Here is a 144179-nt window from a genome sequence, read left to right as displayed (position 1 = left end):
AGCAATAAATCTAGAAGTGACAGCTACAGAAATCCATCGTCAAGGCAGAGGGGCGCTGGATCCAGTGTGTGGGCATTCAGGTAATTGAAGAATAAGAGAACAATGGTAAAATGACAGGATTCCACTGTTGGGAGAGATCTTAGATATTTTTAGATTATAATCTGTTAAAAATCACCAGCTTCAAGAGTATATGGGAAATTTTTAAGTGTTTTCAATGCTAATCACAAAGCTCATCAAAAATTTAATTTATCTGCTAAAATATGTTTAGATTAACCTCTTAAACAATGGCACCAGGAATTGATTGATATTCTTCAATTAAGAAGATGTTTTCCAGGGAAGCCAATACGATTTAGGTTTTGGTGGAAAAACTAAGAGTTCTGAAGCCTTTTTTTAAGAAAAGTTAAAACCCTCTTTATTTTAACTTACATATTTAGGTTTTTGATTTTATGTCACATTTGGCCAAATACCAAGGGGAAAAAGGAAGAAAGAACTTTTGAAACATGCATTCAATGAAATGATGTAATTGTATCCTGGGAACACCTGTCACTAGAGATACAAAAATTACAAATTTATTCATGATTAGGTAAATTTCTTCAGACCTACATAATTTAGTTTTCCATAAAAATTCATAAGACACTTCCCATGAAGGTATTTTTGAAATTCTCACAAAAGTCAGGCAGATCTTTCTGATGGCAGGATACTTTGTTACAGAGATGTGTCTATCTGCACTATAATGCTCCCCTCGAGTTACCGGCACAGTATCAGGATGAAAATGGCAAAGTGTCCCCAGAAAAACTGGTTCTCAGCTGCATCCTTTTAAGACTGAAGAATGCCTTATGGCTTAAAGAGGAGGGGAAATATATAAAGGCATAAAAGTCAAATGCATGATGCGATTTGAAAGGTTTCTTTTAAAAATTAAAACTAGAACTTCAAAGATTTAGCTAGGTGATATTGTCAACTATACAAGTTGTTGTTTTTTTTTTTCATTCTTAACCAAAGGCGCTCTCTCAATTCCTCGTGGTGGGTGGCATGATTTAATGAAGTTCTCTAAGGCAGAGAGCAAGTTTTCCTCACCACATGGCATCACGTGAGAAAATAACTCTCCTACAGAAACATCTAAAACAAGAAAGCACTGTTTGAGTATTTTACATAAATTTGTGAAATTACTGCCTAGAAGAAATGATTGCAAACAAATGAAAATAAGACATTTCTAACTCTAAGGTGGTTCAACACAGAACTTGCTTTAGGAGACCTGGGAATACAAGATGACAGTCAGGAAGACCTTTTTGATAGTACACGAGCGCCATCTACTGTCTGGAAATAGCAACAGACGTCATCTCGTGTGCGGTGTAGAGGGCTGGGGGGTGGGGGTGGGGAATGGGAGGCTGTCTCAGGTGCAGCTAATTCTGGAAATCAGGTGAGCATTTGCTGGTAAGGGGCTGAGAGTATTGTGCAGAGATTTAGGAGGAGGAAAAACAGAAAGAGGTAGTTGCTCTGGGTAAGTAGTGCCCCCGTAGCAATATCTGGCCCATGTGAGCCTCTAGAAGAGGTTAAGAAAAAATGCCGGATCCTGGGGAAAGGGTCACCAACAAAAATTACCTGTTCCCTGAGGACTTAACCCTTTTCAGAGGAAATTTCTATCCTGTGCCATTTATTTTATATAAATTTCTTTTTTTTTTTTCTGCTTATATCCCACCCTTCCCCCTAATCACACCTTCTACAAATCTTTTAGATCTGGAAATCTGTTGATGATCCAAGATTTCTAAAGTGCTTCATAAATTAAAGAATTTCTGGCTTTAAGACAATACAGTAAACTTTGAAAACCAGACATATCCTTACAGACCATCTAGCCTGCATTCAACATATGAGGAAAGTGAAACTGGTAAAGTTTAGGGGACCTTGGGGTCACCCCACTGGTGAGTGATGGAGCTCAAAATGAAATGCGAGTTTTCTTCATGGACTGAGCCCTGTGAAAATGAAATTTTCTGCAACGTGGCCACGCCTACAAAAAGTTCCTCAAAAGTTTCCCCACCTCCAGCTTGTTTCTATTTGTTTTGCATATCTTTGGAATTTCAGAAGCCTAATAAAAATTATACATTTACCTCATATACGCTTTTCTCATTTTCTTTGAGCTATTTTGAGGAAAATCAGAATTTACTATAAATACATAGCTACAAGAGAAAATAAAATTGGCAGTTATTTCTAAGTTCATTATTCAATATATTTCTGAACAAATAAATTGATTTAACTCTGAATTTTGTGGTTTTGTGGTTTTTTTCTAATGAAATGTAACACCTAGCTTTTTATCTTTAATTCTTTTTCTTTTTCTGTAACTTTCTGTCATAACAGTTTCATTTATTATGAACTGAAACTTCCCAGAGTATAAGGATATCATTTTTTTTTAAACCAAGTAACTTCAGATCACCTGGGTATTTACATTTGAGGTAAAGTATCTAGGTAGTAATTCTGATTAATTAATGTTTTAAAAAATATTTCTTTTCTCCGGTAATTCTCATTCACAATTACATATGTAATTGTGACTGGTAGCTGCCTCTACCAGTCAGCTACCAGGAAAAAAATCACACCTTTTAATATGTACTTTATCTGCCAGAATAAAGTTCCAAAGATGCCTATTTCTCTTCATGAAATGTTTTACATATTCACCTTTTCTTTTTCTCGGGGTCATGTAGGAGAGGAAATTTCCAGTGTTAAAAACAAATTGGTAACCATCAGATTGTTTTCACTGCAATCCTTTTATAAAGAAGACAGAGCAAGGGCTGAGCATTTTCCAAATTAATGCTGGATATAGAAGCTGACAGTGTTGAATTTCACCTGAACCCTGTGTTCCTGGGAAAAAAGTGGAGATTAAAGAAATGCTCCCACCCTTCTGCATCTGGAAAATGGCTTACTTCAGAGAACCACCCTTCCCACATGGCTTAAAACTCATGGATGTTCCTCTTGCTTACCTATGGCAAGGCTAGCCTTTGCCTCATAAATGATTGCCTGAACCCATGTCCCATTGATCAGTCAAAACAAAATGCTTGTTCACCCAAATTTGATTACGCTTATCTCCCCCCCTTAGGTGTCTGAACTGGAGCCTCTTCTCAGCCTGAGAGAGCGTACAGACCCTATGCGTGGATTCTTCTCAGGAAATAGGCTGGTGTCAGGATGAAATATTCCCTGATCTACTATCCTGTGAGCCATCCTTGCATCCACTGACCCACACCTAGGTTTGCTAGCCTTGGTCACTGCTCTTGTAGAAGAAATGCCCTCTTGCCTAACTCTGGGCATATTTGCACATCTCACGCTCACGGTGTTCTCCCTGGTGCAATAGCCCCTCAAAATAGTGCAATAGTTTCTCTCCCACCTTGGAATAATCCTTTCAAATAAAGTCTCTCCTTACCACGGATTTGTTTTTTGTTTGACAAAACCAAGAACTCTAATTAAAGCTGAAGTAAACTGACTAAATAAAACCGATCAGGATTATTAGATAGTCTTCTTGCTCTAGAAGCAAAGTCATACAATGTATTCATATTTCTCATATTTTTTCTCCACTGCAAGATAAAATTTCAAAACTTCTTAAGGGCCATGCTTGCTGGAAAATATTTGCATTCAAATAAATACTGATTTTTTTTCTTTTACAAATTCTACCAAAAGTTCCAGTATTTTCCCAGTTTTATCCTGGTGTATCCAGGTCCCCACATTTGCCCAGATCCAAGCTTCCCTTTGGTGAGTGAAAAAACAGTTTACTAGTAGCTCACTAAATCTTCTTGCAACTCACTATTTTACAGTGGGGTGAAAAATCTAAATATCTTCATTTGAAATTACTGTCAATATTCTCAGTTCTCACTTGTTTCCCAAAGTAGAAATCTGATCTTTCAATGACAAAAACCACACATCATAAGGCCCAGAGCTACTGCTAATCTGCAGGACATTTCTATGGTCAGAACTGACCGAGACCATATGCCATATTATGTAAACAAATATGTACCAATGGGCTCAATTGTATAAGCCACAGGGGGAAACGAATATGATGAGCTGAACAGATGTCTTAGAAGCATAATCATTACTCTGACAATGCAGGAGACAAAGACCTATGTTTCCATTTTGTCTGTGTAAATAGGTTGGAAATCTTTTTATGTAACCACTCCTTATTTAAAATACGTATGGTGAACGCTAATGAAACAATTAGCTGGCTTTTCGGAAACTTAACGGGTCCAGGTAAAAGTGAATTAATTTAGCAAGTGCCCTTTTACACATGTTGGAAAGAATCATTCATTTCCCTTAAAATTAGTTCTAGGCTTAGATCCAATGCCTGTAATACTCCTATTCATTTCTACTATATTTATTTAATACTGCTATTTAATTATTCATTCATTTTGTTAAACATTTATTGGACACCTACTATGTGCTAAGTACTTGGGCTACGGTTCTGAACAAAATAGATTAAAAAGTCTGCCTTTAGTGGAAATTGTAATTTAGATAGAAAATAAACCAGGCAAATGAGTAAACTATGTAGAATGCTGTGGAATTTGTAATTGAGACAGAAAATGAACCAAATAAATAAGTAAAATATAGAGAATGCTAAATGTACTGAAAAGAAAAACACAGCAGGAAAGGGAACTACAACATGCTGTGGAACAGAAGGGTTTTAGGCAGTGACCAGGTGGTTTGTATCAAGAGCTCAAAGAAGTAGAAAAGCCCATCACAGAGGTATTTAGGGGATGAACACCGGCAAAGGAAACAGTGTTAAGCACTACAGTACATATGGATAAGTAAGCTCAAAGAGCTTAAAACTTACTGAGAGCCTTAAATACAAATATACTAAAACTGACATCAAGTAAACTGTTTCAAGATTGGTTGAGAGGGGATCCAAAATGTAGGCAGAGTAGGTGGAAACTACACTCACCTCCTCCCAAGACAAAACTGGAATTATGACTAAATTACAGAACAATCATCATGAATAACCAACTGAACACCAACTGAAAAGGAGTGTTAAAACCAAGAACTTATCAAAGAAGCCACATCAAGACTGGTAGGAAGGATGGAGACATGAAAAGAGCTGGCCCTGTAGGTAGCAGCTGAGGTCCCAGAAGGATATCTCAGCTGCAGGGGGGTTACAGTGAGAAGCATGAGACTAAACCCAACGCTGGGCTCCACGGCCCGAAGCACCAAAGCCAGGAAAACGTGCCCACATAACCTCTCGCTATGAAAAGCAACAGAGTTTCTGCCCACCAGGAAGAGAAGGGATCTTCTAGAGATACAGGCACCCTCTTAGAAGGCCAACGCACAAAATTTCACATGCAGCCACTCACCCTGGGTTCTGGCAGAGCAGACTAGAGTCCTGTGAGGAAAGTTTTGGGTGTGTGGCTCTGAGAAGGGAGCTGAAGATACAGCCACCAGGATTCCTGTGTTGAGTCATTCTCCCATCCCACAGCTGCCATATATCTTGGGTGGAGCACTTACCGATGTGCAGCATCAGCCTGGGGGAAAGCAATAGCCCCACCCTCTGGACTCGTTCTCCCCCAACCCTATAGAGCTTACACCTTGAGAGGAGTACAGCCACAGGCTCTTTCAGTGACTGAGCCTGACAGGCAGCCAAGAGGTGGAGGCAGGCAGAGGCAGATCTCAGAATACCTTGGAACTTTTGCTGACCCAACCCCAGGTCCAGTGCTGCTAAAAGCTGGCCTTGATATCTATCTTGGTCCTTCTCATGTACACTCAAGCCCAGCAGAGGCAACCACAAACTTGTAGCTCCAAACAAGTTGCCTAGGTCCATCACAGGCACCTTACATTGGCCGGCACCAAGTCCCTCCCAAGAGATCCAGAACCAACACACCCAGTGGCCAGCTTAAGACAACATCAGAGCAGTATCCAGTGCGTTCCACAAACAGCATAGCAAAAGGGAGATCTTGACAGATATCAAAACCTGCTAAGGCAAGTTCCACTTCATGTGGTCAACATCTGCATACCAGCTTGAATGCTGTGGTCAGGGTTGAGCTTCATAGTCATCTAGCCTGAGGGTTGATCCCAGGAATGAATGAACCAGTAGCAATCAACACTCAATTACAATAGATTCATTCCTGGAACACCACTGGACCCCACAGCACAGCTACTACATAAGACCACCGCACAAACAAAGGAGCCCTAGCAGATCTGTCCAGTACATAGAAACAAACGCAAAGAGGCAGCCAAAGTGAGGAGACAAAGAAACAGGGCCCCAAAAAAGAACAAGCTAAACATCCAGAAAGAGAGCTAAATGAAACGGAGACAAGCAATTCATCAAATATAGAGTTCAAACTAATGGTTATAAGGATGCTCAACAGCAGGAAAAAGGACATAGAAACCATTAAAAAAGGACCAGTCAGAAATGAAGAATACAATATCTGGAGCGAAGAATATACTGGAAGGAATATATAGTCGGTTGGATGAAACAGAGGATCGAATCAATGATTTGGAAAACAAGGTAGAAAAAAATCCAAAGCAACAAAAAGAAAAAAATTTTTAAGAGGATATTTAAGGGACTTGTGGAACAACATGAAGTGTAAACATCTGCATCACAGGGGTACCAGAAGGAGAAGAGAGACAGCAAAGGATCAAGAATCTATCTGAAGAAACAACTGAAAACTTCCTTAACCTGGTGAAGAAAAAGACACACAAGTTCAGGAGGCCCACATCAAGACACATCATAATCAGAATGCAGAAGTTTAAAAATAAAGAAAGAATCTTAAAAGCCATAAGAGAAAAGCAGTTCATTACCTACAAGGAAGCTCCCATAAGACTATCAGCTGATTTCTCAACAGAAACATATCAGGCTGGAAGGTATTGGCATGAAATATTCAGTGATAAAAAGCAAGGACTTAGAAACAAAATTAATTTACCCAGCAAGGCTATCATTTAACATTGAAAGAGAAATAAAGAGCTTCCCAGACAAGAAAAAACCAAAGGAGTTTGCTCCACCAAGCCACTATTATAAGAAATGTTTAAGGGTCTGCCTTAAGAAGGAGGGGTAGAAGGAGGAGAAGCAGAAGGGGAAAAGGGACGGAGAGAACAAGAAGAAAAGAGAAAGATAGTTAAAAGAGTAAAATGGCAATAAACACTTTGCATATAAATAGCTTAAATGCTCTAATCAAAATGCATAGGAGAGCTGAATAGATAAGAAAACAAGATCCAAATATATACCATCCATGGGAGACACCCTTCAGAAGGGAAGATACACACAGACTAAAAGCAAAGGGATGTAAAAATATATTTCATGAATATGGAAATTTTTAAAAACTGGGATAGCAATACTTACATCAGACAAAAGAGACTTTAAAACAAAGGCTATTATAAGAGAGGAAGAAGGACACTATGTAAAGTGGGCAATCCATCAAGAGAATATAACCCTTGTAAACATTTATGCACCCATCACAGAAGCACCTGAATAGGTAAGGCCAGTCTTGGTGGACATAATGGGAGAGATTGACAGTAACAGTCGTAGCAGGGGACTTGAACACTGCATTGACATCAATGCATAGCTCTTCCAGACAGAAAATCAACAAGGCAGCAACCTTAAATGGCACACTAGATCACATAGATTTCATTGATGTTTTCAGAGCATTTCACCCCAAAGCAGCAGAATATACATCCTTTCAAAGTGTACATGAAACATTTTCTAGAGTAGACTACATGTGAGGACCCAAAACAAGTCTCAGTAAATTTAAGACGACTGAAATCATATCAAGTATCTTCTCTGATGATTATGGTGGTGAAACTAGAAATTAATCACAAGAAACAAACTGAAAAACACACAAACCCATGGAGACTAAGTAACATGTAATTAAACAATGAATGGGTGAACAATGAGATCAAAGAAAAAATCAAAAGATACCTTGACACAAATGAAAATGAGAACACAGCAACCCAAAATCTACAGGGCACAGTGAAGCAGTCCTAACAGGGAAATTCATAGCTGATCTCAAGAAACAAGAAAAATCTTGAATAAACAATGAAACTTCACACTTAAAGAAACTCAAAAAGGAATCCAAAAATAAATAAATAAAGCCAAAAAAGCTTATTGGGCTAGTAAAGAGCCCATGAGTAGTAAAAAGCAAATAATAAAAATCAGAGCAGAAATAAACTAAAGAGTCTAAAAAACAATTAAAAAAATTAATGAAACTGAGACTTGGTGTTTGGAAAATATAAGCAAGATTGATGAACTTTAAGCAGAGTCATTAAGAAAAAAGAGAGAGGACTCAAATAAAATGAGAAAGGAAAAAGAAAAAGTAATAACCAACACCAAAGAAACACAAAGAACTATAAGAAAATATTATAAACAACTTTATGCCAACAAATTGAACAATTTGGACAAAAAGAGATAAATTAGCCCTGGCTGGTGTAGCTCAGTGGATTGAGCGCGGGCCTGCAAACCAGACAATCGCGGTTTGATTCCCAGTCAGGGCACATGCCAGGGTTGCAGGCAGGTTCCCTGCAGGCCAGTTCCCAGCAGGGGACGCACGAAAGGCAACCATACATTGATGTTTCTCTCCCTCTCTCCTTCCCTTCCCCTCTAAAGATAAATAAATAAAATCTTTAAAAAAAAAGAGAGAGAGATAAATTCCTAGAAACATACTACCTTCCAAAACTGAATCAGGAAAAATCAGAGAATCTGAATAGACACATTACAATTAGTGAAATTTAGAGAAGCCATAATCAAAAACTCCCAACAACAAAAGCCCTGGACCAGATGACTTCGCAGGACAATTAACACCTACCCTGCTCAAACTCCTCCAAATTCAAGAGGAGGGAAGACCTCCCAGTTCATTTTACAAGGCCAGCGTCATCCTAATTTCAAGACTAAATAAAAACACTACAAAGGAAATTGTAGACCAAAAACCTGATAAACATAGATGTAAAAATCCTCAACAAAATATTAGCAAACCAGATCCAACAATACATTAAAGAGATCATACACAATGACCGAGTGGGATTTATTCTGGGCACGCAAGGTTGGTACAATATCTGTAAATCAATGATGTAATACACCACATAAGCAAAATGAAGGATAAAAACCACAGGATCATACCAATAGATGCAGAAATAATATTTGATAAAGTCCAGCACCCATTTACAATAACAACTGTGACTAAAGTGGGAATAGAGAGAACACACCTAAACATAATACAGGCCATGTATGACAAACCAACAGCCAACATGGGATTCAATGTCAAAAGCTGTGAGCGCTTGCCTAACATTCTGCCCCCACCCTCCCCTCGACACTGGCCAGCCTGCCTCACTTCTTTGTACCCCACAGTCATTCCTCACTTTGGATGGGTGTCTGCCTGATGGTTAAGAAAGGATTATGAATTCCCTTGGCTTTAAAATGATGTCCACTAGAATGTTAGGGATCCTGTGTCCCAACTCCAACTCTTTTGTTTGATTTGGGCAAATAAGATCTAAGTCTCTAAGGTTTTCACATTGGGTTATTTAAGGATTACTGGGTTGCTGTTTATTAACATTCTTTAAAGACCAAATGGCCCTTTTTTGTTATTCATGTATCATCCCTTTAAAAATTTAAAAGTAACCCCAAATCTTCATGTATAGTACCTAGGAAGTATATTCCTCTTTTACACCTCAGAAAACCTAACTTAATAATTAAGTTGGTGATCATTTTTTCCACACCACATTCTTCCTTCATGAATCTTTAAAAAATATTTTACATACATACATTTTAAATTTCATTTCTAATTAAAATACCCATTTTATTCCATTCTCTATTTTTGGAATCAGCGAATAAAATGTTTCTAAATGATACACATATTCTGGCATCTTAAAATATAAAATCGAAGTGAAAAATATTAGAGATGCTGATATTTTTATTAATTCAGATCAAGACGATAATCTTTCTGTAAATGTATTATTTTAAAGTAATATTTTTAAATGTTACTTTTAGCATGAAAGTAATTTTACTCAAAAAAAATAAAGAAAAGCTCAGGGAAGACTTCCATTTTCTTATTTTGGGGCTCATTATCTACAATTAAACTGTTTCCAAAGTGATCTGCATTTTTTTCATTTGCCCTATACATAGATCAAAAGCAATAGTTTGCTGCCCCCTGGCTGTACAGAGATTCTTTATCTTTCGATAAAACCACTGTCTTTAAAAGAATTACTGTATGTTGAAAAGGTGAAGTGGAGAACTTGGGAAATTGCCTTCTGTAGATACCAAGGCACTAATTAATACTTCTTAAAAACGTGAACTTTTAGATCGGGCTGCCTGGGATGACATTCTGGTTCCGCTGGGTTCGAGCTGTGTGACTTCAGTCAAGTTCCTGAACCTTTCTTTCCATGTGTTAACTTGTATTAATAAAGATAATAATAATGATGCCTACCTTATGTGGATAGTATGAGAACTGAGCTCAAAAGGTGCTGCAACTGTTTGGCTGAAGTGCTGGATATCAGTAGTTGCCATACTTAAAAGCAACAGAGAGGAACTGAAAATTGTCCGCCATGGCACCAGAGCAGCTAATTGCTCTGACCTTGCGCTCCTTTTTTCCTTTGCTGCAGCGCTTATCACCTTCTAACACACTGTGGAATTGGATCATTTATGCCATCTGGCATTCTTTGCCTGTATCGCATCGCTAAGTAAACTCCAAGGGCCCAGGGACCTGTGTTTTGTTCTCTGGTGCATGCCACGCACCATGGCAGAAGCTGGCACATAGTTAAATATTTACTATTGAATGAATCCACTGCCGTAATTTCATCAACAGTCATATAATCTTGGACTGTTAAAGTTGCAAAGAGTTTCGAGAACAGCACATTCATTCATCAACCTTTTCTAAACTCACTGTGTGGCAGATGTTATTCAAGGGGCATGATGTACAAAATAACTACTGCACAATTTGAGATCGAGCAGCAAGGGACAATGAAACCGAATCATTGCAATACAGTAATAGAGTTAAGAACAAAACATTGAGGAATGAAAATGAGAGAATGTAAACCTCTGCAGGGGAGATAACTGAGCTGGAATGGGAGGGGCTCTCTGGGCAGCACAGAAACAGTTTGAAAGAGGGCCATGAACGAGCACACGGTACCTGGGAGACCTGGAGGAGCATAGGGTGCTTATGGTGGGGAAAGCAGCTGTAGTGCTGTAATTATTGGTTGAGATGCCCCAGGCGCACGAGGGCCATGTTTGTGACTATGGGTGGTAACAGTTTTTGGTTTGGTTGGGTTGGGTCTGATTTGTTTGGAATGAGGCGAGACTACAAGCTGGGAGGGAAGGTACCAGTGAGGGGCAGGGACCAGGCTAGCAGAGCCAGGTTGTTATAGTGAGTTAGTCCAGGTTCTCATGGGTGGATAATCCAAGACCAAAGCAGGCCAAGAGCCAAGAAATGCAAAGAAATGAGAGTCCGAGGAAGTCATGGGGAACATGTAAAGGAGATAACTATGGCTCTATTCTGTGTGGGGGTCCAAAGTATTATGGGAGTGTTTCTGTTATATTTTTTAAAAGGTTTTGTGGATAAGTGTATCAGAACAACCACCAGGGAGGGACAAACCAAGGGAAGCTGGCCAGAACTTGGAAAGCAAAAGAATGTCTCAGACTTGGACCCGAATAGAAGAACCTCGTTAGGTGGCCCCTCAAAGACAACCTGAATGAGGAGGATTTAATGTTAATTCATAATTGCCCTATTGTCATGCCTGGATAGCATTACAAATTTGTTTGATTTGTTATAAATATTTAAGTTCCCTGGTTGTCCGAGTATGATCTACTCCACAAAGCCTTTAGATAACTCCGAAATCTCAAGTTGAACAGTCTCTCCCGGTATTAAAGGGGAAACCTGAACTAAACGTCCCCAACTACCTTTGCAGCCACCATCCAAGTGTCCAGAGAAGGTGAACCAGCCACAGCATGCTGTCCAAACGGACTATCCCTGACTGCGTGCGCCACCTCTTTCCAAGGCAAGGCACCCAGCAGGCAAGCAGACTGACATCTTATACAAGAAGGCCAGAGCTTAACAGAATGCTAAGCGGCTTTGGAAAGAGGTAGTGCACCCAGGCAGCAATAGTCTGTTTGGACAGCGTGCTGTGGCTGGTTCACCTTCTCTGGACACTCGGGTGGTGGCTGCAATGGTAGTTGGGGACGTTTAGTTCAGGTTCCCCCTTTAATACCAGGAGAGACTGTTCAACTTGAGATTTCGGAGTTATGTAAAGGCTTTGTGGAGTAGATCATACTCGGACAACCAGAGAACTTAAATATTTATAACAAATCAAACAGAATGTTTGAGTGACAGAATGCTAGTCCATCACTAGGTTTTAACAACCACCATGCCCAGTCTCCCTACTCTAAGACCTTCTGATGTTAGTTATACAGGCAGCTGGTAACTCACACTACTCTCTGCTAACTTGCCTCAAGGTGAGGCAGTTGTTGTCATGAGTTCAGGAAGAGAAAAAAACCTCCAAACCAGTTACTCTGTACCCAAAATGATGAATTGGTTGATTGACAATTTTTTCCAGCTTTTCAATTGTTCTCCACACAGTACAGATTCCACCACAGGGAGATGGAATCTCCTTCTGCAGATTGATCACACTTACAATCATGTAGAAATGTATCCTTGAGGATTTTTATTGTAAACTAGTTAAAGGTGGGGCATGCCAACGAACATGCCATTGAGAATATTTTCAGGTCTCCATTTGTACAATGATATTTGTGACAGAGGTGGGTAATTTCCAATTATTTTATATCCTTTTTAATGAGTATAAGTTATATAACACAGATAGTAGCATATAGGGCTCAGCAAGATATTCTTCTAAAGAGCATATAGTCAACATTTTCTACTTTTGAGCCCAACTGTTCTCTGTAGCAACTCCTCGACTCCACCCCTGTAGCACAAAGGCAGCCACTGACACTATGCAAACAAATGGGAGGGCCTTTGTTCCAATAAAACTTTATTTTACAAAAACAGGCAGCAAGGTGGATCGTTTGTGACCCCTGATCTATCTACTGTTCTGTAGCTTGTTTTTTCCATATATCTTTCCCATATACCTTAGAGTGAATTTTACATCAGGACATTAGAGAGATCTCATCTGTAAAAGGATATATAATAATTTAATGTATACATGTATAATAATTCATTTAGTCAATCCTATGTTGATATACATTTTGGTTGTTTTCTAGTATTTTGCTATTATAAATAATTGCCACAGTGAATTACATCTTACATATGTCTTTGTGCACATGTATGAATATATATGCTAGATAAATTTCTGGAGGTGGAAACATACAAGTTAAATCGAGATAGCCAAGTTGCCCTCCAGTTTTGCACTCCATCAACAACACATGAGACAAAATGTTCTAGCTCCATGGCGCATTATATTGGTATAGAAGTATAGTTGGTATCCAACTTTATTATTTTACAGTCCTATAGAGGTGTGGTCAGTGGTCCCAAGATAATTTATTATGTACATTACCTTTACCCAGTAATTTAAAATGTTATTAAAGGTCTCTGCTTTTAATAGCAGTCAAGAAAAATCTTCTCTATCAAGATATGAAATAAAGAATTTAAAATCCGAATGTCACTTTCATCAAAGCTACCTTCTCTTCCTTCAAGTGTAGGAATCAGTAATATTATCTTCATATTCTGATGTATCCATTGTTAAAAAGGAACACAGACAATGTAGATAAAGATTATTCATAATCTAGTTCTGAAAATATCACAACTAGCTATTGATCCATAAGGATAAGAAATTGTGTATATTTTTTAAAGATTTTATTTATTTCCAAAGAGAAGGGAAGGAAGGGAGAGAAACATCAATGTGTGGTCGCCTCTCATGCACCCCCTACTGGGGACCTTCCCAGACATGTGCCCTGACTGGGAATTGAACCAGTGACCCTTTGGTTCGTAGGCTGGAACTCGGTACACTGAACCACACCAGCCAGAGCAATTGTGTGTATGTTTTTATTAAAGTACTGTTATACTGTCTAATCCCTCTCCAAAATTCTGCAATTCTGTGAAAGAACTTTATAATGACCTGCACTCACCACCTTGATTATGTAAAAAGTCAGGTGTGATGGGAGAAGAAATCGTTCTTCGGGACATTTGTCCTTTGGCAGCTGGACCCAAGCAGCGCAGAGCACTAAGATAGATTACCAAGGGTCAGTCCAGACCTGCACTTTCCAACACACACACCAGATTGTGAGTATTGGACTATACAGTACCCACAAACCACAAGTGACTTGTGAGCACTTCAAAATGTAGGTGGTCAAAATGAGATGGGCTGCAAAACACACACTGGATTCCTAAGAAATTATGAAAAATGAATATGAAATATCTAAATAATTTCATATTGTTTACATTAAAAATGGCAACATTTTGGACATATCGAATAATACATTATTAAAATTAAGTTTGCTCTTTCTTTTCATTGTTTTAGTGCAGCTACACCATTTGTAATTACTGACATGGATCATGTTATCTGTCTATTAGACAGTGGTATTAGTTCATGCCAGCAGAACCCATAACTTCAGGATATGACCTAAAGGATTGTCTGTGACTCTTAGAGACCACAGGTAGAAACCGCAATTGCAGGGATTCCCAAAAGGTAAGTGTGAACAGTAGAAAACACAGTGCACTAGGAAGAAAGAACATCATTCTTCTGCAAATACAGATTAAGCACCAGTTGTGGCCAGCAGCATGCTTGGCAATAGACCAAAACTACAGATTTTTTGATAATCATATAAATTTGGCTTTGTAGAGGCATTAAACTTCTCTGAGCCCCATGGCTTCTTCTGTAAAATTGTCTTTGACTGAAGAGAAGATACTGGAATGGATGCCCTCTTGATATCTTTTTCTGTGTAAAGATCTATGATTCTGAACATATTTCAATTTTGTAATCAAGGTCTTTTAATGGATATACAACCCTATTAAAAAAGCTTATATCATAAATTTATAAACTACATTTCGGATACAATTTACTATGAGCTTTTTTTCTCGGCATGTAAATGTATTTCCTAAGTGTATAAAATATTCAGTGCTGTAATCAATGAACTTTAAAGAGAGACAAAGTCAAATATATTTATGTACCATATTTTGACAGTTTTATTTTAAGGTGCATAAATTTTTTCATTCCTTTATTCAGTACTTATTTAATAGAGTAGAAGGCAAGAGGCTATAAAGGAAAAAGAAAATATTTTATAAGGCCAACATAACCCTGATACCAAAACCTGGCAAGGACAACACAAAGAAAGAAAACTACAGAACAATATCTTTGATGAACACTGATGAAAAATCCTAAACAGAATACTAGCAAATCAAATACAAAAATACATAAAAATAGTACATCATGACCAAGTGGGTTGCATTCCAGGGACAAGGATGGTTCAACATAAGCAAACTAACTAATGAAATGCACCACATTAACAACACAAAGGATAAAAATTGTATGATCTTATCAATAAATACAGAAAAAGCATTTGCTAAGATACAACATCCATTTCTGATTAAAACACTCAATAAAATGGGTACTGAAGGAAGATTCTTCAACATAATAAAGACCAGGTATGACAAACCCTCAGCTAATATCATACTCAGTGGTGAAAAACTGAAAGCTTTTCCTCTAAAATAAGGAACAAGACATGGACACTCACTCTCACCACCCTTATTCACCTCAGTGCGGGAAGTCCTAGCCAGAGCAATCAGGCAAGAGAAGGAAATAAAAGGCACCCAAATTGAGAATGAAGAATTAAAAGTGTCATTTTTGCAGATGACATAATTCTCTATATAGAGAATTCTAAAGACTACACCAAAAAACCCTATTAAAATACAATAACCAAACACAGTAAAGTTGCAGGATACAAAAACAATATACAAAAATTCACTGCTTTCCCGGATACTAAAATGAAATTTCAGAAAAAGAAATGAAAAAAATTCCTTTTGCAATTGCAACCAAAAGAACAAAATACCTAGGAATAAGTGTAACAAATATGTGAAGAATCTATATACTGAAACTACAAAGCATTGTTAAAAGATTTTGAAAAAGACACAATGAATTGAAATGGTACTTCACATTCATGGGTTGGAAGAATCAACATAGGTAAAATGGCCATATTGCCCAAAGCAATAAACAGATTTAATACAATCCCCATCAAAATACCAATGGTTTTTTTTTTATCCTCACCCTAGGATATTTTTTCATTGCTTTTAGAGAAAGCAGAAGGGAGAAAGAGAGATACTGATGCAAGAGAGAAGCATCAATTGGTTGTCTCCTATATGTGCCCAGACTAGGGAATCAAATCCACAATCTTTGGTTACAAGACGACACTCCAACCAACTGAACCACCCTGGCTGGAGTCCAATGGCATTTTTTTAATCAATAGAAGAAAAAAATCATCAGATTTACATGGAACCACACACACACAAAAAAAATTGAAGAGCAAAAGCAATCCTGAGGAAAAAAAAAGAACAAAGCTGTAAGTAGTGAAGTCATACTACCTGACTTCAGGTTATACTACAGAGCAATGTTAATCAGAACAGCATGCTATTGGCAGAAAAACAGACAGACAGACCAATGGAACAGAACTGAGAGCCCAGAAATAAAACCACAGGCATATGGATAAATAATTTTTGACAAAGGAGTCAAACACACAGTGGAGAAAAGAAAACCCCTTTGATAGATGGTGCTTGGAAAACTGGAAAGCCACATGCAAAAGAATAAAACAAGATTACAGTTTGCCCCATACACAAAAATTAATTCAAAATGAATCAAAGACCCAAATATAAGACCTGAAACAATAAATCACATAGAGGAAAACATGGGTATTAAACTTATGGGCTTTGTTTATGGAGAAAATTTTATAAATTTGACCCCAAAGGCAAGGGAAGTAAAAGCAAAAATACATGAATGGGACTATATCAAACTAAAAAGCTTCTGTTCAGCAAAAGAAACCTGCAACAAAATAAAAAGGCAAACAACCAAATGGGAGAAAATATTTGTAAACAACAGCTCTAACTGTATATGCAAAATATACAGTTAAACACCAAACTAACAATTCAATTAAGAAGTGGGCAGAAGACCTGAACAGACACTTCTCCCAAGAAGACATACGAAATGGCCAACATATATATGAAAAGATGTTCAACTTCACTAGTTACTGGGGAAATGCAAATCAAAACTACAATCTAAGACACCACCTCACACCTGTTAGAATGGTTATTATCACCAAGACAGGTAATAACAAGTGTTGGAGAGGTTGTGGAGAAAAAGGAAACTTCATTCACCGCTGATGGGAATATAAACTGATACAGCCACTATGGAAAAGAGTGTGGTGGTTCCTCAAAATATTAAAAATAGAGTTACCATATGGCCTAGCAATCCCTCTTCTAGGTATCTACTTGAAAAACTTGCAAACATTTATTTGCAAAGATATATGAACCCCTATGTTCATTGCAGCATCATTCATGGTAGCCAAGACATGGAGACAACGAAGGTGTCCTTTGATGGACAGAATAAAGAAGATGTACATATTCCATATATATTCTGGAATACTCACCCATAAGAAAGGATTAAATACTGCTATTTGCAACAACATGCATGTACCTTGAGAATATTATGTTAAGCAAAATAATTCAGTCAGAAAAAGCTAAGAACCACATAATTTCACTCATATGTGGGATATAATACTGAAACTCATAGACACAGAAAACAGTATGGTGATCACCACAGGGAAGGGTGTGAGGAGGGCAGTAAATGGAAAAGGGGACCAAATATATGGTGACAAAAGATGATATGACTTCGGGTGGTGGGCACACAATGCAATATACAGATAATGTATCATAAAAACGTACACTTGAAATCTATATGATCTTACTAACTGATGTTACTCCAGTAAATTTCATTCTAAAATGGGGGAGCATGCCTTTAAGGGAAACTTATTTTGCCTTTCAGCCTTTCTGGAAAATGTTGGAAGCCAAAAATCTATATGTAATGGCTAAACTGCTATCTTGCTGCAAAGAAAGAAAGAAGTCTGCATTCCAGAGGACTTTGCAGAGCCTCTGTACAAGCTACAGACAGCTCACCTCAGTGCTTGTTTTATGTGACAGAGCAATACATTTCTATCTTATCTGAGTCATACTTGCCCCTGTTGTCTGTTGCTTAATGCAATTCCAAAGCAGGAGAACAGAATATTATCTGTTAAAAAAGAACTGAAACTATGTTTTAGGGCAGACTGGACAACACAGAGATAGCTGGGAGTTCAAATTGACCAAGAACTCAGAGATTGTTCCCACTCTTCTGGAAAAATTCATGTTCCAATGCAAAGGTGCATGATAGGGTCAAAATGTACAAAGGTTAAAAATAGGGTCAAGAACACTTTTGTGGACTTCTGGTTAAGATGGAGGCATAGGCCCACACACTCCGCCTCCCCTCAAAACTATAGGAAAAATTACAGCTAGACTACGAAGCAAATATCACCCAGATTCATTAGAAGACTGAGCTGTATGGAAGTCCAACAACCAAGAATTTAAAGAAACCACGCTCATCCAGGCAGGTAGGAGGGAGATGTGGAGACTTACTGAGAGGTGCAGAGAGGTGGAGAAGTACAGAGAGGAGTAGAGAAGTGGAGCAGTGCAGAGATGCGGAGTGCCGCTGAGAGGTGGCAGAACAGGCAGTCCCACATTCACATGTGCTGGATAAAAATCAGGAGACACACTTCAGGAGTGAGAGATCCCAGCCCCAGACCAGACCACTCAGCCCAGGGTTCCAGCATCGAGAAGATTAGCCCCCATAACTTCTGGCTGTAAAAACCAGTAGGGGTTGGGTGGTAGAAGAAACTGCAGGATTCTCAGGGAACTCCACTTAAAGGGTCCACAAAGGTCTTAGGACTTATGCAGACCCACCCCCTCTGGAAAGGCACAAGTGGTATGTGGGGAAAAAGTGAATTGACTGGCACCTGGGAGACAGCTTTCTCCCTGGCAAATCTCCAGAGGCTAGGCAGCAGTATTGTCCACTCTCTGGGTCCTCCCCCACACAGAGCTGCAAAGCAGTGAAATGGGTTGCCTGGCCCTGGCGATCACCTAAGGCTCCACCCCATACAATTCACAGATGCACTTTTCTACAATAGGCCACTCTACTAAAACAGAAAGTCAAAGTAGCTCTATCTAATACACAGTAATAAACACAGGGAGGCTGCCAAATTGAGGAGACAAAGAAATACAGCACAAATGACAAAACAGAGAATTAAAACCAGAAAAGATCTAAACAAAATGAAGATAAGCAAGGTATCAGATGCAGAGTTCAAAACACTGGTTATAAAGGTGCTCAAAGAACCTATTGGTTACTGCAGCAGCATAAAAAAGACCCAGGCAGAAATAAAGGTTACATTAAGTGAAATAAAGAAAAATCTACAGGGAACCAATGGTGGAGGGGATAAAGCTGAGAATCGAATCAACAATTTGGAACATAAGGAAGAAAAAAAGCATTCAACCAGAACAGCAAGAAGCAAAAAAGAATTTTTACAAAATGAGGATAGACTAAGGAGCCTCTGGGACATCTCCAGATGTACCAACATTCAAATCATAGGGTGCCAGAGGGGGAGGAGGAGGAAAGAGAAACTGAAAACTCATTTGAAAAAAATGAAAGAAAAGTCCCCTCATTTGGTGAAGAAAATGGACATACAAGTCTAGGAAGCACAGAGATTCCCAAACAAGTTGGACCCGAAGAAGGCCACACCAAGACAGATCATAATTAAAATGCCAAGTGTTAAAGATAAAGAAAGAATCTTAAAAACAGCAAGAGGAAAGTGAGAGTTACCTACACAGGAGTTCCCATAAGACTATCAGCTGATTTCTCAAAAAAAATAAACTTTGCAGTCAAGAAAGGACTAACAAGAAGTATTCAAAATAATGAAAAACCAGGACCTACAAACTAGATTACCCAGCAAAGCTATCATTTAGAATGGAAGGGCAGATAAAATGCTTCCCAGACAAGGTAAAACTAAGGTAGTTCATCATCACAAGCCATTATTATATGAAATGTTAAAAGGAATTATATAAGAAAAAGAAGATCGAAACTATGAACATTAAAATGGTAACAAATTCACAACTATCAACAACTGAATCTAAAAAGCAAACTAAGCAAATAAGCAGAACAGGAACAGAATCACAGATATGGAGATCATTTGGAGGGATATCACCTGGGAGGGGGGAGGGGAAAAGTGGCGGGGGGGGCGGAGTGCAGGGATTAAGAAGTACAAATCGGTAGGTACAAAATAGACAGGGCAATGTTAAGAACAGTATAGGGAGTAGAGTAGGCAAAGAATGTATATGCATGACCTATGGACATGAACTGAGAGGGGGGACTGCTAGAGAGAATGCGAGTACTGGGTGGAGGGGGAAAGGGGGAGAAATTGGGACAACTTTAATAGCATAATCGATATTTTTTTAATTTAGGATCCTGCTCTCATGTCTAGGCACATATTTTAGAGATGCCTCCTTGTGACAGAGGAAAAGAAATACATGGGGTCCCAAATTAGCAGGGAACACATATGTTATTAAATCAGTGTTTCCGGGGAAAATGACTAATTAGCCATATTGACCATGTACTGTGTTTATTCATAACTTAAAATGAAATAAATTTTAAAAGAATTAAAAAGTTAATGACATATAATGAACTTATTGAAGAATGGTGGAGAAGAGGTGAATATTAATTTAACTCAAGTTGAAGAGCTTTCAAAATATAAAAGCAAGTTACAATAGTAATATGGACCACAGTGTGTAATTATTTAAAATGAGCCACATAGCCCTGGCTGGTGTAGCTCAGTGGATTGAGTGAGGCCTGCAAACCAAAGGGTCGCTGATTTGATTCCCAGTCAGGGTACATGCCTGGGTTGCAGGCCAGCACCCCAGTGGAGGGCAAAGGACAGGCAACAGCACATTGATGTTTCTCTCCCTTTCTTTCTCCTTCTGTTCCCCTCTGTCTAAAAATAAATAAATAAAATCTTAATAAATAAAATGAGCCACCTAAATGTTTGAAATCCATTTGTTTGAAAGCATAACTTCAGAGGCAAATTACAAATTTGAGAATAAAATTTTCAACAAAGATGATTTGTTCAACAAAAATATATTGATCATCTCTTACATCTAAGACACTGTCCCAGTTTCTGGGACATGCAGTGGTGACTGATGCAGCATGTGTCTGCACACACAGTCCACCTTCTGGCCGGACAGACAGACAGACATGAATACCATTCATTTCCCAATCAAGTATTTACATACGATGTGATCATTGCCACAGGGGAGAATTGGGAAGTATCAGCTAGGGAGTGATTAACAAGTTCACATCTTTTTGGCTCTCTTAAGATGATGTTATAGAAATAAAGTGAGAAATATGTGAGAATTTTTGAAGAAAATAAAAGTGTGAGGTACCCTTTTTAATAATAAATATATGGCCCTGACTGGGATAGCTCAGTGGATTGAGTGTGGGCTGTAGACCAAGGGGTCTCCGGTTTGATCCCCAGTCAGGGCACATGCCTGGGTTGCAGGCCAGGTCCCCAGTGGGGGCCATAGGATAGGCAATCACAAATCAATGTTTCTCTTCTTCTCTTTCTCTCTTCCTGCCCCTCTAAAAATAAATAAATAAATAAATATTTTTTTAAAATAATAAATATATACATTTTTTCTATGCTATAACATCACCTAGATAAAAAGTAATTGTTTCTGAAAATTATCTAAGTGTTTTGGTTACATCCATAATATACAGGGGCCAGCAGAAGTAAAGCCTGCTTGAGTGTGGTTGGTAGGGTGATAATATGGATGTAATAATTTATAGCTTTAATTTGAACATTACACCTAAAATGTCATATGGTGTGCTTGAGTATGATACTGTTATATTACAGAATTACATGCTTATGATTTTGTAATAAAACAGGGGCATCATTTGTGCCGGACCCTGTAGATTTGGACACATTCTGATGAATGACTTAACTTTTCACTCTGTTATATAAACACTGTATTTCTTAGATTCTGCTATCTAACAGAATGAAACGTATTTCTAAAAACTGAGGATGTGAAGAAATATTACTCTTCCTTCCCATTAAGCTAAGCCTGTGAGTATATTAAACTACATTGAAGTGTCTCTAGTACAAGTATAGTATATTATCTCAAATGGACTATTACATAATTTTACTACTTTAGTTCAAAAGTATTACAAGAGCACAATAAGCTATGATTTGACCCAGATTTTTGGCTGTAATATTCAAGTGTTTAAAAAGATCAACACATTGTTTCAGTGACCATTACAGCTAACGGTCAAAATAGATACTTTCAACTTTTTACTCAGCAGGCTTGCTATTCCAAAATCAATCTGAAGAAAATGTTTCAGTAAGGAATTTGGAGTTTTCCATTGGAAGTGACCGTAGCTGTTCCTTGGAGAACTGGCTGGTTCTAAGCCAGGAGAAGAGACCATACAGGTGAGCTTACATGTCTTGTGTCAGAACCCAGGATGTGTTTAAGAAAAGTGGAAACACGTCAAACACTGAGCAGTGAGCTGAAAAGGCTCCCACTGGCCAGCTCTTGGATAATTGAAGCATCAAAAAAGAATAATGGCTGCAATCATTTTTAATGCATTGACTAAGTAAACCTCCAGCTGCTCACTAAAGATATCTGTGAAGGCTCAGAAAAACTCATACTGGCACTGAAAAAACAATAAAGAAAAAATGCATATGAATAAAACTATGAAGATAAAATGTGAAGTACAATTGGTTACTAACATATCTGATAAGGAACATATCTAGAATATATTTTTAAAAGCCCTAATAACTCAGCAATAAAAAGAAAGCAGATAACCCATTTAAAATGGGTAAAAAAATTTCAATAGATATTTCTCCAAAAAAGATATACAAGTGGCCAGTAAAAACATGAAAAGATGCTCAACATTATTAGTCAAAAGGGAAATGGGAATAAAAGCCACACTGAGATACTACTAACACCTGCTAGGGTGACTGGAATCAATAAAATCAGAAACTAAGCAGCCCTGGCTGGTGTGGCTCAGTGGCTTGAGCACAGGCTGTGAACCAAAGGGTCACTGGTTCAGTTTCCGTTCAGTGCACATGCCTGGGTTGTGGACCAGGTCCCCAGTTGGGGGGCGTGCAAGAAGCAACCACACATTGATGTTTCTCTCCCTCTCTTTCTCCTTCCCTTCCCCTCTGTCTAAAGATAAATAAATAAATCTTTAAAAGAATATAAAATAAAATTATATTTTAAAAAACTAACAAAGATGGCAAAGATTGGCAAAGATGTGGAGAACCTGGAGCCCTCATATGCTGCCAGTGGGAACTGAAAATCATGCAGCTGCTTTGCAAAACAGCCTGGAAGTAATAAATCAACAAACAAGAAGTGTTGGTGAGGATGTGAAGAGGACAGTGCTCTGTTGGTGGGAATGCAGATTGCTGCAACACTGTGGAAAACAGTGGTGAAGGTCCTCAAAATATTAAAAATCCAACTTCCATTTGACCCAGCAACTGCACTCCTGGGAATATATCCTAAGGATCTCAAAACATCATTCAGAAAAAATGTATGAATCCCTATGCTCACAGCAGCATTATTTACAATAGCCAAGATCTGGAAACAGTCCAAGTGTCCATCAGTAAAAGAGTGGATAAAACAGCTATGGTGTAGTTACACGGTGGAATACTATTTGGCTGTTAAAAAGAACAAAATTTTACCATTTGTGATGCCACAGATGGACCGCGGGAACATTATGCTAAGTGAAATAAGCCAGTCAGAGAAAGACAAGTACCATATGATTTCACTCATATGTGGAATCTAATGAACAAACTGAACTAACAAGCAAAACAGAAACAGACTCATAGACAGAGAACAAGCTGACAGCTCAGGCAGAGGAGGGGGAGTTTCCTGGGGGGTGGAAGGGTTGAGCAAAAGCAGAAGAACTCATGGACGCAGACAACAGTGTGGTGACCGCGGCAGGGGGTAGGTAGAGGAGGAAGAGGCTATGGGGGGATAAATGGTCGTGGTAGAAAAACTAAACTAAAATTAAATTAAATTTAAAACATTTTAAAAGAGCAAATTTTTTAATGAATTTAAAGTATCATACCAGTTATGTAAAGTGTTAAAACATAAAGAAATACTACATCAGTAATGCATATGTACATATAAAGTAACATCCAAACAGGAATGGAAAGAATATGCACCACCTTTAACACAGTGATTATCATGATGGAAATGAGAGAGAAAGTGCGAGATGAAGGGGTAGGGCTTTACCTCGCACAAAACGATTGCTTACTTATTTTTTTTAATCTGCAGCAAATATGGTAAAATCTTCCCAGTGAACATGTAGGGGTCAGTTTATTATTTTTTGTATGTTTGATATTTCATAATGTAAAAAATTAAATATGCTCAAAACAAAATTATAAAACACAAAAATGCTATTTTATAAGATTGTCTTCATGCCTCCTACAAATACTATAAATATGTGTATCTGTACGTATATATATGTGTATACGTATATGCTCTGTCTCCACCTATTTAGTAGATAAGTACATATATCTAGAAGAAGTAGATAGATGAATCTAGAAAAGTATTCATGTAATAGTAACATAACATTTTATCATATAGTATTGGCATTTTTTCTTCATTATACTCAAGTTTTAATGAGACTTCTAACAAGAAATATGTATCTTAAGTCAAAAAGCTTTGCTCTATTTTTTCCATATTTTATTCAGATTTCCTCAGTTTTTACCTGATGCTATTTCATGTTCCAGGTCTCCATCCAAGGTACCAGATTACTTTACCTGTCAGGTTTGCTTCAGCTCCTCCTGCCTGTGGCAGTTTCTTAGACTTTCCTTATTTTTTATGACTTTGACAATTTTGAGGAGTACCAGTCAGGGATTTTGTTAAAAATCCTTGTACTGGGATTTATCTGATGTGTTTGTCATTATTAAACTGGGGTTATAGATTCTGAAGAGGAAGACCACAAGGGGAAGGTACCACTCTCATCACATCACATAAGGGGTACCTACTGGTTACATGACTTACCACTGTTAATGTTGACCTTGACGCCTGGCGGAGGGGTGTTCGTCATGTCTCTCCACTGTACACTCTTCCCCCCAGGTTGGAAGGAAGTCACTATGTGCTGGCCACGCTTAAGGAAGGAGTGGGTGGCTATGCTCTGCCTTCTCTGAAGACAGAGTATCTATATAAACTATGTGGAAAACCTCTGCGTGGGAGATTTGTCTCTCCTTATTTATTTATTCATCCATTCATTTATCTCAGCATAGACTCAGAGATATTTATTTTTTACTTTGTGTTATAATCCATTACCATATTGTATTGCTCAAATTGTTCCAGCTCTGGCCATTGGGAGCTCCATCAATGGGCCCCTCTCTCCCTTTGACACACCCTCTCTTCGGGGTATATATTAATTTTTCAAAGCAATATGAAAAATTAATGTATTAATCATGAGATACATGCTATTAGCATTTAGTAGAGTGTCAAGCACAAGACCATAATCATAAGTAAAATTACCAACATAACAGCTAACACTATTAACAACAATATCATTTAAAAGTTCTACTTTATTTTTTGAATTTTTTAAATTACAAAACATGGACAAATCTATGATATTGACTTTTGTGGAGCACTTATTGTTAGGTACCATGCTAAGCACCTACTAAATTCACCACTCAAATACTGAAAATTTAAAGAGCAAAAACTAAACAAAACCCAAACAAATAAAAACTAAATCTTGTCCTGGAGAGAGATTTTATTTCTACTAAAAACAATTTGCTTAAGCTATTTAACATAGAATGGCTGCATTTGAAGTTATATTGTTCAGGCATAATTAATAGCAAATGCCTACAGTCTATCATAGTTCTTAACTATCCTAGACTATGATAGACTGTGGTTCTTCACTTCTACAGTTCTTAATTTCCAAATGCAACAAAAGGGTGAGGAGAAGGAAACTAAGACTGACAAAATAATAACATAAGTTAAATAAATGCCTGGAATAAGACTGGACAGAATTTCAAACAATGATCCTGTTGTGTGTATAGCTATCTACTTCCGCTTTCCCCAGAGCACTTGGGTCAGGGAGTGGTGAGTCCGGCACCAGCACAGGACAAGTTCTCAGGGGGTAGTGCCCAATAAAGGAGCGAATGCAGTTAATGGACTTTTTGCCTCTATAGGATCTCTCTTAAACCACCCTAAATAAATTGGAATCCACATAATATGATGCAAAATAAGATTCTTCTGTTTTTACAATAAAAATACAAATATCATGTAGTAGTTGTTGACAAAGTCCATGAAAAGTCAGCAGTAATTTAGGAAAAGTAACCAGAAAATCAAGTTATACTGCTTGTACCCTGAAACAGTAACTCCCAGAGATTTTGAATGCTATTCTCAGTGGTTCACTGATCATGGACACACGCTCTCCTTATTCCAAATAAGGAATAGCACTGACTGATTACTTCAAGTAATTGATTTACATTTGCTTAAGAACTTTGCAAAACATCAAAATGGTAGAGAAGAAGAGAGAAGGAGTCAAAGAAAGAGAAGAGGGAGAGAAAGATTGATCCTGATACAGTGGAGAGAACGTTAGAGAGGGAAGATAAAAATTTAAGGCAGCCCCGCTACTATCTCTTCATAAGGACACTGGCCAAGGGACTTGGGCTTCCCATGCTCAGCTCCTCATCTCTGACATGAGGTGTCCTGGGAGAAAGCAGCAGCGAAAAAGCTTGAGAATAGTTGTGCTGATGCATGCTTTAAAATGTCTGGTGTAAGGTCAAAGAGCCCAGATCTCACAAGAAGGGTTTCTAGAACACATTCGTTTCATGTATTTCTTTGAGATCGAAAAAGTGCAATTCAGTGTATATTTGTTCAATGAAAACTATTCAATACATGAGGGCATTTGCTAAAAGACGTGAGAGTTACATGACTTGCTGAAACACATTCACATTGATACCAAGATAAGAACTATGATATTCAATTTGTGTGAACTTAATAGGGCCACAAGATGCCCAGACTTTTGCCCAAACGCTATGCTAAGAGTGTTTGTGAGGGTGTTTCTGGACGAGAATAACATTCGAATTGGTAGACTGAATAAAACACACTGCCTTTCCTAAAGTGAGGGAGGGCCAGCAAATCAACTGATTCCCCCCCGACCAAAACAAAAAGGTAAAGGCAGCAGAGGAACCTCCTGCTGCCTGACTGTGTGAGCTGGGATATTGTTTTGTGATCTTTTTCCCAGACTTCAGACTCAGCCAGAAAGATTAGTTCTTCTTGGGTCTCGCGCCTGGCAGCTTTGGGACTGGCATTTGTACCGTCAGCTCTCCTAGGTCTCCAGCTGGCTGACTGCATACATTCCATACATTGGGACTTAGCCCTCATGCTCACATGAGCCAACTCTTCATAATGAAACTGTGTATTTTTTTCTGCTGGTCCTGTTTCTCTGCAGAACTCTGACCAAACTCCTTAGCATGGTCAAAATGCCCTATGTGACCTGACCCCTACCTCCCCCTCCAGCTACTTTGCATGTCATGACGCCCACCTCCTCCTCTGCAGCCTCGCTGGTTTTCTCCCACACGCCATGCTCCTCTGCTGTGGGGTTTTCAGTCACTGACTCATTCATTCACAGACAAACTCAACTAATTATTGGGTTCCTACTATGAGTCAAGGACTGTGAAGCATGGGGAATATTATTATCTGTGAACAAGACAGCAAAGTGCCTAGTCTCATGGAGAATGTAGTCTGGTCACGGGACACAGAAATAGCGTATAAACAAATCATTTAAGAGCATTACCTGTGCTTCAGAGGAAACAAAACAGTGAGCAGTGGCAGTAAGTAGGTGATTAGAGAAAGGCTCACTCTGTAGCTGCCTCTTATGCTGAATTCTGTGTGATAAGAAGGGGTGAGCTGTTCTATGATGCTCTGAGAAAGGTATGTTCTAGGCAGAGAGAACAATAAGCACAAAACTGAGTCTGAAATGAGCTAGAAATGGAAAGAAAGAAAGAAAGAAAGAAAGGAAAGATATCGTAGCTATATCACGGTGCAGTGGTGAGAGAACATAGATAGGTAGGCAAGAATGAGATAGGTTCTTCATAGCCAGATAAGAATTCAAGTTTTTATTTTAAACATATTCCGTTCATTTAAGTTGCTATAACAAAAATACCATAAACTGGGTGACTTATAGAGAACAGAAGTTTACTTCTCACAGTTCTGGAGGCTCTGGAGTCCAACATCATTGTGCTGACAAAGTCAGCGTTTGGTAAGAGCCTCGTCCTCTTTGGTGGCCATCAGTCCTCTTGCATGGCCATCTTTTCAGTGTAACATGGTAGAAGGAGCTGGGGAGCTCTCTGGGGTCTCTTTTTACAAGAACATTAATCCCATTCATGAGGGCTCTGCTTTCATGATTTAGGTACCTCCAAAGGCTCTGCCTCCTCATACATTAGGGGTTAGGATTCTTTTTCTTTTTAAAAATTCTTTTTTTAATTTTAATTGTTGCTCAAGCACAGTTTTCTGTCTTTTACTCCCATCCCCGCCCACTTCCCCAGCCCTCCCCCACCTCCCTTTTGTTTGCACCCCCCGCCCTTGTTTTTGTCCATGTGTCCTTTATACTCATTCCTGCAAATCCTTCCCCTTTTCCCCTGAAATTCCCTCCCCGGGATTCTAACATATGAATTTGGGGGAAACGCAAACATTCTGATCATTCATCAGAAGGTTTGTGAGTTTGGCATGAACCGATCTACATTTTTTATTTTGTGTTGTAGTGTGTACTGTGGACATGGAGAAACCAGTGAAAAGATTTGTAATAATGGTGAATGACGATAATAGCTTTGACTGTGGTAATGTAGAAGAAATGAAGAAAGGGGAAAAAAAGAAAAGAGATGAAGAAGGAATGATCAAGGATGTTTATTGTTTGGAGGTGCAGTAAGCAAGAATGGCCAATTTGCCTGGGATAAAGAATGAATGTTTCCTAGGTTTTTGACTTGAACAATCAGCTGGAGGTTGGTACCATCTTCTGAGAAGCAGAAGTTGTAGAGCTAAGAATGGGGTTGGAGGAGGCAAAGTGTAATTTGCCTACACTCTCCCACTCTTTGGACTGTTTTTCCCTCTTTTCACTAAGTTCACCCCTTCCCAGTCTTTGGATCTCAGCTCAAATGTCACTTTCTCAACGAAGTCCTTTCCCCAACCATGCAGCTCAAACAAAACTTTTGTATTAAGTACATGCTTTCTCGGTGCCATGTACTTTCCCTTACTACCTGTGTTATGTTGCAAAAGTGGCCACTAACATGTTGCCTCTCTTGGATCTCTGAGTGAGGCCATCCTAGCTCATCTAGCCAGCAGCAGACCCACCAGCTGACCAAAAAGGTGTGAAAGAGCCCAGCTGAGCAGAACCAAAGTACAACAGAAGAACCACCCAGCCCATTCAGAGAATCCTGAGTTGGCTAAAGGGCTGTTGTATGCCACAAAGTTTTGTGATGGTCTGTTGTACAGCACAAATTGATACAGTAGCACATACCTCATATGCAGTTTCACATATGTGTTTGACTGGTGTCTATTCCTCAGAGTCCGAGTTCTATAAAAGCCAAGACTGCTGATATTAGATCACCACTCCATGCTCAGGGCCAGGCATTATATCTGGAATGCACTAGGCATGAAATAGACAAACTGCTGAATGAGTAGAAGGGGGGAAGAAAGGTGTACATTATAACATGAGAAAATAAGAGCGCTTCTCTAAAAGAGGGAACAAGACTGGGGACACACACTAGCCCAAAACAAACTTGGAGCAGTATAATATGCTGTGGAGTATAAGATGAAAATTGCATTTTCTCTGCCTCCGAGAGCTCAAAGTCTAGACTACAGAAGACAGTACAAAATACAGAATATGCTGCATAGGAAGGGGCCCCATGGCTGTCTGGAAGCGGGAAGTGTGGGAGTTGTCTGGGAAGGTTTCTTGAACGAGAAAGTGTGAATAGTCCTAAAGGTGTTCATTGGAAGAGTAGCACAGACAAGATCAAGAAGCAAAGTGCATGGGTGTTTAAAGAAAAGTCTCCTGTTTGTTATATATCTCAAGGTATTGTTACAGTTTAAGTATCTGTCTCCTGGGGGGGGGGTCTTATTATCTTTTAATTATTCCCAGGGTCTAAAGCAATTTTTTCCACAAAATAGGAACTCAATAAATATTTGAGGAATAAATCAAAAGTTAAAGATGAGGCAACCAGCCCTGCTCCTTCCAAAGGCAGCTTCCAAGGGCTACATTTTCAGATTCGACACGGAGATTCAGACAAGGTGAATGAACCTATATTCTAAGACTAAATGTCTTATAAGCAGAGACTGGACCCCCACTGGCCTTTAGTTTTGCGTTTCTGGTGGGTTAGCGTGGACTTTCCTTCCTCTGCTCCCAGTCCAGCATGCACCTACTGGAGTAGGGCGCTAGTTCCCTGCAGCTCTCCAAGAGGACGAAAGGCCTGGCTGCAGGGACCGGCGTCCTGGAGGAGCAGATGCTCGAGGCGCGCGGAGCAGCTCAGAGGTGAACGCCGCAGCCCCTCGCTCGACTGCACCGCTCGGCCCTCCGTACGCCCAGGCTGCACCCTCGCCACCTCCAGCCTTGGCCTCGGGGGCGCGCGCCGCGTTGCTGTAGAAACTCCGGGAAGGCGCGGCGGCGCGCGGGGCGGGCTCCCGGGCTCCGGCAGCGGAGGCGGTTCCCGCCCCTGCGCAAGCCCGGGCCCCGCGGATCCCGGTCGTTGGACCCCAGAGCAGGGTCTACGTGGTGCGCGAGGCAAGATGTTGAGGCGCAGCTTGGAAAACCGGTAACAGCCCCGGGGTCCCCGCTGCCCGGGGTGCCCCACACGCTAGGGCTTGGTAAGGGGGGGAAGCGGAATCTCTCTCAGTGGGGCCTCCGCCCCGAATTCGGCCTCGGGCCGGCGGCTGGGCCCTTCCCGCTGCACGGTGGGGCCTAGACCTACCTCCCCGGGCTGCAGTGAGCCCAGGTAGTAGTCGGATACCCCGGCTGAGCAGCCCTAGCAGCCGCCAGACTGCAGCAACCTGGCGGCCAGAGCCCGGCCTCTTCGTGAGCTTTCCCTGTGGGGATGTTAAGGCTGGGCCCGAATGGGGACCTAGGGGAAAGGGAATTGGCCTCGGGAGAAACTGCAAAACGCCTGGGGAATATTTGCATATAAATTTAACGTGGAGATGAAGCCATCTTGTCCCTAACAAGAATGATTAGATTTGTTTTGTCATCTTTTTCTCTAGGGATGCTCAAACCAGACAACTGCAAAATGCTGTCACAAATGTGGAGAAGCATTTTGGGGAGCTGTGCCAAATATTCGCTGCTTACGTGCGGAAAACTGCCAGACTGCGAGACAAAGCAGACCTCCTGGTGAATGAAATAAACGTGTATGCCTCTACAGAGACCCCAAATTTAAAGCAGGGCCTGAAAAACTTTGCTGATGAGTTTGCCAAACTTCAGGATTATCGACAAGCAGAGGTATGGCGTGAGGTCACATCGTCATTGTTATGAATGAGGCCTGCACTAGTGGATGAAGGAAACATGAAGACTCACTTGTAATCTTCAGTGGTGAACATGCACTTGATGCTAAACCTACCTTTTTATGTCTGTAACACTGTGTGAGTCTAGTAAAGGGAAGCTTCCTGTGATTTTACCGTTTTCAAACTAAAACTTCAGGGTGTCTCCCATTTCATTTTCCAACTTTTGGCCAAGGGGTGGCTATTACAGGGGGTCTTAAACATAGTGCCCATGAGAACGGAAAGGAGCATGACTTGTGCCTTGTGGCCAGGTAAGTATAAAACATGTCTGGATTTGGAGGATGTTGGGAATGGTGGTGTGAGTGAATAAGTCATAAATGGACAAAAGGTCTTTGCTGCTTCCTTGCTGGGGGAAATTTGTGGGGGCAGGGAGGGGAATAAGCACTGATTTATATTGTGGATGCAAGCAAGTAGTGAAACTTTGTCGCGATTTTTTTGTTGTTGGTGGGGAGAGGGAAGAAGTTGTCATTGTTTTTGTTCCAAATGCCCATTTTTCCTTTAATGACTTATAAGCACGTTCAGTTATATTTATTTTAGGTTTCAAGACACAGGTTAACTTGTCAGAAGTTGCCCAAATTAGCTGCACAGCACTTTTCTCATCAGTGCTTTGGTCTTTAGGGTTTTTTTCATTTTCCTAAAGCCTAAAACAGCTCAGTTATCCAAAAAGAAATGACTATAATGATCTTCGAACCTATAATTGCTATTCATACAGAACTTTGAGCAGTAATTACTTTTGGGTGTACTTTTTGGATAACTTTTGTCATGTATTTCTTCTGTAATAAACAACTTTCAGTTATACATAACTGGTGACTATTTCAGAAGTAATATATGTGCACAGGTAATCCTAAAATTCTGTTAGTCATTTCAGTGTGCCTTTCAGAAAACCTTTGTGCTGTTTATCAAAGAGCAAAGTGAATTGATTCACTTCTGTTCTCCTTTTTATTTCCCTTGCTTACCAAATGGTGGAAGTGCTAATGAACAATGACCAAAAGGTAGGCAACAAAAAGGAGAACAGGAGACTTGGATAACCCTACACTGAGTAATCAGTGTATGGATTATTCACAATGGTATAGACTAAACTGAATATTGATGGTTTTACTTTAGAATTCCTAATATTTAAATGCTCGATGAGAACTTGATTTTCTTTGTTTTTCCTAAAATCTTAAAATGAAACATTCAGATAGGTTTTATTTTTTAAAAAATATGAAATGTACTCACTGAGTATTTAAACATGTATCATCAAAAAAGGCCCTTTTTCTTGCTACAAAAATAATACATATTCTTCTTAAACAGTTAAATACATGTCATCTTGTATTACCTATCCTGAAAAAGAATATTTTAACGTCCAAGAGTAATTTTTTATGCTAGATACTTGCCTTTTCCCTTCAGTGTTTTCCACTAGTGCTATTAGTGAAAGAATTACCAAAAATATGATAAAAAATGTCATGTTTCAGAAAAACTGTTTACTTCTAAATAAAAGAGCGCAACCATACATTTTGACAGCTCAGGAACTCTTGAGACCATTTATCTTGTTCTCTATGCTTTGATAATCTGTGAATGGCTTCCTAGGGAAAAAATGCAGCTAATACATTTTTAGCTACATTTAGTGGTCTCTAAGCATTCTTGATTTTTGAGGATTGTGTTGCTTTAAATATTTCCCATATTCTGTATTTTTCAGCATTGCTTTTCTTGTCTGGAAGGTTGGGCTATTAATTTTGGAGGATATATATTCAAAATGTCCAACACTGAGCTAAACACACTCAAAGAGATAACTATTAAAAGTTGAGATGTCTTAAACCTTAGCCAAAAGCTCCACCTTTGAGATACAAAGTAATACAGAGGTGATGGTGTGGTAAAGATGAACTCTTTGGAAACCTGAGACATTTTCTTGTCATAATGGGTACCAGGTCTTTTCTGTTTTGTTACTGAATAAACTAACAGTGTTTAATATGCTTCATGTGCTCAAGTTTAGATGCTATGCCGTAAGTAACTGTGGTGATTATTAAAGATAAATTGAACTGTGACATTCTAATTTAAATTTTTTAAAAATTATTCTATGTAATAGGTTTAGGTTAAACACATCTCTTATTTCAGAATTAAAATTTTGATCTGTGTTTCTTTTCAGTTATATTTTATAATAATTTTCAATAGGTTGAAAGACTTGAAGCCAAAGTAGTTGAACCATTGAAAGCTTATGGAACCATTGTAAAAATGAAACGAGTAAGTAAATTCATTATTTTTCTATTATTATTAGGTATTCTAGAGTATAAGGCTTCCAATAATTGTTCTTTTAATGAAAAGTACAAAGTAGTGTTTTTTCATTTTTTTTACACATTCTTAAGAGTCGTCAGTTCTTAGAACTTTGAGAATAATGAAATATTTTTAGTTAGCTTACTTAGTATAAAGCATTATTTTAGTTTATTGTGGACACTTTTAATACTTATAGTCATGAAGAATATATGGACAGATATTATTTTACTAAATAAGTATAAGTTTATATTTTTGCTTTAAAGCAGGTAATAACATTTAAATGCAAAATGAGTGTGACAAAGTTTTATTTTTTAATTGAGGTATAATTGACATATTAGTTTCAAGCCCACAACATAATGATTTGATAATTGTAGATATTGTGAAATAATCACCACAGTAAGTCTAGTTAACATCTGTGACCACACATAATTACAGAAACTTTTTTTGTGAATAGGACTTTAAGATCTACTTATTCCCTTAGCAACCTTCAAATATGCAATGCATTGCTGTTAACTATTGTCACCATGCTGTATATTACATTCTCCAAGTTCTGTTTTTTACATCACTTTTACTGGGGCATAATTTACATGTGATGAAATTCTCCCATTTTAAGTCTTCATTGAATTTTGACAAATGTATGTATACATGTAACTACCACCACAGTCAAAATTATATATATTCATATATGATTATATATGTGTGTGTTTTTACCTGGTTATAGTTTTACATTGGAATTATCTCATCTATGTTGTTATTTTGAGAGGTTATTAAGGAAACACGTGTGTGCACTCTCACACAGAAATACGCACTGACTACACACAGTCGTCATTCCTGCGGCGAGGATGCCTGGGTCGAACAAGATGGTTCTCCCATTCTTAAAACAGAGTGTGTGTGTTTTATCTCTAAAATCACAGATTATTATTAACAAAAAAATGCCTATTTTCAGGATGACCTCAAAGCAACATTAACAGCAAGGAATCGAGAAGCTAAACAGTTAACTCAGTTAGAAAGAACACGTCAGCGAAACCCATCTGACCGACATGTTATTGTATCCTTTGAATTCTGGTCTTTCAAAAAACATTTTGTGAGGTATGCAGTACAAAAGTAAATATATATGGAAATTATGCACTTCTACTTTTAAACGTGCAGAGAATTTGAATAGAGTTTGAAAAGAAATATGCATTTATGAATTCTCACTGTAGAATTTAGATAACTTTAAAGAAAATACAACCACTTAATTTGGTCCCCTTATATTGTCTTCCACAATATGTATTCAAAAAGTAAAACAGTCATAAATGTAGGTGTTTTTATAAAGAGTAAGTTCAAAATTCTGAGATTTGTTTCACACAATGACTAAGTGTTAATTATAAAATTAAAGATGTATCATTAATTGTAATTTAGCGATTACCATCTGTCCTGCTTTTGAGAAAAGGAAAAATTTTTTCGCCAGTATAATTCCCTTTATCTTAAAAACAAACAGACAAAAAATGCTATGTGAAACCATGATTATGACCTCAGCCAAAACTTTGAGGAGACTCAAGAGAATAATTGATCCACAGCTGGACACTAAGTGATTTAGGCAGGAGTGTCTACTGTAAAGTAAGGAAGTTCTTCTGTTAAGAAGTAACTGTTTTCTCAAAGTGGATTGTGCCTTGTTCTTGGTTAAACACAAGAACAGAACGTTGTGCCTTGGCTAACTGCCAGCACCTGGGATAGGTGCAGTTGTATTGGAAGTACTAACTTATCCCACTGCCTCTTTTTCCCATTCCTTTATGTCTCCTTCCTACTTCTTTAAGGTTTTCACTGCCCAGCTCAGCCAGAAAGCACATGAGGAGTGGCTCTTTGGGGGCATTTGAGGTTCCAGAACACCTCCATTCCTGAGGTGAATCCCTTGAGCAGTGATTTGGGGCTGCGCCAATTGCCTGGTCCTCCTTCCTTTGGACCAAAGGTACATAGTGCCCAACCTTGTAATTAAAAAAAAAAAAAAGGGCAGCCACAGGGCTGGAACAGGAACATCTAGACAGTACTTGAGAGTTAAGATCTACAAACTGGAGATTATAAAGTCTAGGTTTTAAGTAAATCAGACAAGCCAGAGAATGATGGAAAATTTATGACTGACAAATAGGGACTAAGGCAGAGGCCGGGGAAGGTCACTAGTTTTTGAGAATTAAGCCAGAGGTAAAATTTCTGTTGTTTAATAGAAGAGTACGTAAAGGCAGGGGAAAATGGCACATCTGGAATCCGAGTGGTTGGCACGGTTGAATGAAGGGTATTAGTATTGACACTCAACATAGAAATGAATCTTTTCCTAAAACAAAGATGTTACAAAGATGACTTGGAAACCATTTTTTAAACACTGCTGTGCAGGAAGCAGGTCTGCAGACTTATATGGGGAGAAAAATGCAACAACTGAATAGCTTATTGCTATAGGTGAATTGCTATGCTCACTGGGAAGAAAACTCTGTGAATCCAATGGATTTTGACAACCTGAGACAAGAAAATAAAGTATAATCTACATATAAATGGATTTGATATAAATATATTTTATCATAGCATGACAGAATATTTACGAGGCTAGGCCCTTAAAATTCACTGACCTATTCAAAAGAAGCCCGTTAAAGTTCAGTATGCACTGTATTTTGGCATGTATAATGTGCACTATTTTGCCCAAATTTTTGAGGGAAAAATAAGGATGTGCATTTTACATGGGTAGTACTAATTCCGTATCTATATAAATGTTTTTAATTCTCTTATTTATGCTTATGTGTTAAAAGTCTAACTCTAGAAAGCAATAACTATCCATATGCAAAATAATACCCTGGAATTCCATCATCGGGTTTTTTTCTAAATATAAATAAATTAAATTTAAAAATTAAAACAAAAGATTTTTTTCCTGAAAGTCTGGACCGAAAACATGGGTGTGCATTATACATGGCAAAGTACAATAAAAATAAAATGGAGTAGTTCTGGTACAAAAGGATGAGGTAAAGAATCGCAGGGGTACTGCCCACTCACCCCCAGAACCCCTGGTTGCTTCTGAACAAGCCGCCTACAACACAATCGGAAAAACATCAGTCTAGCTCACCCTTTTATAAGCCATTTTGCACTCATGAGTACTTTTATTAAATATACTAATATTCATAAAGTCATGTAGTATTTTATTCAAAACCATTTCCTACTCAAATTGGCACCTTATAAATCTTAAAAGGAAGAAACAAATCTATACCCACTTTGTTAAAAATAGCTGCGTAACTTTGGGCAAGATGCTATGCTGGAACCAAAGGATTTGAGATTTTAAAACATGAAGAGGAGTTTTTGAAGGGTGGTAAATTAAGATACCTATGCCCCAGCTGTCTCTTCTGCTTCCCCATTTGTTCATTTAGCCAAATTTGCCTACTCTTCCAAAATTTAAAATGAACCATTGATATATGGTGAGGGGAAAGACATAAAAGTCAAAAGAAAATATTCACAAGTAAATAATTGCATGAGTCGCATGTAGTAAACAGTATTAAGAAAGAGTCTAGCCCTGGCCAGTGTGGCTTAGTGGATTGAGTGCCAACCTCAAACTAGGTCGTTAGTTCGATTCCTGGTCAGGGCACATGCCTAAGTTGTGGGCCAGGTCCCCGGATGGGGCATGCAAGAGGCAGCCAGTTGATGTTTCTCTCCCTTTCTCCCTCTTGTCTCCTCTCTCTAAATCTTTTTTTTTAAGAAAAATTAGTCTGCTTGAAACTCTCATTAGTAATAAAAGGTTAACATGCTTCAAATAACTAATTTTTTCATACTAATGGGTCTTCAAAGAAGCTTTATTTTATTTTTGAATTTCCTGTGAAGTTATATTTTTTAAAAGTCCCCAGCCCAGTAATACAGAGAACTGTTTTTGATTACTAGGTATGATTAAAGTTAAAAGTTTATATGGTTTTAAAAAATTTTACGCCTTTTATGGAAAACTCAATACACACACAGAGGTATAAAAGAATGTATTTTTAAAAGCTTAGTATCTTGAAATTGTGCTTGAATTAACCCAATTGTCAGAGTGTACACTCAGTATACAGTTATAATTAATGTATAATTTAATTGTAAGAGTACATGATTTTAATTTATTGAAAAAATTGTTCTCTTTGAAATGTATTTTTTCCTTTATGAAGAATTTCAGTCACAGGTGGGTAATAAAGTGGTGTGTCGAGATGGATCCTTAGAGTAAACCATTTTACTTATTTCAATTTATATATTTTCTTGAAAAAGAAAGCAAGGGCTAAATGTCAATATTGTGTGTCAAGTACATTAATGACAGATGCAGATTTTTCTCACGAGTTATCATTAAATGATGATGTGTGATACTTTTGAGGAAACACAGTACTAGCATAGGACATAAAACTTTATTAGAAAGAAGTGAATCCAAAAATTGGACTTTTAAAATGTTACTATTTTTTAAAAATCTTAAATATTTTAGTTAACTACTTTCCTAAAGAAAGACTTGCTTTTTTAAAAGAAATGCATGATTAAATTGGAAATGTTCTGCACTATACAGTACTGTAGCCACTAACTATATATGGCCATTGAGCTCTTGAAATGTGACTAGCGTAACAGAAACTAGATTTTAAATTTTCATTTAATTTAACATTGAATAGCCACATGTGGCTAGATAGTATGAGCACTTACTAGAGTACATGAAGTGTTAGATTTGTTGTCTAATTTAGTAGTTGCTGGTATATATACTTCTTGTAATAGGTATTAACTAAATAGTAACTGTACTATTGTTAACTTATAATATACAAACAGAAACCTGATGCTGAAATAAATATTTGTAGTGTATATTCTACTCTATATATTACAGAATTAGAAACATTGAATGCATTTGAAGAACTAGAAATTTGAAAATACTTAAATCACAAGCCCTTTATTTGGGGGGGAGATAGGGTTAAAGGGGAGAGAAGTGATAAGAAAAAAAAGAATAGTATGATAAATGGCACAGACAGTGAAATAGGTGAAAGCAGTAGAAAAATACAGACAATTGTTTTTATAGTAAATCATCCAAGGGTGATGTAGGGAAATAATGATTTTGTAGAAGGAAAGGGAGGAGTTTTATTTTCGTTTGTTTGAGATCTTGAGTCATGTCACTTAATAGATTTAACATTCTTGATTCTGCATGTGCTTATAATATAGATCACTTTATTTTATGTGGCTAAATTTTATCAAACATTACACTGTTATGCCAAAAAGCCAATAGAGTCAAATAAATGGATTCCGACTTAATTTTTTTGCATATCTTTTGTTGGGCAATACTTCTGTAGGCAGAAACAGAATTACAGAGAGCTACGATGGATGCTACCCGAACAACTCGTCACCTGGAGGAAACTATTGACAATTTTGAAAAACAGAAAATAAAGGATATAAAGGTAATAGAGTATATGCTAAGGTACAAAGCATGTTCTTAAACCTTACTTTGCTTTAAATTTGTGAAAAATTTACTGATTTTTTAATTTTTTAATTACATTTGCCATTCAATGTTATTTTATATTAGTTTCAGGTATACAGCATAGTAGTTAGACATATATATAACTTAGAACGTAATCCCCCATCTGACACCATATATAGTTATTATATCATTGACTACATTCCCTAAACTATAAGTCCCTGTGATTATTTTTGTAAGTACCAATTTGTACTTCTAAAAACCTTCACCTTTTCACCTTCTGGGATTGCAAATTGGCATAGCCACTATGGAAAACATTATGTAGGTTTCTCAAAAAATTAAAAATAGAACTACCTTATGACCCAGCAGTTCTACTTCTGGATATTTATCTGAAGAAATCCAAAACACTAATTCAGAAAGGTTGCATGTACCCTGTGTTCATTGCAGCATTTTTACAGTACCTAAGAAATGGAAGGAACTTAAGTGCCTATCAATAGATGATTGGATAAAGAAGATGTGGTACATACATACAGTGGAATAGTACTCAACCATAAAAAAAGAATGAAGTTTACCATTTGGGACAACAGATCTATTATTTCTTTCTGAAATAATTCAGACAGAAAAAGACAAATATGATTTTGTTTATACATGAAATATCAAGAACAAAATAAACTAACAAATAAAACAGAAACAGACCCATAGATACGGAGAATAAATTATTCTGATTTTTTAGCCCATATTCTGCATGAAAAAGATATAAAAATATATCAAATGTTATTTTCTTATGGAAAAAATAGTATAAAAGTTCTACATTCAACCAGAGGCCAGATTTTCAACTTTTTATCACAAATACTATTTAATCAAAGGGAAATAACATTTATTATTTTTTTATGTATCAGGTGCAATTCCAGGCACTTTATATAAATTATCTTTTCATCTTTACAGCAACTCCATGAAAATGAGTTGACATTAACCATATTATGTAAAATAATTTTTTGAACTATAAACCAATTATGCATTTTAAAAATCTGCGCTTCCCCTTCTAATACAAATACACTATTATTAATTTTTTAATTATTTTATTGATTATACTATTACAGGTATCCCAATTTTCCCCCTTTGCCCTCCTCCTCCTGGTACCCACTTCCCTCCAGCATTCCCCACTTAGTTCATGTCCATGAGTTGTACATGGGTTCTTTGGCTTCTCTATTTCCTGTACTATTCTTAACCTCCGTCTGTTTTCTACCTACCAATTTTACTTCTTAATCACTGCACCTTTTTCCCCCTTCTCCTCCTTTCCCCATCCAGCTGATAACTCTCCAAATGATCTCCATATCTATGATACTGTTCCTGTTCTGCTTTCCTTAGTTTGCTTTTTTTTAGATTCAGTTGTTCATAGTTGTGAAATTATTGCCATTTTAATGACCATACTTTTGATCTTCTTTTTCTTAAATGAGTCCCTTTAACATTTCATGTAATAATGGCTTGGTGATGATGAATGCCTTTAGCTTTACCTTTTCTGGGATGCACTTTATCTGTCCTTCCATTCTAAATGATATAGCTTTGCTGGATAAAATAATCTAGGTTGTAGGTCCTTATTTTGTATCATTTTGAATACTTCTTGCCAGTGCCTTCTAGCCTGCAAAGTTTCTTTTGAAAAATCAACTGGTAATCATATGGTAACTCCTGTGCAGGTAACTCTTTGCTTTCTCTTGCTGCTTTAAAGATTCTGTCTTTATCTTTAACCTTTGGCATTTTAATTATTATACGTCTTGGTTTGGTCCTCTTTGGGTCCAACTTATTTGGGACTCTCTGTGCTTCCTGGACTGTATGTGTTTCCTTCACCAAATTAAGGAAGTTTTCTTTCATTATTTTTTGAAATAAGTTTTCAATTTCTTGCTCTTCCTCTTCTCTTTCTGGCACCCCTATGAGTCAAATGTTGGTATGTTTGGAGATGTCCCAGAGGCTCTTTATACTATCTTTTTTTTTTTTTTCCAATTACTTCTTCTTGCTACTCTGGTTGAATGCTTATTTCTTCCTTATGTTCCAAACCATTGGTTTGAATCCTGGCTTCCTCCCCTCCACTGACGGTTCCCTGTAGATTTTTCTTTATTTCACTTAGGGTAACCTTCTCTTTCTCCTTTATATTGTTGCCATACTCGATGAGTTCTTTGAGCATCCTGATCACCAGTGTTTTGAACTCTACATCTGATAGCTTGCTTATCTCCATTTAATTTAGTTCTTTTTCTGGGATTTTGTTCTGTTCTTTCATTTGGGCCATATTTCTTTATCTCCTCAATTTGGCAGCCTCCCTGTGTTTGTTTCTGTGTATAGGTAGAGCTGCTTTGACTCCCTGTCTTAGTAGTGTGACCTATGGTAGAAAAGGCGCCTGTTAATTGTATAGGGCAGAGCCTTAGGTAATCGTCAGGATGGGGCAACCCATTTCACCACTTTGTGGCTCCGTCAGGGGAGGGATCGGAGAGGAGACAGAGCCACTGCATGGCTTCTGGAGGTTTGCATGGCACTCATCCTGTTTCCAATCACTTCACCCACTTCCCTTATGCAACTGATGCCCTTCCAGCTATTGTCCAAGTGGTGAATCCCAAAATGGGTTTGGAGACATTCTAAGTTTGTGTAGGCCCTTTAAATGGAGTTGTCTGAAAATCCAGCAGTCTTTTTTTGCCGCCCCAACTCCCACTGGTTTTTACAGCCAGAAGTTAGGGATTTATCTTCCTGGTGCTGCAACCCTGGGCTGTGTGGTCTAGCCTGGGGTGGCAATGCTCACTCTCAAGGTTTCACCCCCAGTTTTTATCCACCATATGTGAATTTGAGACTGTCCACTTTGCCACTGCTGCCACTTCTCTGCGCCACACTGCATCTCTTCCAGTCTCCATGACTCTGCCCCTCCTACCGGACTGGATGAAGGTAGCTTCTCTAAATCCTTAGTTGTTAGATCTAGTTGTAATTCTTTCTATGGTTGGTTATACAAGGAGGTGAAGCGTCCTCATCTTCACTGAAGTCCCTATTATTGTTATAGCATAAAGCTTTCTAATAACTACATAGTATCAAATAAATAGGGTAAGAATGTAATTTGCAACCACTAATCATGTAAACTTGCAACAACTGTGATAAGGTGTCACAGAATTGCCTTATAGTATTGTGACACATTAATAAATATGAAAACTCTAGGATCATGGATTCCAGAAGGTCTTCAGTGACTTTTTCAGAGGCATCTTGGAAAGATTTGGAGGATTGCTTATGACCACATCATGTCCCTTAAAACAAGTCATCTAAGGATGTTTTTTTACTGCAAATTTTCCTGGAACAAGTTTTCAACAAAAGTATTTGCCCATTTTACAATTAACAAGAAAACATCCTGTTTTCCCAAGTTATGTTCTTATCAGTAAGCAGTTATTTGCCACTTACTTATATCACTCCTCTCTACAAATATGTAAAATAAAATCCATTATACCTAATTTTTTTATTGGATTTCAGAACTTTGTTTATTCTGATGGCCAGGCCCAAAGCTCTCTGGTTTTATCCTGACAAAAGTTTTTAGAGCCTCTCAATTCAGTTTGCATTCTGCTGTGTAATGGTAGATTGCTACAGATGAAAGGCATCTCAGGAAGCTGCCCTGAGACAAACGTCTTTCCTGAGATGAGAGTATGACTAACAGATATAAACCTGAAAAATTAGTGAAAACTTGTGAGGTATGCCTGATTTCATCTGCTGATTTAAGCTACTGAAGGGCTTCTTTAGTGATGGGAGTCTTGATTTCTGGTTCTCACCAGTGTTCCTCAGACCTGCAAAATTTTCTTTTACCCATGGCAGTCTGTCTCTGATCTTTGGGCTCACTTCAGTGTTCCTCCTGCATGCCGACTACCTCTACAGGTGCATTTAACACCAATTACAAAACTAGGGCAGAGTGAGTGCGTGCTGAATTCCCAACTACAATTCCTAATACCTGGGTTTTCCTGAAGCAATAGGACATGGAGAAAGGAACTGCACATTGGAGGGTACACAGAGAAGGAAAGGGCTTCCAAGTCTTTCTTTGCCTGCAGTATCATGCAGTGGGAAGAGGGAAGTCTCCTGGCGGTCACAAAAAGACAAGAAGAAACCTACTTTTTAAAAAATTGACATGGTACATCATATACCACACAATTAACCCATTTAAAAAGTGATTTTTTTGTGTGTTCAGATATGTGCAGCCATCACTACTCAATTTAGACCATTTTCACATTTTCCTCATCTTCAGAGTGAAACCTGGTACATTTAGCTTTTACTTCCGTTTCCCGCTCCCACACCCCTACCCCAGCCCTAAGCAACCTCCTCTCCTCTCATGTCCTCCACTCTCATGTATGAATTTGGCTATTCTGGACATTTCATATGAATGAAATCCTAAAATACATGATTTTTGTAACCGGTTTCCTTCACTTAGCATAATGCTTTCAAGGCTCATCCGTACTGTAGTATGTGTTCGTACTTATTGCCACATTTTACTTATCCACTCATCCAGTGAGGGGCATTTCTGGTGTTTCTACCTTTTGGTTGCTGTGGTTAATGATATTCATTAACAAGTTTTTGCATGGACATGTATTTTTATTTCTCTTAGGCATATACCTGGTTGACTTGCTGGATCCTATGGTAAATTCTTATCATTTTAGAAACTGCCAGACTGTTTTCCAAAGTAGCCACACCACAAGTATGAGGGTTCCAGTTTCTCGGCATCCTCACCAATCCGTTCATCAGATTTTTTCCTTATAGTCATCCTAGTGGGTGTGAAGTATTTCCCTGTGGTTTTGATTTATATTTCTTGCTGATGCTAACTGGCTATTTGTTTTTCCTTGAAGAAATGGCTATTCAAATTCTTCATCTATACTTTAGTTGGGCTGTCTTAATATTGAGTTATAAGAGTACTTTGTATATTTTGATATAAGTTCCTTATCAGATGTATAATTTGCATTTTTTTCCTATTCTGTGGATTCTTTTCATTATCTTAAAGGCATTCCTCGAAGTATAATTTTTTATTTTTAATGTTTTATTTATACACCATTGCAATAGGATTTATATGCCAATGCTTTAACTTTGTGTAAGAGTTAAGGGAATAGTACCTCTAAAACAGATCAAAATAGAATTCTTCTAACAAAAGTCAACTCAGATTTCTCAACGCATAAATTTTAATTTTGACTAAGTCCATTGTATTTTTGTTCTTACTGTTGCCTGTGCTTTTAGTGTTGTACCTAAGAATCCATTGCCAGATCTGAGGTTGTCAAGATTGATCCCTGTTTTTTTTCCTAACAGCTTTTATAGTTTTTGTTATTTCATGTCTTTGATCCATTTTTGTACATGATCTAAAAGTTAAAAAACTTCATTTTCTTGCATGTGACTACCAGTTGTCCCAGCACAGTTTGTTGAAGAGACTCTTCTTCGTCCAGTGAAAAAAGTTCTGGCACCCCTGTTGACTTTTTAAATAGTTTAAATATTTAAATCAGTTGACATAGTTTTTGTTTCAGGTTTCTCATTCTTTTTCACTCATTTATATGTCTGTCTTCATGTTAATTAGCATTACTATGTAGTAAGTTTTAAAATCAGGGTGTGTGAGTTCTTCCTCTTTGGTCTTTTTAGATTGTTTGGCTACTCTGGATCTGTTGCAATTCAGTGTGAACTTTAGACTCAGCTTGTCAATTTCTATAGGAGGTTAGCTGGGATCTGATAGGGACTGCATCAGATCTGTAGGTCAATTTGGGAAGCATTGCCATTTTAAGATTCATTCTTGGGGGGGAGGGGTTGGGATGGGAGTAAAAGACAGAAAACTGTACTTGAACAATAATTAAATTAAAAAATATTTATCAAAAGTGATTCATTCTTCCAGTCCATGAACATGGGATGTTTTCCATTTATCTCAATCTTCCTTAATTTAACAATGTTTATAGTTTTTAGAGTGTAAGTTTTGTGCTTTTCTTAAGCTTTTACCGAAATATTTTATAAATCTCCATGATACTGTAAATGAAATTGTTTCCTTATTTCACTTTTGAATTGTTGCAAATACACAGAAATACAATTTATTTTTCTAGTAGATTCCTTAGGATTTTCTGCATACCAGACCAGTCTGTCATATGCAGCCTAAACTTTTAATGCTGACCACAACTCTAGTAAACCACTAGAAATCAATACCAGAGTCTTACAATTTTGAATCTCTGCTCTGTATGTCCTGCACTGCTCATAACTCTGTTAGGATTTTTGAGGTGGGATTAAATCAACAAGTCCATCTGAATTTTGGTAGCATTTATCAACAAGATAGCACAATTTCTAGGCAAAGACTTTTCATAGGAACCTTGCAAAGAATTTGTCCTCTGAGAAAAGTTGGTATGAAACTTCATGTACAGAATATATAAGAAAAATCACAGCCCCATTTGTTTGCCATTTAACAGAAAGTCATCAGCTATATGCTAAATGTCAAGAGAATCTCATACTTAACAACATGAATCTTCACCAGGTTCACTCCTCAACAGATAGGGACAGGAATTCAGAGTGTGGTAAAGTAGCTAACATGGGCAAGAAACATCTTCTAAATTTAATTTTTAGTAGCTTTATTTTCCTTATAATATAAAATCACCATAAATATTTTAATAAAATTGAGAAAAATATTATCCCACTAGTCAGAAATAATCCATTAGCATTTGGTTTATAACCTTTCACACTTTTTTACTATGTACATAGACACAAGAAATATGGTAATAACACACATTTTTTAGTCTTTGACTATGTCACACATTCTAAGTATCTTATGTGGATAAACCTCATTACTCCCCATAACATCACTGTGGAAACTAATATGGTTACTCCTACAGTTATATTTAAATGCCCTGGCTGGTGCAGCTCAGTGGATTGAGTGCCAGCCTGCAAACCAAAGGGTCGCAGGTTCAATTCCCAGTTAGGGCACATGCCTGGGTTGCAGGCTAGATCCCCAGTTAGGGGTGCACAAGAGGCAACCACACGTTGATGTTTCTCCCCTCTCTCTCTCCCTGCCTTCCACTCTCTCTCAAAATAAATAAAATCTTAAAAAATAAATAGAATAAATGAGAACACACTATAAATAGCATCTTTTTAAAATTTAACATATCATGGATATATTTGTGCTAAGAAACAGATCCATGTAACCTATTATTTTTAAACCTCTGTCCACAAAGCTTGAACTAGTTTACCTGCCTATAAAACCTTGTGTGAGCACCCCACTGTAAAAATTAGTATTTTTAATAGCCAATCTGTTATGTAAAAAATCAAGTGTCTTAATTGGCATTGTTAGTATTGTTGAAGCAGAGTATTTTTCATCTATTTAATGACACATTTCTTCCTTAAATTATTCACACTTGTCCTTAACCCACGTTTTTGAATGCTGGCATTTTTATTAATTTATAGCAGTTCTTTATATTCAGAAAATTAACCCTTTCAGAAAAAATATGCTGCAAATGTATTTTCCCATTAATTGTTTATCATGTGTTTTTACTACCTTAAGAGTTTTATTTTTGTTGTCAGGTCTATTAGTCTTTTTGGTTTCTTCCTTGGTGTCATGCTTAGAAAAGTTGTTTTCATCATCAAGATTGTATAAATATTTGCTTATACTTATATGATTTTTTAATATTTTAAATATTTAATCTTACAGTAGTGTTTTGATGTGGTGTGAAGGAAATATGTGACCTTATGCATAGAAAGTTCTTCTGACATCACTTATGGAATAGCCTCTAATCTGGAGAACTGTCATTTCCCCTTTATTTGCCAAAATGTAAAAACAACACCATTTATAACTTTTTTGTTGAATTATCCTGCTTGCTAATTAAACCAGATGGAAGTTTTAGTATTAGAATAAGGAACATTTTCTAATTTAGCTGGTTTACTTCTTGAGCAATAAAAATACCTAACGTATTGAGCACTCACTCTAAACTAATAGCCACACTATACTTATTCTTGGATTAACTCTTTAATCCTTAGGACAGTACCTATGAGGTTCATACAGTTATCCCCATTGTGTATATGAGGAAAATGAGGGAAAGCAGCAGTGTTTAATATTGCATAGCTGGTATTTTCAGTCATGATTTGAACCCAGGTTTATTTTAATCTACAGCCTATATTTTTAATCTGCTATCCTGCTTTACAGAATACTTACAGATGGGTAAAGAATTTTTCAGATTAGCTTCCTGCCCCCCCCAATAAAAACTGTCTTCTAGTCATACCAAATAAGTATGAAAAGGGGTAAAAAAATAACTTTATCCCTGACTATACTGACCCATTCCAGATAAACAGGTTATCTGAGATCATTGAAAGTTAGCCATGTTTATTTGAGGAAAATTATTTCTAAATACAATTTGGTCCTGGAAAGTGACACACTGAAATCATCATATTTCAAAAACATAATGCTTTCCCCGTTCTTATTTGCCATCTAATTTTATTGTTCCTTGGAATGTTATCCTCCTCCCTGCATGTTTTCAGTTATTTTATGAAATTCTACCTAGAAATAAGAATATAACTAGCAGTTTTCCCTCCTCATATCCTCAGGAATATAATTCTCCTCTATGAGAATCTTTTTTAAAAATATATTTTATTGATTATGCTATTACAGTTGTCCCATTTTCCCTTCAATCCCCTCCACCCTGCATACCTCCTCACACCCACATTCCCCACCTTTAGTTCATGTCCATATATCATAAGTTCTTAGGTTCTAAATTTCCCACACAACTCTTGCCCTCCCCCTATTTTCTCCCCACCATCTATGCTACTTATTCTCTGTACCTTCTCCCCCACTCTCATCCTCCCACTCCCCTGTTGATAACCTTCCATATGATCTCCATTTCTGTGGCTCTGCTCCTGTTCTAGTTGTTTGTTTAGTTTGCTTTTGTTTTAGATGTGGTTATTAATAACTGAGTTTGCTGTCCTTTCCCTGTTCATATTTTTTATCTTCTTTTTCTTAGATAAGTCCCTTTAACATTTCATATAATGAGGGCTTGGTGATGATGAACTCCTTGAATTTGACCTTATCTGAAAAGCACTTTCTCTGCCCTTCTATTCTGAATGAAAGCTTTGCTGGATAGAGCAATCTTGGATGTAGGTCTTAGGATTTCATGACTTGGAATACCTCTTTCCAGCCCCTTCTTGCCTGTAAGTTCTCTTTTGAGAAATCAGCTGACAGTCTGATGGGAACTCCTTTGTAGGTGACTGTCCCCTTATCTCTTGCTGCATCTAGAATTCTCTCCTTCATTTTAATCTTGGCTAATGTAATTATGATGTGCCTTGGTGTGTTCCTCCTTGGGTCCAACTTCTCTGGGAGACTCGGGGCTTCCTGGACTTCCCGGACGTCTATTTCCTTTGCCAGATTGGGGAGGTTCTTCTTTATTAATTTGTTCACGTAAGTTTTCCACTTGCTGCTGTTCCTCTTCCCCTTCTGGTACCCCTATAATTCGGATGTTGGAACATTTAAAGATGTCCTGGAGGTTCCTAAGCCTCTCCTCATTTTTTTTGAATTCTTGTTTCTTCATTCTTTTGTTTCTTTCTTCCTTCTGGTCCACTGCATTGATTTGAGTCCCAGTTTTCTTTCCATCACTATTGGTTCCCTGTGCATTTTCCTTCATTTCACTTAGTGTAGCCTTCATTTTTTCATCTAATTTGCAACCAAAATCAACTAGTTCTGTGAGCATCCTGATCACCAGTGTTTTGAATTGTGCATCTGATAGGTTGAGTATCTCTTGGTCACTTAAAAGTATTGGCCCTGGGGCTTTGATTTGTTCTTCTGTTTGAGCCATAATTTTTCGGTCAGTCAACAGAAAAATTTATGTTGACTGTTATGAGCCTGTTATGTATGAGGTGCGGAGCCTTAGGTTTTCACCAGAGCAGGGCATCCTAGTCACTGGGTTGTGACTTGGTCTGGTTGAATGGTTGTTGGACTTTAGTACAGTTCAATTTTCTGTCTATTCTGGTTGTGTTTTTGTTTCCAGATCTTTGTTGTCCTTAATTTTGGTTGTGTGAGGAGGCACAGTGTTTTTACCTATGCCTCCATCTTGGCCGGAAGTCTCTGTGATAATCTTAAGGTTTCATGGCTCTTGGGTCAAAATTCCAAATCTAGAATACTAGCTAAGCAGTTCCACTGATTCCCAATCAGTTTTTTACCAAAATAAATAAATACATAAATATATAAATAAACACTGTAAAAAATTAACAGAGCTTAAAGAGGTGTATAATATAAATTTTGTCAAGAGATAAAAGTTCAAACCACAGAAGACTAAACCAAAGTATCAGAACACTTGAGAGTTTCTCCCTACCCCCATAGTAAATAATAGTCATTTAGAGATTTAAAATACTTTAAACTGAAACTTAATTTTGAGATTGGAAGATGCTAACAGACTCAAAGTGGATCACTTTCAAATGTATATGTTCTCTTATTAGAGGATAGGTATAAACAGAAATAATGTATCTTTCTTTAATGACAGGCCTATCTACATATTTCAGAGCTTACTTAAGAACTAAGGAAAATGTAACTCCTGTAAAATGTTAGCATTGAAAATCTTAGTTCAGAGATGAAATTGCTCAAGAGATTTCAACCATCAGGAATTTAACTATAATCAAATATTTGAAATTTTTTGTTATTTGGAAATTCTCATATATTCCAAAGTTACCATAGTGGAATAGATTTGCATTAAGCCTAAACCTGCTGGTTTAGGTGTGATAAATTTGGAAATATTTGGAGTTCGCTGGGTATAAAATAGCATGATAATCTATCAAAGATTAAGAATGTCTACTTGTAAAAATATTTTAAAATAGGAGTAAATACCCACTTCACTCAAGTGATTTAAACTTCATTCCTTATGTGAGGCTATTTTATTTATTTCTCAGGTGCTTTTATAATATAAGACAAATACCTCTCTCCACATAAGTAAAGATAGACCTTAGAGATATAGTGGGTTCTGTTCCAGACCACCTGGTAAAGTGAGTATCACAATAAAAGCAAGTCATAATTTTTTTCATTTCCCAGTGTATATAAAAGTGATGCTTATACTATACTGGATTCTATTAGGTGTACAATAGCACAGTGTTTAAAAAAAAACAATACATAAATTAAAACATACTTTATTGCTAAAACATGCTACGCATCACCTGAACCCTCATTGAGTTGTAATCTTTTTACTGGTGGAGGGTCTTATCTTCAATATGTAAAAAAATGCAGTATCTGTGAAGCACAATAAAGCAAAATGCAATAAAACAGATCCACATAAGTAAACAGATGGTCTCTAAATCCTCGACTCAAAAATTAAAAGTGTCTGACATTCTAAAACATGTATTCTCCACCTCCCTCTGTACTGATCTTAAACAAGTGTAAGGGCTTACGCTGTAAGTCTAGTTTTTTATTCTATTTAAACATTAGTTGTAGTTGCTAAAATACAAGCTTCAGAACTGAACTGCTTTATCTAATATTCATAGGTATGTGGTGACAGTTCATAAGGTCATACATTTTAGTTACATCTCTTTTATCACAAATGTCCATTACAAGGTATAAAGAGAACTTAAAAAATAAGAGGTAAGTAAATGGTGATAGGAGGTATTTTGTATAATTGGAAGGTTTTGCTGCAAAAGGTCTTGCAACTATTCTTTTATTTGCTCTGTAGAAAAACAAATACCTCTGTATTTCATAAAATGGCAAGCATATAGTAAGGAATAACTTTACTATGTTCACAGTGCAATTTTTATATGATTGTTTAAATTCAAATTTTTGTGTTTTTCAGACAATATTTTCAGAATTTATCACTATTGAAATGTTATTTCATGGCAAAGCTTTAGAGGTCTTCACTGCTGCCTACCAAAATATACAAAAGATTGATGAAGAAGAAGATTTAGAGGTACAACTATGTCTGTCTAAGCTCAGTTCTTCTATTAATATTGAAATATTTAAAAGACAGCATTAGTGTTTTGTAGTAAATATCTCTTAAATTAGGTATGGGGTAAAAATATCTTAAATCAGAATACTACAATGGTTAATTTGTCATAATGTGCAGTCCCAAAGAGCTGAACTCCTATGATTTTTTACTTATTTAATTTTTCAAATTAACCATGGTAAAGTTCCAAGAATTAATTTCTTACTAGCTAGTAAAATGTAATCTAAATAAAGCCATTACATCAAATAATGTGTCATTTTGACTGGTAATAAGTCACTTTAGTGTGCTCAAAATAACATTCATTGATTTGAGCTAACATTCCAGTGTTAACGCCATGCGCACAGTACCCAAAGCTTTACATGCATTTCTTTCACTCCTCAAACAATCCTGTGAAGTAGATGCTGTTATTATTCTCATTCTATAGCCACAAAAACAGGTTTTGCAGCTTTAAATAACTTGCCACTGGCCACTTAGTAAAAAGCAGAATCAGGTTTCTAATCAGCTTTCTGTGACTTAATCTGTAAACTACGAAATAAATGTAGGCATATATGTATGGCTTGCTTTGTACAGATAGTTAAATGCAAGTAAATCTGGCCAACTAACATTAGAGCAATTAAATATCAAAGGCTGTCAACAATAAGCATATCTGAAGAGTATATGACCTACCCTTGTACCTTTCAAAAAAGAGGAGGAAAAAAGCACAAAAGTATTTTTGCTGAAATAGATAAAATGAATATTCAAGACATATTTGTACTTACTATTTCTACAGAAGTGAAAAGGGCCATGTTTTCTCAAGATATAACCATCTGTATTAATAAATGATAGAATTTGGGAGTGTCTGCCATTTGACAGTTTTGAAGATTCCCCCAGTTTCTTTTTTAAACTAACTTCCACAAGCTTTTCACTGCTACGCTGGTTCCAGTAAAACCCGATTACATGAAAAAAGATACATGTTTAGTATGTGTAGTTTTCCAATGCCAAAACCGATCACAGCAGTTTTATTAGTTATACATATGCGATTATATTTACATTTACTGTCTGTCAATAGATGGCTTCATAAGTGCCCACTCCTTCTAAATACTAAAACATTTCTTAATTTTCATTCCTTTTCAGGTGCTATTTTTTTAAATAGATTGTCAACCTTTTATCTGTCATTTGTAAAATAAAGTATCAAATGCTTATATAGTGATTACTTTAAACCAGCCACTCATGCATTTTATTTTAATCCATGAACTTTCATAGAAGTACTTATTGCTCTCCTTTCTATGGATGAGAAAACTGAGACACAGTAGGGTTAAGGAACTTTCCAGAGGTTCCCATAGCTAGTAACATAGCTGAGATCCAAATCCAGTAGCCTTATAACACTGTTTTTACCCTGTCTACACTACTATACTGCCAGAAGTGTGATTCTTCATGAGTGACATGAACTATTTCCTGCAGAAACAATACTTCACTAAGTAGCAGGTTCAGAATTGATGCCTTCTAATACCCTTGACATGACATTTAACTGACACTAAAATTCCTTCGACCCTTTGAACCCCATGATTTCCCTCCTCATTCCAGAGGCCCTAGATATCTTTTTTGTCACATCCCTTCCTTTATAGCTTCTTTTGCCACTATTTTTAATCAACTGAGTAGCTTGTGGGAGGAGAGATTCATAATAAACTCAACATCTCAGGGCTGTGTGGTAGATCAGTTTTTGAGTATTACTTCCCCACTTCCTAAAGGGGAAATACTAAGCAAGTTAACTTTTTCATACTTCAACATCCTTATCTCTAAAATGGAGGTACTTAACAGTATTTACTTCATAAAATGTTCACTCAACAACTATTTATTGAGCACCTGTTATATACCAGGCACCATTCTAAGTGCTGAGGACTTAGCATTTTAAGTTAGAAATGGAGTTCAGACAATAAAAAATATACATACTGTATAACTAAGTTTTATAATGTGATCAGTCTCATAGGGAAAACATACAGTGTGCTGTGAGTGTAATGAATGTCACGGAGGACTCCAAATAGTATGAAGCATCAAAAGAAGTATTTAATTAGAAGCTTGAGGGGTGAGTAGGAGAATGCCTGGCAACAACTTTCAGAGAAAGATATACAAAGGTTCTGAGGCATAACAAATTATAGGTACAAACTATTACTATTATGCCATATAGAAAGAGAACAGTCCACAGAGAGTAATAGGGCCAAGGGAAGTAAAATTATATCCAACAGGTACCAAGAGGAATGATCTTTTAAAAGCAAGATTTCTTGGAAACAAGTACAGGAAATATACAGAGAGGAACACAGAAATAACTTGATATTCTTTTTAGGTAGTGCATGCTTTTGAGAACTACTGAGACTTACTCTGGCAGCACTTAATTTTTCGCCATTAGGCATCTAGCTATATCACAAACCATCTTACCTTATTTGTTCTGCACATAAAAAGTATTCTTTGGCCCATTTGTTCAGTGCAGTTACTTCAGAGCATATTTAGATCGTGAGACTCGCGCCTAGAAGAGATCTTAGGCCATACTGGAAAATGCTTTATTGCCAAGCTGTAAATCTGTTGTTTTGCAATAAGAGATTCATTTTAACTGGCTTAAAATTTTAAACCAAGGGTGTATATTATCTTCAACTTCCTACTCTTAACTTCATTTTGCTAGAAAAGTTTTAAAAAGAGAATCTTGTTCTAACAAAAATATATCCCTTCCAAATTCCTGTTGACTAATGAATCACCCAGCTTTTATATCACACCAGGATGCCAGTGTTCCATGTCTGGCGCCAAACACATTGGGTCCTCAGTAACCTGTTAAATAACCTAATTAGCATGCCTGAATTGCCCTAAAATACAAATCTTGCCTCTTGTGTTAAGTTTCACCCCTTGATTTCTTTTTTGTTCCATACTTCTCTAAGGTTTAAAGAAATGCATATAGACATCCTCTAGTTTGGGTCTCCTTTTTCCCCCAAAATACGTCAGGATTAAGTTCATGGTAACATCATTAATTTACCAGGTCACTATCTTAAGCTAGGAAAGATGAAACAGGGCTCCTTGCATTAGAGGAACTTAAAACCAGTTGCGGAGACATAATTACAAAACAGTGAGATGAAGGCTGTATTAGGGTATGAACAGTAGGAGCTACTGATTAGAGAATAGGAGAAAGCAGATGATGAAATTTGACTTGGCTCTTGAAGGTTGAGTGAATTCCAGGATGAAAAACCAGCATTGCAAAATCAGAATATAACATGTTCTGCATGCAGGTATATAGGCTAGAAGTGAAAAGTGATGGGTAGGTTTGGGTGATCTTAAGATGTGGATGTCACCTAAGACATCTGAACTCTGGGTAGTCAGGAGCCACATAATTTTTTGATATGGGATTAATATTTTGGTCTTTAGTAAAGTTATTCTAAGTAAGCCACAAAGAAAAATATGTAGTCAAAAATTAAAACAGAAGTACAGTCAAACCTCAGTTTTCAAACATTTCCAATCTCAAACAGTTCGGTAACTGATTCCACTGTACCTCAAGTAAGGAATTTAGGGAGAATGCTCAGGCTTCTAGCTTGGTCTACTAAATGTATGGTAATGTCTTTCATTGTAAAGGTCGATCTAGAGCTACACTGTCCAGTGTAGTAGCCAGTAGCAAATGTGGCTACTTAAGGTTAAAATAAAAAATTTAATTTCTCAGTCACAGGAACCACATTTCAAGGGCTGAGAAGCCACACACATGGCCTTTTTGGACAGCCTAGAACAGTAAGCATGTCCATCATCTCATTAAGTTCTAATGGACAGTGCTGATCGAAGAGAAGAGAAAGCAGCTGGGAACATAAATATAGCCACCAGAAGAGGTCCATAGAGAACTGGTTGCAGGGGAGCCAGTAAATACTATAGGTAAAATTTTCAGAGAAAGGTGTCAAGAAAAGGAAAAGTGGCCTAAAGGAAGTTCTTTAAAAATATTTATGGTTCAAAGACTAAAAAAGATGTGAAGTAATAGAGCAACTGCACATGAAAAGTTCAGCGAAAGCATGCTTTGGGAAGTAATAAGTTTCAGTGCAAGGTCAGTGAAGATGACAAAACAATGACTGGTGATTTTTGCAAGAGCAATTTCAGTGGAAGGTAAAAGCCTAATTGTAGTTTACTGACAAATGAATGGAGAAGTAGAATATTAAAGAATTTTTAAGGAATAAAGTTTTATCTTAAAGTAAGTAAATAAAAAAGAAAAATTGATCTTGAGTTTATTTGCTTTGGGAGGGAACCTGTACAGAGAGAACCCTTTTATTTGCAGGTTTGAAGTTTTGGACAAAGGAAAAAAAGCACCTTGGAAAGAATCAGAATGACATTTACTTTAAGGGGGGAAAAAACATGAGGTGAAGAGTTAAGGAAAAGGGGAAATTGAAGTAATCACATCTGATAACCTTACCTTTTAGTCTACATGTTAGAGAAATGGGGCAAAATAAAAGATACACGTAGGAAGGCTTTAAAAAAGTGGTAAGATCTGGAACCACAGCTTTAAGGAAAAAGAGCTGACAAGTAATGGCAATCCAGATCCTAGTGAGACTGGAATCCATAAATTATAATGGGTCTCCAGTGGAGTTATATTGGTAAGAGTTGAGGACAGGCACAACAGAAAGAATCAAAGATGTGATTTGCAGCCTTCCTACTGGCTTGCATATTCTTCTGGGGTGGGAACTTTGACATTTCCCCAGCAAAATCTCTCAAGTGACAGTTTCAGGATCCATCATTATCACACATGGTTCAAATAGAATTTTTTAGTTTTCAGCTTTACAACTTAAAATATTTTTTAATTTTTTATTTTTGTTTCAAATTAATAATAAATAATTGAAATTTTGTACCGGGGAATAGGGATTGGGGGAGGTTACTTTTAAAAAAATCTTAGCCCTGGCTGGTATGGCTCAGTGGAATGAGTGCCAGTCTGTGAACCAAAGGGTCACAGGTTCAATTCCCAGTCAGGGCACATGCCTAGATTGTCGGCCATATCTCCAGTAGGGGCACACAGGAGGCAACCACACATTGATGTTTCTCCCCTCTTTCTTCCTTTCCCCTAAAAACAAATAAAATTTTTTTAAAATCTTAACTAAGAGGAATTTAACATGGCTTTCTAGATTTCCATTATTTAATATCTACTTTATGTTTTATCATTGCAACAGGTTTTCCGAAATTCTCTGTATCCACCAGACTATTCATCTCGTTTAGATATTGTAAGAGCAAATTCGAAGTCGCCTCTTCAGAGATCTCTGTCAGCTAAGTGTGTATCTGGAACAGGACAGGTGAGCTAAACCATAACTTGAAAGAATTTGAGCTGCTGCCATTGGCATTGTTTAGTACTAAAAATGTTTCCCTTAAATCAAATGACCTCATGTAACTTATCCTTCCTTATCCTCTTAGACATAATGGTACCAGACTGCACTCCATGCATCTGTTATTTCTTTTATTAATGTTTTATACAGTAACACATACTACTCTCTAAAGCAGAACCTTCAGAGCCAAGGTGGAAAGACAGGAGAATGCTAATCTAGATTTGTTCTCCAGTATAATATGAAAAACATAGATTTTGAAGTCAAACTATTTAGAGTTAAGTCCCATTATCATGACTTATTGGAAATTATACCTAAAAAGCACTTTTCCTGAACACTACCATAGATCCAGAAGCACAGATATTTAGGTAAAGAGCCAATTTTCTCAGTCCATATCCAGAAAGCCTTAGTTACCAGGTATGTAGAACAGAAGGGCTCAACAACCTTCTTCTCTAAGGGACCACCAAGAAAAATAATAGATTTTGTGGGCTGTATATATGGTCTGTCCATCTAAGAGCAGCCATAAGCAATATATTAAAAAAACAACAAATGGCTGTGCTGTGGTAAAATTTTTTTTTTTTTTTTAAGGCAAACTGGCCCATGGCTTGCCAACTCTGATCTGGAGAGCTATGTGTTTTTTCATATCTTGCCTTCAGAATTTAAAAATGAGCAAAATATTTTCAAAATAACATTTTTAGGTAAATATGACCCAGCACCTTCTGTTTTCATCTGTCCTCTGCTTTATATTCATGCATCTCTCCCCTTAAACAATTTACCTTAAGATTCCAACATTGTGACATACAAATATATTACATAAATTTAGTATTACAGTACCTGTGAAGTTTTGTGTGACTATTTAGAGTTAATGACGTTACACCTAAGTTAGATAACATTACCCCAGGGTTTCTCAACCTCAGCACTATGGACTAGGGGCCATATAACCTGGTGATGGAGGAAACAGTACTGCCCTGTGCCTTGTAAAGATGTTGAGCAGCACCACTAGTCACTACTGAAGAGATGCTACACACAGAAGCACACACCCCCAGTTGTGACAATTAACAATGTCTCCAGACATTGCCAGATGTCCCCTGGAAGATATAATCACTCTCAGAAAGGTTTGGAACAAGGTGACCCAAGTGATAACAGTCAGGACTTAAAGCTAAGTGGTGAATTCAGACTGTCAATTCATTCTATTTAAATTACTTTGTTTTTAAAGTTTACTATTCCAACTGCCTAGTCAAAATATCCTTGTGCTTTTGCCATCTCTTTGATCTTTCTCAGTGTTGTGTGACCCAAGAATTGTTTAATCTAAATTTTTTTGACATTCATAATATACTGAGACTATACTTTTTTCCAAAAGTATTTTGTTATTGAAGTACTGGCATCCAACTGGAATAATTTCACATTTTTATTCAGAAAATAACATGAATGGAATACCTTTTGACTGGTTTCCACCTTAAAATACAGTAACCTATAGGAAATTTATATTACTAAAAATCATTATTTATGGACATTTTTCTGACATATTTGTTTTATGTGCCCTTTTCTGTAAGGGCATGTTTAAAATACCAAGCATGTACATACATTTTTTAAAATATGTTTTTTTAACAGGTATCCACCTGTCGACTAAGAAAGGATCAACAAGCAGACGATGATGATGAAGAGGATGAAGACTTAGATGTAACAGAAGAAGAAAATTAGTTTATGAAGACAAAGATGTAACAGAAGAAAATTCATTTTCTTCAGTAAACTTCACATTTCCATTTTTATCTTAAATGACTTGAAATCCAAAATCACTAAATTGTAAAACTTTATACTGGTTTGATATATTAAACTTCAACATGAAATCCTACAAGAAATGAAAAATAAAGGAAATTTACGCTGACAAAAATGAAGGCTTTAAAAAACATTATACAGCAGTCATTTTAACATCCCGTCTAGCAGTGTGTTATCTTTTTGTATAGATTCCATTTTTTAAAAAAGATTATGTATTTTAAAAGTATTCCATATTAATTACCTAGCTGAGGTTATAATAAATGACCAAAAAGAAAATATTTTAACAGTACCACTCGCTTCTTTTAGGTTAGACACCATGCTTTCATTACCAGAAAAGAGTCCTTAGTCATTCTGATTAAATACAAAATTCTGTAAAGCCTTAATCAAAAAAAAACTTTCCCTTTTACTTTAACCTGAAGTTTTAACTTTTAATACATAAATTTACTTTTTCAACAAGAGCATAATCACCCTTAATTAAAACTAATGGGAGCCTCAGATGTCAGTGTTCTATAACTATACATATAGCACACATTTGAGCTTTTAAAAGGCACCTTCAGCCTGATTCTAGTTTTAAAACTGCTTTCATACTCAAGTTGTCATGGTACTACTACAACTTTTGGAAAGCTGTAATTTGGTAAAATGTTGCTTAAGAAAACACCATGGAAAGGCATAAATTATTAAAAATTCTAAGAAAATTTTACCAAATTACCACCTAATAAAAAGAAGTGCATACTCAGTTATTCCTGAAAATGTAAAACTAATTAGAGCCTTTCAGTGCATCTGATGCTTTTGTTTTTTTGGATGGGGAATTGTACTTTGTTATTTCATGGATCCCAATCAGGCATATAAAAACTACGAAATTTACAAAATCACTTGGGAAAACTACAAAAAGCAATCATTCATACCAAAAAAATAAAGACTTTCTAGAATGGTTTTTTGACTTTGTTATTCATGGTTGTTCTTAACAAAGCACTGTTTCCTGAGTGAATATTCCTATGTGATAAAATAACTTCAGTACTTTAAAATATTCAAAACATTTAAAAATCCTAAATAAATTGGTATTCTTAAGGAACTAAGGATATCACTGCATTTTTATTTTCCCAGTACTTAAACCTTGTGTTGTACTTGAGAGGAAAAAACAAGGTTATATTTCTTTTGCTGCAACTTTTCCTGAGCACAGTTGCCTAATCTGTACAGTCAAAACATATGAATGTGAAACAATCAGCAAGTAATTGATAAAGAATGTATGCTCTGCCCTGGCTGATGTAGCTCAGTAGATTGAACACAGGCCTGTGAAGCAAAGGGTCACCGGTTCAATTCCCAGTCATGGCACATGCCTGGGTTGCAGGCCAGGTCCCCAGTAGGGGACACATGAGAGGCAACCACACATTGATGTTTCTCTCCCACTCTTCTCTTTCCCTTCCCCTCTCTCGAAAATAAATAAGTAAAATTTAAAAAAAAAGAATGTATGTTCTGTCTACCTCAAAGAAACATTCTAAGGACAAAAGGAACACTATACATGATAATACTTTCATTGATGTAAAATTATGTTTCTTTTAGACCAGACATAAGTGCAAACTTAAAAGGCTAGGTGGTAAATATTTTATCAGTGAGCCAAAAAACTAAAAGCAGCCATTTAAATGTAACCACCTTTAAGTACATAAAAACCTTTTACCTTGTAAAATAACAGGCAAACACCTCAAGCAGTTACTTAGCTTATAGGCCTCCATTTCTTATCTCCAAAATAGGTTTACAGTTATTAGGGTTATTGGGTTAGATGACAATTTACATAATTATAGATCATAAATATATAGTATCTAATGCAGCTCAATAAATGACAGCTAACATTTAAGGCAAACAGAGGTGACAGGGTACTACTTAACAGGTAATTTATGGACTAAGAGTCACTTTTGGCTATGTTCTCAGTAAATGGCAAAAGTGCATTCCTAATATGATTCCTATCTACCTGTTGGTCATGGGCTTAAGTTTACTTTCTGGACATAATCTGTATTTTCCATGGCAAAAATGTTTTAAGATAATTAAAGTGGCATTAACTAAAGAACCAGTATGCCCTAGTGTACCTAATATATCTAGCAATAAGAAAAAATAAAATTGGCTATGAGATGATATTGAAGTTGGATGATGGGTATGTGGTGCTTTATTTAGTACACATGTACTAAATGTGTACTCTTTATTGTCTTTGAAATTGCTGGTGTGCTGATAAGCCAACTCCCTAGAGTGAAAAATGTCCTGATTTGTTGCATTTGTCAATTTCCATAGTGTAATACTACCATGGCCAATTTTGGTCATCAACACACCACTGTAGACAGAGTTGGGAAAAGATATGAAAAAATGGCTCCCAACTAGCAGAATCCAGCTTTGTGTAATAAACTTTTTATTTTAAAAAGTTTGAAAATATATTAAACTGATAGATTACAGAGTAAAATTAACTTCATATCAATCCATTCTTTTTACATTTATAATCAAAATACAAAGCTTGTGTTTACTACTGTTAGCCTCTTATCCACCCCTACCACACACCAGCCTTCTTTCAGCAGTTCTACATTCAGTGACATTTCACTTTTAAGCTTCATCTTAGCTTTTATTGGTATATATTTGAGAACCATTTAAGTCCTCAACAATGCTGACCAAATGAACTATGTATACAGTCTTTTAGCATATAAAAATATTCCTGTTTTATTCATTGTGCTTGGTTTGGATATTAGCTTATCATTCATCTAGCTATTTATAAGTTTACTAGTTTGAAGAGCCATACTGATGAGCCTTTTTTGAACCAAACTTACCAGTTTACTCATTTTACTAGCAAGCAGAATATTCACTATTATTAAAAACAAAGTTAAGGTTAGCTTCTCTGAGACTTCTTTAAATCACTGAAGATTACTCCAAAATACTTATAATACTAATTGATTAAGTACTGACAGTCAGTTTTCTACTTTAGCAATATCCTAATATTAAATGGCAACTACTGTATATCAATTCATATTTTATATTTATTTGCTCAGTGTAGGAAATCTCTGGACACAGCATCGACAAAAATCACCTAACTTGTATTATGTAACTATAAGAAGCCAAAGTCAAGTCATGTTTGATAAAATTAATTTTAAATTAGATGCCAATATATAATGTTGGCATCCATGAGACACCTGGATATACAAAAAATTTTAAAGTTACTTTGTCGTTTGTTAGCAGTGTTTGAGAACACTAATTTTTTAATGTCATTTTTAAAACTACAATGGAAGAAAATATGGTTCACTCTTGAATATGTTTTTAGCAAGGTCTTACTAAAATTTAAAGTACCATTTAACAAAGTTAGTAGGCAAAAGTGTTAAGAGCATGAACTAAAGTCACTGGTGAGTGTGTTGAAACTGGCTCCATGATTTACTAGCTCTGATTTTAGGCAAGTTATTTAACTTCTCTAAACTTCATTATCTCATCAATGAAACACAGGTAAATAATACTCTATGGTTGAGATCATGCATGTAAAGTGCTTATACTTCCTAGCACATAGTAACGTGGCCCAAGCACATAAATATTAATGGCCCAATGTTTGTTAGCCATTAATATCACTGGTATAGAAAAATCAAATGCAGTATTCTGCAAAATTCTATACTAAATGTCAAATATCAAAAGTCAAAATTTGATCTCACAAGTCTAATAGTTGTTTAGTCTTTCAATACAAGGTTTTGAAATTAAAAAAATGAGAACCTAGTAAAAACAGAAGTTACATGAATCATCAAAAAATTCTTCCTCGAAACACAAACCATATCCATTTAATCAGGTGTTCCCAGCACAAGCCTGAAAGTCTCTTTGTACCTACAATTATTTTTTGTCTTTTAAGTATTTTGAGTTACTCTTACCAGTTTGTTTGATGAGATGTTGAAGAAACCACAGGACTATACGTAACACTCTACACTAGCATTACAGAATGTTTGGTCACTCCTATCATAAATATTGTTTAATGTAACTGTTGAAAAACTTCACAAACGAAGCTGTAATTCTTTTCTTTCCCTTTTATACAAATACAAGTTAATTAGTTGGTCTATTTAGTTGCAATTTTTTTTTATTTTTATAAAACTTTTCAAGTCATGAACATGGAAACTAAGAATCTCCTAACCTTTTTACATGAGTAAATTTCAAGTTCACAGTATGTTCATTTAGAATTATTTATAACTGATAGGAAGCTTAACACAGCAATAGCTCAGACAAGGAAGAAGGCATTAATTCTGCAGGCAGTCAGTAATGAAAATGCTAAACCTGAACAAATCAGTTACTGATGACCATTTCCTTATACATTTTGAGTAAAATATATAGACTACAGAATGCAAACAAAAGTGAATATAAAACTTGTCTTCCCCAAATACAGCTCTACTTTATACAGGTCTTGAGGTATACCCATGACATCAACAAAAAATAATGAACTCAGGGAATTAGTCCTCTTCCCCACTGTCAAAAAAAAAAAACATATATAACTTTAATTAGAAAAAGTAAACGGCAATTTGCAAGCAAAAGAAAACTAGACTTACATTCCACTACTTACATTTATTCCAGTCACAGATCAAATTTAAAATGTTTTTCATTAGACTGTTAAAATAAACACTTTTTAAAAAAACAAATGTATTTTACTCCATCAATACTGTGGGGAGGTAACTCAATTTAGATGTTCTCTCTAGAGCAAAAGTAACCGAACTTTGCGTGGGCCAACTGGCCTATCATTTAGATCTTTAATAGCAGCCATAGCTTCATTATAGTTTACCATAGCGACAATAGCTTCCCCTGTAGGTAATCCCTGGTCATTATACTGTATCCTAACTGAATCGGGTATGATTCTATAACCATGAAAAAAGTCTAGAATTTCATTAACATTAGCTTTAAATGGAAGATTCATTATTTTAATAGGTGTTATTCTACTTGAACTACAATTTAATTTTGGATCAGGCATAAATCTCCCTTCAGGAAAACTTCCCATATTACGCTTTCCAAAATCAAACTTGCCACCTTCTGGGCGACCAAAATTCACAAAAGGGCGATGACTTCTAAAATCATCTGATGGGCTCCTAAACCCCTCACCAGGTGGTCTAAAATCATCAGGAAGTCTAGAGTCCTCCTCTGGACCTGCCCTGAGATCTTCCTCTGGAAGCCGCCTGAAATCCTCATCAGAAGGGCATCTGAAATCTTCCTCCTGGGGACTCCTACTAAAGTCCTCCTCAGGAGGATTCCTAAAGTCTTCATCTGGGAGGCGCCTGAAATCTTCATCAGGTGGATGCCTTAAGTGTTCCTGGGGTGACCGTCGGAATCGGAAATGCTCCTGGGGCGGCCGTCGGAAATGCTCCTGGGGCGGCCTCCGGAAGTGCTCCGGGGGCGGCCTCCGGAAGTGCTCCTGGGGATGCCGCCTCAAGTCCTCTTCAGGAGAACACCTGAAATCCTCAGGAGAACGTCTGAAGTCCTCCACTGGAGGACGCCTAAAGTCCTGTTCGAAAGGTTGCCTTAAGTCTTCCTCCGAAAGTCGCCGGAAGTCCTCCTTAGGTCGTCGCCTCCATTCCCCCTGGGGAAGCCGCCTAAAATCATCCTCAAGGGGTCGTCTCCAATCCTCCTCGCGTGGCCGTCTGAACTCTCCCTCAGGAAGCCACCTCCAGTCCTCCTCCGGAAGCCGCCTCCAGTCCTCCTTGGGAAGTCGCCTCCAGTCCTCCTCAGGGGATCGCCTAAAGTCCTCCTTGGGATCCTGCCTGAAATCCTCCTCTGGTGGACGCCTCCAATTCTCTTCCCTTGGGTGCCGTAAGTCTTCTTCCCCACGGTAACTGAAATCCTCCCAAGAGCATCTGAAGTCCTCCTCCTGAGGCCTCCGGAAATGTCCCTCGTGAGAGTACCTAAATTCTGGGGAGCGCCTGAAGTCCTCTGGGGAATGCCTGAAGTCTTCTGGAGGGCACCTGTCAGGCTGTTGGAAATCCCCCTGGGCGTGCCTGAAATTGTCCAGCTGCCTCGGGTCTTCTGGAGGATGCCTATAGTTTTCAGAAAGGCCCACTGCATATACTGGTAGATCATTCGAGTCAAATGAATGGGAAGGGTCATCCCTATCACATGATTTTGAATGGTCTTGCCTTCCCTTACTGGACAGCAAAGAAAAATTTACATCGAACTCCTGCATTTGTGCCTCAGATATAAGTCTTAACAACACCTCTGTTCCCAAGAATCTTCGACGATTTAAACGTTCAGCTTTCATGGCCTGTTCTTCTGATTTGAATTTCACCAGTGCTTCCCCCAGACCAACACCTTTGTCATCATAAAGCAAGTAAATGTCATTCTCAGCAAGAGAAAAGTCTGCAAAGAACTTCTGCACTTCAACTTTTGTAACATCAAATGGAAAATTTCTCATATATATACACAGTTTCTGGCCAGAGTAGCCTTCTTGAGAGTATTTCTGTGAAACACGTCCAATCCTCTCTTTCTCTACTGATGCTGGTCTTTTCTTTTCATAACATTCAATGAACTTCAGCATTTGTTTTCTAGAAATTGGATCAACAAGAACTGGACGATACTGTAAAACAGTCTTATGTAAACCCAGAGCAGTGTTATAGTCTTTCAGTGTCTTGAACATCACAAAGGCATATCTTGTTCTTCTTTCATCTTTATATAAAAACCTAATCTGTTCATTAGTCAGATCAGTATCTCTAAAGAAATTTCTTAAATCTCTTTTGTTAATACTTAGGGACAGATTTTTTAAGTGCACATAAAATCCCAGTGGGGAACGAGAACGTGTTCTTCTGGGAGATTTCGAATGAGATCGTTTTCGAAAATGCCTATCATTTATTCCTCTTGGTGGAGAGTGTTCTTCAGTTCTCATAGGAATGTCACCCTCCTTACTTGTGCTACCACCAAACTCAATCCATTGTTGTTCTGAGCCTTGCATTACTTCTATAAATCTGGAACCCATAAAACTTCTATGACATTTAAGACCTCCTGAAGCATCAACACATGAAGCAAATTTTACTATGGCATCACCATTATTTCGGCCATCATGATGTTTTAAGAAAATTACTCCATCCACACACAAACCAGAGAAAAAGACACGTACATCATCTTCATTTACTAAGTAAGGCAAACCTCGTAGAAACAAGTATGGATTCTCTGCCTTTAATGGCCGTGTCTTTCTTGGCCTTAAATCACCATGTCCTGTACCATTAGTATGAAACCCAGCATCTTGATTAATCGGAGAGCCATATCCAGAATTACTTGCTTCTTCTTTAATGCCCTCGACAAAATCAGATAAGCAGTCAACCCCTGATACCCCAGATCCTGGTCGCTCTCTTCCTTTGTGATCAGTTCTTTTCATTTCTATAGTCTTCTGCATTTCTGCCTTACTGCTAAGAAAGAGCTCTACAGATGAATCCTTGATAAACCCTCCTGAACGACTTATGGCCCGTCTTGCATCTTCATCTGTTGCAAAAATAATAAAAGCCTCCCCAATTTCCCCTCCAATTATATGCACTCCTCCATCAGGAATAGTCAATCCCGTAAAAAAGTGACGAATATCCGCAGGCCCCGCAATAAAAGGAAGCCCCAGTAAACGGATGACTACAGCCATGCTGAGCTCAAATCACAGCAATAATGACCTGCAGACAAAAAGGTACACATAATAGCAAGTCTTATTTTTGAAGTACCTTATCCGACACTAAGCTTAATAATTACTTGGTTCCTACTTTCTTCAGCACTTTATAAATGAAAACAAAATACGAGTTCACAAAAATATTGATTGTATCTAATTCTTTAAAAAAATAATAAACTTTTCTCTAAACATACAAATAAACCGACTACTTTGAAGATATATTTTCATGTCACCTATCCTATATAGTATGAACAAAAATATAAAGTCTTCTTTGTAAGTCTGCCAAGTACTGTTTCACAATAAGACCAAAAAAATTTTCAGACTCACTAAGAAACATACTTTCTACTGACACACGAGAGAGAACTTTGTGGATGAAAGAATTTTACCATGATGAATTTTACATGTTTATAAAAGCCATCTATGGTCAGTACATAATTTCTGGCTCATTATCTAATAAATTGCTTACCACTAGTGCATCCCTGGCCCGACATAAAGTACAGAAGCCATGGGTACCTAATATGTATTATTCTACTTTTACATTTTTTGTCAAGCCTCTGTTAAACTCTGGATATCTTACCTTTTTTTTTTTAATTTCTTGGACACCTGTTAATTCTGTAAAAGCAACTTAACTGTGGAAAGAAAATGAAATATAATTAATCCCGGGACTCTATAATTGATTTTAAACAACGCCAGATTAGGTTATTCACTTCAGAATGACCTATTAAAAAAGTGAAGCAATATAAGGAACCACAACTATGGGCATTACAAGATGGTCTTCTTTGTTCTGAGAGGAAATAAATCATTCTTTAGCAAAAAGGGCCTACAAATTCTGAGAAGACATCTGCAAATTATTTTTTTAAAAACTTCCTATAAACTAAACTTGATTGAAAATGATACGAGGAAAGGGGTGATGGAAATGTTATACATTTTAACTGGAGTGCTGGTTACATGGGTACATAAATCTATCAAAGCTAAATGAATTTTATCTTTAAGGTCTGTGCTTAAATTGTATATAAATTTTACATCCACTTTAAAAAAAAAAAAGACAATCTTCCCACAAGTAAAATGAAATTTAAAAACAATAAAAAATTCCCCCAAACTTTCTATCTCTTCCAACCATGAAAAGACCAAATACCTAACTCATTAATACGTCTGACACTTGTAATTCTCTTCCCTTTCAAAATGTAAAACCAAATCAAATTAAAAAGGTGACCATTCAAAATGATAAACGAATAAAACACTTCAAAAACCAATTTTTAAAGCAAAATCCAAATAATAGCTACCATTTGGATACAATTTTAAGTTCTACATATACACTTCCAAACACGGAACCAAATATAATTAAAGCAAATACCGAAATATCTCTAAAATCAGAAATCTTAGCTACTGTCATTTCTTATCTTAAACTCAACCATTACACTACTCCATAAACTCCTAAAAGAAATCACTATTCATCGCAAGTTGAACAGAAAATGTTCAGATACAGAATCTTCTCAAGCTTCCATTTCACACAACTATCCCGGGTTCTAATGAATAAACCCAAATGACAATGTAGTAAAAATATCTGGAATGCTTGGGGACTATCAGTAGGAACTACTGAAAAATCTCAACCTAGTGTTTCCTTAAGGAAATTCACACCTACTTTCAAAGATAACCTAACAGTATTTAATCTAGTTTTCCAAGTAAGTTTTTAAGAGCCATTAAATAATTATAAATTTTTAAAATTATTTATTTATGTATTTATTTATCTTTAGAGGAGAAGGAGAGAGGGAGAGAAACATCAATGTATGGTTGCCTTTTGTGCATCCCCTGCTGGGAACTGGCCTGCAGGGAACCGGCCTGCAACCCAGACATGTGCCCTGACTGGGAATCAAACTGCGATTCTCTGGTTCGCAGGCCTGAGTTCAATCCACTGAGCTATACCAGCCAGGGCTATAAATTTCTTTTTAATGTGCAAATTAAGTGTTGCTTTAATTCAGTACTTATAAACAATTACCACTTTCCCACAAAGTGGGGTCTGACGACATATTCTTTGAAGTCTGCAAGGTTTATTTTCCTTTGAAAAGTGTCCAAGATTAAACTTTATAAACTACAAGCTAAACTAAAAAAAGATATCAAGAAATTGCTTGGCATCTTAATTATCAATGTCAAATTAATATTAAAAATATTAATGAGACTTAATATTAAAATATTTGCATGGTATATGTGGGGGCAGGTAGGTATTTGGGAAATATCTGTACCTTCTGCTCAAAACTGCTGTAAACCTAAAAAAAAACTGCTCTATGAAATGGTCTATTTCAGAGAAAAATCCGCGCAGTACCAAAAAAAAACAAAAACCCTCAAATATAAGCCTAGTTCTTCAACAAACCAACATCCACACCAGCATTTTAACATAAACTATAAACAGCTTCTGAAAGAGTTGTGCCCACTCAAGTTCTAAAGGCTCCTTATACAAACTGATTTAGCTCCTTTTTTTACTTTTTAAATGCTTTAGAAAACAGTGTAACATACATATTATGTGTGCCTCCCCCCCCTTTTTTTTTACTTTAAAAGGAATTTACCCTGAGGACATAAATAAATCTACAACAAAAATTAGGGATGTTTCAGGGAATAATTATGTCAAATTCCAAAGATTTCTACTAATTTATCCTCCCTAACTTAAAAACTAAGTAGTTCCATGAGGGCAAATCTCATGAATTCCAATTCAAGCAGACTATATAAAAAAAAGTGTGTTTTAATTTGCCACTGTTAAGTATAATGCTTAAAATTTTTTGCCCTTCAGATACTAGAGTAATGTACCATTTATCTCTGCAACAACACAAGAGACCACTTGTAAGTGACCAGTTCTCAAAGCGAGCACTTTTCCTCTGTCTGCCAAGTAATTTCCTTAAGCAAATTGTCCAGAAACTCTATTTTTAGAACATTACACAAAAAGCAAAATACTCTAAAGCACTTAAAATTTTTCTACTTATGAATGCAACAAAAGTTTTTTTTTGACTGTTGATTTAAAGACAGTGATGGATTGGAACGTCGAACCTATGAAAACAAGGAAATGGGTCCTTAAAAACTCATTTAAGGGCAAGTCACTGAAATTAACAAAATCATTTTAAACTCCTTTTGCTGCATTTTTATCCAACAATTCATCCCCCTTGGTTATCATTCTCACTAAACAATGAAATGTACATCTTCTAATCAAGCCTGAGAGGGCACTGGAGGCTAAATTTAAATAGGTATTATTTCAGATCCATTTGATTTTAACTAGCAAGTAACAAAGTCATTCCAAACATGTTTCCCAAACATAGTGAGGGAGCGAAAATTGCGACGTTTCAAATCTCAGTTATGATAAAGCACATTCAAACTCTAAACGCATAAATTTCCCCCCGCAGAAAATAATCTACCCCCAGTCCACAATTATTCTTTATGATGACCTGCCTTTTATCCTCTTATAATGTAATGGTTCAAATGAAAACCCAAGGCATGAAGACAGAGCCATAGTCCCCAATAGGCTCTGTAAATGAAGACGGATCCACACGGCACAGGATTTCCCATATCATCATCCATCAATCCTCAAATGGGAATCAGCAGAAGGTATCGCTTCTATAGCCCAAAGCCTTTGTCCAGACTCCCAAGGGTCAGAGCTTCCTTTTTTCACGCCAGGCCCAGCAGGTTGCTTTGTGAGATCCGATGCTGTCGCCAGACCTTCCAACAAAATCAGCTTTCAAATTAACCTGGACCGCCCCACCTCCGTGCCTGTTACCGGGTCCCAAGGGCCAACATTCCGCCCTAACTCGCCAGAGCGTGAACTTCCAAATTTAAAACACTTCGGCCCCTCTCACACCTAACGAGCCGGGCCTTCAGCGCTTTCCTGCCACCGCTAACTACAATGACAGAGCAAAGGAAAAAAAAATACCTATGAAATCCCTCGAGATCTTCACTTTTAAGAAATATGGCAAGCGCACACACAACAGCACATGGAGGCTGACTGGAGAGTGACTGTTTAGCAAGTAAAGAGGGTACCCTAACAGCAGAAGCTGAGCTAGGTCCTGGCGCGGCTGCCGGCCCCGCCTTTCCCAGTTCTTCCGTCCCAGACGCCAACTCCTCCCCACCCCCGGCGCCCCCAGGGTAACTGCTTCGCACTTGGCAATAAACACACACCACTGCTGCGGAGTCTGACACACTGGCCGGGGGCGGGGGACACTCGTCGTCGCAACAGCCTCCCCAGGAGAGGTAGAGCGAGCCCTCAGTGAGCCTAGAAGAAGATGGCGCCCACTCTCCCCTCCGCTCCGGACAAACCGACGTACTGTTTGCCCATGCGCTCTCCAGGCGTAACCCACCACCCGGCGCCCCGGCCAGGTTCGCGCAAGCTCCCTGACACTCACCCGTTTCCCGTTAGCGAGGGTGAAGGGAGGCGCCAGCCCGAACCCGCCCAACTTTGCTGAGCTTCTGCGCATGCTCAGATTCCAGCCAATCCGCGATCCTCATCAAGGAAAAGCTAATTCAACACCGAATTCGGGGATCAATCCGTACCTTGAATGAGAAGCTCCAATGAAGAATTGCTCTAGTACATTGGTAAATGGATAAACGTTAGTGATTTCCAGGAGTTAAGGAAAGGGAGGTAAAAGCAGAGAGAAAAGTTGGCAATTTCTTTTTCTTTTCAGTGCTGCAGTTAATGTGTGGCGTAAGCATCATCCGAAAGGATCTTTGTAAACTATAAGAGGCCACAAAATATTAGTTTTACTACCTTAGATATTCCCAAGATACAGTTCCAACACCCAGAAGGCTTAATAAATGCATGCTTATTCAATATGATAGACATCAATAATTTTATGTCTGCATTTGTTGTTCCTACATTACGGTGTTTTGAAACATAGGGACAGGCCAATCATGAAAACTGGGAAGTGAAAAAGCCCAATTACAGTCATGTTCTAATAATGCCTACTCTGTAATAGCTGGTGAACCACCTTGTGTTTGATTTTATTTTATCGTTTACAAATAAAATAGCCCGCTATGTTCATAACTACATACGCATTTATCAGTTGATTCAAACCTAAGAAACCAAAAAGCGTATCTTTAAAATAGTTACAGGTGAGAAAAAAATGTTTTCAAGCCCTCACTCACTGCAAAATACACATTCTTTAATTTAATATGATTGTAAGTAAGAAGAGGTAGTTTAACAAATGGACAATAGGTGGTTCCTGAAGGGAAAGCCACCATTTATTTACTCACTTGGACAAATTACTTTGTCTCTGTGCCTGTTTCCTCATCCGTAAAATGAAAATAATAACAGTAGCTACCTCTTAGCTTGTTGGAAATGTCAAATGACTCCCTGAGTCTGTCTCTTCCTGTCTCCCCTCCCCCCCTTCTCTCTCTCTCTCCGAAAGCAATAAAAAGAAGAAGAGGAAGGAGTTCATCATTCAAAACATAATAGAGGCCTCAGGGTTAGGGACATTTCCAAAGAGAATGTCTTTGACATGTATGTGCCTCTCAAGCCGCATGTGAAACTACATTATGTGTGAGTTGTGCCATTCACAGCAAAGTAGTCAGGAAACATCCTCATGAAGCCTGGAAGGACCAAACACCCAACACTGATTTGGCACCCTGCAAGTGCTGCTCCATGACCTCCACCAAAGCCCATGTAAGGAGATAAGTCCTTAAGGACTGAAAAAAAGTTTTCTGGAAAAAGATTAAATGGAAATTGTACTAAAAAAATAAAATAAAAAGCACACAAAAGAAATGCTCCAGAATGTTAAATTGTTGATATTAATTCACAAGAATAAACACTATTAAAGTGAACCTAAGATGAACTCAGTCTGACCAGAACTTTTCTGGCTATATACACTCTCTATATGAAGTCAAATAATCAGGGAGGGAGTTGTTTGCTACACATGGAAATAGAACACAAGTTACCTAATCTCAAAAAGTGTTTCTCTGTTAAGGGTACCTGGACACACTCTCATCTATTTTATTTTTAAAATTGGTTTTAGAAAGAGAGGAAGGGAGAGAGAGGAACATTGACCTGCTGCCCCACCCATTCACACATTCATTGGTTGACGTCTCTATGTGTCCTGAATGGGACTGGGGATTAAACTGGAAACTCGGTGTATCAGGATGACACTCCAACCTACTTAGCTACCCAGCCAGAACCATTCTCATCTATTTTAACAAGAATAACAGCTATCATTTAATGAGCACTTACTATAGGATTCATCTGAACAGGTGTGCTTAGATCAGACGGCCTTCCTTGGATAGGCTTGGATAGGTATTACCAGCCAGCCTCCTTTGTTGTTCTGGGATGACCATTCCCTTCTATTGACTCAAATTTTCTCCAAACAGGAGTGAACACGTGTCTTTTCTATTCTGCCTCTGCCTTTCTCAGATAACTGTACCATTACAATTAAATAAAGAATTCAGTCAAAGTATTTGGATTTAATTACATGATATTCTGGTTCTTGAATAATTGCTTGAGTCTTTAATGTGTCAACATTGAAGCCTGATCTAGAGAACAGAGAGAACTAACTTTTTGGAACAGCAAAACATAAAACTATACCCTGAAACATGATAACCACATCAAGCCTTAGCCATTCTGTGTTTCTACCTGGATAATTAGCCCCTTTCCCAAGTGTACTATCACAACTACAGCACTACCTACCTTTCTGGATGATTTTGGTATCAGACAGTTTTCTGCTGCCTTTCCTAACTCTTCAACATCCATAAGAACGGTCTTTAATCACTTGGTCTCAGAGTTCCTTGATCCTGTCACCTCCAAAGTGCTTCATGTCTCTTGCACACCCTGACTCCCATTCAACTGGCATTTATTGAGTATGGACTGTGAGTCAGGCACCTTGCTTAAGGCTCCTGAAAGACAAACCTGAAAAATTCATAATTCTCTTTCCTCGAGGAGCTCATACTATAGCGGAAAAAAAGACTACACAGGGGAAGATGTGTACAGCCTAGGAATTAAGACAATGAACTCTTGGATCAGGAATATCCAGGTATACATTCCAGCTCTGCTACTTCATGACTGTAGACAATCCTTGTCCTTACACTTCTCCATGAATACAGTGGAGACAATAGTACCCATAATGCAGGCCCATTATGAGGATTAAGTGAAATAATGCTTGTAAAGCAGTTAGCACAGTCCTTAACTTGTAATAAACTCCACTTAGAATCCAAGAAGGCTGGTTCAGAAATCAGAATACCATAGTTCCAAGCCTAACTCTGTCACTTATTAGCTGTGTCACTTTAGTTGCTGAACCTCTCTGTGCCCTGATTTCTTCACTTATCAAATGAAGATGATGATAGCAAGATTGTTGTGTAGATAAAATGATCACACACACACACACACACACACACACACACACACACATTAAAGGTACATAATGAAACACCAATAAGGCTATAACATGAAATCTTACATGTTGCTCTGGTGGCCTGAATGCTCATTTCCTATTTTCTCCCTGTAGTGGTCCTCAGAGGCACATCTGCAAAACTCCTAAGGGTCACTGGAACACTATTTGGATTTCACTGATTAAATAAGGAGCTCCCTCAGTTGTGTGTGACTGAAGTCATATCTAAGAGACTTAACAGGATCAACACATGAATGACATTGGTAAATAAGAATTGAACAGGACCCCCAGCATTTAAGTTGGATAACTCCTTTCCTGAGGTAAATGGGAGTCTTATCTCCATGGTGGAAAGACAGAGTAGATTAGGATCGTGAACATTCTACTGATGCTATAGGTTAATAAAGTAGACATGCAGAAAAATTACTGTATAAAAAACTTGGTGTTTCATTCATGAGCAGATAAACCAGGAGGAACAACTGGGGATCGAGACAGACCGCAAAACCCAGGGTTCCAACACAGGGAAATAAAGCTTTAAAACCTCTGACTGAAAACACTGGTGGGAGTTGCAGCTGCTAGAGAAATGCCCAGACTCACAGGAGAGTTTGTTGGAAAGACCTACAGGGTCATAGAATGTACACAAGCCCACCCACTTGGGAACCAGCACCAGAAGGGCTCAATTTGATTGTGGGTAGCATGGGAAGTGACTGGAATCCAGCAGAGAGCAGAGTAAGTGCTATTGTTCCCTCTCAGACCCCTCCCCCAAGTACAGCATCACAAAGTAGTGATGTGGGTTGCCCCACTCTGGTGAACACCGAAGGCTCCGCCCCTTATATGTAACAAGTGTGCCAAGACCAAAAAAAAAAAAAATGGCCCAAATGAAAGAACAGATCAAAGCTCCAGAAAAAATATGACTAAATGATGAAGAGATAGCCAACCTATCAGATGCACAGTTCAAAACACTGGAATCAGAATGCTCACAGAATTGGTTGAATATGGTCACAAATTAGATGAAAAAAATGAAGGCTATGCTGAGTGAAGTAAAGGAAAATGTGCAGGGAACCAACAGTGATGGGAAGGAAACTGGGACTCAAATGTGGACCAGATGGAAGAAAGAAACATTCAACCAGAAAAAAAATGAAGAAACTAGAATTCAAAAATATGAGAGGCTTAGGAACCTCCAGGACATCTTTAAATGTTCCAACATCCAAATCATAGGGCTACCGAAAGAGAAGAGAAAGACCAAGAAATTAAAAACTTATTTGAAAAAATAATGGAGAACTTTCCAACTCTGGCAAAGGAAATAAACTTCCAGAAAGTCCAGGAAGTTCAGAGAGTCCCAAAGAAGTTGGGCCCAAGAAGGAACACACTAAGGCACATCATAATTACATTACCCAAGATTAAAGATAAGAAGAGAATCTTAAAAACAGCAAGAGAAAAGGAGACAGTTACCTACAAAGGAGTTCCCATTAGAGTGTCAGCTGATTTCTCAAAATAGACCTTGTAGGCAAGAAAGGACTGGAAAGAAGTATTCCGTCATGAAAGGCAAGGTCGTACATCCAAGATTACTCTATCCAGAAAGCTTTCATTTAGAATGGAAGGGCAGATCAAGTGCTTCTCAGATAAGGTCAAGTTAAAGGAGTTCATCATCACCAAGCCCTTATTATATGAAATGTTAAAGGGATTTATCTAAGAAAAAGAACATGAAAAATATGAACAGTAAAATGACAACAAACTCACGGTTATTAACAATCATACCTAAAACAAAAACAAAAACAAACTAACAAACAACTAGAACAGAAGCAGAATCATAGAAATGGAGATCACATGGAGGGTTATCAGCAGGGGAATAGGAGGGGGATAGAGGGGGAAAAGGTACAGAGAATAAGTAGCACAATAGACAGGGGGAGGTTAAGAATAATATAGGAAATGTAGACACTAAAGTACTTATATATATAGGGAACTGTTTCACATGGTGTGGGAATGTAGCCCAGCCCCCACTCGGAAAGGCCAGTGGGGATCGAGTTTCCAGCACACAGGAGTCACACTCACAGATAGGTTCTCCCATGAGGAACCAGGCCTACATTGTACCTAGGCTGCTATGTGACTTGCTTTTGCTAAAACTCCCTCACCCTGAATTGAGACAGAAAGTGCTGTCACTTCCTAAAATCTGAGCTAAACCTCCCAAGTATGGAGTGTAACCAGTTCAACCACTTTTCCCCTTGGTCTGTAACATCCTTCTCTTTGAAGTAACTAGCAACATTCTTTCCTTTGTTATCTGGAAAAGGTAATCATCTAAAGTGAACGTGTGCATAGTAAATGAGGACCATTCTCAATGTAATATACCCATAAAAGCAATAAAAGCCTGTCCAGGCAGGAGCTGGGGCCCTCTCTCTTACTTAGAGAGTGGGCCCACTGTTCCTTTTTCTCCACAGGACTTCTGTACTCTGTGTGAATTTGTCTCTCTCGGCCACAACACATGGATCCTGCCAGCCAGGATCCACATCACTTATATGTATGACCCATGGACATGCACTAAAAGGGGAGGGGATTGTTGGTGGGAGGGGGTGTGCAGGGTGGAGGGGAATGGAGGAAAATGGGACAACTGTAATAGCATAATCACTAAAATATATATTTTTTAAAATCAGTGTTTTACTGATGAGGTGAAGTTTTGACTGCCAAATCTCAGTGTAGTACCCACTTTTAGTGAATGGTCAGGACCATGAAATGGCATGTCTCCTTCTGCATAAATTTCCTTTCCCTGGGTTCCATACAGTCCCATGAAAGTAAAATAATAAAAAAGCAAGGGGAAGACCTAAGAATCTACAGAGAAATTTCAAAGGCAGAATATAAGGAGAAAACCAAAAAAGAGAATCTGTAAGACTTTGTGTTGGAAAAGGTAGCCACATACAAATGGGCTCTGGGCCCTGACTGATGTGGCTCAGTGGGTCGAGCGTTGTTCCACAAACTGAAAAGTCACTGGTTCAATCCTAGGTCAGGGCACATGCCTGGGTTGAGGGCCAGGTTCCTGGTTGGGGGTGTGCAAGAAGCAATGATCCATGTTTCTCTCACACATTGATATTTCTCTCCCTCTCTTCCTTTCTCCCTTTCCCTCTCTCTAAAACTAAACAAATAAAGTCTTTTAAAACAAAGAATGGGCCTTGGGTTTAGAACAGTTCTTAGCAAGAATTAAAAGCCAACATAGACTGTGTGTGTCTTATCACCTTATGTAGGAATAAATTTCTTTTTTTCAGGCTCAATGAGCACTCTTTTGTCTCTGCTTAAAGTGTGTGCATCATATGGCACCTGGCCAAGCCCACTGTATATGTGTCCTCCAAAGAAAGGGGGCACGATTCTTTCTCCTGCCACACGAGGCCAATTACCCTGTGTTAGCAACCAGGAAAGACCTGCTGACCATGGGAGACCTATGTCCACTATTGAAGCTGATCTTGCTTGGTCTCTTCTCTGTGTAAGTAAAGCCTTTTCCTATCTGGTGTTTGAATGAATTGTTTGGGGGGGCAGTTTTTTGGCAATTCTGATACCGAGATTCAATGGGCAGAAGTGTTTGGAGTATTCCCCTGGGATTGGTAACCAGTGCACAGTACTCTGCTTGACACCATGCTGTGTGGACACAAAAAATCTACCTGTTAGGACTATGGCCAGAGGCCTTATAGTTCAAGCCAAACCCCCATTGGTCCTCTCCTAGGGATGAAATGAGAGGAGACAGCATTGAGCTCCCTTAGAGTTTGGAAGATGACAATAAACTAGAGAATGAGGAAATAAAGCAAGTTTTTATTTCTTCTTTTCCACTCCAAGAAATGTGTATTAAATGCTTACAATGTATTATGAACAACTCCAGGCACTAAGGAGACAATGGTGAACAAAAATGGATATGGTGCCTGTTCTCATGAAACTTGCAATTCAGGAGGGGAGAGAAATGCTAATGAAAGAATTATTAAATTAAATGTAAATTTACAGCAGAGATAAGAGCCATGAATGAGAAATACATGGTGCTGTGAGAGTATTTCATAGGACAGGTTGGCCTGGTCACAAAGGTGAAAGGAATTTCCTAAAGAAGTGATGGAGGATGAGCTACAAGGGAAGCAGGAGTTTACAAAGTAAACAGAAATTGCTTGGGAAGGAGAGGGAGGAGGGATGCTCCAGGCAGTGAAGTGCACAGACTCTGTGGCATTCAGAGAACTGAAAGACCAGTGCAGGCAGAGTGCACAGCAGTACACCAGACAATAAGAGGTTGTAGGAAGAAGTCAAATCCTGCTGGGGGTTACTGTTTATCTTAAAGACTTAAGCTCTCCACTAGAAAACCAATGAACTATTTTAAGCAGAAAAGTGACATATTGTGTATTTGCATTTAAAAGATTACTATAGCTGAGGTATGGAAAATGGATTAGAAGGTGACAAGAATATGTATATGAAAAAAGGTTAACGGCTTATTTTCATTTCCAGTTTAAGATGAACAATTTTAATGTAGGTAATTACTTTCAGTCTTTCCAGAAATACTAATAAAACAAGAGAAAAAAACTTTCAAAAGAAGCAAAAACTGGTAAGAATGAAGATCATGGGGTGGGAGGAAACATCAACAAAACTTGGCATGCAGGAAGCAGATGGTAGGTGATCATTTCTTTCAGGAATCCAGAAAGGCTGAATACTAAATTGGTGGTAGGAAAGCCAAGGAGCAACTTGATATACACCACATAAATCCTCAAAGGCAGAGGAGCCCTCAACATCTTCTCTTCAGGAAAGAAGTAAAAACAGTGTTCACTGAACATCAATTTATAAAGCACTCTATACACGCACTTAAGAATTTTTCCTTCCAACCAGGAACGCAATCTGCCCCCAGCTAGTGTAGAAAATTGAAACATTATTCTCTGGAGGAACTATGACTAAGGCACAACAGATATAGATGAGATCAGGGGCCCTATATGTTGTATAAAAGAAGCACATTATGTGAATGATGAAACTGAATGATGAAACTTACACCCTCTTTCTTCACTAAACCTGGCAGCCAGGCTTAAGTCCTTCAGGAAAAGGATTCTTTCTGGGGAATTTGATGAGTGCAATGGGGGCAGGGCAGGGATGAGAAGGAAGAAAAAATACTGACATGAGGGATGCCCTGTGCAACAGCCCAAGCAAATATACATTGTAGCTCACGCAAGAAACCTCAACTATCCTTACAGAGCAAAGGTTAGCTTTTTGGTGTGTTCCATTCTAATATGCATTTATTTCATAGATATACATATACATAGATATAAAATACACATAGATTGATAGCAAAGGGTCACTAGATTTATGAGGACACTCTAGTACAAAACATAACTTCAAAGAGATGAAGATTATGCAGGCAAAAGAAAACTTTATAACAGTATGCATAATGTCCTCAAAGACTTAAAATATTGCATCCATGAGAGAATATTAAGGTGTTATAAATAAAATATAGTCAAAAAGGAACTTGAATTAATAATAGTGAAAATGAAAAGTTCAAAGAAATGAAAACAGAGAAAGCTTAGAAATATTCCAGAAAGTAGAGCAAAATAAAATAGATAATGAAAGGGATAATATATATAAATTAGAGAAACAGGCCAGGAGGTCTAATATCTGAAAAATAGGGTATAGAGAAAGAAAGAATAAGAAAAGAGATCTTCTAGTTAAGGTCTAACAAGTGCTCAACCCAAAAAAGACAATGAAACACCCCAAGATACTTCAATGTAAAATTAATAAAAATGAGGGTGGAGGGACATTGTAAAAACTTCAGGGAATAAAAAAGAAATTACACACAAAAGATTAAGAATAAAAATGGCAGTTATTTTTCAATAGCAATTTTAGAAAACAAAATAGGAGCAATGCCTTTAAATTTCTAAGGGCAAATTATTTCCAAACCAGCATTCCATACCTAAGTTTACGAAGGAGAAGAAGGACATTTTCACATACCTCTCATGCACCATTTTTCAGCAAGTTGTTGACATGCTCTACCTGAATAAGGAAGTAAAGCCAAGAGAGAAGAGGATAATGCAGTCCACTTAACTTGAATCTCTCTTTAACATCACTCCATTTTCCCCTTCCAGCTTAATAGATTGCCCATTCTCTTCATTCTTTGTTTACTGTCTTGAGAAGAGACCACAGAACATAGTGGTTAAGAACATGAATGCCTGAGGCAACAAAAGCAAAAATAAACAAGTGGCACTACGACAACAAAAATAAAGTAAAATAAAGAGACTTCCAGCCAAGATGGAGGTGTAGGTGGAAACACTGTGCCTCCTCGCACAACCAAGTTTAAAGACAACAAAGTTTTAGTAACAAAAATGCAACCAAAATACAGAAAATTGAACTGTATGGAAGTCCAACAACAATGAGCCATTCAGCCAGACTCATAAGAGGGGCAGAGTCAGCGGCTGGAGGGACGAGATTGGGCAGGAAAAAGCGGCCGAACCAGGTGCACAGGCGGCAGTTGGTGGATCCCAGGTGTGGGGTGACAACATGAGACAGACCATGCAGGCTAGGGCCCCAGAACTGGAAATTAAAGCCTAAAAGCACCAACTGGAAAAACTTTTGAAGTCGAAGTGCCGGGAGAAGCTCCCAGGCTCACAGAGAGTTTGTTGGAGAGACTCACAGGGTCCTGGAGGATGCATAGGCCCACACACTTGGGAGCTGGCACCAGGGGGGCCTGGTTTGCTTGCAGGAAGCAACAGAGGGGACCAAAATCCGAGAGAGAGCAGAACAAACACAAGTGCCCCTCTCTGACCCCGCCCCCACATATAGCGTCACAACCCAGTGACTAGGTCGCCTGGCCCTGGTGAACACCTAAGGCTCTGTCCCTCATACATAATAGGCATGAACAGACCAACACATGGCTCAAGAAGAACAGCTCAAGAACCCCAGAGCCAGTACTTCTAAGCGACAGGGAATAGCTAACCTGAGACTTCCGCCAAGATGGAGGCGTAGGTGGAGACTCCGTGCTTTCTCACACAACCAAGTTTAGAGACAACAAAATATTAGCAACAGAAAACACAGTCAGAACACAGAAAACTGAACTTTTCGGAAGTCTGATAACAACGAATTCTTCAGCCTCACCAGTAAGAGGGGTGAAGCCAGCAGCTGGCAGAGCAGGGTTGCACAGGAAAACTCATTCAGATGGACTCAGGCGCGTGGATCCCAGGCGTGGGGTTGCAACGGGCAGACCCAGTGAGTGACCCAGAGAGTGACCGGTGGACTCAGCAAGGACGCAGGGCGGTGGGTTGACTGTGGTCCCGCATTCGTGCACAGATAGACCAGAAAGGGAGTGGGCTGTGAGATGGGACTGAGCAGGCCCCAGCTGCGGGAGGCAGCAGAGGGGCCGCCATTTCCCCGCTCTGACCCCGCCCCCACATACAGCATCACAACCCAGCGACCTGGACTGCCCCGCCCTGGTGAACATCTAATGCTCCGCTCCTCATACTTAACGGGAGCGAACAGACCAAAAATGGCTCAGGAAGATCTCAAAACCCCAGAGCCCATAACTCTAAGCGACGAAGAAATAGCAAAACTTTCAGATGCACAGTTCAAAACACTGGTAATCAGGATGCTCACAGAACTGGTTGATTTTAGTCACAAATTAGAGGAACATACGAAGGCTAAACTAATTGAAATGAATGGAAATGCACAAAAAACCAATAGTGACGAAAAGGAAACTGAGACTCAAATCAATGGAGTGGACCAGAAGGAAGAAAGAAACAATCAAACAGAAAAGAGTGAAGAAGCAAGAATTCAAAAAAATGAGAGGCTTAGGAACTTCCAGGACATCTTTAAACACTCCAACATCCAAATTATAGGGGTACCAGAAGGGGAAGAGGAACAGCCACCAGTGGAAAACTTATTTGAACAAATAATAAAGGAGAATTTCTCCAATCTGGCAAAGGAAATAGACTTCCAGGAAATCCAGGAGGCTCGGAGAGTCTCAAAGGAGTTGAACCAGGAAGCTCAGAGAGTCCCAAAGAAGTTGGAACCAAGAAGGAACACACCAAGGCACATCATCATTACATTAACCAAGATTAAAATGAAGGAGAGAATCCTAGAAGCAGCAAGAGATAAGGGGACAGTCACCTACAAAGGAGTTCCCATTGGACTGTCAACAGATTTCTCAGAAGAGACCTTACAGGCAAGAAGGGGCTGGAAAGAAGTATTCCAAGTCATGAAATCCAAAGACCTACATCCAAGATTGCTCTATCCAGCAAAGCTTTCATTTAGAATGGAAGGACAGATAAAGTGCTTCTCAGATAAGGTCAAATTCAAGGAGTTCATCATCACCAAGCCCTTATTATATGAAATGTTAAAGGGACTTACCTAAGAAAAAGAAGATAAAAAAGATGAACAGTGAAAGGACAGCAAACTCACAGTTATTAAGAACCACACCTAAAACAATAGCAAACTAAGAGGACAGCTAGATCAGGAATAGAACCATAGAAATGGAGATCATATGGAGGGTTAGCAACAGGGGAGTGGGAGGAGGAGAGAGGGGAGAAAGGTACAGAGAATAAGTAGCATAGATGGTAGGTAGAAAATAGACAGGGGGAGGGCAAGAATAGTATGGGAAATGTAGAAGCTAAAGAGCCTATGACACATGGACATGAACTAAATGGGGGGAATGTGGGTGGGAGGGGCTGTGCAGGGTGGAGGGGAATGAAGGGGGGAAACGGGACAACTGTAATGGCATAATCAATTACATATATTAAAAAGAAAAAATGAAATAAATAAATACAAATAAAATTAAAAGCTGTGCAGCAAAATAAAACCATCACAAAGTAAAAAGGCATCTTATACAATGGGAAAAATATTTTCAAATCATATCTCTGATAAGGGATTAATATACAACATATATAAACAACTCGATAGTAAAAACACAACCAATTTGATTAAGAAATGGGCAGAAGGTCTAGTCATTTCTCCAAAAAAGACATACAGATGGCCAAAAGATACATGAAAAAGTGTTCAACATCACTAATCATCAGGGAAATGCAATAAAAAACCACAATGAGATATCACCTCACATCTGATAGAATGGTTATTATCAAGAAGATGAGAATTGACAAGTGTTGGTGAAGATGTAAAGAAAAGGAAACCTTTGTGCACTGATGGTGGCAATGTAAATTGGTGCAGCCACTGTGGAAAATATTAGAGATTCCTGAAAAAAATTAAAAAGATACCTACTGTATGATCTAGCGATTCCATTTCTGGGTATTTACATAAAGAAAATCAAAAGACTAACTTAAAAAGATATATGCACCCTCATGTTCATTGTGGCATTATTTACAATTGCCAAGATGTGGAAAACTTGGGTTATCAATGAATAAATGGATAAAGAAGATGTGGCATATATATACAATAAAATATCATTTGGTCATAAGAAAGAATAAAATCTTGCCATTTGCAAAACATGGATGGACCCTTCAGGGCATTACACTAAGTGAAATAATCAGTCAGAGAAAGACCAATACCATATGATCCCACTTATATATGGAACCTAAAAAAATCAACCAATCAAACAAAAAACCTGAGCTTATAGATAGAGCAGATTGCTGGTTGCAAGAGGCAGGGATTGAAGGTGGACACTATGAGTAATGGGGATCCAGAGGTACAACTTCCAGTTACAAAATAAAAGTCATGGGTATGTAATGCACAGCACAGTGACTATAGTTAATAATACTGCACTGAATGTTTGGAAGTTGTTAAGGCAGTAGATCTTAAAAGTTATTATCACAATAAAAATATTTTCACCCTGGCTGGTGTGGCTCAGTGGATTGAATGCCAGCCAGCCTGAGAACCAAAGGGTCGCTGGTTTGATTCTTAGATCGCATGCTTGAGTTGTGGGCCAGGTCACCAGGCAACCACACATTGATGTTTTTCTCCCTCTCTTATTCCCTCCTTTTTCTTCTCTAAAGATAAGTAAGATCTTTTAAAAAATTTTTCTAACTATGTGTGGTTTTATGGTGATGGATATTAATTACAGTTATTGTGATAATTTCCCAGTATACACAAACATAGATTATTATATTGTACACTTGAGACTAATATAATGTTATATCAATTATAACTCAATACAAATAATTAAATAAGAAATTTTCCTAAAAACAAAAAGAGCATAGATTTCTGAATCCTTAATAGAAGTTCTTATTGGCTCTCTTTGTTTCTAAATCCCTCATCTATAAATTGGGGGTAATAGTACCTACTTCTAAAGGCTATTGTGAGGACTAAAAGCACTCAGAGGAGAACCTGGTAATACTGAATGTGTTAAATACATTAAAAAGAGATGAATAGTTCTGAGGGAAATTTTAAGAATTAATTAATGATAACATGGTAAGTAAAGAAGCAAAGACACTTGTTCACATTAGGGAAAAAAAATGTGTGGTATGATACATGACTCACTTCACAATATGTAAAAGTGATTACTACTCTATCTTTAAATTTTAAGATATACATTATAAATAGAAAGGGGTTCAAAAATATGGTAGAAAGCAAATCTTTATCTTCCATAGTGGGCAGTCAATTGCTAAAAAGATTAAGTTTTAAAATAGGTCATTGCAATAATTCATATGGGAGAGGACAGCATTTTAAGGTGGCAGTGATAATAGAGGTTAAGAAAAGCAAAACAATTTAAGGGACTTTTGTGCAATAAATGAAATAGATATTTAGAAGGTAAAAATCAGTGTCTTGCTAATGGACTGAAAGGTGTAAATGAAGAAAAGATAAACCTCAAAGCTGACTTCTAGATTCTTGGCCTCTATTATAGTTTGGATGATGTTGCCATTCACCAAAATAGAGAACACTGGAAAAGACGAAGTGGTGGATTGGGTAGAGGATGGAGAACATGAGTTGTTTTTCACACATTGAATTTAAAAGCTTCATTCCATCCGAATAAAGTTTTAAAGCAGTCATCGGAAATACTGGTTCAGGGCTCAGAAAAGATACTTGACCTGGATATATATAAATACATGAGTCATCAGCAAAAAGTGATCACTCAAGTCATGGACGTAGTTGACATCACCTAGGAAGAAAACCAAAAGATGAGAAGGGAAAAAAATCTAGGACAGGGCCTTCAGGGACTGCACATTTAGTAGCCAAGTAAAGGCAACTGACCCTACAAAGGGCAGAGAGCAGGAATAACCGAAAAGTTTATTCTAGGAATAACCTGTAAAAAAGTCAGGAGAGTGTTCCATCACGGAAGCCAAGTTCAGTTTGGAAAATATTGAACATGATGCAACAGTTGTTTATATCTAGTAGGCCTTGGCACTAACAGTCTGGAGATTGGGAAAGAGTACAAGAATCACCACACAAAGTACCCCAACCATAAAATCTTTTTTAAATTTATTTATGTATGTATGTATGTATGTATGTATGTATGTATTTATTTATTTATTTATTTATTTTTAGAGATGAGGGAAAAGAGAGGGAGAGAAACATCAATGTGTGGTTGCCTCTCATGAGCCCCCTACTGGACACCTGGCCCACAACTCAGGCATGTGCCCTGACTGGGAATAGAACCAGAACTTTTGGTTCACGGGTGGGCACTCAATCTACTGAGCCACACCAGCCAGGCCCCCAACTGCAAGATCTTGACATTAGTAATTTCTCTTTCTGACTACATCCTCCACTTCTGCACTTTGGATTTGTTCTTCACATTCTTTGTAATATTTTAATTCATTAATACCCTAGTGAGCTCACTGTCTTTCCTTCGATTTAAAATTAATGCCTCAGAAACACGTCCAGGGATTCAAGAACAGTGGTGAAAAATCAGTGTTAAGAATGTGGGTTCTGGTATCAAATTGCCAGCATTAGAGTCATGATCTGAGTGTGCCCTGAAGAAGTCATCTATGCTTTCTAAGCCTTGGTTTTCTCATATATAAAATAAAGGTAATGATAATGGTCCCAATCCTATCAAATCAGATATTGTAATGGCTGACACATAGAAAGCCAGCAATTAATAGCTATTTTTCTTTCTTTTTTCTTCCTTCCTTTCTTTTTGCAGAGTTTAGCTTTTTATTAAACGTGTTACAAAAAAGGTTTAGTCAAAAGGACCAAATCCCATGTCACCGTTAGACCCCTCAGATTCTTTTTTCTTTTCTTTCACTTTCTTCTCCTCAGCTGGGAATTATTTCAATAATTATTCATGGCCATAACTTCCACCAATATATGACATAATTCTTATAACTTTAACTAACACTTTTAATATTTTTCTTTACTCAAAATGAAGATTGTATCTGTCATGGGTTTTTGCTATATTTCTTTAATGTCACAATTCACCCAACCACACAAAGCAGAAACTGGAAGTGATCCTTGTTTCTGCTTCTTTACTTCCTCTTGTCTAAATCATAACATTCTCATGATTCTTCCTCTGAAATAGTTTTTCATTCATCCTCTCCTTCCCCTCCCTTCTTCCATTGCCCCAATTTAGACCCTAGATTTCTAATTTATCCTCCAAAGTGATCTCCACCTCTAGAGGCTTCCATATAACTTTTTTATAGGATATTTTCTGAAATGCAAATCTGATTGTGTTATTATTTCCTAGCCTAAAGTCTTAACAAGCTTGATACCTGGTAGGCAAATGTAGGCACCCAAGAGCTTTCATTTTTATTTCTTCATACCTTCCCAACCTCACCTCCTGCCACTGACCATATACCTTCTACATCTCAGGCATACTGAGAGACATGTCATTCCCCAGTGTGCCTGCTCGCTCAAGCCTCTGGGTCTGCTTTTACTCGTACTTCTGCCTGTCCTGTCCTACAGTATCTCCTTGTCTGCGACTTCTTCACTGATTTCTTTTCCACCCCCAAGGCAGGATTAATGCCACTTTCTAGTTTCACAGTCTCAATTAAATGTCATCTCAAAATACTTTAATGATTTGTTTCTATGTCTGTTTCTCTGCCAGATTATGAGGCCCCTGAGGGAAAGCACCATGGACAGCTCTTTCCTCCAAGAAGTATCTACTCATACAACTGCTCAAAAACTCCAGTTGGGGATTCAAATCACAATGACCTCTGAAACACCCAAAGTTACTCCCATTTCTGGTTCCAGCCTCTTCATCAAGCACACAACTCCACATCCATTTCTGCTATAACTCTCTACTGAGTAGGCAACTCATGTCCAACATAATCGTACTACAATAAACTTCACAAACTGTTCACTTCAAACCTAGGATTTTCCTAAACCATCCTCTATCTGCTTCTAATCCAACATGATCTAGCCTTGTAGGCAAGATCTGGACTTGCTGCAAATTTTCATATCTAAATGATTTCTTTCCCAATTATCCACTCTGCCTTTTCAAAATATTTCCTACTTTTACCCATGTTCTTTACTCAGGAAACTGAGCTTCTCAATTTCTTTGTTCCCCAGCCCAGGATTTCTTTATGGCTTCACCCATCTTCTTTTCTCTCAGTCTTGGAAAGAACAAATGACTGTCTTCTCCTGAGATGGTGCTTTTCCTACTCTTGTATCTAAATACTTTATCTCTTCCTTGAAGCTCAAGAGAAAGACAATTATTTTACTCTTTATGGTGAATTTCTCCTCTACTACTCCTTTCCTCTCCATTTATAGACATATTCTTCTTATCCTAGGAAAAATTAAAAACTTTTATCTCAGTTCCTACTTTTGTCTTCCTTTCAATGTCAAGTTCCTCAAAATAGTCTATATCTGGTGCTTGCTCTTTCTCACACTTCTCTATGGCTTGCTTCTACCCATCCCACTATAATGAGCCTGAACTCTAAAAGGTAACTAATTGGTGGTCTAATTGCCAAATCCAAAGACTTTTTCTCCACCTTCAGACTCCTTGACCTTTTTGCAGAATTTATACCATTAGGGGAATAGCATTGTGGTTATTCAGGTGCAAGAGTTAAACTGCCATAATTCAAAGTTTGTTTCTGTAATTGTAAGATGTGTGTTTAGGTAAATTTTTAAAACTCTCTTTGTGCCTACATTTAATCATCTAGAAAAAGGAGATATAACAACAGTACAGGTTTCATACGGTTGTTGAGTGGATTCATTTTGATAATTTAATTAAAGCATTGTGTAGTACCTGTCTCATTCTATCAATAGGTGTTCAATAAGCATTTGCTATCCTCTTAGAAACCATTTTCTTACTTTTTTGGCATACTTCTCCCTAAACTGATATTAAATTATGTTCTCTTTGTCCCATCCACTTTCATGTGTAATTCTTTCACTTATTAACTGGGTAATAGTGAGCATGTCTTTGGGCCTGATAAATGGGGATAATTTTACTACTTTTTCATAGGGTTGTTAAAAAGGTTTAAATGATGCATGTAAGAAGTTTAGCTCAGTACATGGCATAGAGAAAGCATTTGCTTCCCTCATTAAAGAGACAGGAAACATGTCTTGTTCAGCTCCTTTCATTCATCCCATCTTAAATCTGAATGTTGATATCTAGTGTAGGGCAATCACGCTGCAACTAAGAGGGAAAAAGGCAAGAGAGCCACAGAAATCACTATTGACATCATTGAGTAAACTCCAAAGGCCACCTACCTCCAGATTTCCTGTGCTTGTTTTTGTGTAAGCAACTGGGAACTGGCAGAAACTGCCTGATCTTCTATTCTATTACCTGCAGTCAAATTATCCCTAATAATATGGTCCTAATATATGCTTAATCATTTTAGCTAACATTCTTCCACTATCCTTGCAGGAAGTTTATACAACGAACCCATAGTATCTACAGTTACCTCAACTTTAACTGTCTATTTTGAATTCTTCTACTAAAAGTAATTTCCCTATTTAGCTCTTTGGGAGCAGTTATGTTAGGTGCAGTGCCCAAAGGTCTTACACAACCACAGTTCCACTGTTTGTGATGTATAATGGCAGCATCACCTCGTTAAATAAAAATAATAGCTTTGTCTTATTGTAGAATATGCCAAAATATTTTTCTATCTATTAGAAAGAAAATCCTGCTTAATAGAATAGATAACAAGTTTCATAGATAGCAGATGGAGATAAATTCTAGTTTTACTCCTTCTTAAATAATATAACTTTTTTCACCTTTAATTTCCTTTCTTGTCAAAGCATTAAAAAGAAATAGTATTTCCTCAAAGAGTAATTATGAAGAGTTAAGGTTAATGCTGTCAAATGCCTAACACAGTGCACAATATGGACCAAGAAGGCCATCATGAATGGAAGTTCTTTCATTGCTTTAATCATATAGCAGGTGATGAGTAAATATTACTGTCCTAATCTTTTGCATAGAACATATAAAGTAGTAGGCACTTCATTAAGAAAGACTAGAGTTAATATTCACCCATAGGAAGCTTCTGCACATTAATTACAACTACTCTCACCATACCCTGAGTCTCCATCAACATTTGTATAGTCACATGTTTTTAAAAACTGTATTCTGTGATTTTTCACTTCAAATTAGACACTTCAACAACACAGTAATTATTCTAACTTTTTAAAGAATTTCTCTTTAAGGAAGGGTTTTCAGAACATACATTTCCTGTGACATAGATATTAGTGACTGAGTGAATGCTGAACTTTCGGGGAAGATTACATGAGAAATACTAGGCCTAACAGTGACCAATGTTTAAAGTTATCTAACTTCCTTTGATGCGTTTTTCACATTCATCGACAATGCTATTTTCCTTAAAAGTGAGAAATCATCACTTTCATTACAAAATTTGGTGTTTTGTTTTGTTTCATTCTTTGAGAAAGCTGAAAGTCGTTTCAAGCTGCTGCTGATGAATAATGTGGCTTAAAAAATATGCCAAGCAATTTTATGGGGGGGGGAGGAGAGGCAGGGTACAAACTACAACAATAACAGAAGTGAGATTTTAAAAAAATTATGAACTAAACTGTTTTTAAAAAGATTTTATTTATTCTTAGAAGTGAAGGCAGGGAGAAAGAGAGGGAAGGAAACATGAATGTGTGATTGCCTCTCATTCCCCACTACTGGGACTTGGCCCACAACCCAGGCATGTGCCCTGACTGGAAATTGAACCAGTGACCCTTTGGTTCATGGGCGGGCACTCAACCCACTGAGCCATACCAGCCAGGGCTAGAAGTGAGGTTTAAATATCAAAAAATAAAAATTTCTTTTATGACCTATGAACTGGCTCTGAAGTAATTCTAAAATGTTTTGGCGCTAACAGCCTCCAAGGGTGCCTACTTTGAAAGACAACATTCATGTATGTGTAACTTGATTGAAAAATATTAGATACCTTACTTATTGGCGAGTAGGATAAATACTATCACGTTATATATATGATTTTCTATATTCAAAACAAGGAAAGTAGAAACGCAAAGAAAGGTCTGGCAGGAAAAAACATTTTTTTCTTCTTGAGAGAGTCTTCCAGCATTGCACACCAGAGTTTTGCCTACTTTTCTGACAAGTGTATTTTAACAAATACTTTGTTGGACTGTCTTCTTTAACACGAAATGACCTAGGCTGGATAAATTCTGATGTAAAAATCATTTAACAGTTTAATGTAACAATACTTTCAATTTACGCGATGCAATCTAATATTTCCTTTCTTGTCTTATTTTATTTCCCGACCTCCCAAGCGATTTCACTTTCTGCATATGGATCGCGTTCCAGAGTTTGAAAGAAACATTTTAAAGAGCAGGTTGCGCCGGTCCGGGTCCGGGTTAGGACCAGCCAACTTCCAGCAGCTTTGGTAACTTAGCAACCAAACACCACCTAGTGTAGACACTTCCGGAACCCTTGGCCAGTGTTGTCCAATCCGTTCTGCGGAGTCGCCGCAAAGGCTGACGGGATCCTGGATACTGGGAGGTAGCCGGCGTCTGCACCTAGGTGACAGGCGGAGGAGGAGCTAGAGTAGCGATGGCTGCTTCCACCGCTGTATTGGTCGCTGCTGTGACTGCATATCTCCTGTTGGTTTCCCTGCACGTCTCACAGGCTCAGACCTTCTCCTTCCCTTTCAGGCAGCCAGAAACCTGCGGCCATAACCAGTATTTCGATATCTCTTCGCTCTCCTGTGTCCGATGTGGAGCCAACCAGAGGCAGGATGCCCAGGGTGAGATGGTTTGGGATGGGCTCTGGCTAAATAAACACTCCCACCTTGGTGCTGCGCGCCAAGCGTCGCTGGCGTCGCTGAAACACCTTTTGGTCTGCAGAAAGAGTATTTCAGGAAAGTTAACGCCAGCCTTAAGAGGTTTTCCTTGGAGGACTGCAGGTCAGGGGACGCCGAGTCCGCTACTCCGCGAGCCTTTGCCGGTATCTAGGCGTCAGCCCCTCACTTCTTAGCCTAAGGGTCCTTAGGGAGCACCTAGAAAGCTACCTATCGGAGGCAGAAAAAATAGAGAAGTAATCTGAGATGCAGAGGAGCAGATGACAGGGAGGGACTGCAAATTAGCCCTTGTAACTCTGGTAACCATTTACTATACTTTTCAAGTCCCAGAGACTTAAAGCTGGAAAGGACCTTAATCTTGAGCAGGTTCAGTCTCAGGGAAATACAAGTCCAGGTGAGGAAATACAAATAAGGAAATTGAAGTCCAGGTGAGGTTGTAAAGTCCTCTTTGTCACCTAGATTGGGGATTAGAAGAATTTTGTCCTCAGCCTCGACCTATTTTTTCCACTATGGGATGTGACCATATTACAGATCTCCTTAGGACTTATTCCTTTGATTATTGAATATTACTAATTGTCCTTAAAGTTTCTTGGGATTGCACGCTTTTTTTTTTCTTGAAACATTCATCATTTGGTCCTGGTTCTGTTCACTGAAACTGCTTAGAATAAAATTTTCTCCATATTCTAAAATCCAAGATGTTTTCAATCTCGATTTGGTTACCCATGGGATTAAATTTTTGCCATCTTCAAATTTGATATATCCTCATTTATGTCATATAGGATAGTTCAGGCTCCTCGGGTTAGGATATATGAATGAGAAAGAATTTCACAGAATGCTCTCCGTACTTATCCAGCAAATTGAGTAGTGATTATTTTATACTGTTTTACTATCTGTGTACAGGAGTATGGTAATTTATTTGAATGAATGTAACTTTTTTAAGTAAAGGTTTTTTCAACAAAGAAAATTTAAATTTTTTGGATATATGTGTATGTTTGGGTGAAATAGAAATGTAAAATTTCCACATCTGCTAATTAGTTTGATTATTTGTTTAGTAGTTCAATAATATAATAATTTAGTTACACTTACAATAAAAATTGTAGCAAACACAATACCTACAGTGTGCCAGATACATTCTGAGACCTTTACATATAGTAACTAATTCAATATTCACACTAACCCTAAGAGGAAAATGTTATTCTTACCATTTTACCAAAGTGGAAGATGGAGCACAGAAAAGTTGTCAATTGCTCAAAGTCACACAGGTAAGTAACAGACTCAGCATGAGAACCCAAGGAGTATGTTTCTGGATTTGAACCCAGGCAGTAATGGTTCCAGAGTCTTGCTCTTAACTACTATACTTCTCTAGATCTTAAGAATTATTATAAGTTTCCCTGTCTTGGAGTTTTATTATTATTTACCAAGGTCAGAATTGGCTCTCTTTTTTTTTTTTTAGGAACTTCATGTGTGTGTCTACCAGGATTTCAGATGATCTCTAATAATGGAGGAGCTGATATTATTTGTAAAAAGTGCCCAGAAGACAAGGTATGGAGTATTTAGCTTTAAGTAATTTTACTGTAAAAACTAGTAAATTAAATGTATTTTTAATCTACCATTTAATGTGTACACTAATATTTTCTCCCACAACTTTAAAGTTATATAAAGCTCAGTTTGTTTTTACTAGATATATTTTGGAAGATTGGTGAAATTTTATGCCAACTTGGAAAAAAGGAATTTATTGCTTTATTTTTTTTTAATCTGAAATTTAAAAAACCCACAAAGCTATAAAAATTTGTGTTTTACCTTTCCTCATAGAGTAACTCAGTTATAAAGAAAAATAGATGAATGATACATATATAGAGCAATTTGGGATATGTGTATCCTTTGGTACAGACTGAGTTCTGTGTCTTAGACCTTTGTGCCGATGTTTTATATAATAACTCTATAATGATATCAAGGTGATAAGCTTATGAAATGCCAATTGCATTATTAAATAGGTTAAATAATATCTGTTGCTGTTCTGTTAGTCATTTCATTACATTATAATTTTTGGAAAGTTAGGGAGTTAATAGTTGTTATAGATAATGATTTTTAACTAACAAATCTATTTTCAATCATTTTGGATAATTAGGAGTTTCTGTGTCTGTTCTGACTTTTATAGTAATATATCTTCTAATTATATGTATTTAAAAAAAACATTGAATTTGGGAACTTCATATAGAGTTACCAGTTATACTACTTTATGTCTAGTACTTACAAATTTGATGATCATTTTGATACTTATTTTATATTTTCGGAACTATTGATCCTATGATAAATAGCCACTAATAAGAAATGATGCCAAAGTTGATTGGTTTTTTTTAGTGAAGTTACTAAGAAATCACAATTTTTATTATTTTTTAAGATTTTAAGTTAATTTTTAGAGAGAGGGGAAAGAAGGGAGAGAAACATCAATGTGTGTCCCCACCAGGGACCTGGCCTATAATCCAGGCATGTACCCTGATTGGGAAGTGAACCAGTGACCCTTTGGTTCACAGGCCAAAGCTCAATCCACTAAGCCACACCAGCCAGAGCAGAAATCATACCTTTTTTTTTTAAACTACCAATGTTTTTATTTAATCATATAAAGAAAAATTTATGCCAGGACCCCAACATGCATATAATCCATATATCACATCACCTTAGAAGACTATGTATCTTTAGCTTTACAACTAGTGACATCAAGCAGGACATTCTACATCTCACTGACCTAAATACAAAGGATGTCCTGAAATCTAGTGTTGATACACTAGAATGAGTTTTCTTTTTTTTTTAATTTTTAATTAATTTTATTCAGAAATCATAACTTTTAAATAGTCTTATATATATGCGCTGCCAAGTATAGGAACATTTTTTGATATATCCAGTTTTTCAATATCAATTTTGAAATTTTCCAAATTTTCACATTTTTAAATTTTCCAAAATTTAAAATAGTTTGTGGCATTGTTTTTTCATTGCCATTGTTTTCTATTAATTTTGGCTACATTCATTTTTGTAATATAATCATTGTATTATTGTCCCAGATTTTTCCTAAGTCATATAATAAGCCCAATTTTGAATGATGTCATACTTTATCAAAAACCTTTACTAGTAAAAACTATTAATGAATAGAAGGAAATACTCTTAATTTACCTGGAACAACTTTGCATATTAGTTATATGTAACATCTGCCTATTTTGAATCATAACTTGATTTTAAAAAGCTAATGTATTTGAATTTTTTTAAGTTAGAATGAGGCAAGTAACACTATTAACTAGCTATTTATTAAATTCTGTTTCATTTTGTCGTTTTATCTTTGTCAATGGAAAACTGAATGACAGTATTAATTATGAAAGTAAGGACTCATTTGAACTGAAAATCATGAAGAACTATTGCCCAGAGTCAATATATAGTTATAAATATATATCTTAATTTTGGAATATAAGCTCATATTGGCTACCCAGGACATTTTTATACAGCCTATATGCACATTACGTATTTGAATACAAGTTGCAAATTATACACTCTTATGGCTTTTGGACTTACATGATCAGTTAAGAAGGAAAAGGTTGATTAAGAAGGAGAAAATGATTTTTTTTTTAATTCAGAAAGGTGTTACCAAAGATGGCTGGAACTGCATTTCTTGCCCTAGTGGTTTAACTGCAGAAGGAAAATGTCACTGTCCTACTGGCCATATTTTAGGTAAGTAGATGTCTTGTGAAATAGTAACACATCTTCTTTTGTATTTGTTTCTGATCAGGACATTAAGTGAAATAGTATGGTGATTTCTTAACAATATTTTTTATTACTGTTGTTCAAAATTTGATGATGTTTGAGACAGCACCAGGCATTAAGAAGATAAAAGAGCCCTACCTGATTTTTTAAAATTCTTTATTCTTAATAATGTAGTATTAGCTGGATACTTCCTTAGTATAATATGATAAAATACCAACTCAGAAGCCAACATGATGCCTAATAAGGATAATATATTAGCATTCCTCTGAATGTCAGGAAGCAGATGGAGATGTAAATGATATACTTAGGTAAATGAAAGAAATAGGTTATAGAGTAATTTAAAAAGAGAAGATAAATATTGTTTTCAATGATTTGATTGTATGTTTAGAAAACCCAGTGGAATCACTAAAATTTATTATAACCAAGTAAAGTTTCTTGAGAACAACATTAATATTCTAAAATCAGTAGGCTTCTTATTCAAACAGTAACCCTTTAGAAACTGTGAAGAAAGAAAAGAGTTCATCTGCAGTAGCAATAGCAACAAAAAATACTGAGGCATAAATGTACAAGAGGAATTAAATGAAGAAATCTTTGAATGCTATTGAAGGACACAGAGGTAGGCTTTAATAAATGAGGTATACATCTTGTTTTTGGATGTGAAGATGAAATATTGTAAAGATGCCAAGTCTATTTAAAGGAATCTTAATAAATTCTACTAGAGTTTTGTTTCTCTCTTTTAGAGACTGCAAATACTAATTCTAAAGGTTATCTGTAGAAAAATACGTGAAAGCCAAGAAAATTATGAAAAAGGAGGAAACAACCCCATGAGATATTGTACACATTTTATAGCTGCTATAATAATAACATCTGTGGCTAGCAACAGACTGGTTGATGGAACATATCATATGTGATAAAAGTGGCATTTCATATCATTGGAGAAAAGACTGATTAATGAGTGGTATTTGGGTAAACACTAAGTTGGGTTTCTACCTTATTCCTTAAAAATAAATTTTAGGTCAATCAAATATTTTAATATTAAGTACGAATCTATGAAAGTTTGTAAAAATAATAGGAAACATTTTATTTCTTAGTGTTGAATAGGCCTTTTAAGTATGGGGCAAAAATCTCAGAAGCTATGGAAGAAAATTTGGTAAATTTGATTATTTATTAAAAAATTGTTTTAATCATAAATAATACCGGAAAGTAAACAGCAGACTAGAGAAAAAATTATAATCCATACAATTGACAGAGAGCTAAATTCTGTAATATATGTAAAACTTCTCTAAATAAATAAGAGCAAGGTGAATAACAATTATTTTTAATGACCAAAAATCAGAATAAAGTTAGCAGAGAAAAACTAGCCACTTTTTCTATGAATAAATTGCTCAACCTTACTCAGAGAATAATATTAAATAAAATTTTAAGGGACTGGATGAAAAGGTAAAGGGATAGAGAAGTACAGATTGATAGTTACAAAATAATCATGGAAATGTAAAGTACAGCACAGGATATATAGTCAATAATATAGTAATAACTATGTATACTGCCAGTTAGGTACCGAAAATATCAGGAGGAGTACTTGGTAAGTACATGATTGTCTAACCACCATGCTGTTCACCTGAAACTAGTACAAAATAATATTGAATGTAAACTGTAATTAAAAACATTTTTAAATTAAAAGTTTACAACAATGTAAGGTTATGAGAATTAAAGTCAGAATTCTTGCCTATTCAAAAAAACTGAAATTTTATTTTAAAACTTTATTTTTAATCAGATTTTATTGTTAGACTTTTTGAATTTTGACAAGAATGTTTGCAAGAGTATTGGAATACTCTTGCAAACAAAATGTTTTGGAAAACATTTTGTTTTCCTGTATTCTTGCCAATAGAATGTATTATTGAGGAAGTTTAAGTGGTTGCAATTTCTGTGGACAGCAGCTTGACAGTATTTATCAAAAGTAGAGCATTGACCAGCACGCCTTTATCCAGGGATTTCTTGTTCTAGTTCAGGTAAACAAATGACTGAAGAAGTATATGCATGTTTTATTTTTTATTGCAACATTATTCCTAAGACAAAAGATTGTAAATAATGTGAAAGTCTGTCAAGAGATTAGTAGTTAAATAAGTTATGGTACATTCATACAATGTTATAGAATGCAAGTTTTTTAAGTATTGCTTTGAAAGGAAATCAAAGACATGTTAAGTAAACCAGTGAAGTATAGAGTTTATTCATTCATAAATGAATATTTATTGTGTGCCTGCTATTTATTAGCACTATTTTATGTATTTGGTATGCTACTATTTATGTTTTCTAAAAAACATTATATATGTATACATGCTTGTAGATGCATGTATATGCATAGCCTGTTCTGGAAGGATTCCTAAGAAACTAGTAACAATGTTTGCTCCAGGTGGAGAACTGAGTGTCTGGAGGGAAGGGGTTGGGAAAGAGGCTTAATTTTTGCTTTGAATCCTGTGCCTTTTATTTTTACAGTTTGTATATTACCTCTTTAAATATTATTCCTAATGGAAAAATTGCTGCCATCAATTTATTTGAAATCTATTTAGGAGGCAGGACACACATGTGGAAAAGTAATGTGCAGAGCAAGAGAGCAATAAAAGATTTTTCACAAGGGGCATACATATTAAATAATCAGTTGACCACTATAGGCAATAAATGTTCTATAAGGAACAACCAGGATTGTTTGGAAAGGTCGCCATGAGAAGGCAGTGTAGTAATTGGACCTTGAAGGATTAATGGTGTTTTCAAGGTAGCAAGAAAGAGACTATTCCAGGCAGAAGGAAAAATGTAAGCAGGGGTGTAAACATAAAATGTAAAAAGTCCAGATTGACTATGAAGGGAATATCAGTTTGCTGAGTTTAAAGGTGCGCTGGTCCAGATTGTGGAAGGCCTTGACTGACATAATAGTCTATAGGCATACACATTTCATTGATGGTTTTCATTGAGGGGAACAGTTTGGATTAATCTGGCAGCTATCTGTTGTATTTTTCCAGAAATGCCTCGTATACTTGTGTGTCTCTATATATCCTTGAAAGTATTCCTGGAAGTATCATCATATTTACTCATTTATTCATAAATATCTGCTGATAAAACATTAAAATAAATTTTAAAACTTTGTTTAACCAAAGGACCTTTAAGCTAAAGGGCACTAGCAAGCCCCACGTTAGCTCTAGCAGATTGTCATCACGTAAGTACATGGAACCCGTGAAACAGACTTGCCTGTTTTTTAAGAGATGCCAGAAATACAAAGTTTTTAGGTGAAACCTCCCAATTTTAAATCTTTCTAATTAAAAAATATTTATTGAGTGACACCTGCTAGGTTCTAGGATACAATAGTGAATCAAACTTACATTCCAATGACAAAAGAAAGAGTAAACAAATGAATAGGTCTATCTGTAGGTGGTAATAAGTACTATGAGGACAAATAAGACAAAGCAAAGGGAGAGGCAGCAGGGTGCTGTTTTACATGGACGACCTTGGAAGACCTTGCTAGAAAGGTGATGAAAGACCTTGCTAGAAAGATGACGACATCTGAGCAAAGACTTGACGGAAGTGAGAAACAGCCGTGTTGGTGACTGGGCATTCTAGGCAGAGGGAATAGCAAGTGCAGAGGTCCTAAGAGGGGTGTGTACTTGGCATAATCAAGGGTCAGCTATATACTAATGTGGCTGTAGCAGAGGAGGAGGAAAGCAGAAGCAGATGGGTCTGAAAAGTGGATTGATGGTTTAAAGATCATGTAAGGCCTTTTAGGCTATATAGTGACCTTGAAAATGAACTGGTATGAGATGGAAGACCATTGGAAGGTGTTCAGAGGAGTGAAATGATCACACTTAGTTTTTAATCTAGCTTCTTCCTGGAGAATAGAACCAGGGATCTAGTTAGGAATCTGTCACAAAATTCCAGGTTATAGATGATGGCATTGGGCCAAGGTAATAGTTATGGAAGTAGAGTAATTCAGTTTCTGGATATACTTTGAAGAGAGAGCTGACAGGATTTGCCTCTTTATTTTCTAATTTTTTTTAATGTGGAGCATGAAAGGAGGAGACTCTAGATGGACTGAGGAAATGGTCAAATGGAGTTGCCTGTAGGAGGAATAAGTTGTTCACCTTTACTTTTGTTAAATTTGTTTTTAACCACCTTGCAAAACCTTCAAAGATAATGGATAACATTATGATTGGGACTAACGGTCTTTGACCATTGTTTGCAACGATGTTTCTCTATTACTCCTTCAGCCCCAAAGTAAGTGTTATCCTTTTGTGTGTATGTCCTCTTAGAATCTATTTTTCCTCTTTTTAACATTCAGATATACATTGTAGTCACAAAATATGCGGTATTGTTATATAAATATTTCATACCAAAAATATTGTTTTACAGCATACTTTTTTCACGTAACAGTATGATCTGTTTTGCTATTTTAAATATTTAGGTTATTTTCTAACAAATAACACTTGGATTAATATCGTTATTCACATATATGTGTATTTCTGTAGGTTAGGTATCTAAAAATGAACTTTTAGTGTTGTAAGGTAGATGAATATAAAATTTTAGTAGATATCATCAAAAGCTAAGTTGCAGAAACATACCAACAGTCTGTGAAAATGCTTGTTTCCCCATAACCAGTATAACAGGAAAACTTTTTTAAAGATTTATTTATTTATTTTCAGAGAGAGGGGAAGGGAAGGAGGAAGAGAGGGAAAGAAACATCTGTGTTCGAGAGAAACACTGATCACACACCCCCCACTGGGGACCTGGCCCACAACACAGGCATGTGCCCTGACCGGGAATCGAACAGGTGACCTTTTGGTCTGTGTGACAATACCTAACCCACTGAACCACACCAGCCAGGGCACTGGACATTTTTGAAGAAAAAATATTAATTTATTATTATGAGCATTTGGAAAATTAGTGTCTGTATTATTTTTATGTGAATAGGGAAGGTTTCACTTTTCTATATTATTGAGGTGGTGAACATGCCTTTAATGCAAAGCAGGTGTTTTGAAAATTATTAGAATTACAAGTGGTTTTTACTAAGTATACCCAGGCTTTTATGTTGACACTGAGTTATATCTTAATTTTGTTTTTAAATTGTTTAGTGGAAAGAGATGTAAATGGAACATTGTTGTCTCAAGCAACTTGTCAGCTCTGTGATGAAAATGAACACTCTTTTACAGTAGCAAATGCGTTAGGAAACAGGTAAGCAGTGTGCTGTGTGCTGACTTAAGTAATATCATTTTTTATATATGCAGAATGTGTACCTTTTTAATTACTTTCTAATCATATCAGTTGCTTCTCACAATAACTGGAGGAAGGATAGAGGTAGGCATTAGCAGCTAAAAAAAGCTGAGGCCCAGAGTAGGGTTCTGTCTCTTATCAGTTGTTTGACCTTGGATAGCTCAATAAGGTAGTCTCTGTCTCTAGAGTGGGAACATACCACCTAGTTCATAGGCTGTTATCACAGCTTAGAAATAAACATATTAAGTTCTCAGCATAGTGCTACAGAGTAAGTGTTCAGCTATTTTTGTTTGTTATTATGTAGTTTGTACACTCTGTAATATATAGTACATATAGTACATAATAGTAACTTCTATTTTCAGCATAGTTACTATGTGTCAGGTATTGTGCTTAATATGTTATATTACCTAAGAAAATGTATTAATATGATAAATAAATTCAGGTACCCTATTACAGCCCTGTTCTCTATCACTTTACATTCCCCTTCGTGCAGGTGCATGTACACACCAAACACACAAGCGCACACACTACTCCCTCTGTCTAACTCAAACACAGTATTCCTATTTCAACTTCAGTTTTAGAGGCTACATGATGACCTCCCTTTAAGCACAATTTTCTCTTTAGTTCTCAAGTTTAACATAGAAAATATTGAGCAGCTTTTTCTGGGGATAATTAGTGTCAGATCATCTTTTCTTTCAGGCTGACCTGCCTTGTAGCACATAAATATGGACCACTGGGCTGATCCTCAATTTTCCCCCCCAATACCTTTCTGGGCCTGGTCTGTGCCATGTCCTGGCCCCATCTCCTACCTGCTCTATCTTGCTAGTAATGAATACCCACCTAAAACCATCAGTGTCCTCCTTGTCCAATGCCTTGTGTCCTTTTATATCATTAATGAAAAATATTTTTTTCCTAATATTTACAAAGATCATGTATTCATGACTTGAAGTGTGATAAGGAGTAGATACATGTTTCTTTTCAGCATATGTTGTCTTTTTGCTTTATGGCAGAGAAAATAAAAGTATATTGATATAAGTACTTATAAAAATGGATTGGGTTTCCTTTATATGTTTGTTGGGCTCTTTTGTTAATTGAGCAACGTAACCACCTTTGCTGTTCAGTATTTATTCTTTACAATCCATGTGGTTTCAAAAGAATACTCTCCTATTTAAAGAAAAAAAAGAGAGAGAGAGATTCCAGAGGAAGAGAGAAAGGGGGGTAGAGAGAGAGAAACACTGATGTGAGAGAAACATCGATTGGTTGCCTCCCTCATGTGCCCCAACTAGAGACCAAACCCACAACCTAGGTATGTGCCCTGACTGGGAATGGAATCCACAGCCTTTTGATACATAGGACGATGCTCCAACCCACTGAACCACACTGGCCAGGCAAGAATCCTCTCCTGTTATTGATTAATTTTGTTTATTTATACCTTGTGTTGTAATACTAAGAGAGGGATAAAATTATTCAAATCAGTGTTCATATTTTTAACTCGTCTACTTATTACAAGTAATTGCTTAGCTGAATGAGTTTAATCTAGTGTTTACAAAGGCAAGTTCTTCATTAAATTTAGGTTTAGTATAATTCATTAGCATTTAAAAAATGTTTTTTGTTATATTGACAGGTGTGTTCGATGCGAGCCAACATTCATTAATACCAGCAGGTCCTGTGTGTGTTCAGAACCTAACATTTTAGTAAGGCTAATCAAATTGATAAAGTATATATTTTTAAATTAAATTACTTATACCGTTCCATACACTGTTTTATTCATTCATTCATTTTTTAGACAGGGGGCTTATGTTTCAGCAGCACAGGGAATTTTCCTCCACGTGTTATTTCAGCTACACGCTATGGAGAGCTTGTGAGTATGTTTACTTTTTTTGTTTCATTGTTAAGAATATGTCTGCATTTCTTTGGTAATTAATTTGGGACTAAAATGATGAACACTTATGTGTAAATCACTTTAAAACAGGTATTATTATCAGTCTAAGACTACAAGCTTGGCATTATAATTTATAAGTTCAGTCACTGTCTTCTCTACCCTAACTCATTCCTTTGTCAGTGAATCTCAATGTTCAGACTGGGCAGGTCCATTATAGATCCTATAAAGAATGCAGTATAATATAGTTATAATATAGGAGCACCAGAGACTAGATTTCAGCCCTGGATTTATCAGTTATCTGCTTTGTATCTTTGGACTTGGTTAACATTTTTAAACTTCAGTTTATTGTCTGTAAATTGAACATAATAATAATAGCTACCTCACAGTGTCTGTACATGGTAGACACTGGAGAAATGAGGATTATTTTTATCCAGCCAGTTTCCTTATTTGCAGATGAGAGCATGCTGGCATAGAGTTAGAGCTCTTGTAACAGATCCTGGTGATGACAACATCTGGGATGTCAAATGGGAAGTAGGTGAATGGTTTGGCACTGAAGAGGTTACAAATACAAGAGAATAGGCGTTAGATGACTGACTAGGAGTTAGTTGATCAGCACTGTGGATATCCAGTATACCAGCAGAATTGGGACAGACAGGCTAGGATCTGGTTGGTAAAATCATCGTTGAATAGGTGGGAGCAGTTAGGAGGGCTGTGACGATAGCCAGAATGATGGTGGAAACTGGGATCTTGATGAACAAAGCAAAAATTTCTCTCCTCCACTATAGTCTTGTTGGGTGACAGTCAAGTATAAACTAATTGCAAAACAACAGAATAAATGCTAACATACGGGTATGCATAGGGAGCTTGAGATCATGAAATTTGGCTCACTTGTAACAAGATGCATGTATTTGGGGGCATTCTTCTTTAGATTTGGATCACAGTGAATATATGTATCCCATTATCACATTTGTAGGTCTTTAATTTTCACTTTTTCCTTTTCAGAATAAGTTGAAATAATTTTGCTCACAGTCTTACCAGTGTCTCTCCCTCTTACTTGGTCTCAGGTCAGCAGCCATTTAGGTCCGTGTCCTTTCCAGTCTCCTCCATTCTGAAAGAGGTCCTCAGTCTTTCCTCTCTGAACTCAATAGTTTTGGAGATTATAGGCTTTACAATCTACCGGATGGTCCTCAACTGGGTATATCTAATCTTTCTTCACAATTAGAACATGCTTGGCAGGAAACCACAAAAAAGATGGAGTGCTATTCTCAATGCATTGCTTCACATTGTGGGGCACAGGGATGTCCATCTGTCCCACCACCCGTGATGTCAACCTCGGTCACCTGCCATAAAGTCACCATGTCTGCTTTACTATTACCATTTTCCCTTTGCAATTGATTAGTATTTTTAGGGAAATTTCCAAAATTATGTTTACTCTTTTTCACTAACGCTAACTTAGTAGCTTTAATATCCTCTGATGACACTTGTCTTTATCAGCCACTACTGTGATGGTTGCCATATCTTTCCATTATGCCTCCACATTTCCTAATTAACATCCTACTTAAGGAAGAATTTTTTCTTCTCATTTCTATATATATACTTACTCGTATATTAATGGCGGTATCAATTCACGGGTTCCTACTTTATTCAGTTGGTTTTAATCCAATACACGTGTTTGTTTTAATGCTCAAACTGTCCTAGGTTTGGCCAGTAGAAGCCCCTGCATGTTGGCTCCCCTGTCTTTTTTGACATGTCCACGTTGTCCTTTAATTGTTTCCTTACTTTCTGGCACAGCAAGATTTCCAGGCTCATCTAGGACTTTTTCTGCCTCAGCCCTGGAATCAATCGTCTCTCTAAGGAGCTTTTAAGGATAACATTTAGAAACCAAGATTACTACTTTAATATGCCTCCTTAGCAGACATAGCTAGAAAATATGTATATAACTGTTTCAATACTTATGTTGTAAAGATATTAAAATTAATGAGTTCATACTGATACTTTGAATTCCAAAGTGATATCTCAGAATTCTTTTTAGCCTTTCCTTTGACAGTAGTGAAACTTCCCACAGTATCTTTCCCAGTAGTGGGAAATCTGGGCCTCACCCTCAATTTACTCATTTGCTTTACCTCACAAAGCTCTCTTTCACTCCAACACCACTGTGCAGTCGATCCGTTGCAGACTGCTCTGCTAGAGAGGGAAGCTGGGCAGGCAAAGGCTATTCCACCTGTAAAGTTAATCTGATTCAGTCAATGTATGTTTTTTATTTATTAAAAGATTTTACATATTTATTTTTAGAGAGAGGGGGAGGGAGAAAGAGAGAGAGAGAAAGAAAGAAAGAGAGAGAGAAAGGAAGGAAGGGAGGGAGGGAAGGAGGGAGGGAGGGAGGAGAGAGAGAAAGAGAGAGAGAGAGAGAGAACATCAATGTGTGATTGTCTGTGGTGCGGCCCCTACTGTGGACCTGGCCTGCAACCCAGGAGTGTGCTCTGACTGAGAATGAAACCAGCAACCCTTTGGTTTGGAGGCTGGCACTAAGTCCACAGAGCCACACCAGCCAGGACTAATGTATTTTATTTAAATATACCAGTCTTGAACACTGACACTTTTCCAAGAACAAGTTTGTAGTTCCTAACTTTAATAACATTTTACTGAATGTTAATTGGTAACAGATTCTGTATGGCCAGTGTATGAATCATGTCAAGAAAATGTAGTTACAATGGTGTGACTATCTTGGCCCAGCTCTCAGCTTTGCTGGTGTAAGAACTCAGTTTTATCAGTGAACTTGTAGGTCAGTCAGGTTCTAAGGAACCAGTTCAAAGTAATTAAACTCACCAGAGATTAGATAGGCTAATAAGCAAAATTCATATTTGTTAGTTTATGTTGAGACCGTAGTTGCCAACTAGACTAAAAAGTACTTGTATGAACATGATAACATCCGCTCTTCCTAATTGGAAAAATGTACTTAGAACATTACAGGTCAGACGCTTTCTTGATTAATACAGAATTGAAATATAATTAGTTTCGTATAATTTTATAATGAAGGCCTTTCCTGCCTTTCTTCGGTAAAGAATTTCCATATATCTGCGTATATGTGGGTCAGTGTCTTCCCATTCACATTTCCTGAAGGTAGTAATGGTGATACTGTGTCTTGCTTTTTTCTCTTTTCCAACTTTTATTTTGAAAAAATTTTAAATTGCAGAAAAGCTGAAAAAACAAGACAATGCCTATACATATTTTACCTAGGTCAACAAATTGTTAGTGTTTTGCCAATTTGCTTTATCTATCTGTGTATGTAAATGTATGTATATACACATTTTTTTCTGAGACACCTAAAAAATAAGTTGTAGACATGTGACATTTTCCTTTTAAATACTTTATTACGTAGGTCCTAGGAAAAAGGGCATTTTTTTGGCATCGCACCTAAAATAATTTAAATTAATGTAATGGTATTACCTTATATAACTTGTTTCAATGTCTTTTACCCTCCACCCCATTTTTGGGGATGGGGTGTTGTATATAGAATCCAATCAAGGATTTCAAATTGCAGTTAGTCTTTTTATCTTTTAAAATATTTTTCTTTTTTCATTGAATTTATTGGGGTGACACTGGTTAACAAAGTTGTACAGGTTTCAGGTGCACTGTTCCACAACACATCATCTCATCTGTGCATGGTGTTGTGTGTTCACCACCCCAAGTCAAGTCTTCATTGCAAGTAGTCTTTTTGGTTTTCTTTAATTTAGAACAGAGACTCTTGCTCTGTTTTGCTGGATGGATTTTTTTTTTTTACTTTCTTTTCTTTTCTTTTCTTTTCTTTTCTTTTCTTTTCTTTTCTTTTCTTTTCTTTTCTTTTCTTTTCTTTTCTTTTCTTTTCTTTTCTTTTCTGCTTTAATAGAATTGATTCTTACATAGCCAAGGCCAGCTTTTACTGTCCCACAGTCTGGATTTTTCTCATTGTTTTCTCATGATTATATTCAGTGACATATTTTCAAGCAAGAATATAAGTGTGTACAGCCCATTGCATCAAAACAAGGAGCACCTAATGTCAGATTGTCCAGTCATTGGTGGTGCTAAACTCGATTGCCTGGCTGTGGTGGTATCTGCCACTTCTCTCCGTCATAAAGGTACTCAGATGAAGAAGGTAGTCTCAGACCTTCCTCTGAGACTATGTGAACATCCATTTTAGTATGAGCCTTGCCTAAATCAAGGAAATTGGTTACCTCAGGATGAATTTACAATTCTATTACTCTCTTTATTAGTTAGAGTCTTCAGTAAAAAGCACTTTCTTTCTGTGCTTTTTTTTTTTGCTCTACTGTAAACTCATAGAATCTTTTTTTATTCCGTGTGTTACAATGTTATCGTTATTCCTCTTTTCAAAGCTCGAATTGTCCCACGGTTGTACTGCCCTTTGAGATAGCTCCTGTGTTGTTTTGACATGTCTCCTTAAGTCTTTAGGCACTACCTTGCTTTCTCTATTTTATGTTCCAGGCTCAACCAATATAATAATAATTGTGAATAGTCACATAATACTCTTGTTTAAATTGTACCTTCATTGAGTATTTCAGTTTTCTGTTTTTAATAATACTGCTGTCAACCATTTTGTGCACATAGTTTTGTTTTTTCTTTGGGAGACACTACTTCCTTAAAATAAACTTCCTAAGTGTTTCTAAATTCCTGGGTTAAAATGACCAGCTATTATTTTATGAAAGGATTGTACAATTTTAATACTATTGCTGGCTTTATCCAAGGCTTTCATATTACATGTGTTTCCCAGTACTGTTGCCATTGCTTTCCATTTTTACTAGTGTTTTGGTGCATTGTTCAACCTTCATGCATATGTTTTTTCCCTTACACATGAGAACTTTTGCTTATTGAAGAGATAGAAGTAGAGATTCAGTTTTGTTTTAGATTCCTTTGATAGCTTTGGTGTAATGTTCTATTAACTTAATTTTATCTCCTCTGTGCATGTCCAGAGAATTTACTCTGAACTGTGCTTCTTAGTATTTTATTTTTTAGCAGTATGCTCAGATGAACTTGAAAGCATTTCTTAGCCAGACACATGTATCTGTAGCTTTCAGAGCACATGTACGCTTTGGTCTCATCCTGGATATTCTGATTCATTTTGTTTGGGAGGAAGCCAGGCATTTTCTGCTTTTAGGAAATTCCACAGGTGAGTCTGCTGCCCAACATCGTTTGAGAATCACTATTTCGGAGATTTTAACTGTTACTCAACATATCCCCAATCTCCAGTTGCTAGAAATCATTTACTGATACTTCTTTTTTATTACTTTCAAATTGAATACAGTGTAATAATCCCAAATTAGAAAATGTTAACTATTCAATACTAAGTAAAGATCTAGTTTTCCTTTTATTTTTTGACACTTTATTTCTCTATTATTGAAATGGGCATAATAATTTTTTGGACTATAGACACATTTTTTCCCTATATCTTTTGCCTAAGTGACATGAGTTTATAATGCGGTCCTATTTGTAAAAACTGACATTGGTTAGAATTAATCCTTATATTCCCATTAAAATCTCTTTCTTCATTTTTTAATTATATTTTACTTATGCTATTACAGTTGTCCAGTTTTTCTCTTCTGTCTCACCCCCCACCAAGCCCTCTTCCACTCCCTCAGGCAATCCCCACACTAGTGGATCATGTACATATGTTCTTTGACTACCGTAATATATTCCCTTTGTTATGCCTTACATCCCCATGACTATTCTATAACTATAAATTTTTACTTCTTAATACCTTCACCTTTTTTGCCCACCCTCCTGACCCCCCTTCTATGTGGCAACCATAAAAATGTTCTCCGTATGTATGATTCTGTTTTGATTGTTTGTTTTGTTCCTTAGATTCAGTTGTTGATATATATGTTTTTATTGCCATTTTAGTGTTCATATTTTGATCTTCTTTTTCTTCTTAAAGAAGACCTGTTAACATTTCATGTAATACTTATTTCGTGGTGATAAGCTCCTTTAGTTTTTTCTTGTCTGGGAAGCTTTTTGTCTCACCTTTGATTCTAAATGGTAGCCTTGCTGGGTAGAATAATCTTGGTTGTAGTTTTTTGCTTTTCATCATTTTGAATACTTCTTGCCAATCCCATCCAGCCTGCAAAGTTTCTTTTGAGAAATCATCTGACAATCTTATGAGAACTCTTCTGTAGGTAACTAACTGCTTTTCTCTTGCTACTTTTAAGATTCTCTCTTTAACATGTGACATTTTAATTATGATGTGTCATGGTATGGGCCCCCTTACACTGTCCTTACTTTTTGGGATTCTTTTTTCTTTTTGCTATTCTGATTGGGTGTTTTTTGCCTCCTTATATTCCAAATCTCTCATTTGATTCTCTGCTTCATCCACTCTACTATTGATTTCCTGTAAATAGTTCTTTATTTCAATTAGTGTATCCCTCATTTCTACTGGATTTTTTTTTTTTTTGCTGTTGAGGTTCTCACTTATTCAATGAGCATTCTTATAACCAGTGTTTTGAACTCTGCATCTAGTAGATTCCTTAGCTCCATTTTGTTCAGTTCTTTCTCTGGAGTTTTGATCTGTTCTTTCATTTGGACCATGTTTCTTTGTCTCCTCATTTTGTCAGCCTCCCTGTGTTAATTTCTATTTATTGGGTAGAGCTGCTACATCTCCCTGTTTTGGTAGCCTAGCCTAATGTAGTAAGTGTCCTATAGGATCTAGTGGCACAGCCTCACCTATCACCCAAGCTGGGTACTAGAGGTGTGTTCACCATATGGACTGTGTACACCCTCCTGTTGTACCTTGATTGCTCTTGGCACATCCAAAGTCAGCCATTGCCTGTGTTCTCTCCCGGGCAGCCTGGCATAAGATACATAAGATAAGTGTTCTGCAGATGGCCGCTTCTTGTGCTGGGCTCAGAGGTGCCCATGTGAGACCAGCCTGTGAATCAAGGCTGGCTGCCACTTAGTCACAGTTGCAGGCCTCGCTGCAGCCATATGCTGCTTGAAAGAATTTAGGAAAATCTAAAGCATAAGCCAAGACAAGCCATACACATGGGAAAGCCACTGGAAACAGCTTTGGTGGGCCTGGAAGTTTACTAGGGCAGGGCTTCAGGGAGTCACCAGGGAGGGGCAAACAGTGTGAACCAGGCTTAGAGTCTCAGATACGACTCCTGCCTGCTGGCTCTGTATGGGGAAGGCTCAGAAAAGGAACAAAGGCCTCTGCCACCACTTCTATCTGGGAAAAAGTTGCCCCCCAGTTCTGGCCCTGATGCTGGACAGTTCAGTTTCTCCCAGTATGTCTTGGTGCCTTTCAATCTGCCAACCCCATGCTGGAGCTCAGAGCCTGTGAGTCTGAGTAAGTCTGTGCAGACCCTTTAAGAGGAACTTCCTGGAACTCCAGAAATTTCTGTCTTCCACAGCTTTAATCTCCCTTGGTTTTTACAGCCAGAAGTTATGGGAACTTATTTTTCTGGAACTGTAACCCTGGCCTGGGTGGCCTGCTGTGGGGCTGTGGGGCTGGGACCCTTTGCTCCTAGAGATCCCTCCTGATTGTCATCCATCACACATGGGTGTGGGACCATCTCCTTCTTTATCTCCACCCTTCCTACCAGTCTGGATGTGGTTTCTTTAATTCCATAGTTATAGGACTTACATTCAGCTTGATTTTGGCAGTTCTGAATGATGGTTGTTCTGTAGTTTAGCTGTAATTTTGATGTGGGTATGTGAGGAGATTTGCCTTGTTTACCTATGCCGCCATCTTTACTGGAAAGCCAATAGTCTAAAGTCTATTTTTTAAATCACATTGAGAGAGTAATGTTAGTCTTTTTACATTCAACAATATGTATATTAATATCTTCCTAACAGTGTAGTGTTAAGGAATCTTCATTGGAACTTAAAACTAAAATTCATCTTTTCGTTTGCAGGGCATGTCTTTAACTTCAGAATGGTTTACAAAGTATTTGCAATCATCAGCAGCTGCTTGTTGGGTAACTTTGAATTTTTTAAAAAATAATTTTATATCATTTTGAATTGTACTGTTTTCCCCCAGATTATAAAAGTTTTCTAAGTAGCTGTATCTCCTTAGTCATAGTCTTTAATAAGAATAAACCCTTTCTAGTATATTGAAAGAGAATACATAAAGAAAAAATATTATTCATTTTATGTTTCATTATATACAAATTGAATATCTCTGAACTCAGCTGAAATTTAGTGTTAGGGGACACTGATTCATACTGTCATTTAGTAAGTGTTTACTGATGATCTACTATGTACCTGGCCCTCTTCTCAAATCAAGTGTTGTATTTCAGAAAAAGACATTAAAAAAATCCCTTGGAATTGTAGTCTAAGTAATTGTCAGGTGATGCAAAGTACCATGAAGACAAATAAATCAGGATAAAGAACATAGAGAATGGAAGGGGATTCTATTTTACTTAGGACAGGCGTCTTTGAAAGGGTGATATTTGAGTAGAGATCTGAAGGAAGTAAGGAAGAGCCGTGTAAAGGAAAGAATGTTAGCAGGGACCACAGCAAGTACAGGGGTCCCAAAGCAGAGTTACCTGGCTTGTTCATGCTTAAGAAACAGTAAAGAGCCTAGAGCGGCAGAAGCAGAGTGAGCAGGGAATGTGGGAAAATGAGTTCAGAGATGAAAGGGATGGCTATGGCTGGGACCTGGAGTTTACTACAACAGAGATAAGAAGGATTTTTACAAAGGAAGACCTGACTGAACTTCAGATTTTAAAAGGATTGCTAATGCATGGAGAGTGGATTTTGTTGGGGCGAGGACAGAAGCAGAGCAATCAGTTAGGAGAGTAAAAGAGTAATCTGTTTAAGGGATAGTTGACCCACAAATAAGAGTAGTACTATAGAAATGAGATATACTTTTGCATATACTTCTGTTTATATTGTGTTGGCCAAAAAGTTCGTTTTTTTCTGTAAGATGACTCTAGTAGCGCTTAGTTGTCTTTAACTTATTTGAAACAATTTTGTTAGATTGCATTGCCAGTGGTCATATCTGCGTGTATTTTTAAACAAACTTACCAAATTGGTGAATTTTTTTGCAGCCATTTGATATTGAGATGGAAGGAAAAAAGCAACATTTTCAACATGTTGTGTTTTATTATTTTGAGAAAGGTAAAAAGCTCAACTGAAATGCAAAAAAAAAGATTTGTGCAATCTATGGAAAAGGTGCTGCCATGGATTGACTGTGTCCAAAGTGGTTTGCAGCTCTAACCAGTGTGGCTCAGTAGCTTGGGCATCAGCTCTGCAAGGCGAAGGGTCACCAGTTCAATTCCTGGTCAGGGCACATGCCTGGCTATACAGGTTCAGGCTCTGGTTGGAGCATGTACGAGGGACAAATAATGAGTGTTTCTCTCTCATGTCAGTGTTTCTCTCCCTCTCTTTCTCCCTCAGTTCCCCTCTCTCTATAAATAAATAAATAAATAAATAAATAAATAAATAAATAAATAAAGATTTTAAGTGGTTTGCAGCATTTCGTGCTGGAGATTTCTCACTGGACAATGCTCCACAGTCAGGTAGACAAGTTAAAGTGGATAGCGATCAAATCAAGACATTAATTGAGATCAGTGTTGCACCATGCAGGAGATAGCCTACATACTCAAAATTTCCAAATCAGTAAAGTTATTGGTGAAAATGAAAAATGTGTCCTTTATTTTACAGAAAAAAATTCCGACTTTTTGGCTAACCCAATGTTTTGAAGATTAAGCCAACATGATTTGCTGATGAGTTAGATATGGAGAGTAAAGGAATAACTCTCTAGTGTTGCGACTTGAATTACTATAAAAACGGACTTCTTTTTTTCTGATAGAGAAAACTGAGAAATTTGAGGGGGTCAACAAATTATTTTATTTTGTTATTCATAAAAAATTACTTAACTCAAAAAATGGATCAGATTTACAGTATGTAAGAGCTAATAAGCAAATTATTCTTTCAAATATAATTATTCTACTTAATAGTTTTTTTTAATGCCATGCTTTAAGTTTTTAGTTGGTTCTTTCAGTGGCTTATCTTTTTTACTTCAGCCTAAAATTTACAATTAAAATGTACACAATATCCTTCTGCCGTATGGAAAGTTCTTTTGTACTAAAACTAGAGAAAAGGTATCAAAAAGTAAAAGAATACCCAAAAGAAGAATTTTTAGACTAGGTCAAATTAAAACCAAGCATAACCTATTATATCAACTTTTTTTAGGGTATTAAAATCCATGATACATTTATTTGTCTTTATTCTCTTGTAGGTATATGCCAATCTAACATCTTGCCAAGCTCTTGGAAATATGTGTGTGATGAACATGAATTCTTATGACTCTGCCACTTTTGATGCATGTCGACTATTTCAGTTTGTCTTTGAAAATACTGCTGGACTACGCACTGTTCATTCTGTTTCATTTTGGTAAGGATATTCTAATTGGTGAACTGTCGTTTTGACCAAATTCTGTTACTTTCACAAATACTAATATAAATGTTGCTTCCCCATTCTTAAAACAACTGTAATTGATTGTAGGAGACAGAATCTTCCGTGGCTGTTCTATGGAGATCAGCTAGGACTAGCACCTCAAGTACTCAGTACTACACCTCTTCCTACAAATTTCAGTTTTAAAGGGCCAAACCAGGTATAAGCACTATATTATTAAAGAATAACTACATTCTAATTTACAATTTGAAAAGGTAGTAAGACTGTTATTAGTCATAATTCTTGTTTCTTTATAGTGTTTTTAAAATATAATTACTAACCTAAATCTAAGTATCAGCTATTCATAGAAACTAAACAATATAGGGTTTAGCTGTCTTATTTGAGTACATATATGCATATGTCTGGATTATGTGATTATGGCAGCAAGTAGTATTTATGGGGTTGGGAAGGGCAGTTCTCATCACCAAATGCAAAACAATCTCAGTCCCTCTTTGTCTCTCTGTATTTAGGAAGTGCTTCCAATCACAAATGAGGGCTCTATGCCATTTCCCAGCACCGCACAGGTCCAGGTTCTCACCTCCAACTTTTTGACTTAGTAGAATGAAGTAATAGATTATTTCCTCCCTCACCTCCTACTACCAACCCTTACCAGCCTTCTATTACCTCCTATTACCTCCCTTACCGACCTTCTATTTAACAGGTTTGAAAGGAGCTTATCTGTTCATAGCGCAGCTCCTCAGTTCTGAAACAGTGGTTTTCATGCAAAAGAAAATAGTCCATTTATTTTAGGTGTGTTCAGTCATAGAGATATTAGATTAATTTTACTTCAAAGTAAAGATAATTGAATTAGTTGAATTTACTGCTTTTAGAGCATGTGACATTATTTTATTCTTGTTTTTCTTTAGGATTCAAAACTGAAGTTTGTTGCTGCTTCTTATGATGTAAGAGGAAATTTTCTCAAATGGCAAACTTTAGAAGGTGGTGTTTTACAGGTGAGCATGACTCTAGCTAAAGAATTACTAATGTGTCTTATTTGTACCCGAGGAAAAAATTAACTTATTGCTTGACTAGAGTATCAATTGCATGCTACAGTTGATTTTTTTCTTGTGCTTTAAATTGGAATTTCTTAAAACAAAATTAAGTTATGACTTTAATTTATAACAAAAATGGTCCCTTAACTTTTTATACCCTTAATACATTTAATAGTATTACATAACTATATATGTATGTTGGGACTTGAGAATTCTTACTACAAGCCAAGCGAATATTTGTGAGAGATGTTTATCACTTGTGTTCTTTTGCTCCAGCTTTGTCCAGACACAGAAATGAGATTAAATGCTGCTTATTCTTTTGGAACAACCTATCAACAAAATGTGAGTTTGAGCTGTGTTAAACAGTCTGTATTTTAGTTTCATTTTCACATTAACATAGTTGGAATTATCTTTGAATGTTTTGAAACTGGAAATATTTTTAATGTATTAATGAAGAATTTCACTGGTTGCCATAATTTTTATTATGTGGGTGTAGAAAATCTTAACATGAAAAAAGTAGGTGCTTTGTCCTCTTAAGAGCCTTATGTATCATATAGTGTTAGCTTTTCATAATCAGTTGTTGATTTGCTTGTAGACATATAGGTCTTAAAAATAATGTCTACTTCTCAGTGTTTTGGAATAAGATAAAAATATTATGGCCCTGGCTGGTGTAGCTCAGTGGATTGAGCGCGGGCCTGCGAACTACACGATCGCTGTTCGATTCCTAGTCAGGGCACATCCCTGGGTTGCAGGCCAGTTCCCAGCAGGAGACACATGAGAGGCAACCATACATTGATATTTCTCTCCCTCTCTCCTTCCCTTCCCCTCTAAAGATAAATAAATAAAATATTTTTTTAAAAAGGATATTAAAATATTACTTTATTTTTAGTGACTAATAAAAATGTTACCTTCGTCTCTATCCCCCAGTAACAAATAAAAATGCTTTCCTTTATCTTTCTCCATATTTTCTTTGCTCCTTCCCCCCTGATCTTCCTTCTGTTAGTAACCCATTTTAAAATTTCAGTATGGTACAAAGGAATATTATGAGCCATTAAACATTCACTAGTCTACAAAAGTACTTCTTGATTAAATTCATACATATACCATAGAACACTGTGATTCCACTTTTCTTAAAGCCATGATGAAAAATACTATCATGGAAAATACTGGAAGAAAATAAACATTTTTAACAGTGGTTATCTCTGGATTGGGGGATTACAGGTGACTTTGTGTTTTTAAAAGTTATATTTTGAAAATTTTCTATTATGAGCATGTATTTACTTTTATTATTAGAAATGAATTGTATATTACTTCCCCAAAAAACAAATGTTATGTGTCTCCCATAGTCAGAAGAATCAATACTTGTTAATCCTGCTGCTGTGTGTTCAGCATTTTATCATTGTTATCTGATCCATGAAATGCCTACGTAAGATACATATTATCTGTGCCTCACAGATGAGGAAATGGTGCTCAGTGAGGTTAGGTAATTTACTCAAGGTCTTGCATCAAGTAAATTGTGTAGTCAGTGTTCTGTTAGGTTTAAAAATCATGACCTTTCATTGAACCTAGCCGCCTCTCAGGTAGTTCAGAGAGTTGTAGAAAAAACAGCTATATAGGCAAAGAATGGGAAGAACACATGTTGATCTGTAGATATGGACAACGTACCATATCGGCACAAAGGAGGGGCCATCAGCAGTTTGTGAGGAAGTAAAGAAGGGCTTCAAAGTGTTAGTAGTACTTGGGCTTATAGAATAAATGTGTTTACCAGGAGAACATAGTGGGGAAGGGAGTATCAGGCAGAAACAATATTTTCAGTGTTAGAGAGACATAGAATAGCATAGCATATTTAGGAACTGCAAGTTGATTAGTGTGAATGGACCCTAGACAGGCAGGGAGCAGTGAGAGATAAGCCTGGCTTTGTTAAGGGGGGCCAGATCATAGCTAGCATTGGACATCAGGGTGAAGAATTAGGACCTCATCCAATAGGACAGACAGGAGTTTTTAAACCTTTTCACTGCCTATACCTTTAATGTTGAGAATGAAGGCATACCCTCTTCAGCTGGCTTTCGTAGGATTAAAAGCCAGGCAGTTCTTTACTGTTAAGTTTTTTTGGTCCTTATTAAAAATAATCATCTTTATAGCCTTCATGTTTTGGAAGGCACATAGAAATGCATATAAACAAAGAAATTTAAAAATATTTTATTTTATAAAATTAAAGAAAACACTTTTAAAGATCATAAATAGGATTTGTAATTTTCATTTGGGATGCTTTTATTTTTATTTTCCAGTGTGAGATTTCTATCTCTAAGATCTTAACCAACTTTCCCACTCCAGTATTTTATGATTTATACCTTGAATATACCAGTGAAAATCAACACCAATATATTTGGGCTGTGCCTGTGTTGAACCTAAATCTTCAGTACAATAGAATGTTTGTGAACCAAGGTAAGACATTCATACATACCATTCTTTCTCTGCGCTGAACCCAGTAAATAAGTCAACCAACCTGATAACTTAATAACCCTGGGTTACAAGAAAAGTCATAGATTGTCTCTTATTGTATGGTTTTATGTAGCATGCTCAAAAGCAAAACAAGATTGCTGGTATATTTAGAAATTTTTACAAAATGTGTCAAGCTTGTTGTTTAGCAGTTATATTATTGCTGAAAGTGTGTTCTGAGAAGAATTAATAGAACTGTAAATTGGGGCTTTTTCAAGTTCTTCTGGAGCTGCTTTCTGGACAAATTAGTTTATTTTGTTGTTTCCCTATTACAAAATTCTGCTTATTCAGGCTTTGTGCAGGAAAAATTCTCCCAAACTGATGAAAAGTCCAAACAATCAAAAAACTTTCAAATGAGGAGGGAAATCTAGTAAGAATTTTTTACCGCAATAGCTTTTTTCCCAGCCATCTTATCTAAAACAAGATGTACTAATTTTGTGTTTTAAATGTATTCAGTCAGCTTCTTGAGAGCCATCTTGAACAATTTGAAAGTATTTTTAATGCTTTTTTTCCTTTTTATGATAAAAGACAGTAACTCCGGCAAGTGGCTTCTGACTCGGCGCATTTTCTTAGTGGATGCACTAAGTGGGCGAGAAAATGACTTAGGAAATCAGCCAAGATTGATTCGAATTGCTACACAAATATCAGTGAGGTAAACAAATGTCTTGTGCACTAAATTATGTTGGAGTATACAGCAAAATGTTACAAAAGTTATTTACCAACAATTAGCAGATGAAAACAAAAAGAGCCTGCCAGGTGATTGCAATAGGTAGGCCTCCTTTTTTTTTTTTTTAAGATTTTATTTATTGGTTTAGAGAGGGGAAGGAAGGGACAAAGAGAGGGAGAGAAACATCAATGTGTGCCTCTCGTGAGCCCCGTACTGGGGACCTGGCCCGCAACCCAGGCATGTGCCCTGACTGGGAGTCAAACCAGCGACCCTTTGGTTCACAGGCCCAAGCTCAGTCCACAGAGCACACCAGCCAGGGCAGCAGCCCTCCTCTTATTTTCATCTCCTTGAATAGCTACTGTTTTAGGTTGGACCTGATTAACTAGCAACTGATTTGAACTCCCGCCTGTAGGGTCCATGTGTTGTGGCTGTGACAAACAAATTCACATGGACTACAGAAGTCCTGTGAAGAAAAAGGAATGACTGGACGCTCTCTAAGTGAGAGAGAGGATGCCATGACTCCTGCCTGGACAGGCTTTTATTGCTTTTCTGGGTACATTACATTGAAGATGGTGAGGATGGTCAAGATGGCCCTCATTTATTATGCACAGTTCACTGTAGGTGATTACCTTTTACAGATAACAAAGGGAAAAGTGTTGCTAATTCAAAGAGAATGATGTTGCAGACCAAGGGGAAAAGTGGTTGAACTAGTTATATTCCATACTTGGGAGGTTTAGCACAGATTTTAGGAAGTTACTTTAGAGATATGCAATAAACATTTTCTGCCTCAATCCAGGGTGAGGGAGTGTTAGCAAAAGCAAGCCTCATAGCTGCCTAGGTACAATGCAGGCCTGATTCCCCACAGAAGAACCAATCTGTGGGTTTGGCTTCCTGTGTGTCAACCTCGCTCCCTGTTGGTCTTCTGCATTGGGCTGGGCTACATTCACCATACCATTCGGACAGGTTCCTTGTAAGCAACATCTTCCTTTGTTTAGTAGACTTTAACAGTGACACTTACTGTTACGTTCGGTCCTTATCTCACTCTTTTCCTGTGTGAGATTCCTGTTTCTAAGGCCTTAACCAACTTTCCCATTCCAGTATTTTTTTAAATTTTTTTAAATTTATTTTTTTATTGATTATGCTGTTACAGTTGTTCTATTCCCCCCTTCATTCCCCTCCACCCTACCCCCCCGTCCTCACCATTACCCCCCCTTTAGTTTATGACCATGTGTCTCAAGTTCTTTAGATTCTATATTTCCCATACTATTCTTGCCCCCCCCATCTATTTTCTATCTACAGATAAAGTGCTTCTCAGATAAGATCAAATTCAAGGAGTTCATCATCACCAAGCCCTTATTATATGAAATGTTAAAGGGACTTATCTAAGAAAAAGAAGATAAAAAAACATGAACAGTGAAAGGACAGCAAACTCACAGTTATCAACAACCACACCTAAAACAAAAGCAAACTAAAAGGACAGCTAGATCAGGAGTGGGAACATAGAAAGGAAGATCTCAAGGAGAGTTAGCAACAGGGGAGTGGGAGGAGGGGAAGGGGGGAGAAGGTACAGAAAATAAGTACCATTCCAGTATTTTTGATGTATACGTTGAATATGCTGATGAAATTCAGCACTATCCTCTTAACATTAGTCTCACACTTCAGCATACATTATTTTCTTCTTTTCACTGTTTTTTGATTTTCAGAGCAATATTATGAGGTAGGCAGTACAGAAGCTTTATCTTGTATCTTGCTGAAATCCAAATGTTTTTAGTATTCCCTCATTCTGCCAGTGTATCCCTAGTGAAAATGGTATCACACCTAGTCAGGCCTGACTTGAGCCAGGTGAAGCCATGCTGGCCCCTGGAGCTTAGAAGTTTTCTGTTGAGCTGGCAAACTGTACATTACTGATGCCTTGAATTCAGCCAGATGTACCCCACTCTGTGCCATGAACAGTACTAGAGCTGATATACTACTTTGCTAAGAATTCATCTTTCTCCTTTGAAAATCAGGATTTATGTGTCTTTCTCTAGACTTTATGAACCACTTCTTATTTGAATATTACTCAAAAAGTGGTTCACAGTATTTCAGTGATTTCATTTGTAAACTTCATAGGGCCCATATCTAGAAGAGTTTTCTAATTTGTCTCAGAGGGTTTATTTTAATATTAAAGTTTTACCCTCTTAACATAGCTTGTGTTATTATCATTAATTTATGTTTAACCTTCCCTAGTTCTTATTAACTGGTTGGTTCTAAGATCACCAAAACTGTCCATGTTAAATTCAAAATAAACAATAAGTTAAATGTATGTTTTAAGGGCCCAGGCGTACTTAACAGCAAGAAGTGTATTTTCTTTTAAACAGCATCCGCCTTGTACCCAATACAAAAAATGGAAACATCTTCCCTCCCTTAATGACCATTGGCTACAGTGACATTGACATCAAAGATCCCAGCAGCCAGTCTGTGAAGGTGAGCTGCTTACTAATCAGTGCCTTTATATGTGTTAATATGGGATGTGGTTTACATGACCATCAAAAGGCAGTCCTTTTTCAAGTTTTACATAAAAACTGTTTTTTACATAATCAAATCTTAATTATTTTTTACTAGTAATGGTAAGAAGGTGAGTTCTTAGGGATCCTGAGTATTAAAAAGGCAAGAACTAAGTATTTTAGTAGGCAGCGTTACCAACAGGTGGGCGTTGCAGTTCAGGATGCCGGCGTATGCTGCGGTGCAGTGTCTGCTGCTGTTCTAAGATTTTGTCTCCTTGCCTAATTACACCAGGAACTCAAATGTTACAGTGGGCGGTCTTGCCCACTTGAAGACACACTTCAGTGGGCTGAAAGAGATTAAAATGATCAATTTTATAACTAGTAGTGCTGAAATGAACCAGAGAATGCAGTTTGAACCTGCAGCCAAATGGGCCTTCTGTCACTTCTCCAATTCAATTAAACTTGAATACAGAACTAAAGGTCTCCCCTGCCTGGCAGGGTCTGTATATGGAAGAGACCATGAACACCCTGAGGACAGGCTACACCTAAGAGAATGAGTCTGGAAAAGGCTGAGCCATACATGCTTAGTTCCTCTTCTCCCCTCACCCAGTTAGTAAAGCATTTCTGCTTTGAAGGCAGGTAAATGAGAGAGGGATAGAGAGCCGTAGTCCTTCTAGACTTTTTCCTCAGAGCGATCAAATGGTTATTCCCTAAAAAAAAAAGAGCCCTTCCTCATTTTTAAAGCTAATCTTCTCATTGTTCACAGACTTTCTCCGGTGTCCTGTTTCAACCCTAACCCCTTATTCAGCCAGCTTCCCTATTAGCTGGGGAATCCCTACTGAGTCCCTTTCCTTTGCTTATAACACTTTCCAGGTTGCCCCATCTTAAAAACAAACTAAAACAACCAAACAATAAAATGTTTCCTCAATCCCTCTAGCTTTTCAGCTTGCTATCGTATATCTTTCCTTGATTTTCCAGCCATTTACTTTTTCATCATTTGCACTCTGGCTCTTGCCATGTTGCTTCTTTGAAAAACTCACTGAAGATTGGCAATGAATTTTACAAACACTGGCTTTATTTCTTTAACTTGACATTTATACAACATTTGACACTATAGTCTTGACCGTCTTGGAACTCCTTTTTCTGTAATTATGGTAAGACTTAGGTATCTTATCTCTCCCACCTCTCATAGTCCTGTTTCTCTTACCTTTTACTGGTTCTTCTTTCTCTTCCTGTCTCTTAATAGAATGCTATCCCTAAGATTTTTGTTTAGCCCATCAAAGGGTATGATTATTGAGCCATTTGCTAAATTCTTGATGCATAAGATATGTCACATTCCTCCATTACATAAATCTAGCAGAAAATAAAATATGATTAGTTTTGGTTGGCTGCTGTCAATGAACCTAACCTAGGTCCTAATGAACCCCTCTTTCCTTAATGTGTATTCAAAAGGGATATTTAAACCATGAATAATTCCCAAAAGGATATCCATTTATATGTAAGGAAGGGTCAACTCTAGTAATATTATTAGTTCAAACATATGGCATTTATGGTAAAATCCAGCTACAAATATATTTTTATAGTAAAAGTAGATTTGTATTATATAATTTCAATATGACTAATTTGCTTTCTTTTAAATATCAGGTTTCTTTCTCAGTCAAATATGAAATGAATCAAGAAGAAGCACGTATCCAGACAGATGTGAGTTTATTTTAACCTGTTAAAATATTCACAGTATATTTTTTAATTTAAAAAAACTTTATATGGACAAGAAAGTTGTCAAAATAAAGACATTTACATTATATCCTTCACCCAGCCTCCACTAATACTAACATCTTATCTAACTTTAGTACAGTGAGTGACCTTAGTCAGGAGATTAATATTGATGTAATCCCATTAACCTAAAACTCTTTGAAGTTCAGAAATATTTTTACTTATCTTTTTTTGTTTTAGGATGTAGTCCAGGGTTGCATATTGCTTTTAGCTGTCACATCTCCTTTTATCTTTGATGGTTCCTCAGTGGTTCTTTGCCTTTCATGACCTACCCTAACACTTTTGAAGAATATCGGTAAATTATTGTGTCCCTTAGTTGTGTTTGTCTGATACTTTCCTCCGATTAAATGTAGTTGTAGAACACATACCACAGAAATGATGAATCATATCAGAAGGTACTCAATGTCAGTATGTCTCACTACTGATGTTAATTTAACTTTGATCATATGGCTAAGGCGATAGCTGCAGAGTTCACTCTATTTTGCCATTTATAATTAATAAATATCTTGGGGAGAGATACTTTGAGATTATGCAGAAATCCCACTTATTCTTTTGTTGACTAATTTTAGCGTCCAGTCACACATCTTGCCTGTAAAAAGTATTACTGTGATATTTGTGTGATGGTGATTTTCTGTTACCATAATTTCTCCTCTATTTGTCAATTTGGATTCTACTATAAGGAGGAGCTGTTTTTTGCCTGCGCTGATTTATTTATTCAGTTATTTATTTAAATCAGTGTAGACTAGTGGATGCTTATTTATTCCAGTGATTACAGTCCATTACTATTTATTGTCTTGCTCAAATTGTTGCAGATTTGGCCATTGGGGGTCCCTTCAGTTTGGCTCCTGTGTCTTCAGAGCTTTGTCTCCTGTGTCATCCACCACCATTTTTTGAGTACTTTTATAATTTCTATGTATAGTATTTTTTAACATTGATGAGGGAAATTACATAAATTCCTAAATTTTCTTTTTGTTTTTTAGATTGCTTTGGGCGTGTTAGGTGGGCTAGCTGTTTTATCATCTCTTTTGAAGACAGCAGGGTGGAAGAGGCGCATTGGAAGCCCTGTGATTGATTTACAGGTATGGTCTCAGGAGTTTTTAGGTATATTTTTATCTTTGACTATGTTATATCTTTCTAACAAGAAAGAGCTAGTGGATGAGTAATTCAGGTGTGCCTTGAGTTTCTCTGGGTGTGTAACTGGAGAGGTCTGTGCCTGCCCCTCCCGCCTGTGTTGCTGTGCTCCAGTCTGCACCCCCGCCTGCGGTGCTGTTCTTGTTTTCTCACATCCTCGCCAATGTTTGGTCTTTTTCCAGCCTTTCTATTTCTTGCCGATCTGATGGTATGACTAGCATACCATTGTTGATTTAATTTTTATTTCTCTGAATACTTTTCATATGTTTCATTAATCATTTGGGTTTTCCCTTCTGTGAACTGCCTGTTTGTGTCTGTTGCCCATTTTTCTATTAGATTCCCAATTTTTCTAGTTTATTTAAAGTTTTTTTGTATTTTCTAAATATGAACCCCCTTCTGGTTTTTGATGCTGAAATGTCTTCTCATCTATTATTTTATCTGTATTCCTTTGTTTAACAGAAACTCTTAATTTTGATATTGTCACATCTGAATAATTCTTTATATCATAGTATATTATGTGCTTTTAGGATCTTGCTTTAAAAAAGCCTTCCATACCTAAAGCTTAAAAAAGTACCTGGAAACTATCATTTAGAATGGAAAGGCAGATGAAGTGCTTCCCAGGTAGGGTCAAGTTAAAGGAGGTTCATCATCACTAAGACCTTATTATATGAAATGTTAAGGGACTTATCTAAGAAAAAGAACATGATCAAAAATATGTACAGTAAAATGAAAACAAACAATATCAACAACTGAGCCTAAAAAAAAAACTAAGCAAACAACTAGAACAGGAACAGATTCACAGAAATAAAGATCACATGGAGGGTTATCAGCGAGGATGGGGAAGGGGGAGAATAGGGGAAAGGATTCCAGGGAATAAGAAGCATAAGTGGTAGGTACAAAATAGACAGGGGGAGGTTAGAAATAGTATGGGAAATGGAAAAGCCAAAGAACTTATATGTATAACCCATGGACATGAACTAAGGTGGGGGAATGATGGTGGGGGGTGGGTACAGGGCAGAGGGGAATAAAGGGAGAAAAAATGGGACGACTGTAATAGCATAATCAATAAAATATATTTTGTACAAAACATGAGAAAAGCAACTCAGTAACTTGTTTATGCTGGGATAGCTTCCTGACTCCAAAGCCAATATGCCAAGGAATCAGAGGATAGACCTTGATTTATATTTTGGGATAGTCTAGAAAGTCTTCCCAGAGAAGTGGACTTGAACCTGGTTTACCTGTGCATTCCACAGATAGTCACTGAGGGCCCGCTCTCTGAGTGCCAAGCACTCTGTCAGGTGCCAGGGCATGGGGACATGTGATAGTGAGCAGAGACAGACATGGCCTCTGCCCTTAGAGCTCACGAGTTTGCCAGAGAGAAGAAAGGAAAAATATTTGATGAAACACTACCCATTTCGTTCCACAAAATATTTGACATTAAAGTTTGTGGAGTAGCAAATCATTAAATGGCTGACATTGGTAGATGAAGCTAAAAAAGTTTATTTTGGTTTAGGTTGTGAAGGACCTTGTAGGTCAGGAATTTGTATTTTAGTGAGGAGTCACTGAGGAAGAGTGACACAATCCAATTTGCGTTTTAGAAAGTTAATGCTGGTTAGTCTGGCTGCTAGACGGAGGAGAAGGGTTCCGCACTAGGACAAAATTAGGAAGCGGTTCTAACTTTCTTAGATGGTCGAAGATGAGAAGGGTTGAATAAGACAGGGGCTATTGGGAGTGGACCGAAAGTTAAGGGTCCCAAAGGTGTCTAGAAGTGGTCACAGTTGTTTAAATGACCTGTTGTTATGGAAGAAACTCCCAGAAACTCAGTTCTTCTCACCAATGCAATAAAGAATTACAGATCAGTGAGCATGCAAGCAAGGTTTATTGGTGATCTGTTCTCATGGAAGAGAAAGGGCCTAGTTAAGGTAGAGGTGGGGAGTGAAAGGCATAGGTTCAGGGCAAATCAGGGAAGGTCAGCCAAAGGCTGGGGTGGCAGGCCCACATGTGGCAGGAGGCCAGATTGCCTGAGGCTGGGCGGCCAGAGTCAAGAGCACCAAGGCCCAAGAGTCCTTTGTTCTGAGGACTTACATAGTTGGCCGGATGGGGTGAAGAAGTTACGTATTGATTGAGAGGTAAAGGTGCTGTCAGCTTTTCCGTGGGGTAGGCTGGCATGAATACCCAAAGGTGTCAATGGACTTCTTCCTTGGGGCGCTGTGGGCCCTTTCCGCCTTCCAGTGTTGGGATGAAAGCAATTTCAAAGGCTTTCTTTCCCAGATAGTGGAGACTATCTGCCTTACCCAGAGAGTGGAGACATACATAGAATACCAAGGGCTGCCCTCCTCCCATGGTAGCATGGTGTTTCCTGTGGTGTTGGAACACCGGTCGGTATTACCGGACCAGACTCAGGACTGCTGAGTCAGTGGGTGGGACATGTCTCCCTTCTCCTCCCTGCCTTGGTTTGCTGTCTGTCCTGCCTAAGACATGCATACATGAAACAAGGCTGTATAAGCTTGAGAAACTGGTAGGTAATGTTATTAAAAGTGATAATATAAATATATTGAGTCTATAACAGTTATACTCTTCTTAAATTGCAGACAGTTATGAAATTCTTGGTATACTATGCTGGTGATCTGGCCAATGTATTTCTTATCATCACTGTGGGAACAGGCCTTTATTGGCTTATTTTCTTCAAAGTAAGTGATTTTCTGCATTTAACCTGAATGTCAATGCCTGAATAACTGGTAAGTGTTCTTTATAGAGGAGCTATTTTTATTGGGGGTTTTTTCTGATAGAGTATTAAGGCAGGTGCTAACCTCACCATTCCTTGAGTGTGCGTATTTGTTGAGAGCATTACCACCTTCCTCTTTCATGCTGTCCTTGGGCTCTAAATACTGCTTAGTAGAACCCTTTTATGGTTATAGTTAATGGTGTAATTTTTGTCATAGGCACAGAAGTCTGTCTCTGTTTTGCTACCAATGCCAGCTCGGGAAGAACGTTTTGTTACTTACGTGGGATGTGCTTTCGCTCTGAAGGTGGGTTTCAAAGGACAGGTTAGAACATGTAAAAGGTCTGCTAATAAACTCGTAAGTCTTTACAATTAAAGTGCTTTCAAAATCTTTGGTGTAGAATTCAGTTTGATTCTGAAAGAAAACATGAACTATTCTATTTTATATAGGAAGTCTACTTCTATGTGTAATAGTTCATTCAGAAAATCTGGCTTGAGTCATTTTTCCCAAGAAACCATAAATATGTTTGTATTAACATGAGTCATAGCTAATTTGATAAAAATAGTATTTCGTTATATGACTTTCTTCCTTAAAGTCATATAAAGATGCATTCACAGCAGGGACAAAATGCCTTCAGGCATGAATTTTGTCTCATAATTGAGAGTAAATGGTCCCGAAATCTTGGAATTTGTTTTCTGTCTCCGTATTTCTTTTCTCGTCTTCATTGTTTGTTAATGTACATAGCTTCTGTGGTAGATCTGATCCCATTGGGTTGTGACTGTTAAGTGCTTTTCCCACTGATCTGTGAGCTCCTTGAAGAGAGGAATGATCCCAGATTTTTATTCTTTGTTTAATTAATAATGTGTCTACTAAGAAGAATGCCTCAGTTTAAACATATTACTTCTATAAATGAAAAATGTTTCAACAATACAATTTTTTAAATCAGAAATTTTAAGAGCAGAAATAAAGATACTGTGAAAGCATCGTAAAATTTAATTAGAACAAGAAATTACAGTGGAAAATATCATAAAAATAAGTCAGGTGATCTAGAAAACAAAGTATATATTTAGAAACCTTGGTAAAGAGAGTAAATTATTCAGGGTCCTTCTATGTGGAAGAGTCAGTATATCTCCTTTTTTCATGCTCTTATTGCAAAGAAAGATAGAAGAAGGGAAGGTAAAATATTATGTGTATAAAAATTCTGTGAATTTGGTGATTCTGTGTAATTTAATGAGCATCTAGTGATTTCTAGTGATACAAATTTGTCACTTGTGAAAATTCTATATTTTTATCACTGCAGTATATTTATTTTTTAATAATTAGTATTGGTTTCATAAGCTGGCTTAATGTGGATGCTTTTAGGTGTTTTGTTTGTCATTCTCAGGCTCTGCAATTCTTACATAAGCTCATATCCCAGATTACCATTGACATATTCTTTATCGATTGGGAGCGACCTAAAGGAAAGGTTCTCAAAGCTGTTGAAGGTAACTGAAATAACCAATTGCACCAGAATTCTGTTGCTCCCCTTGCAGAGCAAAGAAGATGAAACCCCTTTATTCATTTTATTTCCCTGACCAGGTGAGGGGGGTGTACGGAGTGCTACCGTTCCTGTAAGCATATGGAGAACATATTTTGTAGCAAACGAATGGAATGAAATTCAGACTGTGAGAAAAATTAATCCACTCTTTCAAGTACTTACTGTCCTCTTCTTTTTGGAGGTATAAACTATTTGACGTAATTGTGTGCAACTTATGAGTACCTCGTAAATTTTTGGGGGGAATGGTTATTGGTATAAGATGATTTTTTAAAAATTATTTTCTTGCTGTTCAATTATTGTAAATGTTAATTGAATTTAATTCCACCTAAGTTTTTGTGTCAGCAGAAGTTTTGTGAAGGTTGTAATATTGTTCAAGGCATTAAAAAAGGAGTAGCTTTTGAAAAATCATGGTAAGATACACGTAACATGAAATTTACCATCTCAACCATTTTTAAGTATGCAGTTCAGTAATGTTATATAAATTCACATTGTTGTGTAAACTATTTCTAGAACTCTCTTCATCTTGAAAACTGAAACTTTGTACCCATTTAAACAACTCTCCGTTCTCCCCTCCCCCCAGCCCCTGAAAACCACCACTCTATTTTCCGTCTCTCTAAATTTGATTACTCTATCTAGGTAAGAACCATTCTAAACCATTGATTTGTAGTGAAATTCCCTGCAAAACTTTTGCAAAGTACCCATATCTCGTCTCACCCCCTAGAGATTATGTTTGACTCAGTAGCTCTGAGGGAAGTTCAGGTATCTTTTTTTGAAAAAGCCCCCTTGCTTCATGATTCGTATTTTCACTCCTGTATTGGAACCACTATTATAAGGTTGAAGTTTTCCAACAAATTATATTGACACCTACTCTGAACAGTGTTCTAAGTTAAGAGCTAAACAAGGCATAATGAATGAGTAAATGATCTTTATAGTTATTTCATGGATCTGGTTGGAATTATTAGAGGGAGTATTCAATACTGTACATGGGACTGAAATATGGAAATGGTTTATATGAATAACAGGTTTTCTCAGGAATTATCACCTCTTGTGTCTATCTCTCTGCCTTCCATCCTTTGCCTTCTTTTCCTCCTTCCTTCTTCCTTTCCTTTTTTCAAGCAAAGAGAGTATGTGTCTCTAGGACATATGAACAGTGTCTCAAAATTTTGTTTATAGTATTGTTTTTTAAAGCTTTAAAAAGCATTACACGACAAAGAAATTTATATTTAAGTAAGTTTGGAAAACAATGTATTTAATAAAGTCATGTAGATTTCTTTACCATAAAAATTCTTGCATGTAGTGCCTAACATGTTAAAGTCTAATGAAATGTTGGTTTTTCAATGGTAGTTTACTGAAGAAAATTTTATTCTTGTAACAGAAATTTTGGGCTTTGTCAATGTATATGATAATAAGGTAATATTTGGCCCTTAATCATATTAAAGAGAATACCAAGTGAAATAACTAAATATTTTGTTTTAAGTGCTTTGTAATTAAAAATACTGGATAATTGTTTTATCTAGATATCTACTGTTTGTATGAACTTGAATATTTTCATTTTTTAAGGTAAGGAGTAGGGAGCAGTATCTTATTTTCACACTACACAAATTTCATTCATGGCTGTTTAAATTATTGTTTTTCCTTTTAATTCCAGGTTGTGGGATTCAAGAACTTAGCATTAATGGATCCATCCTCTAGCCTTTCCCGAGATCCACTTAGCTACATAGCTCCTTATAGCCGCATTTTGAGATACGCAGTGTCTACTGCTCTTTGGCTAGTGATTGGAATAATACAGGTAACGAAATTACACTTCTAAGTATATAATATACTTACTAAGTAATAATTATATAATAATTATCCTCAAACATTGGCCACATTCCAATTTTTGTCAGTAAGAGGAGCGATACTGATAGCTAATTCTTACGTAATGTTATAATCCAGGCACTGTTAATTGCATTGTATATAGTAACTTTCTTAGCCTGCCCTTCCTTCCTTCCTTCCTTCCTTCCTTCCTTCCTTCCTTCCTTCCTTCCTTCCTTCCTTCCTTCCTTCCTTCCTTCCTTCCTTCCTCTACAATTATCCCAGTTTTTCCCCCTTTGCCCCCACCACCCACTCCCTCCGACAATGCCCCCCCTCCTTTGTTCATGTCCATGGGTCATGTGTATAAGTTTTTTGGCAACTCCATTTCCTATGCTTGCTCTTCTTTGAAATATAACTTAATATTTATTTCTCACCCAAATTGCCAGTACTCCTTGTGAAATTTTCTTTGAAATATTTATTAAAATAGCTGAAACTAAAAACAGCAAGTCTTTCCAGCCTCAAGTCCCATGGCTCTACCAGAGGATTTTTGTCTGTGCTTACTTCCCTTATCATTTTAGAGCTTAACAAGAAAAACTATGAAAGAAAAGGAAGAAGCAGCAACTAACGCACTGAACTCGACTACCTTGCACATCTTTCTCTTGCTTCCAGAGGTCCCCATGAATGGAAAGAGCCTTTTTGTTTGATTAAAAATTTCTTTAACTTCTAAAGAAGCAAATAAAGATGGGAGTTCTAGAAAGACTAGGCTAAACTTCCTATAACCTGGGGAACAAATGTCTGCCTTAAAAAGGCTATTGAAATCCTGGATCAAAATCTCAGAACATTCTATTCTTAGGTCTCAGAGTGCCAGTAAACTAAGGCATTCTGTGACCTAAGAACAGAATCTTTAAATTTATATTTATTTAAATTGGTAGGACTTGTTTAAACAGGTCTAGCTTTGAACCTACAGCTAGACCTGGTGAGGTATGATAGTTTGACAGTCAGAGAAGGAAGAGAAACAAATTAGAATTTGATTTAAGGTAGGATCAAGAGCATGGAGGTGTGACGTTTATCATCAGTAGAATAAAAAATATTTTGTACATTTACCAATGTAAGTTTTTGTGAATGAACCAGATTCATCTGGATGCAGATAATTTAAAGGGATAATATCTGAAGCTTTTCATATTTAGTTGAGTATGATAAAAATAATAGTGTCTAAAACAAAAGTGAACTGTCTCTTCTGAAAAAGGAGAGCAGAGGTGGGCAGAGCAGGGCCAGCATCATGGCTGATCTCAGACCCAGAAGCCGGTTGTTCTCTGCTGCTCAGGACTTCGTCTCGAAGGTCACCTCATGGTCCATAATGGCTGATGGGGTTGCAGGGGTGGGCCAGTGGGAACCAGGGGAAAAGAGCTCACCCTGTCTACTTCAAGAGCCTTTTCAAAAGTGCCTTTCAGCACCCCCTTGGCCAGAACTCAGTCACATGGCCACACCACACTTTGAGTGAGTAGTGCACCCACTCAAAGAAGGGGTCTGTCACTAAGGAGGAAGGCGAAGGGGTTGTTGGGCCAGCAGCCAGCAGTTTCAGGCACTAACCTCCTGTGTTTCTCACTCTGCTGTCCTTCTGATAGGAAGGCGTTTCCATGGACACTTTCTGAGATTATCAGTGTTTATTCCTCATGGGTCCTAAAGAGTTCCCTTAACAACCTGAGAGTTCCATAAATTCGGCTGTACAACTTTTCTTGATTCTCATCATGTTAGGCTTCATTGTTTACTCCTTTATTTCCCTGAACTCAGCTTCTTCAACTTTTAAGTGGTATCCTTTAATTTTTAAACTTTAAATGTTGCTATATTTCCCTCCTTTAAAGAGGTTTAAAAAATATGTACATAGAGTGTTTAGAAAAATGTTTTCAGTAATCAGCTGCTGTTTCATTTTATTTATTCATTCACATATTTGGGTACATTTTATGTACCAGATACTATGCTGAGCTCACGGATATGCTGTAACACAAACACGTTCCAAATTGTGACAAATGCTATGAAAGGCATCAGCAGGGAGGTGAGACAGCAAAAGAAGATGAGGGGAGCGGAAGTTAGGAATGGGAGACGGCCGAGTCAGCAGGGACAGCTTCACATTGGGTGGTTAGGCAATGTTATCTGTCTCTGAAGTGCATTGAAGGGCTACAGTGTAGACTTCTCTGACTTATAAAACTTCCCTTTGTATATTGTTATTAAATCTAGAAAACACTCGAAACTATTCCGTTTGAATAGTTTAAACATTATCTATTTGTTGAAGTAGAATACTTCATACATGCTTTTTATATGCTACTGTGTCAGAGATTAACTTGCAAACAGCAACTTTCCTAATGGCTTTTGGAATTTAGGAATGGGCAGAATTACAGAACAAGACATAAATCTGGCCATTAATACACTGATTTATCCTAAATTTTAAAAGCACCTTTCTTTCTTCCCTCCTGTTCATCCTATCCTGTTTTAATGATACAGAAAAAGTTTTTAAAATTCAGATCCACTCCATCAACGAATCATACATAACACGGTTGCAAAAACGTCTTCCTTTGACAGAAGAATCAGAAATGATAAGTAGCATTTTATCCCTTAGGACCCATTATAGGCCACTGTGTTCTTGGTGGGACTTCTTTTGTCTTAAGATACTACATTGTGACTATAAAAGAAAATTAAATCCTGAAAGCTAATAAGCATGAACTTGGCTTAATGTTGCAGATTGTGTTCTTTGCTGTCTTCTATGAGAGATTTATAGAAGATAAAATTCGACAGTTTGTTGATTTATGCTGTATGAGCAATGTAAGTACTTCCTGACTTTATCTTGCAAATGTTATTTTTCCCTTTTTAAAGGTCATGAGTACATTAAGAGAGGCTCTAAATGTGATTTGGTATAATTGGATTTTTAGTCCAATTTCCACTGGTTGTTAATTCCAGAAATAGTTATAATGAGCTATAAGTTAATATTTACTGTCTTAGTTTTTTTCTTTTTTATTTGCAGTTTCTTAACTATGAATTCCTTATGCCACAAAATAGTTCACTTGGCTGAAAAAAGCTTTCACATGTAAATCCTATTTCTTCCTTTCTTGGGAAATATCTTACTACTTTTTAAACAATAACCTTATTATCCTTTATTACCTTATTATTCTCTTCATGTATTTTCCAAGAATTCAACCCTCATTTTGAAAAGAAGCAATGTTAAGAAAAAGTTAATTTTTATTGTTTTGTAGATGAGTTGCTAATCACTTCTTATTCTTCTCTTTTTATAGATATCAGTGTTTCTGCTATCCCACAGATGTTTTGGATATTACATTCATGGTAGGTCAGTGCACGGGCATGCAGATACTAACATGGAAGAAATGAATATGAATCTTAAAAGAGAAGCGGTATGAATGTATTTTACATCTTCTTATTGTTAAATATATTTTGTTATTGTTGCTGCAATAGTAAATGGGATTGTTTTCTTAATTTCCCTTTCTAATAGTTTATTATTGATGTATAAAAATGCCACCAGTTTCTGAATATTAATTTTTATATCCAGCTTCTTTGCCAAATTTATTTATTAAATCTATAGTTTTTTGGTGAAGCCTTTAAGGTTTTTTATGTACATTATCATGACAGTTTTACTTCCTTCTAATTTGGATGACTCATTTCTTTTTCTTGTCTGATTGCTGTGGCTAGGACTTCTAGTACTCTGTTGAATAAGAGTGGTGAAAGTGAACATCCCTGTCTTATTCCTGATCTTAAGGGAAACACTTTTAGTTTTTGCCTGTTAAGTCTGATGTTGGCTATAAGTTTGTCATATATGGCCTAATGTTAGGTGTGTGTCCTCTATTCCCACTTTGCTAAGAGTTTTTATCAGATATGGGTGCTGGATTTTGTCAAATGCTTTTTCTGTGTCTATTGATATAATCATGTGATTTTTATCCTTCATTTTAATATATCATGTTTATTGATTTGTCAGTATTGTACCAAACTTGCATCCTGGAATAAATCCCACTTGATTATGGTGTATGATCTTTTTAATGTATTCAGTTTGTATTTAATGCTGAATTCACTTTGCTAATGTATTTGTTGAGGATTTTAGTGTCTATGTTTGCCAGGGATATTGGCCTATCATTTTCTTTCTCTGCAGTGTCTTTACCTTATTTTAGAATTAAGATGATGCTGGCCTTATAAAAAGAGCCTGGAAGTCTTTCCTCCTATTGAATTTTTTGGAATAGTGTGAAGAGGACAGGTGTTAGTTCTTTGAATGTTTGATAAAATTCTCCAGTGAAGCCATCTGGTCTGTAAGAAGTATCTTCTTATAATTCTTTGTATTTTTGTGATGCTCATTATTACTTCTCTTTCATTACTAATTATTTATTTTAGTTCTCTCTTTTCCTTGATGAGCCTGATTAAAGGTTTGTCCATCTTTTTTATCTTTTCAAGGAACCATCTTGGTTTCATTTAGATTTGTGTTATTTTTTTAGTCTGTATGTCATTTATTTTCATTCTGATCTTTATTATTTCCTTCCTTCTACTTGCTGTGGGATGTGTTTGTTATTCCTTTTCTGGTTCTTTTAGCTGTAAGGTAAAATTGGCTATTTGAGACTTTTCTTGCTTGAGGTAGGCCTGTAATGCCGTGAAATTCCTCTCTCAGCTGCTTTAGATGTGTCCCATAGATTTGGGGTTGTTGTGTATTCATTTTTCATTTGTTTCCAGGTAATTTTTTATTTCTTCTTTGATCTCATTGTTAACCCATTCATTGTTAATCAACATGCTATTTAGCCTCCATGTGTTTGAATGTTTTTCATTTTTTTATCGTAGCTGATTTCTAGTTTCATATCATTATGTCAGAAAGGATGCTTCATATGATTTCAATCTTCTTGAATTTGTTAAGGCTTACTTTGTGTCCTAACATGCAGTCTATGAGAATGGTTCGTGTACACCTGAGAAGAGTGTATATTCTGCTGTTTTGGAATGCAATGTCCTGTAAATATCAATTAATTCTATCCAGTTTAATCTAATCCAGTGTGTTGTCCAAGGTCACTGGTGCCTTGCTGATTTGTTGTCTGGGATATCTATCCACTGATGACAGTGGGCTGTTAAAGTACCCAGATATGATTGTATTGTTGTTGATCTTTCCTTTAATGTGCACCAAGGTTTTCTTTTTATATTGAGGTGCTCCTGTGTTGGGTGTGTTTGCAAGGGTTATATCCTCTTTTTGTATTATGTAGTATTATGTAGTATAATCCCTTTAGTATTATACAGTGATTTTGTCTGTTGTTATGGCCTTTGTTTTGAAGTCTATTTTATCAGATTAAATATTGCTACTCCAGCCTTTTTTGTTTGTTTCATTTGCATTGAATGTTTTCTTCCTTCACTTTCAGTCTGTGTGTATCTTTTGTTCTGAGGTGGGTCTCTTATAGACAGCATGTACGTGGGTCATGTTTTTCTTATCCATTCAGCTACCCTGTGTCTCTTCATTGGAGATTTTAATTCATTTACACTCAAGGATATTATTGATAGGTACATATTTATTGCCATTTTATTTGCTATACCTATGTTTATCTCTCTTAATTTATTTTTTCTTTCTTCTTCTTGAAGCAGACCCTTTAACATTTTTTGCAGTATTGGTTTGTTGGTAATGAACTCCTTTAGCCTGTTTTTTTGAGGAGGGTCTGTAAAGCTCTTTAGTTCACCTTCAATTTTAAATGATAGCCTTGTTAGGTAAAATAGTATTGGTTGTAGGTCCTTGCTTTTCATGACTTTGAATATTTCATGCCTATCGCTCTAGCCCAAAGAGTTTCTGTTGAGAAATCCCCTGACAGCCCTATGGGAGCTCCTGTGCAGTTGACTAATTGCTTTTCTCTTACTGCTTTTCAAATCCTCTCTTTGACTTTACCCTTTGCCATTTTAATTGTGATGTCTTGCTGCAGGCCTCTTTGGGTTTATCTTCATCGGGACTCTGTTTTCCAGAACTTGTATGATTTTTTTTTCACCAGTTAGGGAAGATCTCAGCCATTATTTCTTCAAACATGTTCTCTATCCCTTGTTCACTTTCTTCTTCTTCTGGTACCCATACGATGCAGATATTGTTACATATGATGTTATCCCAGAGGTCTTAGGCTTTTCCTCATTTTTTAAAAAATTCTGTTTTCTTTTTGATGCTCTGCTTGGGTGCTTACTGTTATCTTGTCCTCTGAATTGCTGACTTGATCTTCTGCTTCATTTAATCTGCTGTTCAGTCTTCCTAGTCTGTTCTTCATTTCAGATATTGTATTTTTCATTACAGGCTGGTTGTCTTTTATGGTTTCTGTGTCCTTTTTAATGTTTACTATCTATCTCTTTGTTTAAGTCTTAACTGAGATCATCCATTCTTTCCCTGACATCCTTGAGTGTTCTTATAACCATTGTTTTAAACTCTGCATGTGGTATTTTGGTTGCTTCCATTTCATTTAATTATTTTTCTGGGGACTTTGCTTGTTCTTTAATTCAGGGCATATTTCCTTGTCTCCCCATTTTGTCTTTGTGTATCAGGTAGTTCTGCTGTGGCTCCCAAATTTGTTTTCATGGTTTTATTATGAAGGTGTTTTGTTGGGCTCAGTGGAACAACCTTCTACATCACCTGAGCTCCGTGCTCCAGGGATGTTTCTTTAGGTTATGTGCACCCTCCTGTTGTAGATGAGTCTTGAATGCTATTGGCTTTTTGCAGGTGGAGTTAATTCTTCAGGCTGGCTGACTCTAAGGGTAAAGCTCAGTCACCATGTACAAAACATCATAAAGGGGCTGCTTGAAGGTGCGGTTGTTCCCAGCAGGGTCTGGTGCCTGCGAGAATCCCCCTTTGGTGTGCTGGTTGTGTGGCCAGTTGGGTCAAGCTCTGGTGTGGTCTGAAGTCCACCACTGGTTATGTTGGTCCTGGGTCTAACACCACTTGGGTGGTATTCAGGTACAGATCAATATCAGATGTTGTGTAACCAACCTTGGGTTTTCTCTCCAGAGCTACCTTAATGTTCACTCTTTGTGGCTGTGTCTGCTGGTCTTGGGTGTGCATGAGAGGAGCCAATCTGTGTATAAGGGTAGCCTTTATCAGCTTAGGGCTGGGGGTGGATCTGTAAAAGGACTGTGGCTTCCTGAGGTCTACCACCACTGGTCAGCTACTCCACGTCCCCCTGAGAATGCCTTGTCTTCCTCCAGAGCCTTCCAAAGAAAGACTATAGAGTGAGCATAGGCTGGCCACAACTCATAGACCTTTCCACTGGTTGTGAGCTCGCTAGGTTGGGGTTCAGGAGGATGGGGCTAGTGGATCCCCTACTTGGGGGTCACGCAGTCAAGCACACAATGAGAGGAACATAGCCCCCACTCCAGAGCCAAACCACTCAGTCTCCGCCAGTCTCTAATTCTAGTTCCCCAAGAAGGGGCATCCAGGCCAGGTTGGGTGCATCCAGCTGTCCCCTCTAGAGAAGCAAGCCCTGCCGGACTGAGCAACTGGGCTTAGGAGGACCGATCAAGAGTTTCCTATTGGGAGTGATGCCTGCCCAGCCATCTCAGACAATAGCCTCTGAGGGACACACTCTGAATATTCCAGCTCTGAGCCACTCTCCCTTTTTCCCACAGAATGGAGCTCAGCAGGGCAGGGTATCCAGGACTTGGCAGGGTGGATCCAAACAGTCTCCTGTTGCGGGTAGTGCCCACAACAGGCCTGTAGGAGGGGGCAGACACTTCTTCTCCTTCCCATGTTAGCCCAGGCTGAGCTTACCAGTGTGATAGGAGCAGTCCCTCCATGACGTAGCCACACAGCCTGTCACCCGCCCATCTGATTCCCAGACAAAATCTTCCCGAGGAGACACACTCTGAAAGTCCTGGCTCTGCACAGCACTCTGGTCCCTCTGTGCAGCTGAACTCAGCAAAACAGGGCTGGCTCAATGATTCAACGGGTGGTATGGGGGTATGCTGGTTGTGCACTTGAGATCGAAGAGACTGATCCCCTTTCCAAGGCCACACAGATTATTCACTGAGTCTCCGCCAAGTGGCCCCCCAGAAAAAGAGAGCCCCAGAGGGTACTGCTGGGTGCAGCCAGTTGATCCCTCCACAGGACCCAAGTATGGCAGTGGCCTTGCCACAGTTGGGGACTGGGCAGTGTACTCCCCAGGCTGGTACTGTAACAATAGGAGCACTTGTCCCGGAGAATGTGGCATCTGGGCCTGCCAGGTGTACTGAATGCCCTGGTTTTCCCCTTCAGATGCTCTCTGGGGTCCTTTTCCTGTCTTTATTGCTCTGGGTTGGGGATCCCCTTGTAGGGTTGAGACCCCACACTCCTGGGGTAGGGAGTTTTGCAGCTGCACTGTCCCTTTGGCTTCTCAGCCACTGCACCTGGGTGCAAATGCTAGCCCTTTCCATGTCTCCACTCTTCTTACCCATCTCTATGTGTCTTCTTCTTCTGTAAGTCCTTAGTTATGATATTTCATTTTAGCTAGTCTTCAGTTTGTTATTCCAAATGATTACAAGTAAAAATCACCATTTTGTAGTGGCTAATGTATTAAGCATATAGGCTGTACTCATCAGTGGATGCTAAAATTATCAAGTGAAAGTAGATGGAATTTTATAGTGAGGAATCAGGTTGTCATAATGTAAACACACTGGCTCAGTCTTACTACAGGTAAGAATTAGGAAAACGGACATGTACTTCCTGTTATGACATAGTGCAAAGTACATGTCACCCATGAATATTCTTGCCTAAGGAAATTAAACCTGAATATAATCAAATCTCTAGATATAAACACTAGGTTACAGGAAATAGAGGGGATAGAAAGGAAAATTACATAATACCACAGGAAGCGATTAGCCAGATCCAGAAAGTAAGACGTCTCACAGGATAAATAACTCAGTGTCTTCAACAAATTGAAGTCAGGAAAATAAAAGAGGGGGTGGTAGTGGACATGGTGGAAGAACTGTTAGATAGTAAGATAAATTTAAGAAATAAAACAATGAAATACAATGCAATGCGTTGACTCTAGCTTCTGATTCAAACAAATCAACTATTAAAAAAAAAACAGGAAAAATCTGGAAGATTTAATGAACCAAATATTAAATTATATTAAGGAAGATTAATTTTATTAGCTGTGAAAATGGCATACTGGTTTTTCTAAATACCTTATTAGATATACTTTAATACCAAAAAACATTGGATGTAAATCATAACTGAAAAACAATTATTTTTAAATAGGACCTTATTAGAAATACATACAGAAATATTTAGAAATGAAATGACATGGTATCTGGGGTTTGCTTGAAAAGAGAAAGAGAAATTGGAAGGATAAATGAAGTAAAATTGATAAGTGTATACCTAAGAGGAAAGTACAAGAGGATTTATTGATAAGTGGATTATACTTATGACTTGTCGGAATTTAATGCATGATAATGACCTCTCAAAGATGATTTATGTATATTTAGCTAGATCAGTTGGCTAACTACTAAAAGTCATACCTAGATTGAAACATGAAATGTAAAACATTAAATATAGCTATAAAAATGTAGAAAAGAATATTTCCGGTTGGGAGGTAACCTCTTGTGGAGCATTTGATGATGTATACCAACAACTTTTTTAAAGTTTATTATCTTTGACTCACTAATTCTATGAATCTAACTGAAGAAAATAAGTAGCAATGTGAATAGCTAATTAGGTTCAGGATCTTCATCACAGTGATTAGTTATAAGGGCAAAAACATGTAAAAATGAGAGAATATTAAATAAACTGGTTTACCTGTACAATCAATTTTTAGGTAAGCATTTAAAATCATGTTTATAGAATATTTGATGATATGGAGAGTTGCTTAGGATATAATGTTAAATGAAAAAGGAAACTGTGTGATCCCAGTTTTATGCCATCTGTACACACATCTAGACAAAGGACTGGAAATGAAATAGCTGTCCCTCTGGGTGTTGAGGCTATAGGTGTTTTTTTTTCCTTCTCTTTGTCATACCTTTATATATTTTATAAATCCTCTATAGTAGCATGCGTTTGCTCAGGAGGAAAAAAACTGCACTTTTTTTTTTAAAGAGACATTTACTATATGTAGCTTTCCTTAAGTCTATAGAAAACTAAATGTTATGCTTGCAGATTAAGTTTAGACAAAGGAGGATATTAAACTCTGGAGGAGGCAAATTAGGACAAGAGAATGGAGGCAAGAGGACATGAGCTGACCTTGAAGCATCTATGGGAATTGGCTAGGTGGTGGGATAGCACGGAATTTTATATCCTTATTGTTATCAGGGAGTCATGTCAAGGAGATCGGAAATGGATGTCTGATCCATACATTACCTGTTGGGTCATATATCACTACCTTATTTTGGAATTAATTCAAGAAGTGCTTTAAAAGTGTTTTTAAACAACAAAAAATAAAATAAAAGCTGTCGAATATTCAAAAAATAAAAGTAAAATTAGTTATATGAAAAAATAAAAGTATTTAGAAAACAAAAAGGACTATAGGTATAAAAATAGTTAATTCTAAGATTCGACTTTTTGCATGCATTAAATAGCAATAAAGTTAATCATAAAGAAAGCTAAGAATATCAATATACAATGAACTTAGTATGGATTTTTTGAAAACTTGGATAGAGTAAGGAACATGAGATAGAGACCTATAGTGGACTTTGACAAAATAGAAGTAAGTCATGCCTAGAGGAGAATGGGAGCCTTGGATAAGCTTAGAGTCTCTTTGTTTCAAATATAGGTTAGGTAAAATTTTAGTTGACTTCTGAATTTTGTAATATGTGATACCAATTAAGAGAAATTATTTTGAAACATGAAATTTTTATAATCTTGACCTTAATTTAAATGTGTTAACTTTTCAGGAAAATTTGTGTAGCCAGAGAGGTTTGGTTCCCAACACTGAGGGTCAGACTTTTCAGATGGCCATTTCCAGCCAGATGCGGCAGCACTATGACAGAATTCATGAGACGCTAACAAGGGTTTGTATAAAATGCAGTGACGATATATTTTGCCAGTATTTCATGTTGTTTAAATACCAAGAATATAAGTCACTTGTATTTATTCTTGTCTCTTTTTTCCATTAGAAAAATGGACCTGCTAGACTATTGAGTTCATCAGCAACTACTTTTGAGCAGAGCATAAAAGCATACCATACTATGAATAAATTTCTTGGCTCTTTCATCGATCATGTATGTATGTCAGCATTTATATAATTTAAGCTAGAATCAAAATGTAGTTGCTTTTTTTTTTTAAGTTAGCCAGGAATGTCAGTTATTTCTTTAGTCAAGCAAGGTGGCGGACTTAGGAAACACCCCACTTTCTTTGCTGTCCAAATTGATAACCATGGCTTAAGAATAGATTTAGGTTATGTAAAAGTAAAATTAAATGTTATATATCTATTAGCATATTGGTGATTACCTCAAAATATGTCTACACTGGAATTTTGTTTGCCAGTTCCCAAAGCATTACTATATTACTCATTATAGAAATATGTTATGCTATGGTTATATTCCTAAAAAACCAATTATAAGCTAATTGTCAGTATGTCTAGCCCTAAGTACTAGTAAGGGCATTTAAATATTAAAATATATCTGAGAAAAATGTCGTTATAAAGTCCAGTGGAGTAAATTCAGTCTTTTTGAAGAACAGGTTTTCTTTGTGTACTATTCATTTTTTGTTTTCTTTTGATTTTTAAAAAATTGGGAAACATTGATTTTACTGCTTTGAAATGACTGTGGCTTTCTGTGTTAGGTTCATAAGGAAATGGACTACTTTATAAAAGATAAATTGCTTCTTGAAAGAATTCTTGGAATGGAATTCATGGAACCAATGGAAAAAAGCATCTTTTACAACGGTATCCTTCAGCTGCCTTTGCTGACCTTGATTACTGTTTTCGAAGTTTGAAAAGAAGTACTTGTAGTTATTTATTTTACTTTTGATTTTATAATTTATTTTAAAAAGAGGAAACATAATGAACTTTGTTAACTTCATGGAATTACAGTAGTTTTCTTTGTTCCTTTTTATTATGTCTTGTAGCAAGAAACAAGTGCATAAAAGATAATTCTTCTAAAGGAAAGTAAAAAAGCTGAACTTCAAAAGCAATGGCACACATAGAAGAGAGAGTCAAACATGTAAAATTCAGATTTTACTGGAATGTTCATTCAATAGCAAACTTAGGAAACACTTGGAATATTAACACTTGTTGACTGATTTTTAACATTTAATTTTCATTTTATCCAAATTCCTAAAAATCGCCTCTATCTGTGACAGCACTTGATTAAAAATGATTTTTTATCATTAAAAAGGTGATTAATGTATGTGCCACCTTTAAGGTGACTGATAAGCTCTCACACGGCTTAGTAAGAATGGAAATGGCATAACCAATGTCCTGGCCTAGATGTCACTTAGCCATGGCATCACTGAGTGCCACATGCTGCGCCAGTCCTGGAGTACACAGACCAGTGGTCTCTCCTCCAGCAGCTTGTCTAGTAGAATGTGCAAGGTAGGTATGTGCCTGGGAGAGTGGAGAGATGCTGGAATAGATGTCTGTGCAGGCACAGCTTACACTGGGTACAGAGCCAAAAGCAGAAAAGCTAACTAGACATGGGTGAAGCCAGAGAAGCAACATGCACAAGTTTGAACTGGGTCTTAAAAATGAGTAGCTGTTGTCAGATGTGTGGGTCAGAGGAAGAGAGGCAAGGACATTTTGTGCAGAAGGGGAAAGGGGAATTATGCATTTAGAAACCTGGTGGCTGAAGCCTCGTATGAAGTAGGACACAGTGAGAGAGAGTGCATGAAAGATACAGAGGGCAGAGACCCAACCCTGAGAAGTTAACTTATCCCATAGAGCAGTTGTTTCAAACAAGTTTTTAAATTTTCATCCCATAGGAGATGTGCAGGTTAATCCACAGAGATATGAAAGGAAAATATTAAAATGTTTACTGGTATATTTGCAATTCCATCATTTTTAATTAATACTTTTTAAAATGTATACAGTAGTAATTAACTAAAAAATATGCCCATTGTGGGATGCATGCTTTACATTTTATTCTGTTAAAAATACTTGATGAAAACAGTTTGGAAACTACTGTTAACGAACAAAGATGTCATCAGAAAGTCCTAAACAGCTGATATGCAAATTGGAAGAATTATTCTGGGAGCAGTGAATAGGTTAAGGTAAAAACAGAACAGTAGTTTTTAGTCTTTTGGTCTCGGATTCCAAATCCAACTCTTCTATTTTTGTGAACTCGAGAAAATTGTTTACACTTTCTGAACTTTAATGGCCTCTCTGGATGTGAAATTAAGTACAACCCTCTAAAGGCTGTTCAGTTCTTACACGTTACCTTGTATAAAGAATCTGATATGTACCAGTACCTGGTATGAGTGGGCACCCAGTGGAGTGGCATTATTACTCTTTCTAATAATAATACAGTCATCATCATCTTCATTTTTATTGAGAGATGATGAGAATTTGAACTAAGGCGTTAGTAATGGGGATAAAGAAGGAAGATTACATTTAATGCCAGAGATCTCAGGGAAAAAAATTCTAGAAGAGAGAGAGTGGTCAAAAATGACCCCGATTTCCAGCTTGTGTGACTAGACGGTTGGTGGTGCCTCTCACTAAGACAAGGGGTGCAGATAAAGGGCCAGGTTGTGAGGGGAAGGGACGAATTTAGTTTTGAATATGTTGTGTCTTGAAGTATTTTTGAGACCTTTAGGAAGAGATGTCCAGGAAGGCATTAAATGTAAGAGAATGGGTTTTGGAAGGAAGCAAAGGCACACAGAAGCTGGGGCGTCTCCTCAGATGAGGTCATTGTTGGAGCAACGGCAGTGAAAGATCCCAGGAAGAGCGTGCACAAACACACATGCAGAAGTGCACGTCTTGTAAGGATACAGCATAACGGGCAGCAAATTTCACACACTAAATCTATCCCTGGAACTAGCTCCCTGAACGAGAAAGAACGTTACCAGCACGCTACCTGTCCCTTGTATGAAAGAGCTCCTAAGTGGGTATTGTGGGCAGTGTCACTGGTCCTCTGGGCCTCCCTGAATACATATGTGTCCTTGTTTTCCCTCCTTCTGGTGAAAGGGGCTGTAGCTTCCATCAGAATCTTAGAAGGCTGTTTACATCCCCCAAAGGACCAACCTCTCCTTGTAAAGTGAGAAGAGGTTTCAAAGCAGAACCTTAGAGGACTATATTTGAGACACAAATTATAGCATACTATGTATCATTCTAGTCCTTGATGGTTTTGTTTTGCTTTTTCAACTCTGAGAGGTTATGCTTTAGCTATATTAACAAAAAAGGATATTCATTAACTGGTCTTTGCAATGTATTGACAGTATACTTACACTGGTAACAATTACCAATGGAGTTGGTGTGAAGTTAAAACTGAATTTTAGCCCTGGCCAGTGCGGCTCAGGGCTCAGATGGCTGGAGCATCATCCCATACATTGAAATGTTGTAGGTTTGATTCACGGTTAGGGCATATACCTAGGTTGTGCCCCAATCCCCGATTTGGGCACATACGGCTGGTGGCAACAGATCGAAGTTTCTCCCTCCCTCCCTCCTGCCCTCTCTCTCTCTCTCTCCCCCCACCTCACTCCCACCCCCTCCACACCACACCCCCTTCCTTTCTCTCTAAAAGCAATGAAAAAAATGTCCTCAGATGAGGATAAAAAAATATTTTAACTGAGTTTTATGAGCAGAGTTCCTTAACTAAACTTTTAGATTCCCAAATTTTAATATCCTTTGTTTATTTTTGTAAGCCATAAAGTATTATAGATAGTAACAATTTTCTTTTGTGCTGTTTTTAAATTTCTAATCTGTATCTTATAATTGCTTTTTTTTAATAGATGAAGTTTATTCTTTCAGTAGTGTTCTGTATTATGGAAATGAAGCCACTCTTCTTATTTATGATCTGCTGTTCTTCTGTGTTGTGGACTTGGCTTGCCAAAATTTTATTTTAGCCGCCTTCCTTACATACCTGCAACAAGAGGTAATGCTTTACATTTTTTCTGGGTTTCTTTGAAAAGAAATGGGTTGAAAGTAGATAGTTATCTTTATAGTACAAAGTAAAACATTTCAGCCAGTGTCATTCCACACTCTCTGTCAGGATCACTGAATTACTGGGTCTGTGGAGGGCATAGTTGCTTAGGCCAATGTGAAAGGAATCCAGTGGGAAGACACACTGCTCATCTCCTAGACGCCAGATGTGAGCAGCGATTAGAGTCCCAGGCACCCTCTGCGCCAGATGCTACTTAAGGAAAAGGCGAGCACTGGAGGTCTAGCTCAGGGCTAGTTTAATTTAGGTATTTTAATTGATTTGCATATTCAATTTCTTTATTTTTATAATTCTGAATTGTTTTAATTTTTTCCCAGATTTTTAGATTTATCCGTAATACAGTAGGACAGAAGAATTTGGCATCCAAAACACTGGTGGATCAAAGATTTTTGATTTAATTTGTTAAATAGATAACTTAAAGACTCAATATAATCATGGCCAAAAAAAGGGTCATGATTATCAGATTAGTTTACTATATTTTTTTGAAACTTGTAATACAAATTATTCTATTTTTATTTGTTTTAACTTCCAGAAAGATTTGTTTTTATCATTTGTGGATACATTACTTGTTTCGTGAGTATATAATATGATGTAATGGAAAATACTGCTTTTTATTATGTATAATATTTAATTTGCCAACTTGTAAATTAGCACTGATAATAGGAAAAAATCTAAATGTTGCTTTCAGCATAACACTTTTTAATGATAATCAAAACAGTCTCCATCATTTGTCTCTGTAGATTATTTTTTTTAAGCTGGGATTTGCCTGCATATTTTTCATGTTGAAAAGATTATTTGATTCCAAGTTCAAGCCTAGTTTTCATTTCAGTATTTACTTGTTTTACATATTTTATGGTTAAATAAGTACTGAAAAATATTTTCAAGTTTACTTAGAAATTTAAAATTGTATGTTGCTGACCCAGTTTGCCTCATCTTAATTGCTCACCCTCTTTAGTAGTAAACTAATTCACTATTGGATTAATGGGCATCTCAAGACATGGCACATATTCCTTCCTTTGTATACTTGTATTATTGGGTTAGCACACTGTTTTCATGAAATGTCCTCTACCTTTATTAGGCTGTAATGTGTGACATTATCCCCAACGTAATTTTTTATGCATTTTAAATTACTTAACATTTTAAAAGCATTATCAAAGTTTTGCTCCTCTACTATGTTTAAAGATTGTAAATAACAAACTGTAAATTTATTGTTATGTTGATGAGGTGATTTATTGAAAGAAAACTTAAGCTTTTTAAATCAGTAGGTTTATATTTTTTTAAATTAAGGGGAAAATATTAGGACCCAAAATATACTTAATGTAAATTCTGAGCCAATTTTTTATTATATGATTTTTCTCCATGATATGCTTTAATAATCCTTTTTATTTTATACTCTGTATTTGAAAGGCACCTCATATCAATATTTCAAGTATAATGATCATTAAACCCCAAACCAACATTTTTTACTGTCTTCTATAGTAATACTATGTAAATACTTTAATGTCATGTAAAGATTGTTTCTATTTTTTAACTTAAAATACAGAATAAAACATTCGGTGTTTCTGTTTCCTGTTTGGTTAATGTGTGTTTCATGAATAGCATTTACAATAAATGCAGCAGGCCGGGGCCGCAGTCCCCAGCCTCTGCCAGAGTTGAATCCTACACATTTCCCTGAATCTTGAGAACTGCGGGGGAAAAAGAGGGAGGGCTAATGAGTCAAGTATTTGAAACTAGTTTCTGAAAGGTCACATCATAGGCATCCCTTTATAAAAGTTGCAAACATAATGTACTAGCATGGATTTTTTTTAAAAAACACCTGCACAGAAGCATATGAAAAATATTCAGCTCTTATTTCACATATAAGAAGTTCATATTAGTGTGACTGTTTTTTTTAAGTGGACATTTTAAAAACAATAGGATCAGTTGACTCACCTGCTGATAAAACAGAGAAAAAACATTTAAAAATCATTCTACAC

The 144179-nt window shown here is 37.1% G+C and overlaps 3 protein-coding genes across 7 annotated transcripts; 2 read left to right on the top strand and 1 right to left on the bottom strand.

The window, feature by feature from the left end:
* Positions 1-30660: 30660 nt before the first annotated feature.
* Positions 30661-59258, top strand: CIBAR1 (CBY1 interacting BAR domain containing 1). Its single transcript, XM_037131112.2, has 9 exons — positions 30661-30793; positions 31236-31470; positions 33681-33749; positions 34726-34827; positions 37933-37938; positions 39071-39175; positions 50961-51074; positions 56264-56383; positions 58022-59258. Exons 1-9 carry the CDS (start codon positions 30768-30770, stop codon positions 58109-58111), a joined length of 867 nt encoding a protein of 288 aa, XP_036987007.1. The 5' UTR covers positions 30661-30767; the 3' UTR covers positions 58112-59258.
* A 938-nt stretch (positions 59259-60196) lies between these two features.
* On the bottom strand, positions 60197-70203 carry RBM12B (RNA binding motif protein 12B). 5 transcript variants are annotated; one of them, XM_053661218.1, is made up of 3 exons: positions 70187-70203; positions 66385-66436; positions 60197-65814 (listed from the first exon to the last, which is right to left on the bottom strand). In XM_053661218.1, the coding sequence occupies exon 3, from the start codon at positions 65784-65786 to the stop codon at positions 62874-62876; it is 2913 nt and encodes a 970-aa protein (XP_053517193.1). In that variant the 5' UTR covers positions 65787-65814; positions 66385-66436; positions 70187-70203; the 3' UTR covers positions 60197-62873. The 5 variants fall into 5 exon arrangements, with proteins under 5 accessions (XP_053517193.1, XP_053517194.1, XP_036987005.2 ...); XM_053661219.1 differs by lacking the exon at positions 70187-70203 and adding an exon at positions 70109-70127; XM_037131110.2 differs by lacking the exon at positions 70187-70203 and adding an exon at positions 69718-70098.
* A 19720-nt stretch (positions 70204-89923) lies between these two features.
* TMEM67 (transmembrane protein 67) lies at positions 89924-143645 on the top strand. The gene is made up of 28 exons (XM_037131091.2): positions 89924-90168; positions 91676-91764; positions 93846-93939; positions 99087-99186; positions 100850-100919; positions 101012-101086; positions 109006-109068; positions 111336-111490; positions 111602-111710; positions 112417-112503; positions 112819-112884; positions 114831-114987; positions 115570-115693; positions 118069-118174; positions 119839-119895; positions 120948-121046; positions 123690-123788; positions 124041-124127; positions 125206-125305; positions 125400-125539; positions 127007-127147; positions 129889-129969; positions 130437-130553; positions 138004-138120; positions 138226-138330; positions 138893-138995; positions 141995-142137; positions 142521-143645. Exons 1-28 carry the CDS (start codon positions 89976-89978, stop codon positions 142599-142601), a joined length of 2958 nt encoding a protein of 985 aa, XP_036986986.2. The 5' UTR covers positions 89924-89975; the 3' UTR covers positions 142602-143645.
* The last annotated feature ends 534 nt before the right edge of the window (positions 143646-144179 follow it).

The sequence above is a fragment of the Artibeus jamaicensis genome, unplaced genomic scaffold (genome assembly GCF_021234435.1).
Source record: "Artibeus jamaicensis isolate MK-2021 breed Jamaican fruit bat unplaced genomic scaffold, CSHL_Jam_final scaffold_916, whole genome shotgun sequence".
NCBI lineage: Eukaryota > Metazoa > Chordata > Mammalia > Chiroptera > Phyllostomidae > Artibeus > Artibeus jamaicensis.
This window is presented reverse-complemented; position numbering and strand designations above follow the sequence as displayed.

What these genes read in the sequence shown, in the direction of transcription:
- CIBAR1 (XM_037131112.2), top strand. Translation starts at nt 30,768, where the DNA reads ATGTTGAGGCGCAGCTTGGAAAACCG. An exon ending in AGGATTATCGACAAGCAGAG is followed by an intron (nt 31,471 to 33,680) that starts GTATGGCGTGAG and finishes AATTTTCAATAG; the next exon opens with GTTGAAAGACTTGAAGCCAA. An exon ending in CCATTGTAAAAATGAAACGA is followed by an intron (nt 33,750 to 34,725) that starts GTAAGTAAATTC and finishes GCCTATTTTCAG; the next exon opens with GATGACCTCAAAGCAACATT.
- RBM12B (XM_053661218.1), bottom strand. Translation starts at nt 65,786, where the DNA reads ATGGCTGTAGTCATCCGTTTACTGGGGCTTCCTTTTATTGCGGGGCCT.
- TMEM67 (XM_037131091.2), top strand. Translation starts at nt 89,976, where the DNA reads ATGGCTGCTTCCACCGCTGTATTGGTCGCTGCTGTGACTGCATATCTC. An exon ending in CCAGAGGCAGGATGCCCAGG is followed by an intron (nt 90,169 to 91,675) that starts GTGAGATGGTTT and finishes TTTTTTTTTTAG; the next exon opens with GAACTTCATGTGTGTGTCTA. An exon ending in TAGAAGGTGGTGTTTTACAG is followed by an intron (nt 112,504 to 112,818) that starts GTGAGCATGACT and finishes CTTTTGCTCCAG; the next exon opens with CTTTGTCCAGACACAGAAAT.